The sequence below is a fragment of the Zingiber officinale genome, chromosome 1B (genome assembly GCF_018446385.1).
Source record: "Zingiber officinale cultivar Zhangliang chromosome 1B, Zo_v1.1, whole genome shotgun sequence".
Classification (NCBI taxonomy): Eukaryota; Viridiplantae; Streptophyta; class Magnoliopsida; order Zingiberales; family Zingiberaceae; genus Zingiber; species Zingiber officinale.
The window spans coordinates 112,982,230-113,126,408 of NC_055986.1; the positions used below are offsets into that span (position 1 = coordinate 112,982,230).

Sequence of the window (144,179 nt, forward strand, 5' to 3'; positions counted from 1 at the left end):
GCATCCGACGATCGAACCTAAGTTTTAATAATGGCAAAGGGTTCAAAGTTAAGGTCATTTGTGATCTAACGTGTTTGGATGAGTTTGCAGGAAAGTCCTAAGGGTACTTAGGCAAAAGTCCTAGCTGCGGTTAGACGGGTAGAAAACCCTAGGGGGTGGTAACCCTATGTCCTAGGGGGTGGTAACCCTAGGTGGAAAGTCTTGGTGGGTCAAGGGCTTCGGGCAAAAGTCCTAGAGTCGGGGACTCTAGGTGGAAAGTCCTGGTGTTATAAACCAGGTGGAAAACTGGACGGGTCGTGGAGTGGACATCCAGTAGAAAGTCCTGGAGCCTCAGGCGCTGAGCAAAAGTCCAGTCAGTCTGGAGGATCAGTCTGGCAACAGGCGTACTCTCCTGAGTGGAGTAGGTGAGGACGCGTTCCACGGTGAGGGAGCAGTAGGCATCCGTTTAACCTAGGGTTTCCGGATGGGAATCCGAAGTTAGAACCGGACAGTTCGAAGACTGTCAAATGATTTGTTTATCATGTTCATATTATGCTAACTTTGTTTTGCAGGGTATGGTTGGTTTGTTGGATTAACATATCTTGTAGGAAGAGAATTGGACATCTTTGCCTCAGATGAACAGTAACCGAGGCACCCTCCATGGAGCTTAGAGGCGCCTTAAGTCGCATGCGGAGACCTCCTCGCAGCAGGGCGCGAGGGCGCCCTCATGGAGCTTGAGGGTGCCCAGGACACTGGTGTGAGGGCGCCCTCCATGGGATTGGAGGCGCCCTCAGGCGGATAAGCGGTGACCTGTTCAGAGCTCATCCACCCTACGGAATCGGCGGGGTTGAGGGCACCCTCCATGGTGTTGGAGGCACCCTCCACAGGCCTTATAAGCAGGTCTCGAGCAGCAGCTAAAGGACAACACAAGATAGTGATCTTTCTTCTGTGTGCTTCTCAAACGAACAATCCGACAAAGCCGTAACTCAACTCCGACGACCAAAAGCTTCAAATTTCTTTATTATTAATTGTCGGTATAAGTTTTCTATACTACTTTTATATTGTACTTCCAAGTGTAATTTTCCGAATTTATAGTGATTGCCCACCGAAAGCGATCAACGATCGTGGGCCTTGGAGTAGGGGTCACCACAGGCTCTGAACCAAGTAAAAGAAACTTGTTAACGATTGCGTTGGTTTCTTTTCTTTATTCCGTTGCATAATTCTAAGTTTTCCGAAATGAACAAAATAACCACGAGCATTATTCACCCCCCCTAGCGCTTTCGATCCAATATCTTTCCTACGGGCAGCTTGAGCCTCCTCCACATCAATGAACTCCGAAGCCCGCTTAATTAATATATCAAAATTGATAGAAAGATTCTTAATCAAATTTTTAAAAAAATCATTATCATTAAGTTTCTTGTGTTCGTTGAGAACTTTTTCTCTAATTTTTAAAAATACTACTTTTGTTGAATTATTTTTCGTTTTGATTTCATAGTTGATGCCTTAGTATGTCTCAAGCATTATATTGGCATGCAGTATTATATCAGAACGTTATATTTGTTTCTTTTGTGTGTATATGTTCTCAAAGAAGAATCACAAACAGCTAAATTGATGTTGTTCAATAACCAAATATGTTTTTCTTTTTTTATGCTTCTCTATTAATCTCAGTGTCCTTGTTTCTGCTATTCATTATCAGAATTTTACTCACAATGGAAATCTATCAAATATTTGTGCAGAAATTTCTCTATTTCTTGTGGGGTTTTTCCTTGTTCATTTTCTTTATCTTGTTTATTTACTTAGCTAAAATCTGTGTATTTCTCCTTTTTGGTTTTAGTTTTTCTTTTAATCAGGAAGGTTCTGCATAGTGATCGCCTACATGATTCTCTATTATGAACCTCTTTTTTTTTCTTTTTTTAAATGTGCATCTATTGTTAATATTACTATAATTAGTGGTTAAAAGGCGCTTACCAAGATCTTTGTGATGGATGATGGAACATCAATAGCTACCTGGTTGAATCTCTTAATATGAGCCATGATAGACTCTTTAGGACTTTGCTTGATGGAAAAAAGACTCCATGGAGTTTTATGAGACCTCGGATTACTAGAAAAGTGATGCAAGAATACCTTGCGGAAATTCTTGAAGCGACGAATAGAATTCTCCGACAGTCGCTTAAACCATCTCTGAGCTACTCCTCCAAAAGTAGTAATGAACATCCAGCATTTAACTCCATCAGTAAATTGTTGGAGGAGCGCCGCATGCTCGAATTTAAGAAGATGATCCTCGGGATCAGTTGTTCCCAAGTATTCTTTGGCATTTAAATTTTGATAATGTTTTGGCAACGGATCATCCAACACTCGTTGAGAGAATGAAGTGATAATCTTTTCAGGAGAACTATCACTAGCTACCACCTTCCTCTTTCATTTTTCCCTTACAGGTGTTTCTCCAGAAGATTCCTGAAGGACTGCTCTTCGTCCTCCTTGTTCAAGGGGTGTTCGGAAATAAGCTTTAGGACGTTGAGTGGGAGAGATAGGAGTAGAGAACAGATGAGCCGGATCTCCTCCCCTGATCTCCCTCTCTCGGTGGTGAGAAGTTACAAACATTGCCGGAGGTGGCACTACAGGTAATGTGCCACCTGTATTCACTTGTTGTTACTGTTGTTGCAATATCTTCTGTACTCTGGCGTTGATGAGAAACTCCAGATCATCCTGCGATATAGTAATGGTGTTGGGTTTACCAGCTTCCTCCATCTTCATTGAAGGCGCTGAAATTCCGTTCTGTTTAAATTTCCCTGTACAAAAAATTGTACAAGTATAGAACTCTTTTGGAGGAGTAGCATGTTCGATCAAACATGTGTTTGATCAATCAAGCAAGTTCTTGACGGATCAAAGTACACCTTGATCGAAGTACAAGATCGCTGGTCTCTTGTGTTGGCATTCAAAAATGATACGAAGAAAACTAAACTAGTTACGCAGCGGAATTAAAGAACTAGTTGTACCTTTTCCTTTGTAGCTAAAGACCTCTTGATCTTCTGTTATATTCCTCTCCTCTTCTTGGACGTCGTGTGGGCGACGATCTACCAAGACAGCAACCACCCTTCCTCTCATTTCTCCAAACTGCCGGTTACAAAAGGAGGCTCTAGGATGTGGCACCTTCTAATCTTCTTCCTTCTCTTCTTCTTCCTCTTCTTCTTCTTCTTCTTCCTCTTCTCCAATCCGCCAGCCACCAAGGAGGAGGGGGCGCCGGCCACCAAGGAGGATGGGCACCGGCCCTTAGCAAGGAGGAGGGGAGGAGCGTCGGCCCTAGCAAGGGAAGAGGGGAGGGGTGCCGACCCTAGCAAGGGAAGAGGGGCATCGTCCACAAGGAGAGAAGAGGATTGTGGAAAATTAGATTTTAGGGGGCACTACCTACTCCTTTTATAACCTTTGTCGTCGGTTACAAAGAAAGAAAAATAACAGAAATCTGTTAAGAAAAAATCTCCCTTTCTATAACCTTATCGCCGGCCCTAGGAGGATGGAGAAAACCAAACCAAAACCAAGTTAAACCAAACCAAGTTATGGATGGATAGATGCGAGACTTTATATAGAGGCTACAGTAGGGACCTAGAGGAGAAATTGGTTTAGGCCTCCTGATGGGTTTGGGCTTCCTGTGTTCGGCCTGAACACCCAACCCAAGTCCATCAATAATAATCCATACCACTAAAAGGTTATTATTGAACTACCGCACCAATCTCATATTACAATATGGGCTCCTTCTTATCATAAGTGCGTTAATCTCCCTGTGTTTAAGATATCGTATGTCTGTTAATTAAATGAGTCACTGACAACTCAATTAATTAACATTTGATTCTAAGAGTAGTATCACTCAACTTTATTATCATGCCAGACTAAGTCCACCTGTAGGGTTTACATGATAATCCTTATAAGCTCCTCAAGGGGACATCATCAACCTAAATAATTAGGACACAGATTCCTTCTATAATCAACAACACACCATATAAATAGTATTATTTCCCAACTCATCGGGCCTATTGATTTAACGAATAAATCTCACTCATTGATAAGTTAAAGAAATAAATACTAAGTATACGTGCTTTTTATTATATAGGGATTAAGAGTATGCACATCCATAATAACAGAGGTTCTGTTATTTTATGTAGTCAGTATAAATCGAACAACCTAAATGGTCCTGCTCAATACACATATAGTGTACTAGTGTAATTTTATAGCCAAGACAGATTAATACCAAATTACACTACAACCGTTCCAATGGTTTGTCCCAATCCATCTTGGTTGTAAGCTACTATTTATAATTTATAAGGAACCGATAACATGATCTTCTGTGTGGCACCACACACCATGTTATCTACAATATAAATTAAATGGACAACTTATTGACATATATATAAATATAAAATATAAATATTTGACCAAAGTTATTCTCATTTCAAAATATTTCAAAAATAGATATTCATACAAAAGCTAAGCTTACATCCCAACATTCATAGCCTCAGATCCAGGTGAATATTTCCCATAGACAACGCTAAATTTGATCCTGTCTAAAATCTGTGAAAACGAGCACTGGCTCCGATGAATGACGATGACCTCTGATGAAGATAAACTCCCGAAGATCCAGATAAACTCCTCAACGCTCCTATGAATAGTAAGATGAGCCATGATAATGAGCATTTTATTGGTTATTTTAGCTCTTAGACTTAGCATTTTTACCTTCTCACATGCTTAATATTGTGTTTATGTTATGTTTTATGAGTAGGATTTATTTTGGACTTAAATATAAATTTTCTATAAATTATGGAATTTAATTGTATGTTTTTAATGTGGTTTTGTAGGAAATCGAAAGAGCCATGGATTAGGGTCGAGCCGAATCGAATTTGATTTAATTTGGAGGTTAAACGGAGGAGATCAAGCTGAAATAATGTGGGCCATTGATCAAGATCCAGTGAGATCCTGCCCCTTCAGTCGGATCAAGTGATCCAGCCCTTCATCCTCATTTAAAGAGATATGGACCGTCCATAGAGATCATCCTCATCCAAGTCCAATTCATCTCCAATTTGGATCAAGAAAAAAGCCCAATTTAAAGCCCAATTTCATAACCCAATTACCCTTCTCTTATTGGATTTGAATCCCATTCCTTCCCAAACCCGATCCACTAAGAAACCTTACCTCTCCACGCACGGAACAGTGCCCCGAAGGACTCCTCTTCTCGCGACTTTCTTCCCTGCAGTATCTAGGGCACGCAACTCTCCCCACACCAGCACCTTTCTTCCTCTTCTCTCAGGCCGGCAACCTTGCTTCTGTTAGTTAGAGCCCTAGAGCCAATCATTTGATGATTGTATGGACTCATGTATATCATATTCATGTATATATATTAAGGCATTTGGTTTTTGGTTATTATGCTTATTTGTATTAGTGCCAGATAAAATAAGTATAGTAACGTCCTAGAGTAGAAGGTTCATACCTATATCAATCGATTAGTTGAATCGATAGTGAGATGATATAGGGAACACTACTCTAAATCATTCCTAGTCGAGTATTAACATTCAGGGACAATGTTAATGCAATAAGACTAGCATGTAGGTCAGCTCGATGACTTGATCTCACAAGTCATGGATATAGAGATATCAAGCTGACACATGGGTATGCATTAGAGAATGTATACTGAATGACCCGCCATGAGAAAGTATCATGGATCGTTATATGAGTGGCATATACTTTCTCATGTGGCTATTAGTATGACTATTAGTCCTTTAACCTGAAGTCACCATGGATCCCTACATAAGGAGTTATGTACTTTGGTTTCGTCAAACGTCACCCGTAATGGGTGGACTATAAATTACCGGGTATGTAATAAATTATGCAGAGGGATGTGAGTGATGTAGATGGGATCTATCCCTCCCATATGACGGGAGCGACATCAATATTCTTGATAGAGTTAGACCACGAAGTGCATGGCCATGCCCAAATGAGTCAACATGAGATGTTGAGCTCATTTGATCGAGTGAGTCTACTTGGAGTTCAAGATTTAGATTGATTAGAGGATGACACGGTCTATGCCTCACATTGATCAATCTAGATGTCAAGGATAGAAGGACATTTGACATATTTTGTGAGGAGTCACAATTGGTAGTCACAAGGTGATGTCGGATCTCGACATTCTTGTAACTTGGGTAGTAATGATGTGTTGCTAGATACCGCTCATTACTTATGCTCCTAAATGGGTTTAGGGCATTGCCAACGTTACAAGAACCTATAGGGTCACACACTAAGGACAATTAGATGGAAATTTGGTTCATATGATGAACCAAGAGGATTAGATTCATTTGATGAATCATATTGGATTAAGAGTAATCCAAATTGGGCTAATTGAGTTGGACTCAAGTTGATTCATGTATTCAATGAATCTAATTTAGATTATGACTCATTAAATCAACTTAATTTAATGAATTAGATTCATTATATTAAGTTGGCTTGAATCATATGGTTGGATTAGATCAACCATGAGAGAGATTTGATCAAGTTTGACTTGATTTGAGAGGAAGAGAAAAAGTCATGTTTGACTTGACTTTTTGCCACATCACTAGTGAGTTGCCAAGATGTGGATCAATAGGATTGCTCCACATCATCAATGTGTGCCACCTCATGGAGGTTACAAGCCTCCATAGCATTTAATGTGGCCGGCCCACATTAAATGAGGAGGTTACACTTGTTGTCATGTCATTTAGTGAGGTGGCAAGATGTGGACCAATAGTGTTGATCCACATCATCCTAGAGTGCCACCTCATGGGGGTTACAACTCTTAATGGTCTCCACATTAATTGGAATTAATGTGGGGGTTACACCTCCTAGAGTGGCCGGCCACTTGATGGCTAAGGTGTTTTTTGAATTTCCTCTCAATTGATTCATTCACTCTTCTTCTCCCTTGGGTGTTCTCTCTTCTCCTTCTCCCATTCCTTGGCCGAACACTCCATTGGTGCTAGCACACCTTGTGTTTTGGTCATCTCCTTCTACTTGTGTCCGTGTGGATACATATAGAGGTTGTCTACTTTGACAACTAGAGATCCGGCGACATCTTGGACAAGCGGGAACGCGAAGGGCTTCGCTACAAGGGTAATAATCATAACTTTAGTGTAGATCTAAAGTTTTTACAAACTCGTACAAGAAAAGGTTTTTCGATAATTTTGTTTACGAATCTTTGCACGAGATCCATGGCTTTGGGTGACTCGGGGTTTCCGCGACGCGAAAAAGCGGTTTTCGTGGCCCGAAGAACCCAGCAGTGGTATCAGAGCCACGTGCAAAGACTTGTACGAGTTCGTTTGTATTTTTATGAAAAATATACCTTCTGTGATTTTCTGTAAAAATTGAGTTTTTAGAGTTTTTATGAGTAATTTTTCCGTAGATGTCTCGGCACTTGTAGGCTTCGGCTACCGGAAAGTTTTCTTTTAAACGGCTTCTTTTTGCCCCAAATCCATTTGGGACAGCGGGGTCGGGTGCCATTAGATCGCAAAGGAGCAACTCACGATGGTTAGATCGTGGGTAGGGGCATTGCCCCTAACCCCGCAAGGGAATTTGCTCCGCGATTGCACCCGAAATCGCTAAAAACGAACCCGCCGGGAAGATTTTTCCGAAACGGCAATGTCTCGACCCAAATCGTTTTGGGACAGCGGGTTTAGGCGCTGTTGGATCGCAAAGGAACCCTCGTGATGGTTAGATCGCGGGTTGGGGCGCTGCCCCTGGGCCCCGCAAGGGGATCCGTTCCGCGATTGCGCCCAAAATCGCTAAACGGGACCGCCGGGAAATTTTACTCATAAAAATTATAAAAATTATTTTTAAAATTACAGAAAAATTATGAAAAATATATAATTTTGAATTATATATTAATTTTTGATAGTCATTGCCCAAAATACCCAATAAGATTGGATTTGTGTTGTAATTCATAATACGGCCTGCGTGCCGTCATATGATTTTTTTCCACGGCCTGCGCGTCGTGCCTTTCTCTTATTCTGGTTGTAAATTAGATTTAGACTCGAATGTAACTCGAGTTTCAAATTGTAATGTACAAATTGGAGCGGTGGAGGGTCCACACGAGACGGAGTTCCGAGGCGGGCACGAGCAACACAAGGTGGTCAAAGGGAGGAGCTTGGAGAAGTTGTTGACCCTAGGTTGACCATTCGATCTTCTCATTGGCTTGAGAAGATCGTAGTAGGGCCATGACTAAATCACAAATAGATTAATTAATTAATTGTTATGTATCTGATGCATGTTTAATAATTAATTAATTAATTAGTGCCTTAACGATTAGATTAGATCTAAGTCGTGCACATGATGCACCCTTGCGATTAGATTAGATCTAAGTCGTGCACAAGATGCATCCTTCTCGATTAGATTAGATCTAGATCGAACCAACTCTAAATGCCTAACCGTGTCGTGATACCTATCACTACCTCGATCACATGTATTGTTGAATCTGCCAAAGCAGAGCAATACATATTATCTTGGTAGGGTACGGAGGGACAATCTTGGTCCCGCCTATCAACGCATGGGTGAATACAAACTCAATTAGATTGAGTATTCCTAGTTACTCGGTTGGATCGAGTCAACTATAGGCATTCTTCCAATAGTTGGAAAGGTAGGACAAAATCACGTTTATATTAACTCTAGCAAAAGCTAACTCGAGTTTTAATATAAATGCGGATATTGATTCTATAAACAAGAGTTGCATAGAGATGTAATTGGTAATCGTTACCTACCGATCATACTAAGCCTTGGGCGTATTAGCCAAAGCTAACTCAAGGGTTAGTATGATGTGGATCTTGTCCCACAAGAATTATAGAATTCAGTTGGAGCATCATTTAATTAAAGGCCAAATTAAATGATTTTTAAAGAATATGATATTTATTTCTGCAAATTTTCTGTTGTAGATAACCATGACGTCGAACACGAATTCCTTCTCTCTGCGATCTGTCCTTAAGAAGGACAAGCTCAACGGAGCAAATTTCCTGAACTGGTACAGGAACCTGAGAATAGTTCTCACTCAGGAACGTAAACTGTACGTTCTGGAGCAGCCCATTTCGGAGGCTCCTCCTGCCACTACCACGCGAGCTGACCGGGATGCTTACAAGAAGCATCAAGATGACGCATTAGATGTGTCATGTCTAATGCTCGCAACCATGAACTCTGAGCTTCAGAAGCAACATGAGTTGATGGGTGCTTACGATATAGTTGCACATCTTCGTCAACTATATCAAGGACAAGCAGGGCACTGGAAGAGGAACTTCACAGGACACCTGGAAGATCTTAACAAGAAGAGAAATAAGATTTCTACTTCAGGTATAAATGTTATAGAAGTCAACCTCTCTATTTCTTCGTCGTGGGTATTAGATACCGGATGTGCTTCGCACATTTGTACTAATGTACAAGCACTGAGAAATAGCAGAGCATTGACAAAGGGCGAGATAGACCTACGAGTAGGCAATGGAGCACGGGTTGCTGCTGTTGCTGTAGGGACTTATTTTCTATCTCTGCCCTCTGGGCTTATACTAGAGTTAGACGATTGTTGTTATGTGCCTGCATTGACTAAGAACATTATATCAGTTTCTTGTTTGGACAAGAAAGGATTCTCGTTTATAATAAAGAATAAATGTTGTTCTGTCTATTTAAACGATATGTTCTATTGTAGTGCACCTCTAATGAACGGACTCTATATTCTAGATCTTGAGAGCCCTATCTATAACGTTAGTACCAAGAGGTTCAAATCGAACGATATGAACCACACCTATCTCTGGCACTGTCGCTTAGGTCATATAAATGACAAGCGCTTATCCCAGCTCCATAAGGATGGTTTGCTGGACTCATTTGATTTTGAATCATATGAGATATACGAGTCATGCCTACGAGGCAAGATGACTAAGACTCCCTTTAGTGGGCACAGCGAGAGAGCGACTGATCTGTTAGGACTCATACATAGTGATGTATGTGGCCCTTTCAATGTCGCTGCTAGAGGCGGTTATAGATACTTCATCACATTTACTGATGATTTCAGTAGATACGGTTATGTGTACTTGATGACACCTAAGTCGGAATCCTTTGAAAAGTTCAAAGAATTCAAGAATGAAGTACAGAACCATCTTGGCAAGAGTATTAAGATACTTCGATCAGATCGAGGTGGTGAATACTTAAGCCATGAGTTTCATGACTATTTAGATGAGTGTGGGATTCTATCCCAACTCACTCCTCCTGGAACACCACAGTGGAATGGTGTATCCGAAAGGAGGAATCGTACCTTATTAGATATGGTACGTGTTAGAGTGTATACTAAAAGCCTAGCTTTTGGTATAAATATTTATCTAGAAATAAGAATCACATTGGTCAAATGTCTACATTTATGATAAATGTAGTTGTTCAATTAATTTATATTGTAGATAACATGGTGTGTGGTGTCACACACAGAGGATCATGTTATCAGTACCTTATAAATTATAAACAGTAGCTCACGACCATAATGGAAAGGAACAAACCATTGAAAGGTCGTAGTGCAATTAGGTATTAGTTTATCTTAACTATATAATTACACTAGTACACTTAGAGTGTATTGAGTAGGACCATTAGAGATCGTTTCTTTTATACTGACTTTATAAAGAAACAAAGACCTCAGTTATTATGGAAGTGTGTGCTCTTAATCCTAATATAATAACAAGCATATATATTTGATATTTATTTCTTTAATTTATCAATGGGTGAGATTTAGTTCGATGAATCAATAAGCCCGATAAGTTGGGAAATGATATCACTTATAGTGTGTGTTGTTGATTATAGAAGGAAACTGTGTCCTAGTGATCTAGGTTGAGAATGTCCCCAAGAGGAGCTCATAAGGATTGTCATGTTAAACCCTGCATGTGGACTTAGTCCGACATGACGATGAAGTTGAGTGGTACTACTCTTGGAGCTAGATATTAATTAAGTGAGTTGTCAGTAACTTACTTAATTAGTGGACATTTGTTATCTTAAACACAGGGAGACTAACACACTCATAATGAGAAGGAGCCCAAAATGTAATTTGGGATTGGTGCGGTAGTTCAATAATAGTTCTCTAGTGGAATGAATTATTATTGATAAAATTAAGTTGTGTGTTGGGCGAACACGGGATGCTTAATTTTATCGGGAGACAAAACCAATTCCTCCTCTCGGTCCCTATCGTAGCCTCTAGTATATAGAGATTTATACCACCGATACCCACCTTCTTACCCATCCAATGGGGCCGGGCTAGCTTGGAACCCAAGCTAGGCCGCCAAGACCAAGTGGATGAGCCATGAAGGTGGTGGCCAAAAGCTTGGGTCCCAAGCTTGGGTGGCCACCACTAGAATATTAAAAGGATTTTTATTAAAATTATTTCTTATGTGGATATCATGATTTTAAAGAGAGTTAAAAATTAAAATTTCCTTTTATAACTTTCTACAAAAGATTAAGAGAAGAGATTAATCTCTTTCCTTATTTGTAGTTTAAAAGGATGGTTTTAATTTTGGTAAAACTTTCCTTATTTGTAAATCATCTACATGATTAAAGAGAGTTTAAAATTTGAAATCTTTCCTTATTTGTTGATTAAAGGAGGATTTTAAATTTTAAGAAAACTTTCCTTTTAAACATGTTCATGATTTAAAGAGAGTTTAAAATTAAATATTCTCTTTTATAAGTTTCTACAAAGATTAAGAAAAGATTTGATATCTTTCCTTATTTGTAGATTGAAAGAGATTTTAATTTTAGAGATAACTTTCTTTTATCCACATGTTTAAAAGAAAGATTTTAATTTATTAAATTTCCTTTTATAAACCAATCATGAAGGGAAAAAGTTATTGGAGAAATTTTTATAAATTTCCGGAAACAAATTAGGAAGTTTTAATTCTTGTTTAATTAAAACTCTCCTTGATTTGAGGAAATAAGTGGCCGGCCATGTTTTAGTGAGAAGAAAAATTATTTTAATTAAAATAAAATTTTCCTTTTCATGGCAAAAGAATTAAGGAAGTTTTTTATTAAAATTTCCTTATTTGCCAAGACCAAGGATTATAAAAGAGGAGGTAGAGGAGCCTTCATGGGTGAACAACTTCTATTATTTTCTCCCTCTTTTCTTCCTTGGTGTGGCCGGCCTCCTTCCTTTCTCTTCTCTCCATCTTGTGGCCGGACCTCTCTTCCTCCTTGAAGATCAAGTGGTGGCCGGATTTTAGCTTGGAGAAGAAGGAGAGAAAGTTTACATCCCTTGGAGCTTGATTGGTGGAAAAAGATCTTCATCTCTTGGAAGCATAGTGCTTGGCCGAAACTTGAAGAAAGGAGAAGAAGGTGCTTTGGTGGTTTCTCATCTCGGAAGATCGTTGCCCACACAACGTCCGAGGTTAGAAGAGGAATACGGTAGAAGATCAAGAGGTCTTTCTAAAAGGTATAACTAGTAATTTTTCTTTCCGCATCATACTAGTTATTTTTGGAAATAATACCAAATACAAGAGGCATGCGATTCTAGTATTTCGAATATGTTTTTCGATGTTGTGTTCTTTTATTTTCTTTTTCCTTGTGATTTGATTATTCTTTTCGGTTAATCTAAAGTTATTTTAGGAAATTAAATATTAGCTTTCCATAAAAGGTTTTGTCTAGTCGGTGGTGGTTGCTCCCATATCCAAGAAGTCCATGTGCCTCGCCACGTCAGTACTGGGAACCAATTATGGAAATTAGTATTTAATGGAATTAATAACTTAAGGTGATTTGGGTCGAACGTGTTAAGTTCCGCAGGAGACCCAAGTCAAAACCTAAAAGAACGAATAGATTAAGTTTTGGATCAAACGTGTTAAGTTCCGCAGGCGATCCAAAATTTAATTTAAAAGAACACATGGTAGCTAGGAAAAGGTTCAGACCTTTGTACAAAATTTTTGTACAGTGGAACCTCTAGGCTTTCCGAGTAGCAACCAACAGTACGATCTATGATGAGTCACACAGATCTTCCGACATACCTTTGGGGCTATGCTCTAGACACGGCAGCTTTCATTCTCAATCGAGTTCCATCCAAGGCCGTGATAAAGACACCATATAGGATATGGACTGGGAGAGATGCCCAGGTGTCTTTCATGAGGATTTGGGGCTGTGAGGCTTACGTACGACGTCAAGTCTCAGACAAATTAGGACCCAAATCCGACAAGTGCTATTTCATCGGATATCCCAAGGAAACTAAGGGATATTACTTCTACACTCCCAGTCAGCACAAGGTTGTTGTGGCAAAGATTGGAGTCTTTCTAGAAAGAGACTTTGTTTCTAGAAAGACTAGTGGGAGCACGTTCGATCTTGAAGAAGTGCAAGATGCGAACAATAGCACTGATGCCTCGATGGAAATTGAACTGGAACCATAAAGTGTTGTGGATGATGTTCCACAAGGAGTTGAGGAACAACAACCAGTTCAAGTAGACATACCTCTTTGCAGGTCTGATAGGGTACGTCGTCAGCCTGAGAGATACTCTTTTCTCTCGTCTGACCATGATGACATTGTGCTCATAGAGGATGAGCCTACCACCTATCAAGAAGCTGTGATGAGACCATATTCCGAGAAATGGCTAGAAGCCATGAGATCTGAGATGGAATCCATGTACACCAACCAAGTATGGACTTTGGTTGATCCACCTGAAGGGGTAAAATCCATTGGGTGCAAGTGGGTCTTTAAGAGAAAGACTGACATGGATGGACTTATCTATAAGGGTCGCTTGGTAGCAAAAGGTTTCAAGCAGATTCATGGTATTGACTATGATGAAACCTTTTCTCCAGTGGCGATGTTTAAGTCCATTCGGATCATGCTTGCTATTGCAGCCTACCATGACTATGAGATATGGCAGATGGATGTTAAAACTGCGTTTCTGAATGGAAACCTACTCGAGGATGTGTACATGACACAACCTGAGGGTTTTGTAGATCCACAGCATACTAGCAGAGTATGCAAGCTGCATAGGTCCATTTATGGACTAAAGCAAGCTTCTCGGAGCTGGAATCTTCGATTCGATGATGCGATCAAACAGTTTGGTTTCATCAAGAACGAAGATGAGCCTTGTGTCTACAAGAAGGTTGTAGGGGACATAGTTGTCTTCCTCATATTGTATGTGGATGACATACTACTCATTGGGAAGGACATCCCTATGCTTCAGTCTGTCAAGACCTGGCTAGGGAGTTGCTTCTCAATGAAGGACTTAGGTGAGGCATCCCGCATTCTAGGGATACAGATCTATAGAGATAGATCTAAGAGATTGCTTGGCCTAAGTCAGAGTACATACATTGACAAGGTACTCCTTCGGTTTGCCATGCAGAATTCCAAGAAGGGATTTCTGCCGATTTCACATGGCGTGAGTCTTTCGAAGACTCAAGGTCCCTCTTCTAGAGAGGAGAGAGATCGCATGGATCAGATCTCTTATGCCTCAGCCATAGGATCGATCATGTACGCCATGCTATGTACTCGACCTGATGTCTCGTATGCTTTGAGCATGACGAGTAGATACCAGTCAGATCTAGGTGAAAGTCACTGGATAGCGGTCAAGAATATTCTTAAGTACTTAAGAAGGACTAAAGAATATTTCTTGATATATGGAGGCAATGATAAGCTAGCTGTAAAGGGTTACAGTGATGTTAGCTTCCAGACCGATCAGGATGATTAAAGATCACAGTCGAGGTAGTGCTATGAGCTGGCAGAGTTCACAGCAATTCTACAACGTTTTCATCTCATTCGAGAGATTATCGATAGAGGAGATGTGAAGATTTGCAGAGTACCTACAGAGACTAACATCGCAGATCCCTTGACCAAGGCTTTGGCACAGAGGAAGCATGATGGTCACACTAGGTCATTAGGCCTTAGAGCCTATACTGATTGGCACTAGTGCTAGTGGGAGATTGTTAGTTACAGCCCTAGAGCCAATCATTTGATGATTGTATGGACTCATGTATATCATATTCATGTATATATATTAAGGCATTTGGTTTTTGGTTATTATGCTTATTTGTATTAGTGCCAAATAAAATAAGTATAGTAACGTCCTAGAGTAGAAGGTTCATACCTATATCAATCGATTAGTTGAATCGATAGTGAGATGATATAGGGAACACTACTCTAAATCATTCCTAGTCGAGTATTAACATTCAGGGACAATGTTAATGCAATAAGACTAGCATGTAGGTCAGCTCGATGACTTGATCTCACAAGTCATGGATATAGAGATATCAAGCTGACACATGGGTATGCATTAGAGAATGTATACTGAATGACCCACCATGAGAAAGTATCATGGATCGTTATATGAGTGTCATATACTTTCTCATGTGGCTATTAGTATGACTATTAGTCCTTTGACCTGAAGTCACCATGGATCCCTACATAAGGAGTTATGTACTTTGGCTATTAGTTTTCTTAGTTTAATTCTGTTAATTGTGTCAATTTGCTTTTGTTGATGTTTTGAGGTTGAATGCTTGTATTAACTTGAATTCCCATGTTTAAATTGCACGTATTATGCTTAATTAGTTTTATGCACACAACGTGTTCGATCAAATGCTTCAACCAATAGTTAGGTTTATTTTGAAGCATTTTAGTTCGGTTAATTTTTGCTTTGTCTTGTTCTTTTAATTTAGTTAAGTTATAGTTTTGATTGAATGCAATTAAGTTAGGTTAGATTAGATTAGATTTCTTTAATGTTTTAGGGTTCGTTAAATGCTTACTTTATTTCATGTTACCTCTTAATTTCTGCAATTGTAGTTAGGTTAGGTTTAGCTTTATTACTTGCATTGTCTTTCATTATTTAGATTAGATTTCATTTGATGCTTCGCTATTTCGATCCTTAGTTTAATCTTGTTGATGATTAACCCATAGCGTAGAGTGACAATGCGTTATGGATTAATTGTTGGCACCTAGTTAGATTTCATTCCAGCATTAGATTAGTTTCTTACTTACATTGCTTTTAATTTGTTAGGTTTAGAATCAAAAATCCAAAACCCCCAATTCTATATCAAAAATCCCAAAAATAGAAATAACATACGATCCTAAGTTTACCATCCTATCATTACTTTTATTGGCGGGCGACCCGAGTCATTCCTATGCTACATTAGCGTAGGAGAGGTTTGGTACTTTATTGTTTGATGCCCAATTCATGACAAATTTGGTCGTAATCAAATTGGCACAGTTGTCGGGGAACAGTAGCGGTGATTGGTGATCTTAGGATTATTTTTCTATTTCCTCTCTTTTCTTGTTTCTATTTTTTTGTGGTTGCAAAAAAAAATCAAAAAAATATTGTTAGGGGCTTAGTTATTTCATCTCTTGTATGCATGTGTGCTATCTTGTCTATTTTCCTGTGTCTTTTGATGGTATTTGCATGAGTGTTTCAGGTAAGACCAGGAAATTTCTTCTATATTATTAGCAGTTTCAGAGTTTCAATGTGATCAAAACCTCAGACTTGATAAGCAACATGGAGAACACTGAAAAGACTCTCAGAGAATTTTGGGCACCAGATTTGTCAGTTGATTCATTTTGCATTCATTATCCTGATTTAGAGGTAGCCTTCGAATTATGGAAAATTGTAAATCTATTACCGAAGTTTCATGGACTTTCTGGTTAAGATCCCAATAGACATCTGCATGATTTGGAGATGGTTTGTTCTTCATGGAACCCACTTGGCATATCATAAGAAGATGTTAGACTTAGAGCATTTCCATTTTTAGTAGCAGATTCAGCAAAAGATTGGTTGTATTGTCTCCCACCCAACTCAATCACCAACTGGATCGAGATGAAGAAATTATTTCTAGCGAGGTTCTTTCCTGCTTCTAGGATCGCAGCTATTCGGAGGAGTATTTGTGGAATCCAACAATTTACAAGAGAACCATTTCAAGAATATTGGGATAGATTTAAAGGACTTGTTGCTAGTTGCCCTCAACACTAGATAAGCGATCAACTTCTGATTATATACTTCTATGAGAGATTATGTCCATGGATAGGAGTATGGGTGATGCAGCTAGTGGAGGGGCTTTAGCTACAAGACATCTACTCAGGCTAGAGAACTTATCGAGATTATGGCTACAAATTATCAGCAGTATGGGACTAGACTGATGATTATTGAAGATGTTCATTCCTTTTACAGTGTATTCCCGACTAGAACCCAGTATTACCAGCTTGATCCTCAGTATTATCAGACTCATCAGCAGGATAGGTATAATTTAGTTGCAGGATTCGGGTATGGGAACACACAGCATGGGATTTCTCAGTGGCCCCAGTCTTACCAGCCTTACTTTCAGCACCATCAGCCTGAGCAGCATTGTAGGGAGCAGTCACAACAATTTTTGCAACAATAAGAAATATAGTTCCAGCCAAGAACACATTCATTGACATGGTTACAGTTGCAATCAAATCAACCTACTGCATCAATTTCTGAGGAGATGGATTGTAGAATTTGTGATATTCCTGACTTTTATTCTGCTTCTCTACATGACTCTTCTAGTTTTTTACATTGTGATGTTGAAGTTGATTCTGATATTATTGTTGTTGATGATATTGCTGTTCCAGATAGTCTTAATGTTGTAGGTATAGGAGATGATGATGGAAGTGTAGGGGAAACCCAAGAATCGCTTCCTATGACTATTTTACCACCATTTGAGCCAGTTGAGCCTGCAGTTGTACTTATTGACGATGAAAGTGTAGGGGAAACTCAAGAATCACTTCCGTTGATTGTACCTGATTCAGAACCAAATCTTTTATCCGATCAAGATGATGCCACATTCACTGTTTTAGAATCTCCAGGTAACTTTCAGGATGGTAAGGTTGATATTTATTCTGAATCTTTAGGAAATTCCATGGAGGTAATTAAGTTTAATTGTATCGAATGTGACATCTTTTGATTCATGATCTGTTTATATTGATATTGTTTATAGTACATCTCACACAATATGCGTGCAGGAATTGCATTCTCTTTTTAGTGCACAGGATTTCTTCAGACATTTCATTTGCAGTCAATCATGTAAGGATGCATTCTACCAATTGAAGAAGACCCTAACACTTTATGCAATAATGAAGCTTCTGGAGTGGACACTCCAACTAAACGTTCTTCGGCCACTGGAGAAAAATTTTGAGGAGTCGATGGTGAAGGGAGAGAGCCTCACTTCACCTACATTCATTCCATTTCCAGAATGGCTTCTGGAACTGAATCGACTCCAACCACCAGAATTTCAAGGGAGTCTGTTCCATCTCATCTCTTCTTGTTTTTTCATCTTGTATATATTGCTTTGCTTTATTTGCTTTTGCTTAGTAGTTTATTTTTAGTTTGTCTTGTCGGTATTCACAATAAACTCCCAATGCATTCTTTTTATCATCTTAGAAATGTGAAAATTAGTTAAATTTGATTGTCCAATTTGATGATTTATTGTCATGATTGGATTCTTAGATTACATGTGATTACAACTTGATGATGGATTCTATATTGGTAGATTGAGATGATAATTTTTTGATATACCTAGTGAGGATATTTTTGAGCATTTTATTCCTATTGATGTGTGATGCACTTGTGGTTAATGCTACTCTAGAACTTGCTTAATTCTTTTAACACCATATTATCATAAGTTTGCATGATTTTTATGAAGGATATCTCACTTTCTTTATTCATTCCTTTTGTTATCACATGTTTCTTGAATAAAATCCATGCCATTTATCATATCCTTCTTTTCTCTCTTCATTTATTTCCATTTATTTCCCTCTATTCTTCTTTTGGATGTGGATATCTTGGATGTTACATGATGAGTGTTTTACCCGAGACGGACAAAAATTTAAGTGGGGGGGAGAGAGAAATAGCTTAATGGAATTTAGGGGAAGCATAGGTGAACCATGTTTGATCACCATAGGTAAACCAAGTTATTTATCTTTGTATTTGAGCTATTGATGATGTTGTATAATGCTGCACAACATGTTGAAAAAAAAAATGAAAAAAAAACATAAATGAAAAAAAAAACAGAAGTGAAAAAAAATTGAAAAAAAAAAGCTTTAACATGTTGTGCCCTTTTGTATTTGTGTGTGGTAAAATTTTTTAGAGAGACAATCTTTATTGTAGCAACATATAGATTTTATGTCTATCATGAGTGGTATTTTTATTGAAAAGCTATAGTAGATGTTGTCTATATGTTTATTAGATTTGTGAAAAATTTTGACATGTGATATTTTGTATTCATAAGTGGTAGAATTTTTTATGAGTGACAATGTTTACTTTAGCGATATTGAGATATTATTGTATACCATGTGTAGATTTTTAGTGTGAAATGCTAGAGTAGGAGTTGTTCACATTTCTATTGGATTGATGAAAGATGGTTGAATTTTTTGTTAGTAACAATCTTTATAGTAGCAAAATTTGGATTTTATTGTAGATCATGAGTGAATGTTTATTGAAAAGCTATCATAGAGATTGTTCATATTTTTATTGAGTTTTTAGAGCTAGCTTGGAAGTTGGATGAGATACTTTTTGGGCATTATTTTCTTGTACTCGTCTATGTAACGTTCCATTATGTCCATGTCTTCCACCATTACATTACTTAACCTTTCTTATTGTTTTTTCTCATCCTATCATTTGCTTTGATTCATGTTTCCCTTATATTTCAAATAATGCCTTCATTATTTTATTGTGCACTCTTGTGCATATGATAGTGGTGGAGATTAGAAGAAAAGTAAGCATATGGTAATGCATGAATCCATGAGTAACTTGAGTGAGCTCCACTATTGCATTTATATAAAAGGAGAGCCACCATCACTTACCTGAGGCTATTTTGTTATCATTCTCAATTTATTGATTGTGGATTGAAATTATCATATTTGTTAATCGATGTATGAATTGAATTCATGATTGCTTGGGTCATTTGAATTGGGTAATCCTAGGTAACTCTCTTTTCACTATTTTCTATATATGATTGAGTATTGCTAAGGGAATGCATCTTAGTTATTTTCTTGTTTTATTTACTTTCTCGAGACGAGCAAGAATAAGTGTGAGGGAGTTGATAATGAGCATTTTTATTGGTTATTTTGGCTCTTAGACTTAGCATTTTTACCTTCTCACATGTTTAATATTGTGTTTATGTTATGTTTTGTGAGTAGGATTTATTTTGAACTTAAATATAAGTAATGCTAACTTTTTCCAGAAGACTATGAAAAGTCCCTTGGAGCTAGGAATTAATCAACAATAATTGTACTCATCTGTCTAGTAATTTCTGAGCTTTCAAAGTGTGTAAGAGGTTTCTTCGCCTTCGACAAAGGAGTTTTTAGTGAGCTTTAAATTACCTTGGATTAACAACCATCTAGATTATAACTAAGTAAACCCTAACCTTCTTACTTTCTATTTTTATGTTATTATTTATATTTAATTAATATTATATCCTTGCTAAGATAGCAAGAGATTTGTCTAACTCTTCTTTCAGGACTATTCACTCCCCTCTAGCTGGCCTAACGTGAACCTACAATATATTCTTAAGAGGTATAACTCAGATGGAAAATAAACACTAGGGGATAGGAAGAATGGAGGGATACGAGAGAGCTTTATAGCCTATTGAGGGAGCACATGTAGCATTAATGGTGGAAATGAAGAGTCACACGAGATTGATGATGGATCCAACAACTTTAGAAGACGTTAAGGGGAAGATCTCAATGTAGGTTAGCACAAGGTTGAAAGGAGATTTGTGTTGGGATCTTAGATGGCTAGAGGGGGGTGAATAGCTTCTTTGAAAAATACTAAACATAAATTTCTTCAAGAACTTTGTTAGCACAGCGGAATTAGAAAACTAAAACAAAGAGAGAACACAGCACACTAACTCAGAGATTTACGAGGTTCGGGGATAACTTGCCCCTACTCCTCGGCGTGTCCGTAAGGTGGACGATCCCTTGATCTTCAGGTAGATCATACCCCGGAAGCTATCCGGCTAAAGGATTCTCCTTCTCGGTGGAGTAACCTCTCCACAAAGTCTTTAACAGCAGTAAGAAATTAAGCACAAGACTTACAGTAGTGGCTCAAGTGAAATGATCAAAGGAAGCTCACAGCCACAATCAGCGAAGAATAAGCACAAGCAAGAACACAAGAATACAGCCTCTCTTCAAGCACAAAGCACAGCACAGCTTGTTTCACACAATCAACCGAGAGCTCTATTCCTTGCTTCCTCGTCTCTCTTCTTATGCCTCTGCTCTTTCGCTGCCGAAACTCTGCGTCGAATCTCTGCTGTAAACACAAGCATCGCCAATCACTCTTCCTCCTCAGCTAGTTCTCTGAACTCACACCAATACCATCCTTGGTCTTGCTGGTGTCTTCTGAGCTCCAACCAACCCATAGGAGTCAAGCTGATCGCGAACAGAGATTGCAGTCTATTAGCATCAGTATCCGTTGATGCTCAATCTTCCCTCATCGCAGTGATACACAGAAGAAAGTAAGCTCTGTCTTATTCCTTTGATGAGGCTTAATTTGAAATTAAGCACTGGAATGGAACCTGCAACCTGCACCACATAAAGCTCATAGCAGAAGTTGATTAGTTCAAACGAATCAGAAACCAGCAGAACCTGACAGTGTGTGCAGACAGTGTGGTGGATCGGTCAGCGGACCGATCCACACCTTTGAATTGATGTCTGATCGGTCGCACAGACCGATCAGGGTATGGCCTGATCGGTCTGCAGACCGATCAGGGCTTAATGAGTACGGTTCCTCGCACTCCTAAGATCGTCACCTGATCGGTCCCAAGACCGATCAGATAGCGTTCGATCCTCTACAGACCGATCGAGTGCATATGGATCGGTCCACAGATCGATCCTGCCTTTTTCCTTCTCGCGACATCATCTCCTGATCGGCCCGATCAGATTACACTAGTAGGCTACCGAGTGTTTCCGATCGGTCTACGCATCGATTAGATTACACCGGTGCTCGAGTGTTTCTGATCGGTTACCGACCGATCGGCAAACCTAGTTTCATCGGATCCGTCTGTCAGCAATCCCGTGATCAAATCTGGATCGGTCGCTGGACCGATCCAACGCCTATGTGATACTAGGATTGGTCCCGAGAATGAGCTACCGAGCCCTCTCGACTTCGCGTGCCACGAGCTACCGAGCCCTCTCGACCTAGTCCGGAGAACGAGCTACCGAGCCCTCTCGACTTCGCGTGCCAAGACGAGCTATGGAGCCCTCTCGACCTAGTCCGAGAACGAGCTACCGAGCCCTCTCCGACTTCGGTCCGGTGAACGAGCTACCGAGCCCTCTCGACCTAGTCCGGAGAACGAGCTACCGAGCCCTCTCCGACTCCGTCCGGTCCGGAGAACGAGCTACCGAGCCCTCTCCGATTCCCGTGCCAAGTCACCATACTTGGACTTTTTCCCGTGCCAAGCTCCCTGCTTGGACTTTTCACCGATGTCTGGTCAACCTTGACCCATCTGGATTTCCCTTGCCTGTCTTCACTCACCAGGACTTTCCCTCCCAACCGATCAACCTCGATCAGTAGTCATTCTGAGTTTAATTAATATCTGATACAAACTTAAATCGGTGTCAACATCAAAACAAACTGTATCAACAATCTCCCCCTTTTGTTGTTTGACAACACGATTTAAGTTTAGATCAGAATTGTTCAAATTTTCATAATTTTAGGGGAATCAAGATCCTCCCCCTATGACGGATACAACACTATGTGAGGGTCTTCTAAAATCAAATTTGCATTCATCTAAACTTAGTTATCTTCTCCCCCTTTGTCAAACACCGAAAAGGTGCGAATAAGGTAAGATAACTTAAAGAACTCCCCCTTAACCCTTACTGTCTGTTTCTTAAAGCACTTAGAATTCCCTCTAAGTGTATTATAAGACAGTAATAAAGAAATAAAGGACAAACAAGACATGCAAGTGAACAGCATATTAATAGCCGATAGAAAATGAAGCATAATAAAGAGCAAGCAAATATAAAACTGAGTAGCATAAATACATGAGTAGCATCAGAAGTGCAAACATCCAGGTCAGACATAAAAGCTAACAAATAGCATCCAAAATACAGACAGTCAACAAACAAACTGTATCAATCAATATCCTCACACTGAGGAACATCACCATCATCGGCAGGAGGGGTGAAATCCTGAGACGGCACGCTGGAGGATGGATAGCCTGGGTAAGACTGCGGAGGCGGGTAGCGCGCCATCCATCCGAGTAGCAACTGCTGTGTCTCAATCTGCCCGCGCAGGTCATCGTAGCGCTGGTCTATCCGAATACGCAGGCCATCCAGCTCAGCAGATATCATCTCATCGTGCTGATTAAAGCGGCTCTCCAGCTCTGCAATCTGCCAGCGCAGATCCGGATCCGCCTCTCCGTACTCAGCAACAGCAGCCTGTCGTGGAAGCGCCCGTGGTAGCTCACCAAGTGCTCTCCCATCCTTCCACCGAACTGCCCCATTCTGACCTATGATACCAGACTTGGAAAATGCCCGTTTCCCAAGTCGGCAATCCTGTCTTACCATCTTCACTATCCTACCCTTGGACACATCTACCTGAAGGGACGCGAGCCAATCTGTAATTATATGCCCATAAGGCATATAAACAGTGAGGCTGCTAGGCTGACTATATGAGATGATCGAAGTGTAGATGCTCGACATGATATCAAAATCGAGACGCCGACGCAATCCATAGAGCATCAGACAATGAAATGATCGGATCTCAGCCAGGGGTTTGGATGTGATTGGTAGGAGACAGTTCATGACAATCTTAAAAAGAATATAATCGGAGGCAGAAAGTTTCAAAGCTGCAAAAGTAGGGAACTCAGAATCTAACTCATCTAGCCCATCCGGTCTAGGATGTCCAAAGAAATACTCATGGATGGTGTCAGATGATACATCAAGTGGGGGAAGTAATGGGACTGGTAAATCAGGATAAATAGAAAAAGGATTTCCTGAACTCCTTCGGCAATCTAGATACTCAAAGAATTCTACAATGGAGAAATCGATAGGTCTCTTAGCGACTCTAGTTCTATAGATACCATCACCAGGCTGATGAAGATTGTTGTAGAATTCAGATACTAGGTCAAAGTTGATGTCCCTTTCTAGAAAAACCAAAGAATCGAGCTTGTAATAGGCAATGGTTTCTAAAATAGAGGGGCAAAATTCCTGCATGAACTTCTTATCAACAGATCGACAAGGGAGTAGCTTGAATGTCCTCTGTTTAAACGCTTGTTCAAACTGTTGATTAGAAAATCTACTGGAACTAGCTGGTTGGGGTCGAGAGGGAGCAGGAGCTTTGGATTTGGATTTCTTGGTCGGTTCCTTAGAGGTTCCCTCACCACCAGTGGGTTTCTTTCTAACAATTAGGACAATGGGAACAAGGAAAGAGCACCGGCCATGGGCAAACCACCGAGCACAAACCACAGTGACAGTAAGAACATGATAACATGACCTGCCAAAGACAATAAACAGTAGAGATCGAGAGATTACCTCGGTGCCATTGTGACCTTCGGCTTTTAGAAGACGATGGGTCGAGAAGACGGGAGGAAGAGAGGGGCGTCGGCTAGGTTATGAGTCGGTCGGCTAGGGTTTTGAGAAGGAAGAAGATCGGGAAGAGAGGAGGTCGGGAGGATTTAATGAGGGGATAGTGCACAGTGTGATCTGATCGGACGGCTGTCCGATCAGGATCGATTTTAATGCACAAAGGGGTCTGATCGGTCCCCCGGACCGATCAGGAAACCCTCTGATCGGTGCTCGGACCGATCAGGGGGCCTTCCTGCGAACCATAGAGAGCTGATCGGTCCTTGGACCGATCAGTTAGTGAACAGAGAGTTATGGATTCGTTCTGGATCTGTCGACAGACCGATCCAGTATCGCCTGATCGGTCCCCGGACCGATCAGAGGTCGAACAGAGAGGTTGAAGCGTGCCAGAACCTCTGATCGGTCTGCAGACCGATCAGATGTCGAATGGAGAGGTTGAAACTCTCCTGATCGGTCGTAGAGACCGATCAGAGAACATCCTGATCGGTCCCTGGACCGATCAGTTACTGAGATCCAGTGATTTCAATCTCTGTAATTCGTATCAAAGACTCTGAAACTTTGTTCAACAACTTCTAAGGTCAGAACCTAGGATTTGGAGAGCCCACAGACTATATTCAGTGATACCAATGAATATTTTCTAAGGATTTGTTCTCCTGGTTTGGAATCATCCAGGGCTCGAAAATTTCAGATACTTAAACTTCTTCTTGAATCTGAAAGTCTCAAAACCAGAGAACTTTCAAGACCTGAGAAGTTTGTGTTATTTATTTGCTGAAACTATAATCTATAGTGAACCAAGGTACCAAAACTAACTTAGGCTATCTATAACCTGGTTCAAAATTCGTCCTTTCTATGATTAGTTTCAAGTTTATCAAAATATGTCTAAATTGCTGATATTTCTTCACCAACTTGTCCTATTTTCAATCAAGGTCACGAAATGTATCAAGCAAAGGTATCAATCAACCACATCAACCATGTTAGATGTTTTTTTTTTATTAGGCAAATGTCCAACCAAGATTCCTTGGTTGGAATATATGAGTAAGATCTAGGAACCAAATACACATAAATTATGTAATGGTCTTTCCCATACTCAATTTATATCTCGTCAACCTCATTATTCAAGGGATGCATGATACATTTTGAACAATTTGGTTGATCCTAGCATCTCACCCCATTTCTAGCAAGCAAAAACATTTTGTTCAACCTTATAGTTTGTGTGAGATGTTCCCAAGTTGCCCAAAATCATTCCCAATTTCTCTTGTCATTTTAATTGTCCTTATTGATCATGATGAAGTCCTAAGGACCTAAGGAGCCAAACACATTCCCAACTCCCTCCTTAAATGACTAAATTCATTCTCCGGAAGGGGTTTGGTGAAAATATCAGCTAGGTTTGACTTTGACTCAACATATGTGAGTGCAATGTCTCCCCTAGCTACGTGATCTCTTATGAAGTGATGACGCACTTCAATGTGTTTGGTCCTCGAATGATGGACTGGATTTTTAGTTAGGTTGATCGTGCTAATGTTGTCACATAGCACTTGTACACCCTTATAAGAAAGTCCATAATCCTCTAGGGTGTGTGTCATCCACAACAACTGTGATACACTCTCTCCCATGGCAATATATTCGGCCTCGGTCGTGGAGAGAGCAACACAATGTTGCTTCCGACTTGACCAACTAACTAAAGATGAACCTAAAAATTGGCAGCCCCCACTAGTACTTTTCCGATCCAATTTGCACCCAGCATAATCGGAGTCGGTATAACCTATCAAGTCAAAAGACTCAGTACGTGGGTACCAAAGACCTACTCTAATTGTGCCTTTAAGGTATCTCAGAATTCTCTTAACTGCAATTAAGTGAGATTCCTTGGCACAGACTTGATACCTAGCGCACATGCCCACAGCAAAGAGTATGTCCGGTCGACTAGCTGTGAGATATAGAAGACTACCAATCATGCTTCTATATTGCGTTAGATCAATTGGTTTTCCACTCTCATCATTGTCAAGGCGAGTGTTTGTCGCCATTGGAGTGGACACTTCCTTAGAGTCACTCATATTGAATTTTCTAAGCATCTCTTGAGTGTATTTTGTCTGATGGACATAAATTCCATCTCGAGTTTGTTTGATTTCAAGTCCGAGGAAGAATGTCAACTCTCCTACTAGACTCATCTCAAACTCACTTTCCATGTGAGAAATGAATTCATTCAAATAGCCCTTGTTATTTGAGCCACAAATTATGTCATCGACATACACTTGGGCTACAAAAATGTTTTCACCATCTCTACGCAGAAATAGTGTTGGGTCTATTTGGCCTCTTACAAAACCCTTTTCTAATAGGTAAGTTGACAACCTCTCGTACCATGCTCGAGGTGCTTGTTTAAGCCCATAAAGAGCTTTCTTGAGCTTGTACACGTGGTTTGGAACTTCGGTATTCACAAACCCCGGTGGTTGTTCAACATAGACCTCTTCTTTAATGAAACCATTTAAGAAGGCCGATTTAACATCCATTTGATAGAGCTTGAAACCTCTATGTGCAGCAAAAGCTAGCATTAAACGAATGGACTCTAATCGTGCCACGGGAGCATAAGTCTCATCATAATCGAGGCCTTCGACTTGACTATAGCCCTTGGCTACGAGTCTCGCCTTGTTCCTTACGACTTCTCCCTTTTGGTTTAACTTATTTTTGAAGACCCATTTAGTTCCAATAATGGTGGTCTTCTTAGGTCTAGGAACTAAGTCCCACACTTGGCTCCTTTCAAATTGACCTAACTCATCTTGCATAGCTAAGATCCAATCAGGATGGTGCAATGCCTCATCAACTATTTTTGGTTCAATCTCTGAAATCAATGCGACTTCATTAGACTCATTTCTAAAGAATGACCTAGTCCTAACCCCTTGTTGGATGTCTCCCACAATTTGGTCTTGGGGATGACTAGAGGCTAACCTAGACTGCCTTGGTGTTGGCGGTGCCTCATGAGTGGTCTCACTCGGCACAGGCAACGGGTCTGCCTGAGTTCTTTGTTGCCCTTGCTCATCATCATCAGAGTCAATTTCGACTCTTTCCATGTTTGGATCATTCAAACCTAGCCTTCTAAGTTCGAATTGAATTTCTTCTACATTCCTTGATTGATTATCAGGGATTTCTTCGAAAGCTACATCCGAGGACTCTTCAATCAATTTAGTCCTCTCATTGTAGACTCGATAGGCTTTGCTGGTAAGAGAGTACCCGACCAGTATCCCTTGATCAGCCTTAGCCGTGAACTTCCCAAGATGATCCTTGGTGTTCAAGATAAACACCTTACAACCAAACACCCTAAGATGTTTAATTGTAGGCGGTTTCCCAAACCAAAGTTCATGGGGAGTCTTTCCTAAAAACCTATGTATTAAAACTCGATTTTGCACATAGCAAGCTGTATTCACAGCTTCAGCCCATAAGTAGCTCGGTAGTGAGTACTCATTGAGCATGCTTCGTGCAGCCTCTTGTAGGACTCGGTTCTTTCTCTCCACAACCCCATTTTGCTGTGGGGTCCTTGGAGTAGAGAACTCATGTCTATATCCCTTTTCTTGACAAAACTCTAAAAACCTATGATTTTGAAATTCCCCACCATGATCACTTCTAATGGTTTTAATTGTTGTCGATTTTTCATTTTCAGTTCTTCTACAAAAAGAAATAAAAATATCTATAGTTTGGTCCTTATGTTTCAAGAAGAAAGTCCATATGTATCTAGTAAAATCATCAACGATTACCAAGCAATATCTACTTCCATTCAATGATATTACACTACTGCAATCAAATAGGTCCATGTGCAATAAATCTAAAGCAGTAGATGTACTTACAGTGCTTTTACCTTTATGAACAACTTTTGTTTGCTTACCCTTTTGACATGCATCACATAGTTTGGTCTTGTGGTACTTGATGTTGGGTAAGTCTCGCACTAATCCTTGGTTGGCCAACTTCCGGATGTTCTTCATGTTTACATGTGCCAACCTTCTATGCCATAGCCAAGACTCTTCTTCTTTTGACATGAAACACTTAATCAAAGCATTAGTAGCACTTTTAAACGATACTTGATAAATATTATCAACCCTTGTGCCTACTAGTACCGTGTCAAGTGTGTCAATGTGTTTAACCAAACATTGACTTGAATGAAATTCAATTGTGTAACCCGTATCACACAATTGGCTGACACTTAGGAGATTAAAAGTCATCCCTTGACTAGAAGGACATTCTTGATATGGAGACATTCGGATATATGAATGTCTCCAACTCCTACAACCTTAAGGCTACCATTATTACCAAAAGACACATTACCTCTACTTTTATTTTGAATGGTTGTAAACAGTGATTTGTCCCCGGTCATGTGCTTGGAGCATCCACTATCAACAAACCAAGTTGATAGATGCTCCCCCTCGACCAATGCCTACAAGACACGGAAGATAGAGGTTTTAGGTACCCAAATCTTGGGACCTAATGCTTCTACAACGAAAGACCTAGGAACCCATGCCTTGGTCATACCTTTCCTAGTTCCATGAGCCCTAGAAACATGTGATCTACTATTTTGAGTTCTAGACATTAGAGAAATGAAACTCGACTCCTTGGGTTGATACCCTAGCCCGGCCTTGTTGTAGACTGCCCTTTGGGCATTTAGAATCATGTCTAGAGTCTTAGAGCTAGTTGAGAACTTCTCAAGCATTTTCTTGAGTTTCTCAACCTCACCCTTTAAAGCCTTGTTCTCATCCTCAAGGACTTCTAGATGTAGGTCATCGACCTCATCTTCCCTAAGGGTCCTTAAGGTTTTTACTTCTTCTTTTAACAATTTATTTTCTGTTTTTGACTTTTTAAGCAATGTAGATAGTCTTATAACACTTTTCTATATGAGAAGAGGTTACCTCTTCATCATCCGACGATGATGAAGTCGCGGTTGAAGCGTCGCTCGAATCTCCCTCACTTCCGGAGTCCGAAACCTCCCTTGCCATGAGTGCTAATTGTCGTGTGCTCTTTTCCATCTTCTCTTCTTCCTCCGATGAGCTTGATGAGGACTCATCCCAAGTGGCCTTGAAAGCCTTCTTCTTCTTGACTCTTTCCTCCTTCTTTTTGGCTCGTTCCTCCTTCCTCTTTAATTTCGGACACTCGCTCCGAATGTGTCCTTTCTTGCTACACTCATAACATATAACATTAGATTTATCAAAATTTTGATCATTAGTTTTACCTTTTCCTTTGTATCTTCGGCTTCTTCTCATAATCCTTCTTACGAAGTTCGCCATCTCACTTGATGATGATCCACTTTCATCATCGGATTCGGAGGAAGAGGTGGATGAGGAAATCTCCTTTTCCTTCTTCTTTTCCTTCTTCCTTCTTCCATCCTTGCTCTTTGGTCCTGCAAATAAAGCAATACCCTTCTCTTTTTGACCTTTGTTAGCAAGCTCATGAAGTTCCATCTCACAGAAAAATTCATCTAGTTTAACAATGGAAAGATCCTTGGATACCTTGTAGGCATCTACCATAGATGACCACAAGGCATTCCTAGGAAAAGATTTAAGAGCGTACCTTACTAGATCGCGATTCTCCACTCGTTCGTCCACAGAGTGTAGACCGTTGATGATCTCCTTGAATCTCCCATGAAGTTCACTTACCGTTTCATTGTCCTTCATTGTTAGATTTTGGATCTGATTCAAGAATAGGTCCCTCTTGGCAATCCGAGAATCTCGAGTTTCCTCTTGGAGCTCGATGAGTTTGTTCCATAGGTCTCTTGCACTCGAGAACGGACCTACCTTGACGAGTTGGTCCTTGGCGATTCCACATTGCAAAGTGACCATAGCCTTGGCATCGGCTTGTGCTTTGCGGAGTTGTTCGGTAGACCACCTTGACGAATCGAGTTCCTTACCTTCTTCATCCTTTGGTGGTGTGAAACCTTCCTTGACTGAGAACCACATGGCAATGTCGGTCTTGAGGTAATACTCCATGCGGCCCTTCCAATATTGAAAATCTGCTCCTTCGAAGTAGGGTGGTCGATTTATGCTAAAGCTTTCCTTCATAGCCATCCTTGTTTGCTCTTTTGGGTGTTAATCCAAATCAAAGAGCCCCTTGCTCTGATACCACTTGTTGGGATCTTAGATGGCTAGAGGGGGGTGAATAGCCTCTTTGAAAAATACTAAACACAAATTTCTTCAAGAACTTTGTTAGCACAGCGGAATTAGAAAACTAAAACAAAGAGAGAACACAGCACACTAACTCAGAGATTTACGAGGTTCGGGGATAACTTGCCCCTACTCCTCGGCGTGTCCGTAAGGTGGGCGATCCCTTGATCTTCAGGTAGATCACACCCCGGAAGTTATCCGGCTAAAGGATTCTCCTTCTCGGTGGAGTAACCTCTCCACAAAGTCTTTAACAGCAGTAAGAAATTAAGCACAAGACTTACAGTAGTGGCTCAAGTGAAATGATCAAAGGAAGCTCACAGCCACAATCAGCGAAGAATAAGCACAAGCAAGAACACAAGAATACAGCCTCTCTTCAAGCACAAAGCACAGCACAGCTTGTTTCACACAATCAACCGAGAGCTCTATTCCTTGCTTCCTCGTCTCTCTTCTTATGCCTCTGCTCTTTCGCTGCCGAAACTCTGCGTCGAATCTCTGCTGTAAACACAAGCATCGCCAATCACTCTTCCTCCTCAGCTAGTTCTCTGAACTCACACCAATACCATCCTTGGTCTTGCTGGTGTCTTCTGAGCTCCAACCAACCCATAGGAGTCAAGCTGATCGCGAACAGAGATTGCAGTCTATTAGCATCAGTATCCGTTGATGCTCAATCTTCCCTCATCGCAGTGATACACAGAAGAAAGTAAGCTCTGTCTTATTCCTTTGATGAGGCTTAATTTGAAATTAAGCACTAGAATGGAACCTGCAACCTGCACCACATAAAGCTCACAGCAGAAGTTGATTAGTTCAAACGAATCAGAAACTAGCAGAACCTGACAGTGTGTGCAGACAGTGTGGTGGATCGATCAGCGGACCGATCCACACCTTTGAATTGATGTCTGATCGGTCGTGAAGACCGATCAGGGTATGGCCTGATCGGTCTGCAGACCGATCAGGGCTTAATGAGTGCGGTTCCTCGCACTCCTAAGATCGTCACCTGATCGGTCCCAAGACCGATCAGGATATGGCCTGATCGGTCCTACAGACCGATCAGAGTGCATATGGATCGGTCCACAGACCGATCCCCTACCTTTTTCCTTCTCGCAACATCATCTCCGGATCGGTCTACAGACCGACCAGATTACACTTAGTAGGCTACTGAGTGTTTCCTGATCGGTCTACAGACCGATCAGATTACACTGAGTGTTTCCTGATCGGTTACCAGACCGATCAGCAAACCTAGTTTCATCAGATCGGTTTGTGCACCGATCAGGCAATCAAAATCTCACTGGATCGGTCTGTTGACCGATCCAACGCCTATGTGATACTAGGATTGGTCCTGAGAATGAGCTAGCGAGCCCTCTCTGACTTCGTCCGGTCCAGAGAACGAGCTACCGAACCCTCTCTGACCTAGTCCGGAGAACGAGCTACCGAGCCCTCTCTGACTTCGTCCGGTCCAGAGAACGAGCTACCGAGCCCTCTCTGACCTAGTCCGGAGAACGAGCTACCGAGCCCTCTCCGACTTCGTCCGGTCCAGTGAACGAGCTACCGAGCCCTCTCTGACCTAGTCCGGAGAACGAGCTACCGAGCCCTCTCTGACCTAGTCCGGAGAACGAGCTACCGAGCCCTCTCCGACTTCGTCCGGTCCAGAGAACGAGCTACCGAGCCCTCTCTGACCATTCCGTGCCAAGTCACCATACTTGGACTTTTCCCGTGCCAAGCTCCCTGCTTGGACTTTTCACCAGATGTCTGGTCAACCTTGACCCATCTGGATTTCACTTACCTGGCTTCACTCACTAGGACTTTCCCTCCCAACTGATCAACCTCGATCAGTAGTCATTCTGAGTTTAATTAATATCTGATACAAACTTAAATCAGTGTCAACATCAAAACAACAGCCAGGTCAGACTGTATCAACATTTTGAACAGTGGTAATAGAATCATGAGTAAAAAATTTCTTTGACCAAGATAATACCCCATTGAAAGCATATTCACATGCTCAAATTATTTAATTACTTACCCTGATATGCCTATTTTTCACTTATATTTTCTTTTCATTTATATTTGTTATCCATAAATCAACATCATTCAGTGCTTTCGAGCATCATTATAATAGCCTAAGTGATAGGTAACTAGTGTTTCCAAGCCAATAATAACGGCCAATGCACCAAATATATTTTCACTGCCTCTAGGCATCAAGGTGACTACTTTTGAACATCATTATAACAACCTAAGTATTAGATAACTAGTGCTTTTGAACCACTAATAATAACCAATTCACCAAATATATTTTCACTGCCTCTAGGCATTAAGGTTACTACTTCTGAATAACATTATAACGGCTTAAGTGTCATGTAACTAGTAATTTTAAGCCACTAATAACAGTCAATGCGTCAAATATATTTTCACTATCTCTAGACATCAAGGTTACTACTTCTGAATAACATTATAACAACTTAAATGCTAGGTAACTAGTGCTTCTGAGCTACTAATAATAGTCAATGAGCCAAATATATTTTCATTGCCTCTAGGTATTAATCTTACTATTTCTGAATAACATTCTATTTACATTTCAAAAGTTGCATCTTGGTTATTCTTATCTCATGGGTCTTTTTTGGTTATGCATCTTTACATTCTTATACATTTGCATGATATTTATTCCATAAAACTCCTGCAAAACATATCAGTCTATTTATATTCATCTTTAATTTATAAAAAGCATAACTTCGCTGGTTGAGTTTAGTTAGATAACACAGGGATCTCTAAGATTACGAAAGGATTCAGATTACTTATACTGTAAGCAAAGACATCTTCCATGCAACACCTTTCAGACTTCATTTGACTTTGTTCTTCAATTTGACTTAAAGGAAGGACATCTGATGGTAACTAAAATTTTCTTTTCTCTCATACACTTATCAGACTTCATTCGATTTGGCTCTTTAGTCTGACTTAAAGGAGGGGCATTCGATGATAACCGGATTTGCGTAGAAAGATGTAGTAGATCCTCCTGAGCAATATAGTTGAATTTCCTCCTTTGAAGGCTGAATGAATATGATTGGACAATATCCTCAGAGCCTACAGGGTAATGTTACTTAGAATTCATAGAAGGATTTTATGAGTGTGCCGAGCAATAACTCTGTATTCTATAGAGCAATCTCAAGGGTTCATTAGACAATATTCACAGAGCATGTAGGGCAATGTTACTTAGAATTTGTGGAAGGATCTTGTGGATGCGCCGAGCAATAATTCTGTGTTTCATAAAATAATCTTACAAGGGTCCATCGGGCAATATCCTCAAAGCCTACAGAGAAATAACTCTATGTTTTGTATATCCATCTCACAAAGGATTGTCAGACAATAACTCTGTGGTTCATAGAGCAATCTCATGAGATGCACCGAGCAATAACTTTACATTCCACGGAGTAATCTTATGAAAGATCGCCAAGCAACAGTGCTAATAAAGAGTACATAGGGCAATAATATGAAGGTCTGTAGAACAATATGTTCATACAAGTCCTTCATTATCAAACTCTTGATTGACAATATATGGCAATAATTGAATAGACATAAATACGAGGCATTTCCTTTAAGCCCTTCCTGTCTTATGTGGCAACTGATGATTGGGAGATAAGTGTTGGAGGTTAGAGGCGGTTCACTTGATTCTTTTTTTCATAATACATGACAATTAGTGAATGGTAGTTGTCAGAGACGGTCTCCTCAAAACTTCCCTTCACTCTATGTGGCAATCAGGAATTGGGTGTGCAGTAATGTACCATCAGAATTGCGTCCTCACTTACTTAGCGGAAAGAAGTGGAAAGGTATGAAGACAGGTGATGTGGAGATTCCTTTTCTGATAGCTATATAAACACCTCGGACGATAACCCCTAGGTACGATGATCTTCTTCTTCTAACTGGCATAGGTAACTATTTCTTCTTCAAGTCCTTCTTTTACTGCTTTCTCTCCTCTTTTTCGATAGATTATTAACTTGAGTGTCAGAGGAGTTGTACTGAAAGAATTGACCTGACTCTAACCTGTGTTACCATCTCAGATCCATTCGTCCATATGATAGAAGTAGGAGCTCGAGTGAGCAGAAAAAAAAAGTCATCAATTACGTTTATAATAAACTTTATTTATATGATATCATATGATTTAATAATTTTGAATTTATAAATGGTATGAATAGTAATACACAAAATTTAGTGTATTTAATTCTCGGTATACTAAATTTTTGATACAATATCAATATAATTTTTCTTATATTAAAATTTTCTATGCAACAATATCATATGCAAAATTCAATATATCATAACCAATTAGCCCTAAATGGGGAACAACCATGTAATCATATCATGCAATGAGTACCGTCCATAAGTATCACCTGCTCAAAATATATTGTTAATAAATTGATTGACACAAGGTCTCATAATCTACTTTACAGATACACCATTACTATTATATATTTTTTTTAATCTTTTTCTTTTATTTTTATTTTTCATTTGTTTTAAAAAATATTATTTTCAATATGATCCTTATTCAAAATCAATGATTTAATAGTACGACAATCCTAATTACCCGTGTTACCATCTCAGATCCTAGTTTTAGGATCTGACAATTAGACGGTTTGAAACTATCAATTTAATAATTTTTCAGGATCAACTCTTAACCTTAGTCATTGAAGATAATTATAATTCATAGTTTAGAATTGTCAGTTCATTTCGTTATAATTAAAATATTATTATTTTTTTTAAAATTAAAAATTTATAAATTAACCAACTCTTTTAATTAACTAAGAATTTATAAATTATTATTATTTATTGTCAAACCCTTCATTTTATATAACATTTTTATATAAAAAATTATTAATTAGGTATTAAATAATTAACTAACAAATACAGATGTCAATATTATAGTTTAGGTGGTTAAGACATTTGTCTTCCTGCAAGATACCCTAGGTTCAAAATTTGGTAATACCCTTATTTTTAACTCATTTTCATCAATAACAAAAGGTATTATCTAAAAAAACAGTTAAACATGACTAAAGTCAGGTCAGTTATGATTAAGTTCATTAATCTGGTTAACTAATAATCATTCTATTAATCATGTCAATGGGTATGGACTCGGTCCGAGTAGATCTACAATTTTGGCCCGACTCAAAAAAAAAAAAAAATAAATAAATAAATAAATATATATATATGTTTGACCAAGCTGTTGCTCTTACTCCTTGAAAATGGAAATGTAAGAATACCGAACTTTTATATAAGATCTAGTATTTCTACACTATATACACGGTATTAATATTGAAATTTTAATATAAATGATATAAAATTTATAATATATCGAGAATTCAGTATTAAAAAATTTTAATATATAATATCGGTATAAATTTATTTATATCAAACTTAATTTTATTATATAATATCGGTATAAATTTATTTATATCAAACTTTTTGAAACAGTTGGCGTGGTATATCACTCCTAAGTTGGTTCAACTTTAAAGAACAAGTATTTAATTTTTATATTTTAAAAATAAGTTGAGACATTTTAAAAAGATTATTTATTTATTTATTTATTTAAAAAAATTGTTTGATGTTATTATTAAGATAATTATATGTTTTATTAAAAAAATATATTATTTAATAAATAATAGATGATTTAGTAAAAATCATTCTATTATATCGATTAAAAATAATATTATAAGTTAAAAGTTGTAATTATGTTAAGCAAATCAAAACTCTGTGCAATCTTCCTAGATCTTCCACTATCATCATGTAAATGAAGACAAATCTTTTGCTTAGTTAAAATGTTGCTCTCATATTCTATTCATTGAGCTTTGCCCTATTTAATTATAGTTTCTAAAATTTTGCCTTATAATTTATATTTATATTTATATTATTATTATTATGAAAAAAAAATTGTACTTTGCCTTAGAATTTATTTAACTTTTCACTTCATGTTTACTTATTTGAAAACATCCCCTTTTTTTTTTGCATAATAATAATATTAAATTTTGCCTTTTTTTTTTTTTGACAACTTTCAATTATTTCACTTTATAAATATAATATAAAATTAATAATATAATATTTATGAACTTAATTATCAACCTTGTTTATAAATAACATTTTCATTTGTGACCTTCAATTAATCATATTTACAACAGAGGTAAAACAGAGTATATTTAATAACTAAACAAGGGAAATTGATAATTTTAAGAGAAAAAAATTAGCAGAGCCCTCCAAATTATATAACTCATTAAAAGGACTCCTTAAAAAAAAAAAAAAAAAAAAAATCAAAAGAATCCAATTTGATAATTTTATTAAATATATATATTTTTTTCAGTATTGATGTAACAACTACGACTAACTACATTACGCTACTCAATAGATATAACAATATGTAATATTTAATATAATACTCTTATAGTTGATAAAAAAAATTTTTGATATAATAATCAATTATACATAGTAATTTTGATTAAAATGAAATAAATAATTTTTTATATTATAGCAACTACCGAGTATCTTTTATAACAACTATCAATAACTACTACACAGTTATATTTAAATCTGAAACTTAAAATCTTGAATTTTATATTAAATTATGTCAAAATATTTTTACAATCAAAATTATTTAAATTTTATTAAAATTATTATAAAATAGTTGTAGCAACTATTTATTAATTTCTACACATTGTAATCTTGTATAAATTGTAACGGCTAATCATATAGTTACTAAAGTAAAGATTAACATAGTAAATATTATATATTGTAGTAGTTATCAAGTAGCTTCTACCATAATATTGAATAAGAGATATTTTAAAAATAAGACATTTGATAGGGTGTTTGTTTTTTTAAGATAAAAGATATATTTTTTTGATGATTTATATAATTTGGTATGCTCTTTTAATTTTTTAATTTTTTTTAGTTCGTACTAGTATCTAATTTATACTGATTAATCTTATGATGACTAGTCTAGCTCATTGTTCTTAGGTTAATGACTCATCAAAGAAAATTCATCTAATAATTTTTCTAAAATTTGGATTATATCCTTATATGTCTTAGAAATTCAAAAGGCGCCAACCATCGCATCATTATTTTTTTAAATTAATATTAAATATCTAATTCTTCGAACCAACTAAATCTATAATGATAAATCAATAAATGCTCACGAATACTCATCCAACATTTTTAGACTCTTTTTTCACAGATAAAAAAAAATTATCCTAAGATATATCATAATTAATCTTAATCTTAAATCTCTTCAGTATCTAGAGTCTCTAATTATTAGACCATTTGCTAGTGCCGTGTAGGTTTTATATCATTTGTAAACATGCGAAAAGCGGAGTGGAATTTTTTGTAAACTTTGGGAGGGAAAGTGAGATTTTAGCAATAAAAGCATCGCGAAACATTTGGGAAAAAAAGGGTAATAATAATAGTTGATTAATTATTTTTTATTATCTATTCCTTCCCCGTCTTCCTCTCGCTTTCTCTCTCTCTCTCTAAGAACACCAAACAAAGCGAACGAGATCGAAAGGAACGAACGCGAGCGCGCTCGTGGCGATCGCCGCCCCCGATCTCGTTTGGCGGAGTCGCGATCTCGATCTCGGGGATCGTCTTCGAGTCCGTGTGTTGTTCCGGCGCCGATCGCCGCGGTAGTCGGAAGCCGCCCTCCGCCGGTGAGGGATTCTAGGGTTTGGGACGCTGGAGGAAGGGGATTCGGGAGATTTCGTTTTCTGGATTTTTCTAGCTAGGTGAGGGAGAGGTGCGGAAGGGTGGGGGGTTTCGTAATTGGATGCTGTCGGCGGCGAGGAGGGTGGATGCCAGAAGGGGGCTAGGAGGCATGGAGGAGGAAAACGAGCTCGAGGAAGGCGAGGCGTACTCCGGTCAGGAGGACGGCCGATTCATCGACCCTGATGCTCTCTCCTACATCGTAAGTCCTCCCAATTGATTTCCCTCTTGTTTGTTTGTGTTATTTCCTTTGTCGGGTAACTCTCGGAGATTCTGTGCATATTCATGGCATGCTGGAACTCTAAGAAAACTGGTTATCTGATGCAGTAACTTTTTGTTTGGTCATACATTTGCATTACTGGTGGCTGGGGTGTATTAATGAGTTTATGATCTTAAACTTCACGTTTTGGAACAAGTAGGTATATTTCTAAAGATAAACTTTTTTGTTCGGGTTAAAAAAAAAAAGGATCATTTGATAGTCCAAAATCACAAAGGTCCCTTCTCATGTCTCCAATTGTCCTTGTTGACTGAAGCTTCATTTTCTAGCATTATGGATCAGAGAAGGTCATAAAAGTTTTTCCTTGAAATTCATGACAATTGTAGCTGCCTATGGTGCAATTTGGATAACGCCTAATCAATTAATTGTAGGAAAATGTCTTGCAAGTTGTTAAACGGATTCTAGGCCATATGGACACTTTTTTTTCCCTGAAACTTTGGTGATTGTATTATCACCAGTTGTGTGATATTGTTTTTTTTTTTCAGGACGAGAAAATACAGGATGTCTTGGGACATTTTCAGAAAGATTTTGAAGCTGGGGTCTCTGCAGAAAATTTGGGTAAAGCAGAATATTTATCCCAGGAACTTGCTAAACATCAATTTGTATTGATTTCTTGGCTAACGAGGACTCGTCCAATTTACAGGCGCAAAGTTTGGAGGATATGGTTCATTCTTACCTACTTATCAACGTTCTCCTTCCATTTTATGTCATCCTAGAAGTCCACATAAAGTGGGAAATCAAGATGTCACAAAATCTCCCTCAGTTGAGGTGCGCAATTGGTTTTAGGTTTTCTGATAAATCCCATTAGAATGTGTTTCATGTAATGTTCTGCAACAAAACTCTGGCTATTCAGCATCATTTTTTTTCTCATTAGTTATTCAAAAATACATGTCTTTTGCTGGTTCAAATATAAGACATTTATTCACAGAACTATTGCCAAATGCTAGATGATGTTTGTTAGTTTGTAATCAAGATTATGAGTTTGCCATCTCATACTTTTTAGGTTACAAACCAGAACACTTCAATTATGTTGAATTCATCTTTTCCCAAAAGTAATGCTACAGCAGTACCATTAGTGGACAATTCATGCAAACGGGATATCTCTGCAAATAAACCAAACATTCAGGGCCCTAGTTCTATGCGGACACCATTTAGTAAGACAGCTGATGGCACTGACCACAAAACACTGAAGCTTCGCATTAAAGTGGGTCCTGACAACAACTTGGCTCGAAATAATGCTGCTATTTACAGTGGTCTAGGCCTATATAATTCTCCATCATCATCTTCTGAGGAAAGCCCTGATGGAAGTAATGGAATTTTTCCTGAACCACATGATACATCTGATGAATCTCCTAGGACCATTCTCCAGGTAAATTTGCTTTTATCTATCGTCATCTTAGGCAGGATGTTTTTGTTTATTAAATAATTCTAATTAATCCCTTTGAGCAGCTTATGACATCTTTTCCTATTCCTGGTGTCAATTTGCTTTCACCACTCCATGATTATTTATTTCACTCGATTGAAAAAGATCTCCCTTTGAACAAACCATACAAACAAGGGAAATTGTCCAAGGAAAGGTCTGAAACTACTTCTGGCTTTATTGACTTTTCTATACATTCAAGAGAATCAAATGGTCAGCCTGAGAAGCCAACTAAGTTGAGTCTGCAGAATGGGAGGTCAAAGGGAGCAAAGTACCCGGAAGACAAAAGTGCTGTAATCTTGAATAGGGAAGTTGACATAGAAGCTCGACCAGCGCAAGAGCTTGCCTCTGATTCTTTTGGTAGGGTTTCTTCCAATTCAAAAAATACTAAAAAAGCAGAAGGGCAAATAGGTGAAGACATTACACTTACTGAAACTAAAACATTGGATCACCCATTGGATATCAGAAAGGATTTATCAAGGGACAAGCCCATCACAGGTCCTACAAAAGATAGACAGTTTGAGTTGGTCGATAGCACATTAGATAACGGGGCTGGCTACTCGGCGAACAGAATCAATCAGTCAAAAGGAAAATTGAGTGAAAAAACAAGCATGATAGAGAGGGCATTAGAGGATCGAAATGCAAATTCTCAAAAGAATGGGAAATCTGATCTCCAGAGAGAAGTGAGGCTCAAGACTGATAAAGATTCTGAGATTCCCAATGCTGACATAAGTGGAGAGAAGAGGAGGAATGAGCAAGTAGCTGAAGCTGCTGATCAGACTATGCAAAGTTCTTCTCCATTCAAAGACATGGTGCTGCAAAGGAGGGACCAATTATCTGACAAGAAAAGTAAAGTAATCACAAGTCAATCTGATTCTGGAGAGGCTGTGAAAGCCAGTGTCTGTGGAAGCTTAGCCACAGAACTAAATGAAAAGAGGAAAAATTTGGAGAAGAAGTCCAAGGGTAAAAAATCACTTAAATATCCTAGTGGGTCTTGCACTAACGAATCCTATGGAAATAGCAACTGGGTTGCCAAAGCTGAAGAGACTGGAGTTGGTTCATTGAATAATTTAAAGGTCAAGAATAAGGCCATGAAGCACAAGGATGAAGAGTCCATTTTGCCTTCTCAGCCAGTTAGGGAAAGGTCTGGTGGCAAAAAGATGGGGAGCACTCTAGCTTTAGGTACATCTGTGGGTAAACCGGTACCTGTACCTTTGACTTGCAATGACCCTGCTGCAGATGCAACCATTGCGCCTCAAGCCTCCATTGTTATTGAAGAGAATTGGGTACAATGTGACATTTGTCAAAAATGGCGGCTCTTACCATACGGTACCAATACTGGCCATTTGCCTAAAAAATGGAAATGTAATTTGCTGAATTGGTTGTAAGTGCCTCTTCACCAACACAGTGAATTGTTTCTTTGCTTATGCTTATTTGTGTATTACCTGTCGTTTGTGGTTTAATAATTTATATTCTTGTGTAGGCGGGGGATGAATAGTTGTCATTTCAGTGAGGATGACACAACAAATGCTCTACATGCATTGTATATTGCCCCAATTTCGGAGAATGTTGCTAGCTTAGATGGTTTTGGACATTCTATTGCTAGCACATCTTTGGCTAGTGGAGTTCATCTTGGAGTGCCTACTATAAAGAAGAAAAGTTCTCAAAAAGATGCTTCAGCACTAAATCAATCAATCTCTACAGAGTTTCCAATTGCTTTAAAAAAGGAGGACCAGATCTCTGTTAATGATACTAATCAATATCTTCCTGCTGAGATTAACTTGTTAAATAAAGGCACAGTTGGTACTCTAGGCAAATCGGCTGATTTCAGAACAGAAAAGCCTAAACCAAAGCAAAAAGACAAGCATAAAAATCATGGATTCTATCCAAGTGGAGGTATTGTTTTTTGCTTGTCAATCTTTTGACTATATGAATAAAATAATTTTTAGTTGTATCTTTGTCCTTTTCAGGTAATCAAAGTGAAAAAAATGAGAAACATTCAAAATCAAAAGGCAAGAGAATGATTGATCAAGATGGTCTTAGAGCACCAAAGAAGCACAAGAAAGAAAGCTTGCAGAGCTTAGAATATGATATAAAAGGTGATCCATCACCATCATCTAACAAAGTAAGGAATGATGTTCAGTTTTTCAATAATGGACAGATCAAGGATCATCTCAATACCTCAGATGTGGAGATGTCCCTTTCTACAAAGAAAAAATTTATGCGCCATGAGAGTCAGCACAACCAGAAACGGTTTATGGCGAGCCAAAATGAGGATAACAGGGTTAATATCAAAGAAATTTTTAGTGAATCGGAGAGTGTTCAGGATAAAAAGGCTGACTTGTTAACGTCTGAAGGAAAGATATCCAAGACTAATAACCTTAATAACAGGATGGATAAAAAGCAAACAATATCTAGAACAGTTTTGGTTGCCAATGGAGATTACTTACCCGATGAAATGGATGTGGAAGCAACCAATTTAGTCGAAAAAGAGTGCCCCTCACGTCGGAGCCAGGAGAATGCAGCATTTTCAAGAGATTTGGACTTTGGTTCCTTGAGGAGGGATTCTACGAAGACGGGGGGTACTAACTCTGTGCAACCTAGTTTAGCAGCTAATTCTAGTTCTTCAAATGTTTCTGGTTCCCAGAAAAGTAGATCCAATCTTCCAGAGACAAAGGGTTCTCCTGTTGAGTCAGTTTCTTCATCACCTTTGAGGATACCAACTATGGAAAAACAATCGCGCAAAAAGGTTTCTGATAAAAAATATGATACTAACACTGATTACTCTGTATTGAGAAGCCCAAAAAGATGTTTAGATGTTGAAGTCGATGGAAGAAACAGACCTTCAGCAAAGCGCAGGAAGGATATGGTCTCTTCTTTTCAGAAACAATCTATTGAAGGTCATAAAACAGCAAATTCTGCTATTCTGGATTCTTTGGGAGGGGCTGTCGATTACTTGGAGAAGGGAAGAACCCGATCAACTGTTGGCAAATTTGAAGAAAAACTACTTGTGAAACAGAGTGCCCATGATAAACTTTTGCCTATTGAGAATGGAGATAATCCATACAAGGACGATTATCAGGACATAAAGAAAGTAAGTAGGCAACACCAAGTAGTTGACCCCACTCACCGTACGTCTAGCAAGAGCTCTTCAGGGTTTAAAGAGAAACATCGAGATTCTAAGTCCGATTCAGACAAAAGTAGGCTTAAGGCTCCTTGTTCTCATTCTGATAACAAAGATTTGAACTCTGCAAATAATGCCAGGAGCTACGGACTTGAGGTTGCTACTGATTCCTATAGGAATGAAAAAGATGACATCCATGGCAAGTATGCGAAGGATTGCTTGCTGAAGAAGGGCCACAGTTCAAGATGGATGACAAGGAAAGAAGATAATAGCTTGGCTGCTTTGCAAGATAATATGGACGTGAATGGTCCGTCTATGCTTTCCAGTCAACAAAGAAATTTAGATTCAAAAAATTCAGTTACTGGGGCTAGAAGTTTGAAACCAGAATTTCAAGTGACACATTTAGAACATGAGAAAACAATGAACCAAAATGGTTCACATAAGACTCATATCCCGGATCTTCTGTCTGGACAAGCGAAATCAGAGTTCAAACTAGCTTCTGGAGATAAACAAGAGACTCAAGCTCCTGATATTGTTTCTTCACCACTGAAGCAGCAAAGGTCCGATGGTGAGATGGTTGATGCAGTAACTACTGATGCTTTGAAAGTAGGAAAACAACATAAGCATCCAGATAGTCATACTGGAGTACACCATAGTAATATGAGGCGTGCCCTTCCTAGTGGTCCTGACACATCCAGTCCAACAAAAAAGGAAAACTATACTCTCCTCGTTAAAGAGGCAAGAGATCTTAAACACACAGCCAATCGCCTAAAGGTAAATTTACTCTCACATATCACTCTGACCATTATTCCAATGTGATTATAAAATTTGCTTTCTCCTTACAAATGATTCTCTTGCAGACTGAAGGACAAGTGCTTGAAAGCACTAGCCTATTCTTTCAGGCTGCCTTGAAATTTCTCCATATTGCCTCTCTTATAGAACCTGCCACTTTTGATAGTGCCAAGCTAGCAGAAGCAGCACAAATGTACTTTGAAACAGCAAAACTTTGCGAGTAAGTTAAAAATTATATGAATATTAAGTTGTTCCTAATTCTAAATGCATAGTTTTATGTTGGTATCCTCTAAAGCCTCACGGTATACACCAAGTCCTAATTTACCATCAAATGGATGGATAAAATCGAGTAGCCTATCCCAAATTGTCGTGAACAGCTATGCAATAATGCTGCATTATTTTTATATCTAAGTAATATGGAATATGTCATTATCTTGACAGATTTGTAGCCCGTGAATGTGAGAAAATCAAGGACATGGCTTCAGCTGCTCTAGCATACAAGTGCATCGAAGTGGCATTTCTCAAGGCTGCATACTGTAAAAATCCGAATGCAAGCAGAGATCGACATGATTTGCAAGCTGCTTTTCAGTTTCTTCCTCCAGGTTTGTAAAGTGTGGCATTTCTATTAGTTGTGCATTCAATGTTCCAATTATCTCCCTTCTAAATAATTTAGAGATCATATTTGCCTATTTTCTCACAGTTCACTAAAGCCATGCTAGGGTAGTTACTCTGATAAGTTTAGTTGTATTTGGTCTACTATCAGCGAGTCTACACCCCCTTCAACTTTAATAAAAGTAGTATGCCCAAGGCGTACTTTCAGAAACAGAATCCTGATGAGATAACTATGCTCTCACCTATCGCTGCAAGCAATTTCATATTCTGGTTTTATTATTCAGTGAATGATAGAATGAGGTGGCACATACATGTTGAAGTGACCTTGTGATGACATACAGTTTAATATTCAGGAAAAAATTTATTTGAGGAAAAAATATTTTAGTTCAGCTGATGTTGCCTTCTGACTTGAAAGATCCCCTTGGTTTGCTCCAAAAAGTTGGAACTTTATTTAGTTTTTATCTATACACAATACTAGTACAATTGTATTTAAATGCCTTTAGATTTAGTTTTACTGGTTAACATTTATTTCTTTTTCCCTGTTTATATTTTGTGTCTGTTCAAATACTTAGTTACCATCACCAACAGTTGCTTGGTCTAGTAGTAAGTAAGCTAGATCCATAAGCTTTCCGGCAAAGGTTGAAGGCTTGAATCTATATAACAGCACTGTTGAGTAAGATTTAACCTTGTTGTTCTGTGTAAACAGGGAATAGTTTCACATCTAATGTGGCTTAGGGATACCTGGTTGCTGTGACCAAAAAACTACTGAGTTTCCAACTCCATAGAGTTTACTTTGTTGATTGGATTCTGATCGTGAAATGTTGAATAGGATGTTTTGCAATAGCTAATTAGCTGTCATGATTCCCTTCACCTAATCATGACTTAATATTTAAATATGTAATTTTTTATTAAAGTAAGATTTTTTGGTAATTAGTGGTGGAAGTTGTATGATTACCTTTCAAAAGATTAGATTTTCATCTGCCAATTTATTCTTACTTTTCTCATGTTAATTAAACACAAGATGCATTGATTTTATATTTTTGTTTTGCTTTGTATTTTAGGTGAATCACCATCTTCTTCTGCGTCTGATGTTGATAATTTAAACAATCAGGCGTTATTGGGAAAGAATGCTTCAGTGAAGGGTGTAAGTTCTCCGCAGGTCGCTGGCAACCATATTTTAGCTGCACGGCATCACCTTCAAGTTATGCGGTTGCTTCATTATGTAAGTATACCTGAGAATTTCTTATTCTGTTTCTATGAAAAAATAATGACTGACTGATGGCCTGGTATAAGTGTTTCATAGAAAGAATCTTGATTTTTAAATTTCCTTTATGTTTGTATTTGTATGTTTACAATGCACTTCATTGCAGACAAACGACCTAAACTGTGCATTCGAGGCAACACGGAAATCACAAATTTCGATTGCAGCTGCTAGTGCCAATCTTGACAAGGACAGGCCAGATACCCTGTCTTCAGTGAGAAAGGCTCTCGATTTCAACTTTCATGATGTGGAAGGGTTGCTTCGTCTTGTAAGACTTTCGCTGGAGTCTATTGGACATTAAATAAAGCATGCAATAGGAGAGCTCTTCTGTGAATAGACTTGTAGAAAACTTTCTACTACTGCAGTCTCTTCTTTGGTGGATATCCTAGGGTGAAAAATAATTTTCTGCTGCAAGTCAAATAATGTTTGTCTTCTTGAAGGGAGTGGACACTGGACACTTTCGGGTTCATTCAGCCAGAAATGTGTAAAGAGAAACTGGCTTGCAAATTTTTGTATGGTGGATCTTGCAGGCTTTGTTGTCTTACATACTGCCAAAGGGATTAGACAGCCACCAAAATGCATGAGAAATGTGTGTGGGTTGTATTGTCGCCAGTCTGCCGCTAAACAAACTGGAATTTGCATGAGCTGATGGTGCTGTGCGCCCAGATATTGATATTCACGCACTATGGCAAGGTCCAATGCTCACGTATGTCGTTGTTAGGATCTCCTTAAGAGACATCTGGGAGCATGCCTGAAACTGGGACACATGCATGAAATGCTCTATAAAAGCGCACAGTCACCAAGTGCTGGCGGCCAGCAACCTCTTTCAAATGCTTGAAGCTCCATAGTATCTGATACAACCAACACGGTATATCCATGCTCTTGCATTTATATGAATGCAATTATTGGTTTGAACTAATACTTGGAGTTATTTTTCTCAGTTTCTGCCATATTGCTCCATATTTGATATTTTTGTTTGCTCTTTTCCCCCCAGGTTTTCTAGTTTATCATCAATGAGGTAGACTACATTCCTTGTCTAAAGGAACTAATCAAGTTTGTGTTCTTCTAACAGAATCTTCTGCATACCATTCTGTAAGAGGTTAATGCATCTGGGATTTTTTGTTTTAGTTTCAATCGTTTTCGCTAATATTGTCTTTGGCTTCTTTGCAGGGTGTATCTATCCATATCAGTGTAAAATATACTAAGAATAGCAACAGCTGGGGGTGGTTGTGGTAGGTTCATGTGCATGTCAGTCTTCCGGCCAAGCTGTGAAAGTGGTAAAACTCTTGAACTACTATTAGGAAGATTCCAATCTTAGCAAGAAAGGAAAAAATACAAATAAAAAATAAAATAAAACTATGAACCTTTTTTTTTTCACAATCATGAAATAGGTTTTCTGGATTTTGATTGTTATGAAAGGGAAGTCTCATTAATCAATTGTCTAAAGGTCGAGAGTTTGAATAAGTTGTAACGTTATTGCTATCGCTCCGAACTATAATTGTCTCACATTGATATGGCGTAGGAACTTTTTGTGGTTAAAAATTAAAAGGAAATCTCATCAACTTAAATATATCTAGTATATGTTTCTTTATCAAGATATAGACTTACTACAAGACTATATTCACATCTTGTTCCAATACTTGTACAAGGATATATTGTAATTTATTTTGAAATTTTAAAACTAATAAAAGTGAAGGGTTTTATTTGAAACTATCTACTTACCACCTCCATCGTGAACAATCAATAACAGGGAAAGGGAAAGGGAAAGGGAATATTCATATACATTTTCACTAATAAGTAGGGTAGTGCATATTCACATGCATTTTCGTTGAAATTAGGACCAGTATATCAAAAGGGCAAAGGTAGATAGTTTCTATTAGCAATTCATGGCATGTCATGTTAGGGCTGTAAATGAACTTAAATTTTATGGTGTTAAAGTTTATTTGATAAATTAATTAAGCCAAGCCAAATCTAAAATGAATTAAGTTGTTGAAATTCAAGTTCTCAATTTAAGTTTATTTGATTATTTAAAATTTTTATATTTTAAACTTGTTTGGTTGATTATTGAGCTTGATAATATAAATTTATTTGTTATTTTTTTTTTATTTAGCATATTTATAAGAGTGTTTATGAACGTTGTTCGCGAATATTGTTCAGGAACATTAACGAGTTAAAGATATGTGTTTAAATTTGTTCATTTAATTTAATGAGTTGTTCAAGTTTATTTATTTAATTGATGTTGTATCTATTTAACAAACATAAATAATTTCTTATTTAGTCAAACATCAAATTTGTTCCAGAATATTTAAAGCCCCTGCCATGCTAATGTTATCATAAATGAGTTGTCCTTCCACATAATAAAAAAAAGAGAGAAAATAAAAATTCAAAAAAATATGTTTATAAGGCTTTTAATTAATTAATTAATTAAACATTGTAAAGAATTAAATATAGAACAAAAATCATTAATATTTATTAAAGTGAATTATCTTTGTTTCGGGTTGAGTCGGATCTTGCCGTGTTATCTCTATCATTGCTAATTTAGTTTAACCTGAAATAGAGAGTTTTGAATAAATATTTTTGTTACAATAATGTGCAGATGACTGCTTGGGGTTTAAAGCTCGGAGCCTCTGCCCCATGCCTTGCCTGCTTAACGTCGCTGAGTAATTCTTTCATTTTTTTTAAATAAATATTGTAAAGCCTATTTGTCGACATGAATATTCATATCACTACCGTTTGTTATTGATTTTATTTTTTTACTGAATAAACTTTGTTTTGAAAACCTTCAGGATGATTTTTTTTTTTTTTTTCGTCTGTGAATAAAATAGAGCAAATTGATGAAAAATCAAAGAAGGTAAAAGCCACAAACTGTACTTAATCCTCTATTAATAATCTGTCGCTATCTACTAATCTGTCATTAATAATCAAATACGATTAATATGACAGATCGCTATGCCATCGCCAAATCCCCACCACAGCACGTCGGCTTGACCAAATTAAACGTGGTGGTTTGACAAGAGTGCAACCAGCTCGGAGAATGGAGGTGCAATTTACCACCCGGTCAAAGTGAATCCAACCCGACCAAGGTAGATTCAACCTTGCGGCATATAATAGTAAGTCATCAATTAACCAACTTCTACTGAAAATTCAGTAGCGTGATAAGTTTATTATGATTCTAAATACTCTGTAATACATTTGTTATTTCTTAAAGTGCTTAATAAGTTTATGAAAAATAAAATACAAAATAGATGTTGCAATTAACTTGACTATTAAATTCCAAGTAGCAGTCCCATTCAACACCTAACATCCATCCAAAGCTCTTCTAAGATTTATAGACAAGTCCCTGGTTCCATTAAAAACTAGACGGAATGTAACAGAATTAGCATAGAAAAATAAGCAAAATATCATTCCAAAACTTAGGTTACAGGACAATGTTTGGGCTAAGACAAGCAATCATTGGTGCATTTTGTTTTCTTTTGAAACATGCGATGAACATGTTTAAAAAAAAGGTAAAAACAAATAAAGTTATCAAGTGCATCATAGTTCCACCATCTTACGGCATAGACCAGAGAGGACGGCTTTTTTGATAAGCGGATGGGTATCTTCGCTGAAGATCTCAGCCTCCAGTGTTTCAATGTGTGGCCAAATCTGACAATATTTAAGGCACATATTATCAGTATATATATATATATAAAGGACACTGCAACAAGATACTAGATGATACGTGGATCATAATAGCACTTAAAACCAAACGGAAATTGCCGTTTTCCCTGAGAATGTTGAGATTAAATACACAGCGGTTGAGCAACAAAAACAGGAGGTTGGTGGAAATGAAAAAGACTAACCTCTGTTGCATATTGCCTTGAAATTGCTTTGAGATAACCCAATGTGCACAGGCACCACTGATCTTGTTCCTTGATGTCGTAGCTGTGAGTTACTCTTTCACCATTATTTTCACTGTTGTAGATTATTATCAGATTTCCAGAGGAAGTTGAATCACAACTCAGTAACAGAAAATAATGGAAATTACCTTTCATCTTTTTGGCCATTATCATGGTCTACCTCCATGGAAGGCGGCTCTTCCAAATCTACGGACATAGCATCAATCTTTTCAGGACGCAGTTTTGGCAAATCTCCATTATCAGATACAGGAGGCAGCCGCTCCATAAGCACATTTGTGAAGCTTTTATATAAAGACACAAATAATATCTGTACAACAAGGTCAAAAGAGAGCCTGTGAATAGCAAGGCATGACGCAACACATTCATTGGATTTATTCGCATGTTTAATGTATCCTTTTAATGATTCAAACCAATTGTAGAGTGGCAGTTGCTGCCTTGATCCAGAATTACAACTCTAGTCAAGCATTACAAAATACATCTAAGCATAATTAGCAATGGTGATTAATCAGACAGACAGACCTTATTTTCTTCGAGAGCTCGAGCAAAGAGAGCTTCCTTGGCTTCCAAAGATTCTCGTACTGATACTTCTTCCTCTTTTGCCTTCTCAGCATATCCTTTTAGGCGCTTCAATCTTCCTGGTTTTTCAGCTTGCACAGGTTGACCATCCACAACCTCAAGCCTAGCATCAGCAGCCTCAAACTCCTTCAAAGCCTTCGATGCAGTTTCCTCAGCTATGGAAACACCTTTCTCAAGTGTTTGAATTTCCTTCCTCAAGTCAGCAATGCGGTTGTAAGTCTTGTTGATCGTATTCCTAAGAACCTACAGAGGAAGAGATTAACAGGTCAATATGGAAGTTATTCTTGTTACTTGATTTGGGTTTGGGAACAAAGATTTAGCTTGAGCACACATAAAGTAGTACACTAAACTACAGTTACCAGTATCAAGATACAACCTAAAATGGCAAAGAGCTTGTATAACCAACTCGTAGGACCTCAAATAAAAATCTCATATTTCTACAAAGTTGACCCTACTGTATATTATTACCTTGCTTCCACCTACAATGTCAACTTATGTCACAAATTATAGATTATCAATTGCTGACCCACATGGGTCTTCTCTTGTTGCTATCATCTCCATTGATACCGACTCTTATCAGAAAGCCAACCAATTTTTTTGTTTTGTGCTAAAAGATAAAAACACAACTTTATTTTGTCATCTAGTGCCAAGTGACAATGCTAGACAATACTCGTCTAGCACCTTTCAAAATTACCTCTCTAGTCAAAGCATTCTAAATTGTGTTCTAATACACCTAAAAAATGGTGTTGTAGAACAATAAGCATTGGCCAAAATTGCAAACTACAGACTACAGTTTGGAGATGATGCAGCACTATTACATGTTTATTTAGGCTAGGTATCAACTTCATTTTTGTGATAAACAACCAGGCACCAAAGAGATGACTGAATAATTAACTAGTTATATTACCATTTTCTTAACTTTTAGCTAAATACTTAGGACAACAATATACATTAATTATGACATACAGAAATCTATGATCATTCGTATGTCATCTTATCTAAATGTTATTTTGCGAATTGAGAGTTTAGATACTATGCAAGCCACAACTAAATTACATATCCTGTGAATTAATGGAGTCTTAATATAGTCTCAAGATTCAGGTTCTGATAAACAAATAAGTTTCCAAAAAGTAGCTGCATTCCAAATCATACTTATCACAGAGGAACAATAATCTGCATTAAACGTTTAACAGCTTGTAGAAGGTTCTATAAATTTACTATACGTATCAAAAAAAGGAGCAATAATTAGAACATTGAAATGTAATTATGAACACAACTAGATGAAACATAAATATTACAATTAGGTAAAGACACTTGTGAATTCATTAAGCAAGAAGCTTGAGCATTTTATAGACAAAGCAATAGCATAGAAGCTCTTGGCTACACAATAAATGGACAAAAATACAGGAAATGCCCAAAAGTTAAATTTTGAAAAAATGTACTATGGGTTACCTCCCATGGACGATCTGAAACATGAAATTGCTCAATATTAGGTAAAGAAAAGACCCAACTAATGATAGCCAAATTGCAGATAAGCCGATAACCCATCATGCGATCAATGGCAATAGCAGTCATCTGAGTACTGTTCTTCCAATAGGAACTCACTTCATCTATTAACAAAACTTGCATATCCTGAGCAGCACATAACTTTGTGATGACTTGGCCATATCTTTCTAACACAGTGATAAGATGTGTGAAACTTTTTGAACCAATATCCAGAAGGGTCTGAATAACAACTTCAAGTGCAAATTTGGGCCCATGAACTTTAATTATATTTTCCTCTACCCATGGACTGATTTCACGAGCTGTCTTCCTTCCCCTAATCATGATGCGCAACTCTCTAGAAAGAGCATAACCTTGATCGTCTTCAGAATTGTACTTGAAGTTGGGTCCACTCTTTGGTGGAAGCAATTCCTCAAGTGCAGGTGCATTCTCAATGCTCTAAGAAATATATGGGTATAATAAGACAGCTTCATTAGTCAAGATACAATAAATAAATAAATAAAATCACACCGCAGAGAAAATTAGATGAAATAAAGCACTAATTATATTTCTAAATTACAAGTTTTAAAATTAGTCTGCCTGGAAGCACCTAATTGATATACACAGAGCATATGCATGCTAGCAGAAAGAAGAAACAGAAATTATCCAGGGACAAATACCAAATTTAACAGTCCAAACCAAAACCACTGTTTTTGATGTAATTCTCAAATTAGGTTGCCCAAGTTCTAGCATCTTTGTGGTAACCATCCCTGTATTAAGTTCGATGCAAGGAAATAGAATAATAATGTTCAAATTAATTAAATTATTTTTTCTATATTGACTATTGTTCTTTTGTCTCCTTCTACCTCTTATATCTTCCATTCTAATAAATTCAACTCTTCCGACCATAGAATCTATTGGTCATCTTTGAACATATCCATAGCATCTGAAGCAATTTTTTTTCTTCACTTTTTATCATCTCTTAGAGATAATTGTTCTCTAATGATATTTTATTTTCTCCATTCTATTAATTCCATACATCCAATGTAACATCCTAATCACTTACATTAACTTTTTGAACCTTAAGTTTTCTAACAGTTTAACATGCTGATCTAGATTCATATTCATGATAAATTTTGTTGCTGAGTATCTAGGTCTAAAACAACCACCAATCTTTATCATCCAAGTTTAGGACCTGCAGTTTTAGGTTTACCAGAGTTAAATACCATATTCTTCAGCTGTTAAGAGTTGTGAAGAATAAAGAAATTAATGCATAACATCCTTGTTGTGTCTAATCAAAACCATAATCATAAATAGTTACCAAGATTTAAACTATATGGGCCATCACGAACTTGCTGTCACAGTTGATGCGATAATAAACATCAGAATTGCAGAAACGGAATTTACTGTAGGTTAAAGTAATTTGTTCAATTAACATATGGATTAGTTAAAAACAAAAAGGAAATAGCGGGTACCTGCTTGATTTTATCCCAGTATGACAAACGAACTTCCCTTTCTAACACTTCTTGTACAAATACTCTCTGTGGTGCCCATCTGGGAAGATCTTTAACATGAGCCCATTCTTCCCAAGGCCAAAAGTACTGAAAGTTTGACCTACACAACCAAGATATAATTATCCAGGACAATGAAACACAAGAAAGCATATGCATTCCAGCAAATGCATTCAATTGATACCAACATAAGACTATCCTATGTAAGACTAAGGTACTAGGATTATATATATATATATATATATGCTCTCTCTTCTATTTATAATCCTAAGGAACTAGTATTTCAATGACGGTGATTCAGCCTGCCTCTTATTTGCATTTCCAGTAGCATTTTGGAAGACAGCACTAATTACACAATTCTTTTGTAGAAGCCGTGTCCAACAACATTCAACATATTAAGAATAATGAACCTTGGATGAGAGAATGTCATTTTGCAACTGAAGTTAAGACGGTGATGATTTACAAATAACAAAAGGTATAAGATAATTCTCTTGGGATCCATCCCATTTCACTAATGGTTGTACCCGACATCCATCACATCCATCACCTTACGAAATTCAACAGGTTGCTGATCTTCCATCTCCCATATTGTTAAACCCTTGACCATTCTCTCTTTAACCAACAATTTGGCTCCTCCCCCCTCCCTCCAGAAGTCTTCATGCCACCACTCTTCAGTCAGCCGATTTCCCCTATAGGAAAATCCCATGCAATCTTTTCCCCAGCTGTTCTCACCCCTTTCACTATACACCTCACCACTCTGATGTCACTCTAGCAACTTGTTCAATTCTCCACTAGTTGACTGAACGCTCCCTATCAACTCTATGCCCTCACCATTTCAAGCTTACACTCTTGATTGAAGCCTGACATATAGGCAATCACATTACACTGTGACACTTAATTAGCTGTTGTTACTTGTTAACCATATATACAACCTTCTTACTCAACCTTCTTTGCTGATTACTTTCCCTTGTTTCCAATTCCAAAAGTGAATGTTGCATTGCTGCGCTCTTCTGTTATTGATGGTTGTCAAGCTATGTTAAGCCAAGCAAGATCTACTATAACTTGTTGCAAAATCTCTCACACTGATGAAAATTGCACACTGCAAGTCTGCAACGTAATAGAGTGAGACCACAAAACCATACGGAAAAATGACTGACTATGCCCATTGTCATCTTATGCCATACATGCTTGACTATGGCTCATGTGTAAAACAACAATAGTAAAAACTTGAAATAGGAGATCTTTTTTTATTGTTAACATTTCAACACATTTAGAATCTAATCGTTCTACATTATTCAGGAGAAAAAAATGAGATCAAACAGAAGCATATTTTCCATTTCACAGTGAAATTCCAACATACTTTGTTTTTTTTCTACAATAGATACCTATAAATAAAGAACTTACAAATGATGAGAAAACCATAGAATCAGTCTAGTGCGACATTCCATATCGAGATCAGCAATTCTATCAAAAAGGGCACGAACAGCTCCAGCCACAACAGCTGGAAATGCACCAGGTAAGGCCTAACCAAAAGAGAAAAGCAATTCAAAAACAATCATTTGACTAGAAACATTTAAAATTCTTTTAATGCAACCACTGAAGAGGAAATCCAACATAAATTTCCTAATAGAATAGAAATAGCGTCAGCTATACCAGTGTCGTCATCATGAACAAAGCATGTTGGCAACTATAACACACGGTATGAAACAAAATTTAATTTAATTTATCTTTGGGTTCTTCAGTGCATAAAGGACAAACTACATTTCAATATAGAAATTAAGCATATGAAAATTAAAGTGGCATATAACACATGATAAAACTGCTAATCAAGTGCCAGTAAACCATTAGAAGAAAAAGACAGACACAAAAGCAGAATAATAACAGCTCAATAGCTATACACTAAAAGAAAATTAATAGATAACCAAAGTGATTTGAACTATGTTCTAAAGCACCATGAATATAACAGTATCATGTGCCAGCTTTATGGCAATAAAATGGAGACAAGTGAATAAATTTAAACTTCAAAATGATCAACAAAATATCCAGAAAGAACTAGTTATGGAGCAGCTAAAATTGCACAAAAAAACTGAAGGTTACTGCTGTTATGAATCTCGGAACCTAAATGCAAACAGCATATAGAACTATGGACCAACTTGTAATTTTCACATTAACAACATAGGCACCAGGATCTATTTAGGAGAACATGGTATCAAAGCCAAATTTCCTAGCGGCCATTTTCCACCATGACAACCAGCTGGTGTCAATTCTCTAGCACATGCAAGAAGTCCCCGGGGCTATGGTGATATCTAGATTATCACTCAGACATCCGTTATTCGATCCCCAATTATAGCATATTTGTAGAAATTTTTCCTCCAAATGAGGAACGCAACCAAAGGATCTTTTGGGCTGACCGCCGCGTGCGCTTACCGATTTTCCTTGGTGGCAGGTGAGAAACTTCCGTGGGACCAAGCCGATCACCCCAAGGATAGTCAATGAGGCTAATTGGGTTTATCATTTTTTCGAGCACATGCAAGAAATTGGAAGATTTTTCTCAACAATGAATGCACACAAAACCTTCAAAAACTATTCAATTTGGCCACATTACTAACCATACCAGCAAGTCACAGCACTTAGTAAGGGGGAACCAATCCAAATGCAATCAGCCGCAAGTCACAAATATGGAATGGATAAGCACTGGTCTGAGTCAAGAACTGTTAAAACAATCAAACCCACTGCAACAATTATGGTTAGTCTGGTTGTCTAAATTTTGGCTTATTTGATGTTTATGATTGTTTAGCTTGACCTGCTTGATTTTTTTACTAGTCCCAATGATCTGCACCCATTTAGTTCTAGCAGACGATATCTACAAAACCCCAGCATTGATTGTCCAGTATGTGTTGGTGCAGGGAGCACCAGACAAGCGAACCTGTGTTTTGATAATAGCAAAGGGTTCAAAGTTAAGGTTACTTGTTGTCTAACAAGTGTGAATGAGCTTGTATGAAAGTCCTAAGTGTTCTTAGGCAAAAGTCCTAGTGAATTCTAGAAGAAGTAGAAAAACCTAAGGGGAGGTAACCCTAGGTCCTAGGGGGTAGTAACTCTAGGTAATGGACAAGGTTCTAAAATTCGCTAGGCGCTAGTCGGGCAGCAGACCGAGGCCTAGCGCCTAGGCCGCCTAGGCGGGGATTAGGCGCCGCTAGGCGGATTCCTCGGTATCCCTTGTTTCATGTGGACTGTGGACTATGTATGCTGAAATAAATACATACTTTCCAATACCAAAAAATGAAAAACTATAAAAGAAAACTAATAGTTTTGTGCAAAGGAAATATACTATGATCAGTAAATATGAGTAAAAGAAACAGTTAAACAATAGAACATGCAGTAAATTATCATAATCATATAGTAAACAGTAGAACATTGGAAAATAGTAGCAATAGTTCATTCAAGATTGCAATGCATTGTGAACTAGTAACCACTAAGCAAAATATAATTGTTAAATAACATAAATCATGTCTTAACAAAATGAGTTCAAAATTACACAACTAATAATATCTCATAGACTCATATTTATTCTGCTTCTTCTTCTCCATAATTTTCAATAACTTGTTCTTCATCGGACACAAACTCAATATCATTATTGTGATCCTCGTCTTCTTCTTCGGATTCAAAATCATCTTCATGGAGTTCTCTCACTCTGAAGCTTCTTCGGGTTGTAGATTTTCATCTGCTCCACTTGCTTCATCAACCATTTGCCAAGTGAGCCCGGAACCTAGTTCAACTTCATCATCTTCCCCACCATCCACAATCCAACCTTGTGCATTTGAAGCATCTTTTGCAAGAAGGACATCAACATTTCTTTCTTTTTCTCTTTTTTGTTTGTTCAACAATCTAGCATTAAATTAGACAAATAGTAGATTGTTCAACCTGTTGGCATCCAACCTATTTCTTTTCTTTATGTGAATCTAAAAAAACAGAGAAAGTAAATACTATAGTTAGTACCTGAATATAGAGTATAGACGTTAAAAATTATAACTAATTTAATTAAAGAGTAGACTGAAAGTTTAAAACTTACTCCTTCAAATGTACTCCAATTTCTTTCACACCCAAATGAACTTGTAGTTAATGAAAGTATCCTCAATGCCACCATTAGCAAGTTAGGTGTGTGAGCACCGTATGTACTCCACCATGCACATGGATCAAATGTATCATCATTTTTTTCACATGCTTTTGCTGCCAATGTTTTTCTAAATAACCCAGTCTTATTTCTATATTTTGGAAATTCCTTGTTAATAATAGTATCTTGTAAATCTAACTCATTGGCATGCAAAGTTTCCATGCATTAAAAAATCCCCATCGCGACCTCATAAAGAGCAATCGAACTATCTTTGTAGTAAAAATAAGGATTCAGCAAAAATGCAGTGGTATGCAATGATGTATCAAGTCTATCCTTCATTTTTGACTCAATAATGACTATGATAGGCTGATAATTTGATTCCACGTTATTCAGAGTCACCTTGATATCTTCTTTAGCTTGAAGAAGCTCCCCATATAGAAACCCCATCGATGGCTTTCTATCTCCATCTACCAATCGAATAACTCTTACCAAAGGAGCAAATATTTTCAAACAAAGCGTTACACCATTCCAAAAACTCATGCTCATCACTGTAGAGTAAGCCAATTTTCCTTTGTTTGTTTTTGACCATTTACATTTCTTCCACATATCACTTGTAAACATGGCCCTTAAACTAGCTTTTTTTTTCAATCAAACTTTGCAATGTGAGGAAATTTGATGCAAACCTGGTAACTCCTGGTCGGACTTTGTCTCTCTTCTTCGTGAAACTTCTCACCAATGATAAAGTCTTATGGTGAGCATAGATGAAAATGGTAAAAGCCTTGGACTGCTCAATCACCTTTTTATATCGTGGAAGTTTGTCAATACTTTCAAGCATAAGATTAATAGTGTGAGTTGCACATGAACTCCAAAAGATCCCGGGTCATTTTTCTCTCATCAATTTAGCAATAATCATATTGTTGGTGGCATTGTCTATAACAATCTGAACAATATTGAGCTCTTACTTGTTCAACACACTTAACATACTCAAAAATAAGTTCAGCTAGATGTGCCTCCTCTCAAGACTCCTTAGACTCTAAAAATGTAGTACCCTCCTTGCAATTAACACACAAATTTAAGACTTCTTTTTCTATCACTCCATGCATCTGTCATGATCGAGCATCCATTCTTTGCCTATTCTTCTTCATGTTTCTTCAGCAATTGTTTTGTTCTTTCAACTTCGGCTTTCAATAGTGGCTCCCTAAGTTGATATTGAGTTGGAGGCTTGAATCCTGGTCCAAATTGACCCACTGCCTCCATTAGTTGCTTGAAGCTATCATTATCAACAGCATTGAATGAGATTCCATTTTCATAAACCCATCTCCCAACATATTGTTGAACTTGTTGAGTTCTCTCTTTGAAAAGAGCCTCATTTATATTTTTTTGCCGAAGTACTTTAATTCCACTGGAGCCTGCATTTTCTGGAGCAATTGCCGATGCATATCTATCCATGGGGCCAAGTGGAAGAGGTTTTTTAACTCCATCCATCCCTTCAATTTCAAGACCTTCTTCTTCATCTACGGAAATAGCCACCTCTGCTCTACAACTTTGTTCTTCCATTATTTTGTTCTTCTTTCTGTTCCTCCCTTCTAAAATAGCCTGTTTGCACTTATTTTTGTCTTCTTGAGATGCTTTTCGACAACCAGATACATTTCCAATGTGCTCCTTTATCCTATACACTCCTCCTGACATTGCTTTTCCACATAACTTACATTTAATTTTGTCGAGGTTCTTAGGATCAATCAATATCCCAAACTCCCATCCGATGTCATTTGACTTTCTTCTAAGAATCCCGGATTCGGGTTGAGTGACAGATGCTGTCGAAGATGGATTGCTTGCCATTGATAACAGTCTAACAGATAATCTGAAAAAATTATATATAACAAGACATAATCACATAATATATTAACATGATAATAAAATTTAATTATACTATACAGACATACAATACAAAATATTTCAATAACATTAAGTCATTAACAAGTCTGAGAATATTTTTTTATATATCTTAATCTAATTAATAAAATTTATTCGATATTTGTTTAAGTAAATTAAATTTTAAATATATTTTTTATATTTTTAAATCTGTTTTATACTTTTATAAATTAATAATATTTATTGGAATCTTTTAAATTTTAATTTATTTTTCATATTTTTAAAACTGATTTATATAAATTAATAATATTTATTAGAATTTTTAAAATTTTAATGTATTTTTCATATTTTTAAAACTGATTTATATAAATTAATAATATTTATTAGAATTTTTAAAATTGTAATATAATTTTAATATTTATAAATCCGATTAATATAAATTAATAATATATAAAATTTATAAATATGATTTATATAAAATATAAATTAATAATATGTATTATATTTTTTAAATTTAAAATATTTTTTATATTTTTTATTTTTTAAATCTGATAAATGATAATATTTATTATAATTTTTAAATCTGTTAATATATAAATTAATATTTAATATTATTTATTTTAAAAAATTAAGTATATTATTTATATATTTAAATCTGATTATATAAGTTATAAAATTAATAATGGAATCTTAATTTTATATATAATTTTATATATTCAAAATTCTTTTATAAAAATTAATACAATTTATTATAAAAAAAAATAAATTTAAAATATATTTAATTGGGATGATAATTTTATTAGGTTTTACAAACCAACCTATTATTGAATTTGAAATTATCCCCGTTAGGAATTGTTTTAATTTAATAAATCTAAAAACAAAAAAAAAAAAACAAAAAACGCCGTCCCCGTCTGCCTCCGGTGCCGCCGGAAGCTCCGTCGGACGTGTCCGACGCGTCCGGCGAAGTCCGACGTTGCTTCCAGCGACGCCGGAAGCGTCGCAGAAAGCTTCCAGTGCCGCTGGAAGCTTCACGAGATGTTGCCGGACGCTTCCTACGACGCTTTCGGCGGCTGCGGACGCGTCCGGCGTCGCAGGAGACTGCGCGACGATGACTCAACAGCTAACAACTTAACGAAACAAGACGTAAAAACTTACCGGAGCCCGGAGCGACGAAGCCTTCGAAGCGGCGCACGGCGAAACAGCGACGATGACGTCGCAGCAACGATGAGGACGAAACAGCAAATTTGGAAGACGAAGCGGCGCACGGCGAAGACGTAAACAGCAAATTTGGAACAAAATATTAAAAGTTTAAAACCTAAATAACTCGATCGAGGCCCGCCGAGTTCCGCCGAGTTCCGCGGAGGGCCGCCGAGAGCCGCCTAGGCGGCTAGTCAACGAAATCCTGGTCCGGAGGACTAGACAAAGTCTTGGCGGGTCGAGAACTTTGAGCAAAATCCTAGAGTTGAGGATTATAGGTGAAAATCCTGGTGGTCGCGGACCAAGTGGAAGTCTGGACGGATCGTGAAGCGGACGTTCAGCATGAAATCCTGAAGTCTCGGACGCTAAGCAAAAGTCCAAACGATCTGAGGAACCGATCTGGCAAAAGATAATTTCTCCTGAAAGGAGTAGGTGAGGACGCGTTCCCCGTTGAGGGAATAGTAGGCGTCGGTTCGACTTAGGATTTCCAAGAAATCCGAAAATCAGAATTGGATAATCTGAAGACTGTCAACTACTTGATTATTCATATTTTATTATGCTAACTTTGTTTTGCATGGTATATTTTGCTCGTGGACTAATATGCATTGCAGGAAGGGAGATGCACAAGGAAATGCTTGGATGAATAGTATCTGAGACGCCTCCGGGGTTGTTGGAGGCGCCTCGGGTGTCTTAACCAAAGCTTTGCGTAGGAGGGAGCAGTAGGCGGCTTGGATCAAGGATGGAAGGCGCCTTCCAGGAGCTTGAAGGCACCTTCAACCGGATAAGTTTCGCAGCTTGAGGAAATTATCGTCTCCGACGCTGCGGGGATAAACTTCACACGAGGCGCCTTCAAGGAGGTTGAAGGCGCCTTCGACAGCTTATAATTGCCCTCTTCAAGTAGTGTATCACACACAACGAATTCTTACAATCTTCCTATTGTGTGCTGCTCCAAAGACAAGTCCACGAGGCCGTAACATTGCTCCAACGATCGAAAGCTTGCATCTTCAACTCTCTAAGTCGTCGGTATAATTTCAGTTATAGCACTTAATCTATTTTCATTGTAAATTGTAATTGTCTTTGTAATTTGACGGATTGATAGTGAATTGCACAAAGTAAACACTTAACGAGTGTGAGTCTTGGAGTAAGAGTCGTTCACTTGCTCCGAATCAAGTAAAACCAACTTGTGTCATTGTTTTGTTTATTTCTTTATTTCCGCTACGTCTATTTCCGATTGCTTTAAAACGAACGTGAAAAAGCCATGTGTTATTCACTCCCCTCTAGCATATCTCAATCCTACAGTACGTTGCATGCATCTGTTTAGTTTATAAAATGCATCCAACTTAAATAATCATACAAGGTAGAAATCAGGAATAGTTCCACAGTAAAGCACAAAAAGTAACATATTCTTACCATTTAAAAGTTAAATCATCTAAAAGTTACATGGAACAAACTCTTTTGTACAATTAAAACTGATAAAAAAGTCCTTGTGAAAATTGGAACTCACCTTGCACAGATCAATGATTACCAACGTGTAATAGATGGGCCTAAATGGTGGCTGAGGAAGAAACATTAGCTGAAAAGAAATGAACAAAACAAAATTGAACATGTAAGCATATACTTCTGGCATACACCGAGAAAATGAAGTGTTAAATATCTTGATTGGACAAAGGGAACAGAATAAGATCATGAAAATAGACAACACTTAACACTATTTCATCTCAAGTCTAAAGATGAAACATGCCCAGACATAGGCATTCTTTTTCATATAACTAATGTAGCAACTTCCAGTTGGACAAGTGAACCAAAGACAAGAAAAATAATGATATATCTATATTTTGTCATTTGAACTAATGCATGAAATATTTACATTGGGATATGTCATGATAGTCAATGCATGCTAGTTGTAGATAGTAAGTTGGTCATCAGACAGTGAGGTACTATGGCATTCCGCCTTTGAGCATGTAGATGCTATGATTAGGCTGTGTTGATGCAATTACATTGAAAGGCTCATAAACATCATTGTGTAAATAGAAATTGACTATACACGTGCAGTGATCCTATCCATACTGGAGAAACTGAGTGTGATCGTAGTGTCCAAATAGGTGGAAACCAACAGATCCTATGCTCCAACCCACTTAATGAGATGTAGCTTGATCATGATAAGTTTCATGCTAGCACAGAGTTGCCTTAAGGCATTACGTGCAGGCAGCAACATAGGCATTCATGTGATACGCTGGTATAGAGTTGCACAAACGCATTGAATGGGGTAAGGTGGGCAAAAAAAGACATTCATCCAGAACCAGAAAATAAAACAAAACCAACCCAAAATCAGTTTTTTTTTTCAGTTTAAAATAATGGATTTGGTTTGATTTTCAGGTTTTAATATCAAACATGAAAAAAAAATCAAGACAAACCAAACTGGCATTTAAACAAGAACCGTCACATATTTGGATAAATAAGGCAATATGAAACAAGAGTATAAAGTATTATGCAAAAGTATCTATAAAGATTACCTGAGAGAATATAGTTTCTGCCATCAGATATTCATAGCGGAATGATACAGGCAAGCTGGCCATGTATGAAGCACATTCCTTCCGGCTATCTTTCCAAGAATATAAATAAAGAAAATGTTTTATGATTAGAATTATGTAAAATGTTTTGTGTTTAGAATAATGTAGCAGAGCAGTTAATAATTAATATCTTAACAAGAAACTTGCAACATGAAAATGAAAATTGTAGATCTGATGTTTCTGAAAAAACAAAAATTTGAACTAGTAGATAAAGTTCAGGACTATGCATTTGCTTGAGCGATACTATAAGTAGAACAGCAAGAATTACAGGTAGCAAAATTCACTGTCATATAGTATGGTTTCACCGACATTGTTGAAAAGGTTTTTATTAGAGTTATAATCAACATTTTCACATTAATCCATGAAAGATAAAGATTATACTGAAAGTAAGAGTGATCATTGGCAAAAGTTGAAAAAAAAAAGGTAGTAAATTAATGAGCAATTCCATGCTGGCATATTCGTCCTATCTCTGACATACACAAGGGGCAACATACAAGTTGTCATGAAAACCTAAAGTGAGAATTGTCACTGCTACATGAACCTAACTCAATGACAAAGAATATATATATATATATATAGAGAGAGAGAGAGAGAGAGAGAGAGAATTGATAAGCTGCGAACCGCTTCATGCAGATTTGTGCGCTCCAGCTCCAATGCATTGGAGGCGCCTTGGGCAATTTTTTTTTTTATAACAGCGTTGAGGCGCCTGGAATTGATCCAAGCGCCTCAATTCATTTTTTTTATTTTTTATATTTTTTAATCTTTTCTAAATCTTAAATCCTAAACACATATATTATATCCCGCGAGGATCTAATTTTTTTTAGTTTTATATTTTTTTAACCCTAGAGGTAAAATCTAATTGGCTTAACCCCCAAGCTAAAAAAATTAAAAAAATATATTATTAGGCACCCTAAATATATACTCCATGAGCGGCTAAAATTTTTTTAGTTTTATATTTTTTAGCTTGAACACTATAACTCAACTCTTAAACTAAAGATAAAATCTAATTGGTTTAATCTTGGAGCTAAATAATATATATATATATATAAAAGTTCATATATCTATAGGTATCTCTCAGTAAGTAACAAAAAATCTTAAGAACAACTACATCCTTGGCAGCCCATCAGTTGTTCTTTAGAAAACTTTAAAAGAAAATGGCATGAATCTCCAAAAGCTTATCCATCATTGAAGGAAATGAATGAAGGACAATCAACAATGAAAATAATTTAATTGACTTGAATGTACATAGTGACATAGGCCTTACATAAGGCTCAAGGGAGAGATACTACTCATTAGCCATCAACATATATATATAAGACAAATATAGTTTGACCTCAATGATGATATACCAAGGACAACCAATGAGAAAAATGCCTCTGATATAGTAAAACTACGCAGAAGGTTTGTTAACAATGAAAATAAGAGCATGTCTCGAAAAGAACAAATAGCACAATCAAAGATCAGATGTTAATGATGTCAGGAACAGAAATAAGACAGCTGACAATCTGTCCGCAATGGTCTCATTTAGAAAGATCAAAAAACTGAAGTATAAAAGGCTAGGATATTATGTATAATAATGTTTTCATGGTCATTTGAACCAAGTTTCAGTTATGCAATGAATATACTGAGTAGCATGCAAATAATTATAGTCTCAATAACAAAAAACTTGTCATAAGAGAAGAATTATTTTCTGAGGCACATTTAATACGACTTGATAATTTTTTTTGTTTTTTCATTATTTACCAATGTTAGTTGCCTTTACTGAGACATCATTTTGATTCTGAGAATCCTTCAGCTGAACCATCTCACAATTATTTAAAACTCAAGAGAAGCTATGTTAAGACAACATGGGAGTGATATAACCCACCATCCGTTGAAGAAAAGCAGCACATCTAACAAATACTCTTCCACAATGAACCGGTCAATAGGCTGTATATGCTGTCACAGAGAGAGAACATTAGAATTGCTTCTTCGAGGAACAGATCAAGCAAAGATCTACAACATGACTATAGGAAGATATTATGCTGTAAAACAATGAAAGAAGATGCAACTCTAGCATCTGAATGAAGATTTTAGACAAACCAAACAACACAGAACTGGTCTAAGCTTCCTTGAAGGAATAAAAAGGATCCTAGGCAATTTGAATTAATACAGGCTTTTTACTTTAAATACAAAATTGATTCATGATCCTTCTCAACTAATGGGATCACACTTTCTACTGTCTAACTCAACATATTATTTCCAATTTCTCACCACCATGCCCTTACTAACTTTCCTAATTCAGATACCTAAGATTCTCAATAGAAACCTTTAGAAGGCTTTTAATTACAGGAAAGTGTTAATAATTCTGATTCAGTCAGACAAATTGGATGATTATCTCCAGAAAATACTTGTAACTCAATTTTTGATCTGCTATTTTTGAGTCAAGGAATAATAGATATAAAGAATCAATATTGATATATCCATCCTGTTATTAAACCCAGTCAATCCCTTTCATATGGCTCTCGGTCATCAATTGTTTAGAAAAACCTTGGTGCTTAATCAGCTTAATCAAACATTTCCAATAGATGAATTCATCATTAGACTGGCATTTACTGGATAACATTTAGGCATTAGCCCTATAAGACAACAAATTCTCCCAATATGTTTGACATGCGCTACTGCTTCAGCCTTAATGCAATATGCATGTATCCATCCATTCAAATTGTAGCAAACCATCTTCATCCAATCAGAACTGACATTTGATTTTTCAAACTTGCAATTCTCTTCCTTCTTTCAATTCCATATCCATCAAAAAGTGTAAAAGAAAAAAATTATAACATGAATGTCCACAAGAATTTTAACAAATTGACCGAGATTTCAATTCCTACCATAATGATTCAACTCAGAGAAGAAGATAACATATATGATGGATATAAATCACACATAAGTGACTAAGAATTACTGCTCAAAAAATAATACACAACATAAGATGAACAGGGGAATAATCAACCACTAAAATGCTGGTGTATAGTTTCAGTTCTCATGAATAATTGATTTTGGTTCAAGTGGATTTCAGGAAATAAAGAAGTGAAATCCTGTAGTCTGGATAAGATATGACCATTCAGTAAGCCTAACAAACAACAGAACTATCCTATTGGAAAATTTTCAATCCAAATTATCACGCTGACAGAATAAATGAACTAGCTGAAAGTAGCTGATTCAAAGATCCTACATCACAAAATATCAGACAATCTCATTTCCACATCAGTAGAATTGGAAATTCAAAGAAGCCAAAAATCAAACTGATTACTTGTATCAGCTCCCTTAATAAGTGTGCATGGAAGTAGACTCTTAGTCATAAACATTGAATGTGTATCTACCTCAGTTTTGCTTGAAGGGAATATGTGAAGTCGACGGAGCCTTTGAGGATACTTCAGCTTGACTTCATAATTATCTTTTTCTCTGGATATTGTAGACTGTGAAGTTGCAGATTGCTTTGGACAGCTGATATGAGGAAGACTGTAAGATTTTCCAGTGACCAATTGCTCTTCAAAGGATAGATGAGGCCTTGGAACTGCAAATAAAATTGAGCAATATAACATACCAAATGCCAACAATAGCTCAATAATCTGTTATAACTTGATTCAGATGAATAGCCAAAAGAAAAGTGTACTTATATTTAACATCTAAACATAAAAATACCACTAGACTGAAGAGTAAGTTAACAATAATTCATGATGACCAGCAGGTAGAGAGAAACATCTCATTTTACCAACAAATGGATAGGAATGTACCTACTGGACACAACTAAAATTAACAAGAATAGAAGATGAAGATGATGGGTACTGAGAAGCCACACATTGATAATCTATTAAACATCAAACATTCCCTTTTAATAGAACAGGTATAACTTGCATTAGTTAAACGTTAAGCGCAGTTGAATTTTAAAAACAAGGTAGTATTGATGAGCAGCATAGTTTGTTTGGAATATAAGAGAAACCAGTAATCCTGTCCTGCGCTTTCTTAGCAATAAGGTTCAGAAGATAAATTTTTTGCCACATGTAGTTCTACAGCCATGTTGAGGCTCACTGACTACTTTCAAGAATGTTTAACTGAATGTTAAATTGCATGGTATCAAGTCCATTTTTTTTCAACAAAGGAGGTTAGTTATAAAAGATTATTAGCAACAAGCATCTAGCTAGCATTGCATAAAGGTGCATTTTAGGATACATAGGCTTAAAGATCAAAAATCAAAAGGTTTCTCTTCATGATAATGTAATTAAGAAAATAAAATAGGAATGCTATAGTTGGCAGTGTATGTGCAACTATTATTATTGCACAATAAGAAGAATCATCATTTTGTTATATACAACACAATTACAAAATTGAGCACTATCAACCATCATGATGGCATTGAGTAAAAACTAGATTTGAATAAAGCACCAACCACTATCAACCTTCCATCCATTAGAGGAAAGAGCTTGTATACGATCCCATAAATCTTCTAGAAAATCCTGAAAATAAAATGCAATGCACAATTACAGTTTTCTTAAAGTAATGAGAGGTTAGAAGTGTTCAATACATTACAAAACAATGAAACAGAAAAGTTTGCAAAATGACTAATAAAAACTACAATACTACCTACATACACAACATTCACCACACTCTTCAGATATAGCCTATCTGCATAAATATAACCAATCTAGGATTCTATGAAGAATTAAGAATCAAAGCACCCTGACATGGTATAACATTAGCACCATAATCTATTACAAGAGATAAACTGTGAAACACATGAACACTATAAGTTGGCAATGGTTAGTGCAGAACGACTTTGAAGGCCAAATAAGATTACCTTTTCAGTGACAGATTTGTCTCCATCAGTCTCAAATGCAGTGAAACTATTATCATACGAGCGCTTCCTGACCAATAAATAAGATTGTATCTGAACAATGACTCTATCAAACTCCTCTGGCACTTGCTGCAATCCAATGTGATGGTTACACTTTACTATAGCAGAAAGAGAATAAATATACCTACAAATGACTAAATTAATGGAGATAATGTTGTTAATGTACTTAGTTCCCTATTGAAAAAGGAGAAAAAAATAAACTGAATTATGCAATGATAAATGTTTTTGGACAGGGAAAGATGCCTGCCACATGTAAAGTCCAACTTCCATTTTACCTGAGTACTCAATTGGATTGCCACACACTCAGGAGAAAACACTCATTACTGTTGATTTTCCAGACAATTTTTTCCTTTACAATTATCTGAAAATGACATTGTGTATAATTGTATATGCCACGAAATTAAATTGTGTCGTGTGTTGAAGTGTGATGCCCTCAGCGCCTTAGCATTGGATAAATTTAAGGCAACAAATTTCAATAACAAGAAGAAATGGAGACAATCTCAGGAGCAGAGTGATTTGAAGTGCAATTATCATTTCAATGAAGACCTTGGCAGATAAAAAACCTGGTGTTTGGTGTCGCAGAAACATCATCTCAAGGCATGTGTAAACTTTGATGACATCAACATCATCAAATGCTAAAACGTGTAGGACCATCAATTGGTAAGGCACAAGTCATATTAAGTCCATGATGATCCCTAAGTGTACATAGTGAAACATTTTCCTATTTTGACTAGAGCTCTGTGTCACCGCTGTGCATGAAGGGATCCCTCACAAATGGGAAACAGATGGTTAGACACTCAAGTGATGCATTGAAAAATCATTGGCACTCAAAACAAACCACTGAAATTCTTTGGCAAGTTGTTGAAGCAAAAAAATGTGGTACAACTTCCTACTCTTGTCAGGCATAAATCTATAATTAGTGAATCCTAGGTCTATCATTATTCGCCGGATAAGATCTCCAACCCACCCTTCCTTCCTGCCAAGCACACGCTTTCATGCTGAGATCATTATTGTTAAAAATCTCCAACGTGCTTCTGATTATACCTATGATCGCAGTGTAGATCTCCAAGTTTCAATACATTATTTTAGCATCGACACCGATATTCAGAATGCATGACTGTAGTTTGACAGAAATTCTATTTCTTCATTGATAGGATATCCTCCTTATATACAAAAATAAATCCCTTAAAATTAGGGATGCGATAAGTATGAGCTAATTACAATACATCTAGGAAATAAATCCCTATTAAATAGGGATAAAATAACAAGTTGCCTAGTTTGAATTTCAACACTCCCCTCAACCTAGGCTATAAATGCTCTCCAAACCCATAATTGAGCTCAGCTCGGAGATGTTGGGTTTGAATAATACCTTTGTCAAAATGTGCCTGGTGTTTTGAAGGCATATGGCGGAGGATGATGTCTTCATTTTCAATCTTCTCACTAATGAAATGTTTGTCAATTTCCACATGTTTGGAACAGTCATGCTGAACTGGATTCTTGGCAATGGCAATAGCTGACTAATTGTCACACATAATTTGAATTGGACCTCTTGTTTTTAGCATGAGTTCCATTAGAATCCGTTGTAACTAGATTCGCTCACAAATGCCCAATGTCAGAGCTCGAAATTCAGCCTCGGCACTACTTCGAGCTACAACTGTTTGCTTTTTACTACGCTAAGGGACCAGATTTCCCCAAAGAAACGTACAATATTGAGAAGTAGATCTTCGGTTACTAGGTGAACTTGGCCCGTCAGCATCAGTGTAAACCTCTAAGGTTTGTTTGTCTTTCTTTCTAAACATAAGTCATTTTCTTGGATCCCTTTTAGACATCTCAATATTCGAATTCCAGCATACATGTGATCAATGGAAGGATTTCCCAGAAATTGTCTAACCTAGCTGACAACAAAACTTATATCTAGACAAGTGTGAGTTAGGTAGATAAGTTTGCCTACCAATCATTGATATCACCTTTATCAGCTTCCATTTCATCGGTCTAAGACCTTTACTTGGTATTAGGATCCATCGGTGTATCAACTGACTTCGTCCACTCAACCACCTAGTTTCTTGTAGTAGATGAATAACATACTTTCTTCGAGAGACAAAGATTCCTCTATGACCTCTAGCGCCCTCCATTTCCTAAAAGTATTTGAGTTGTCCTAGATCCTTGATTTCAAACTCCTTAGATAGGAGTGACTTGAGCCTTTTGATTTTTGGTTTATGATTTCATGTGAAGACAATAGCATCAACATATAGAGTTAGTACTGAGATTTTTCCATGTAGAAAATGTTTCACAAATAGTGTGTGAGACTGGAAGTAGCCATCTCTTTTAAGGACTTTAGCAAATTTGTCAAATCAAGCTCTGGCTCTCCTTAGTTTGCAAACTTTTCCTTCTATACTATTTGTCTCAGATCCTGCAAGGACATCCATGTAAACTTCTTCCACAAAATCTCCATTTAGAAATGTGGTCTTCACATTTAGCTAAACCAATGGCCAATCTAAGTTAGCAGTAATAGACAGTAATACCCGGATGATATTTAGTTTTGCAACCGGTGTAAAAGTCTCTTGATAGCCAATCCCATAGGACTGGGTGTAACCTTTTGTCATTGATCGAGCCTTGTATCTATTTATGCTTCCATCTGGGTATTGCTTGATTGAAAAAATCCACTTACATCCCACAGTTCTTTTTCCTTGAGGTAGCTCAGATGGTGTCCAAGTCCCTGTGTATTCCTCTAAGATTGTCTTGCGTCATTCAGGAACTTTTAAAGCTTCATACACAGAACTAGGAATACTGATCTTATCAAGTGATGTCACAAATGCTTGGTACCCTAGAGATACATGTAAGAAAGACATATAATTGTGCATCGAATGAAGAGTACAAGATCAAGTACCTTTTATGTGTGTAATATGCTGGTCCAATGTGGGATATGTGGAACTGGTTCTATTAGATCCCGCTACTTTTCAAGTTTAACTTAGCCTTGAGTTGACTCATGATACGGCTAAGTTTCATGCAAAGACACAAGATGTTTTCTCCTCACATAGACTTTCACTATATCATGGGAAGGTGGCATATTCTTTTGAGGTTTCGAGATAGGTGGCATATGTGATTGTGATGATGATGGAGAGAAAGAAGTTGATACGGATAATGGAGAGGAAGGAGTTGATGGAGGGTTGAGTGATGATGATGGTAAGATTGAGGAAGGATTCGGTTCAAGAAGGGACTCCTAATCCCGATCCCAATACAATTTAATTTTGTTCTCCCCTGAATTGTAGTATTGGAGTAGTATGAAATGTGTTCAAAGAAGGTAACATTCATAGAGTGATAAATTTTCTAGGTGATTGGAGAGAAGCACTTACAATCCTTTTTGTTCGTTGAATATCCCAAGAAAATGCACTTAAGTGCACGTAAATCAAACTTTCCCGATATTGAGAGTGTTTGTGGACAAATGCAATACATCCAAAGAGTTTGAAAGAGATGTTGGAGATAAGTCTAAATGCAAGATATAGGTTTTGTGAAACCTAAAATAGAGTGCTAAACTTAAGAACTTTGGAAGGGAGACGATTAATAAGATAAGTAGCTATTAGAACTGCTTCTCCCTAAAATTTGGTTGGAGCGTGAGCTTGGAAGAGTAAGGAGCGGGCTACCTCAAGTATATGCTAATTTTTTCGTTCACCTATACCATTTTGTTGGGGTGTATTACATATGAACTTTGTTGGACTATGCCATTGGATTAGAGATAGGAGCTAAGGCTAGAATTAAAGAAGTCTTTGGCATTATTTGTTTTGAGAATCTGAATGTCAACCTCGAACTGGGTTTTGATCATAGCATGAAAATTCTGAAAGATTTGTGTGGTCTTAGATTTTTCTTTCATAAGAAAAGTCCAACACAACCTTGTGTGATCATCAACAAAAAATAAGAATCATCTAGAGCCAGTAAGACTTGGATTTTTGAATGGTCTCCAAATGTCCCCATGAATGAGAGAGAAATGTTGTGTTGGTTGATATTAACGGGGTGCATAAGTGTGTCTGGTATGTTAGCATACTGACATACATCACACTAAAAGAAATCAGGACTTTTTGTTGATAAATAATGAAGAGAAAAGATGTTTCAAATAGATGAAATATGGATATCCTAATCGATAGTATCACATCATAATTTCACTTTCATTATTGGATAGACTACTGGACCTAAAACTATAGATTGGCTAACAATTGAGCTCAATAAAGTGGCTATGTAGGAAAAGCTAAGAAGGTAAAGTCTTGCGTGAAGTTTAGCACAGCCAATCATCTTCCCGATGCTCAAGTCCAAAAAAACACAACAATCACCAAAGAACTTAGTTTCACAGTTAAGGTCTCGGTTGAGCCTACCAACTGACACAAGATTACAAGCAAGTCCAGACACATAAAGCATGGAATTGAGATTGATATTGCTGGAAATTTTGACTGCCCCGTTCCGACCACTTTAGTACTGGTACCATTTGCTATACGCACCATTAGATCTTTGTCACATAATATAAATGTTGAGAATAACATTCTGTCACCTGTCATATGTTCAAATGCTCCTAAATCGATGATCTAAGAGAACTTGTTTGTGTGCATTGAAATAGGATTGCTAGTTGATGAGTTGGAATCTGAACTCTTAAATAGATTATTCTGTTGAAATAACTTTTGGAGCATATCTAGCTGCTCTTTGGATAAAGGAGAGCTCACAGATTTTAAATTTTCAACAGACGCATGATGTGCCTTTGCCTCTTGGCAAGGAGGCTTCCAATCGACAGACTTTCCATGGAATTGCCAGCATTGTTCTTTGAGATGGCCTCGCTTTTAACAGTGATCACACCAAGGCCTGCTCCTCCATGGTCCATCGTCACATGCATTTCAAGGCTCACCGGCGTTGCGGTTTGTGGACTAACTTCGAGCTACTAATGTACTAGAATTAGTAGAGCTACTAATGCACTAGAATTAGTAGAGGAGTCCTCGCATAGATTCGGGACCTCCAAGATGTAGGACCATCCCATCATTATTCATTTGCGACTCTCCTCTCGGCGCACTTCTATAAATGCTTCCCTAAGGCTAGGTAGCGGCTTGTTGCCGAGAATTCTGCCCCACACTTCGTCAAGCGACTTATCGAGCCCACTTAAGAACTTGAAGACATGCTTTGTCTCCACAATCTTCCGATAGCAATTTCTATCCTTTGTGAGTTTTGAACATGTCTAGTTGTTACCAATACTGATTAAGTGAGCTGTAGTAAGCTGTCACTATAGACTCCCCTTGTTGGAGACTTTGCAAAGTGCCTCCACATGAAAAAAACTCTATAGTGTTGTCACAGCTTAAGTAGGTTTTCCGGACAGCCTCCCAAACATCGCTGACAAAGGTACAAGCAAAAAAATTTCACCAATCTCCTCCATCGAGTTGATCAGCCACATCACCAAGTTATTCTCAGCTCTCCAAATGCGATGCTCTAGAGAGTCAGGATTTGGTTTTGGAATACAGTTAGATAGTCATCTTTGACCCTTCCACTCACAAACATCATCATAGATTCGGACCATTGAAGATAATTGTGGCAATTAAATTTGTGAGTAGTGATGGAAAGGAGACTGCCTTCTAGAGAAGAAGGCATGACGCGAAACCGAAGGAAAATCCTGCCATGTCTTGCATTGAACAATCAGAGTCGGTAATGATTTGTCACACCGGGAAGTGAGATCAGATTGTTTGTCCCAAGATTCCCGTGTCCCCTCGCCGATCGGACGGGCTAGATCACATCTCAAGGATGGAGGGGACATCACGAGAATGTCATGCCTGTCCGATTGGCGAGGAGACACGGGGACATGGAAATCTTGGGACAAAGGATCTGATTTGCCTAGAAGTTGACTGCTCTGTTTATTGTCAATGACCGGAATGGAAGTTGATGTTGTTGCTGCTGGAAGAACCAGCAATCGTTGGAATTGTCTTGCGGATGGAGGAAGAACGAGCCACTAGGGTTTCTGCAACAAGGGTTTTTGCTTTGATACCATGTAGTTTGATAGAAATTTTATTTCTTCATTGATAGGGTATCCTCCTTATACACAAAGATAAATCCCATAAAATTAGGAATGTGATAAGTATGAGCTAATTACAATCCATCTAGAAAATAAATCCCTAAAAATTGCCTAGTTTGAATTTCAACAATGACTAAATAAGACATTAGGTTTTTATACATATATCATTTGATTAAAAAAACCCGCCTAAAGTCATACTAGAGATGACCTTCTGAAGACTAAAATCTCAAACAACATACATAGGAGACTCAAATTAACTGGAGCAAAAAAAGTTGATATCGCTCACGCCAAGCGGCCAGTATCGCTGGCCCCACGGCAAAATACAAACAGGTAGGGACATTTTGCCCTAGCACAACGACCCTTTGCACGGGGAGATCAGGCACCTAACGATGTATTTTGCACCCGTTGGGATTTGACCCTCAAGAACTATTGGAGCAAACACTCATGCTCAAATTAAGCATTTTCATGAAGTTGAAGTTGTCAGAACCCAATACTATAAAGGTATCCATATGACCATATCCGTTCTATGATGGATCAACATTAAATTACTAAAATTTAACCCAAAGACTTATACGGGATAGAAAATGATGAAATGATTAACCACTCAATAAAGGCTCTAAATTGGTGTAGTATTTGTTGGATATAACAGGTCTTTGAAATCATAGAATTATACAATATTGAATAGAAAATTTGTATTTGTGAGGATGAGATATTAAATGTAGGTCTATACAGTATGGTTTTGCAAGCGTTGAATGATAAAAAATTAATACCAAACCATAAAGAGGATAATCCCAAATTGCATGACTAGCATCTAATTTCAAAAATATTTTAGGGAAGGACCCATACATATTCGGATCAGTTGGAGCTCCTATATCTTCCAAAAGGGAAAAAGCTTTCTGAGAGTTATTTCATGGATCCGTAAGAAAATAGTTATGTTCTCTCGGTAAATCAAAAGTGTATAATGCCTAAAACTAACCAAAGTTCACTGTGGTGGAGGTGGGGGAAGCGGATCGAAAAAAAAAAAAGGAATTCTAGTTGTAAGATATCTAATGAAACTGTAGCAGGAATTGAGATCTATGATCCGATCTGCAAGGATCATGATTGAGAATTATTTGATTGTCTTTCTTCAAGGAAGAAGTGAAACATAATCAACTTGAATGCAGGACAACCGTTCGAAATCTTAGGGAAAGATTTGATTTCTTATCTCATGTCTGCTTGCGCGAAAAAAGACCAATTGAGGGGGAGGGTTTCTTCAAACAACAAGGAGCTGAGATAAGTATTCAATCAAATGATATTGAACATGTTTCCCATCTCTTCTAGAGAAACAAGTGCCATATTTTTTTGCAAAATTATGCTCAAAATTTCATATGTGCAATTCCGCCAAGATCACTTCGTTAATTGGGGGAAGAATAAGCACGAATTGGATTTTTTTAGGAACGTATCGAGAGAGAATTTGATTTGGTTAGACAATGTGAGGTTGATTAACAAGGATCGTTTTTTAAGTAAGGTATGAAATGTATTGTCAAATATGCAATATGATTCCACAAGATTTAGATATATTTTCATTCAAGTAGGGGATTCTAGCCAATTGAAAGGATCTTCTGATCAATCCATAGATCATTTTGATTCTATTAGAAATGAGGATTCATAATATCTCACATTGATCGATCAAACAGAGATTCAACAACTAAAAGAGAGATTGATTCTTTGGGATCCTTTCTTTCTTCAAATGGAACGAACGGAGATAGAATCAGATCAACTCCCGAAATGCCTTTTTAGATCTTCCTCAATGTCCTAGCTATTTACAGAACATGAGAAGCAAATGAATAATCATCTACTTCCGGAAGAAAAGAATTTTTTGGAAATTCTACAAGATCAATTCGTTCTTTTTTCTCTTACATATGATCAGAACTTCATCTGAGTTCGAATCCTATAGAAAGGTCCACCAGAGGAGATTTATCACTCTTTTGATAACTCGAGTGGATTACATTTGCTATGACTCTGAACCATATGATAGTTTTGCAACGTGAAGAATAGTCAGTACAAATTAGCTTTAATAAAAATTGACAAATCATAAAGCACAATGTAGTGATCAACATGATATGGAAAAAGTTGCTCGAGTCCATATATGAATGATGGATACATGAACTTTCCATAAAAAAACTATTTTTCATAACAATAAAGAAAAATTGAAGAGCATAAAAAATGTTAAACACATCAACACTGGATGAGTAAAGAAAAATGAGAATCGATGAGCAATACCAGGTGAGATACTTCCAGTGAATAAAAATGTAATACCTCTATCAATTCTGTGCCTCCCCATGGAAGACTGGACAAAATGCAGGTGACATAGAAGTCGGCACATGGCTGCCAAGACAGATTACCAGCCTCCTCATCTATAGTTAACAGAGCAGAGGATAGAAGTGTCTCAAAGACTTCAATAACAGAACTAGGGAGGACAAGCTTGCTACACATCTACACACACGCACACACACAAAAAGAAATATAAGATTCAAGACCTGATAGAACCAGGCAGATCCTAAAGTACAATTGATATTGCATAAATACAAAATTTGAGTTAGGAAAATAAATTAAAATTAGCTGAAGTGCTAGATACAAGAATCTCAGTAGTTTCATTCTTTACACAGTATAACAACAGGAAGAAAAAAAACTGCACCTCAATAAACAATTAGGTAATTCAATATAATCAAAGAGTAACTAGAGTGATCGGTTCTAGTTATATGAGTATACCTATACACATTAGTTCCACTTGAGGCATTTATTGAATGATGTCAAGGATCTAGCTACAGGACAATATACTGATGTAATTGTTCACAAAAGACATACTAATATTATCCTTCTCAACACACACACACATACACACAAAATCACAAGTAAATAGAATTTTATAAAAAATGATATTTGTTTTTTTTTTTAAAAAAAAATGCTTTACTGTTTTTATAACTGGTAAAGAATATTGCAAATCAATGCAAAAACTTAGTAATCACTTCTTCTAGTGGTAATCACCAAAGTTGCATCTGGGAGCTCATTTCATGCATATTCTAATTGTTATTTGGGATCGAAGGAACTTTCTCATGCAGTAATCTTAAAAATGCCAATCCTGTAAAATGGAAGGAACTAGTCAATATAATATCATGTACTACATCCAACACAAATATTCACAACCCTGAATCCCAGTCAAAATAAATCCCTGTTGCTCTCACTCTCACGACTTCTCAGTGATGAACTGTATATCATTTGTAATCTTACAAAAGTGAAGTAAGATGATGAGGTAAAGTGATTGTAGAGTAAGTAGAAAAGGGACTGCAGAAGAAGGATCAGATATAAGTGTTTCGGCACCATGCTAACACATCATGCCGAATGAACAAAAAAGAAAGGGCCAAAGAACAAGGGCAAGCAGAAGCAGCAAAATAGGAAGAAGAAGACAATGAGAAAGAAGCAATAACAATGGAAGAAAAAAGAAGAATACTAAAAGACAGGAGTTTGAAGCCTTGTTCAAATCTAGCAACACGAAGGAAGCAAGTTCTTTGTTGAAGAGCACACAGTTGACAGCGGAACATGAACGACTAACAAGGAGATAGTAAACTATTTGGTGAACATATCACCATGCATGGAACTCTCACACAAACACCGCAACACCCAAAATCCTCATGCAAACACTTCGCAATGGGTGAAACACTCGTACAATCTGCACCAACATCACAAAACACTCACTTGATCCTCATCAACATCGCTGAAACAAACAGACTTTCACATGGCCAATAGAAGATGAAACCAATCAGACACAAAAGAATCATTTTGAAAGAAACTATAAGTACAATTTAACGGGAACATATCCGCAAAATATTAAATTATTGCTATCTTAATTTGGTACATTTGTCTAACAAAAGACACCACAACAACAACCAAGCCTTATTCCACTAGGTAGGGTCGGCTATATGGATCCTTTTACGCCATTGAGCTCTATCTCCTATTATATCATCATCCTTATCCCACTAGGTAGGGTCTAACAATAAATTTTATCTTAGTTTATTGTTGCTAACCAAGCCTTTTTTTATTTTCCTCATCTTCGTTTGATGTGTGTTTGTCATAGTTTCATATCGCCTAACTGGAACATTTATTGGTCGATTAAGCACGTGCCTGTACCATCTTAAATGTGTCTGAGTTTATCCTCAATAGATGCAACTCCGACTTTCTCTCTAATGCTCTCATTTCTTATTCTGTTCATCCTCGTATGTGCACACATCCACCTTAATATCCTCATCTCTGCAACTTTCATCTTCTACTCATGTGCTCGAGTCATAGTATAACATTCAGCTTCATATAATATAACATATTATGATTTTGTAAAACTTTCTTTTAAATTTTAGAGGTACTTTACGGTCACATAAAACATCCAACGCTCTTCTCCATTTCAACCATCCTGTTTATATTCTATGTAAGACATCTCTCGCAATCCTTCTATCATTTTGCAAAAATAATCCTAAATATTTAAAGCTTTTGGTTCCAGGCAACTCATCATCTCCCATCTTAACAATTATCTCATTACGTCTAATATTGCTAAATTTAAATTTCATATATTCTATTTTTATTTTACTAAGCCTAAAACCTTTATCTTCTAGTGTTTCCCGCTGAGATTCTAATTTAGCATTTACCCATTCACGTGTTTCATCTACCAAAACAATATCATCTTCAAACAATATGCATAATGGTATTGTGTCTTGAATGTGTGTAGTGAGTTCGTCTATAATTAGTGTAAAAAGATTGGGACTTAGAGTTGATCCTTGATGTAACCCTACCTTTATTGGAAATGCTTCAATTATTCCACCAAGTCTTTTCTTTGATCGTTACGTCCTCATACATATCTTTAATTAGTTCAATATATGTTACGCTAATACCTCTTTTTTCTATAATTCTTCATATAATTTCTGGACTCTATTATAAGCTTTTTCTAAGTATGAATACCATATGTAGATCTTGTTTTTGCTCCTGATATTTTTCAATTAGTTGTCTATAGCTTCGAATTCTGGAAACAGCCTCTTGCAAAAAGCAGGATAAGGCTGTGTACAATGGATCCTTCCCCGGAACCCCGCATGACAAGGGGTGAGCATTCGGTTAATTTGATATTAATTTTGTATAAATTCTTTTTATTGTTATTTTAAACAAATTTAGTTAATTCGGTGCTAATCGAAATAACTAATTCGATTAATTCAGTTTTAGTAAAACTTTGATTTGATTCGGTTAGCCAACACTAAATCGGTTTTTGATTAATTCGGTTAATTTATGGACCGAATTAACTGAATGCTCACCCCTAGCCAGGAGCTTCATGCACGGGGTTGCCCTTATGTCTATAGCTTCTATTGTCGATTTTCTAGATATTAACCCAAATTGATTTTCGGTCACTATGGTATCCTTTCTTAATTTTTTCTATTACTTTTTCTCAAAATTTCATGGTATGACTCAATAGTTTAATACCCCTATAGTTTATACAATTTTGTACGTCTCCCTTATTCTTATATAAGGGAACTAAAGTACTTACCCTCCATTGATCAGATATTTTTTTTGTTTTTAATATCATGTTAAATAATTTTATAAGTCATTCAATACCTTATTTCTCTAGGCCCTTCCATACCTCCATTGCGCATCCCATTTAAAGTTTGTTCTACTTCTGAAGTTTGAATCTATGATAAAAATTTAAATTTCTATACTCATTTGACCTACATAAATTACCTAAATTAAGTTCCCTAAACCTTCATTAAAATTTGATAAAAATGTCACCTCCACGGCTCTTTTATTTTTCCATCATTTACTAGTAACCTATTGCATTCATCTTTAATACATTTTATTTGGATAAAATCTCTTGTCTTCCTTTCTCTCATTTTAGCTATTCTATAAATATGTCTCTTTCCCCTCCTTTTATATCTAATTTTTTATATAATCATTCAAATTTCTTTTTTTTGTTGTTTTATTCACTACTTTCTTTGCCTCTTTCTTGGTTTTTGTATATTTTTTTAAATTTTCCTCATTTTTACAAATATATAATTTCTTAAAAGCTACTCGTTTTTCCTTCACTTTCTCTTGTACTTTCTCATTTCACCAACAAGATTCCTCATTTAGTGGTGTATGTCCCTTTGACTCACCGAGTACACTCTTAGCTACTATTTTTAACTTTGATATCATCTCATCCTATATTGTATTAAAGTCACCATATATTTTATCTAATACTTATACTTCTACCTTCTCCTTAAATATATTTTGTTTTTCATCCTTTAACTTCCATCACTTATTTCTAAAAGTCGTATATATTTTCTTTCTATTAATATTATGCTTGAGGCGTATATTCAATTAATAGATTATCGGTAGAAATTAGAAATAAAATATGTAGAAACTGTATAACCTATTAGAACTATGTTCATTAAAAGAGAAAAGAAAAGGCAAATAAAAAATAAAGACCAGTCTATGAAACAAATTAACTACATACCAGTGCTGTCAAAAACCTCAAGGATATGCGGATTTTGTCACAATTTTCTGACAACAAAGCATCCTGACAATTTTAGCAGATGCAAGTGTCAGATAAAGTTCAATACCAGAAAAACATTGTTTTAGCTGGACAATAATTATAACAAACTAAAAACCCTGGAAAATGATTTTATTGCTCATTGGGCAACCAAAGAAATAGTCACATGACAATGAAAAGCTAATCATTACTTGCAAACAGATGTAACAATAAACAATTTGACAGATCAAGAAAAGATCAAATAGAAAACTCTTCGCATATTCAATTTGAAAGTACAACATGGATAGATATCAAGAATTAGAATATTACTTGTAGTTTAGAGTGGATAGCATCTACGACATCCTTTCCAAAATCTTCATTCTCTAAATTTATGAGGCCAACCTGAATGGATAAGTAAACAAATGAACATACAATCAGGTTCTTGGTTCAGAACGCCTATGTGAGCCGATGACAAGATTAGCTGAATCAAAAAATTGATTTTTCCAATGTCTTTTCTGAAAAATAAGAGACGAATTGTCAAAACCATTTTTGGCAAAAGATGCATGACTGTGCAACATCATTAATGTGATGGAAAGATAACAAGACATAAAAGTCACAAATGGCACAGCATGTTAATGCGGTGCAGAAACAATTGCTGGCAAAATTATTTGTGGTGGCATTCATCCTTGTAGAGGTCCAGTTGAGGCGAAATCAAACAATGTTATGAGCATGTGTAAAGAGCCTCGCCCCCCACCGCCACACACACACCAAAAAAATACCCCTCTTAACTTGCAAATCCTAGGTATGCCATTGTCTATGAGTAACTAAATATAATTTGCCACAAGTTAAAATTAGGGCAAACCATCTCAACCATGCATGCGGATTCATAATAAGTAGAAACAAAAAAGGAGTAAAAAAACAATAGAATTGTATATAAGAATTCTGTAAAAAGGTGTTGAATGACACTCATATAGAATGTTGAATGAAAGGTTATCTTGAAATAACAGTATATTATATAATGGAATATTATAGCAACTAATTCGGCATACCAATACTGAATAAAATGGAATTTTATGTGGCAACTGTTCAGCACACTGAAGAAGAAGCTGCAAAAGAATCCATGATATCCATGTTAGCAACACTACACAGCTTCAGAACAACACTAGCAAATCTTAGTTCATGAAAATTAACAGAATCACTACAATAGGAAAAGAGTAGTACTACAACTTGTTTGCTATGCTACATGCATGTTAAGACACATCTTGCTAATCCCAACTATTTTTGAGCATTAGAGTAAACAAATACAACATCAATATTTCTAATAATAAAGTAAAATTGTCTTTCAATAGTTAAGAATCTAGTAGTTGTAAATCAAAATGTTTGTTCAAGATTCTACACTTTTCAGTTCATAATTTTGGAAGAATATGAAATATTAATTAATGAAGGCCCACAAATCAATCTAGAAAATAGAATGCTACTAAAGTCTTTTTATGGCCCAATAATTTAATCAACAAGAATTCATATAGCCTCTTTAGATTAGAAAGTACTATCATTTCATCATTATTGTGGACAAGATAGATGGAATGGTACTTTCCTAGTCTGAAGAACATCAACAATCATAAACTAAAAATTAAATTGATTTTCTCTATGTTCCTATTTGCATTTTCAAATACTTATTTTTCATCCTTCCATTGTATTCTCTCAAATCATTGTAATTGTGAAATGCAAAACTAAATTCTTGATGTGATAGCATGTAACTTGTAAGTGGCACTTAAACAATTGTTTTGCAAGTTATTAACACTTCCGGTATTAATTAGATGGATGTTACTAAAGAAATATGACTTATTCTGCAGTGTTATATTTTGTGTTTGACAATATATGATTGACATATAGTTTTCCCATGTTGAATTACAAATTGATATTGATTAAATACTGTACGCCATTTTTAATAATCATGTATTATTAAAATTGTATATCAACAACATATGCCCCTGCATGTTGCATATGGCTTGTCTAGTGTGTGAGCTACTTACCTACTAAAAACACCTTTTAAAACTTGTTTTTATCAACTATGAGATACATTTAATTCCTTAGAAGAGATAATAATGAATACTGGTCCAATTAAATTTTATTAAAATATGGCATTATTGTATCACTTGTGTGAACCACAATAGACATCTTATTAATTATATGGTTAAATTACAAAGTGATTTTAAATATAATTCCATTTCAACACAAAATCTAAGTTCAAAGTTCAAACACTGATAATTTCCAAAAAAAATGGTTTTTATTTTCTTGTAAAAAAAGGGTACCCTGGATGTCCAGAATGTTTGGTAAAAACTTCTTTAGGTTGCTATGCTTAAACATAAAACAAATAGAAAATTTTACTGATACATCATGTCCCACCCTTTTGTGCCATGAAAGGGCAATCGAGAACGTCCAAGAAAGAAAACATTACCTCGGTATTTCATCTTTAGAGTGATCAAATTCTGAGAGCGTACTGTGACATGTTTCCTGTAACCAAAAGAAGAATATCCTCTAAGAAAAAGATATGCACCTAACAATGATGAAAATTAACAACTAACCTTGTGAAAAGCCAAAGTAAATTACATGCAAATATAAATTAAGTAGTCACAGCATCAGAAGAATTAGCCATAATCTAATAGAAAAGCTCACATTTCTTCTGAAAGCACTGAGTAACATGATTCCAATGGTATAGGCCATCGGTCACAAACAAAATTCTTGTAGCACAAATAATGAGTTGCAGCAATCACAGGAAATGATGAATTTATTGCGACGAGACTGCAGACATATACTTAGAGGAAGAACTTTATCGTTCAACAAAAATCCCATATTTTGTTTTCTTCACAATAAATCGAACGGAAAACCACCCGTTGTACTAAAAAAAAAAAAGACAACAACTCGCAAAGTCCTGAACCTCCTACTGTTTGGACGTGTTTACGCTAAACTACTCACTGAAAAACACGGCATAGAATTTGCCCTAATACGGTATCAAGCCGGAGCAGGGCGGAGCCAGAATACCAACGTTCTGAAATACTATTTAGTGAAATAACCAAAATAACTAAAATACAAAGAAAAAAAACAGAGATCTGGAAAGTTGGTCAATCAGGAGGAGAAGAACCCTACTATGTGGTCTTTGTAGTCGACTGAGCCTCCGTACTCTGGGCACTTATCGCCCACCCGAAGAAGAAGCGCCCGCCAACTGCTCATCGATTCCGCTGATCCTGAGGGTTAGTGGAGTTAGAAAAGGAGTGCCTGCAGGAGAGCAGTGAGCGTTCTGGTCGGTAGCAGTAGCAGAACGAGGAAGGAGGGTTTTGGTTGGGGACTTCAGCCCGGACCGAAACCCTCGCGAAACTGGGCGTCGGTTCGAGATTTGCATTGAGCGTTAAACCGGACGTGGACTGAACTGAGAAAACCCATATTACCAAGGGGTTTTCCCCATATTTCCACTTTACCGATTACCATTAATAAATCAATTTATAAGTAATTTGAATTTATTTTTAAATTTTAAAATAAATATATTTTATTAATCAAAAATAAAAACCACAATTTGAAAAATCATTTATCGTCGGGAGTGGCTATTTTCAAGAAAATTATAGTTTATCAAATAACGACCCAACAAGGATCTTGTTGCAAATATACACAATAATTTATGAGAGCTAAACCCTAACTTTGCCATATAAATACAGCTTCACTGCTGAGTCAACCCTCGTCTTCCTGGTTTTCCGTCATCGCCGGCGGGTGAGTGCTGCTGCCATCGATCCGTGAGTCCTCTGCATCTCTTTACTTTTGTTCTTATCTAAATCCGATCTGTTAGTTTTAATCGATGTGTGAAGAAGCAAAGGCGATAATGCGGATGATTGTTAAGGGATTTCCTGAAGGGATAATCCAAAATCCCTCTATGATCGAAATGTACCAATGGGTTCTTCTGAGCCTTCTCTGCTTCTCGCAATCTCATGCATAAATCCTTCAGGTTTTCCTTTTTTGCCGAGTTGGTCCGTTTTTATCTGAATTTAGTTGAATAAACTGTGATCTGGTGTGATTGTTACTCTTGATCTGGAATCCACTTCTCGATTTCAACTCCAAATTGGAGGATTTGTATTATTTGATTGTGTTTATTGAACAATATAAATATCATTTCTCCTCAAATTTCAACAAGATTTTTTCTCTCCGTCTTTTCTACTTTACTTTAAGTCAACATAAGTTGATGATAAATAAGTTTGATTGTGAGTCCTCTGCATCTCTTTACTTTTGTTCTTGTCTAAATCTGATCTATTAGTTTGAATCGATGTGTGAAGAAGCAAAGGCTATGATGTGGATGATGGTTAAGGGATTTCCTGAAGGGATAATCCAAAATCTTCTATGATCGAAATGTACCAATGGATTCTTCTGAGCCTTCTCCGCTTCTCGCAATCTCATACATAAATCCTTCAGGTTTTCTTTTTTTGCCTGAGGTAGTCCGTTTTATCTGAATGTAGTTAAAAAGCTGTCATCTGGTGTGATTGTTACTCTTGATCTGGAATCCACTTCTCGATTTCTACTCCAAGTTGGAGGATTTGTATTATTTAATTGTATTTATTTAACAATATAAGTATCATTTCTCCTCAAATTTCAACAAGATTTTTATCTCCGTCTTTTCTCCTTTACTTTAAGTCAACATAAATTGATGGTAAATAAGTTTTTATTTTCTTCCATGTAATAGAGGAAATGGATTGATAGGAGCTCCAAATGCACAAGAGTATCAAGTTATCATTCCTTTTAGAAGTTTTACGCCATTTATCAGTTCAAACATTTCTCTGCATGCTAGCAAATGCAAACATTAAATGTTCATTTGATTACATTTACAAATTATAATATTAATGTACCAAATGATGAGATTTAATATTGTTATGCATTATACTTTTGAATTTTCCAAACTATAATAAAAAGGTATGTACCTAACTAAGACTAACTATATATATATGATTTTATATATAGTTTTTAGAATACAAAATTATAATATATAAGTATATAAAATATATTGAATTTACAATCGCAATATATAAAAATTATAATATATATATGTATATAACACATGAATCCTCCATATTTTTTTGGCAATTGATTTTTTTTTTGTTTGAATTTAGTTTAATAAACTCTGAACCAGTGAATAAAATTTGAATCGGTCATTTAAATGTGTGTTGAATTCGGCCTTGGTAACACGATTTGCATTGGGCTAAGTATGCCCTCGTGCTGGGCAACTGAGCACCACCATTCGCATGTTGGGCCTGGCCCCAATACTTAAAACAAAATATTTAAAAAATGTTTTTTAGAAAAAATATCTAAAACTTCATATACAAAATTGTAAATATATAACATTATTTTATGAAAATTCTCTTATTAATTTTTGTTTTGTTTTTAGATTTTTTATTTTTATTTTTAACAAATTATGATCACAAACATCAGGATTGTAATTTTTTCCCCAAATTGTAAGCTTTTCTGTTTTGGTGTTGGAGAACAATACGACCCCACTTGATAGCTATCACAGGGTTAAAAATTGTAGTTTCGAGTGTAATTAAGAATACCTCATTTTATAAGCATGAGTTGAAATAGTTTATTATCATTATACCCAAATGCAAAGTCACTTGCAAAGTATGATGGCAATGTTTTATATAAAAAATAAAATAATATGACCTGTAGTGGTCCTCGAGATAGAAACATTGCTACTATATGATAAAATAATACAATTGTGACACCACCATGTATCCATGATACTTGTGTTTTCTTACATTAATTGTTCTCTCTATTTTATTGTTATTTTCAGTGCTCAATTATTAAACTTCCTTTTCAGTTTGGCTCGTGCAAGGAAAATTAACACAGGAAAACAAAATGATTGGAAAACTTTCTTAATAATTGTAGAGATTTTTTAAATATTCTTAACCATATTTTTTTACAAGTATAAAATGATCTAATTCATTTTAATTATAAAAGAGAGTAATATCATAAGGGATTATAGTTAAAGGAATCATGCTTGTAACATGACTAATACAGTGAGCCTTAATAAAACCTAAATAATTATATAAAAAATACAAATGCATTTTGTCTGTCTCTCTGTACATTTTAGATGACTGAAGTGGGTAAGAAAGCAAAAAAACGCAATTAGCTTCGTGTTCATGGTGCTTTGAGTGTTAGGTTCATTCCGGGTGGTTTAGAATAAGCATAACCCCTTATGATATTATTCTCATTTCAAATTAAAATGCATTTTGTCTATATAATATGAAGTGGGCCATTTTGTACATGTCGAAAAAAATGGTTAAGAAAAATAATGGAAAATTATTAAAAAAAATCTATCATTATTTTTTAAAAAATCAATCACTTTTTTCGTGTTACCTGAAAAGGAAGGGTAATAATTGAGCACTGAAATAACATTCAAATGGATTGAATGGGAACTTACGTAGAATATTAATAGCACAAAACAAAATCTAGATTGATGGACCTAATTTCTCAATTAGATAAGCTTATGACCAAAGTTGGGGTCGTCGGTAGGTGACAAAGGGTCGTGATCGGAAGGAGGGTCCTGATCGGAAGGAGCCTGGATGAAGAAAATTTTAATGGTCGAGAGGAGGTAGAGAGTCTCTGTCTAATTTATGATGAACATAAATTTTAGTTAGAAATAGATGACGAATCAATTTATCATCCGCCTAACACATTTAGTTTTGTTGGAAAGTAAAATGTTGAGTGTGGACCATGAAAGAGTCATCGTTTAATACTTCTTATCCTATTTTTGACTAAGTAAACTCACCCTCCTTATTCCATCGACGCCAAGATAAAACCTCAAAAGATTTCCTTAGCTTTTTCATTCCTTAACAAACTAAATAGGTCATTTCATCCTAAAGCTCCAACAGGAATCTATATATATATATATATATATATATATATATATATATCGGAAAGCGTGTGACGATCAATTCAGAAATTCAGTGTCCTTTCCACTTGTCATGCTACTTTTTGAAAAAAATCGAATCACACTAGATGTCACCATATGCTTGGAGTGCTATCGGGTATAAGGCACAATCAATTTATCGTGATTTAAAACTTCTGCTTTCGAGCATACTTCGTTTCTAAGTCGTATGCTTTCTGGCTCAATATAAAGTTCTTTTATATATTGTTTCATGGTGTCTTGTGAAGGGGACATCCGCAATGTCTCCCTGCATAATCAAAGGATGTTGGTCACCACAGACACCTCTCGATTTATCCTGGTGGGGTCGCTTCTCGATTTACCCTGGTGACCGGTGGAAAACTTTTATGGGATCGAATCGATTATCCCAAAAATAATCAATAAAATTAACTAGGATTTTTTTTTTTTTTTTTTAGGATGTCTTATCATAACACCAAAGTCTTGGGGTCGCCTCACATATTAAATGATTGAAGTGGGTGAGAAAGCTAAGAAGCCAATTAATTTCATGTCCATGGTGCTTTGAGTGCTAGGTACGTTACGGGTGCTTTAAAACTAATATAGCCACTTATGATATTATTCTCATTTCTAACTAAAATGCATTTTGTATATCTAACATGAATTAGGTCATTCTATACTTGTAAAAAATATGGTTAAGAAAACTAATGGGAAAATTATTTTAAAAAATCTCTATCATTATTAAAAAAAAATCAATCATTTTGTTTTTTTTTGGCACTACGAGAAAATCCACAATTAGCGACAGAATTAATTAGTGATGGAATATTATTTTAGTAGTTAATTAAAGATGAAATTATAATTCTGTCACAATATCGACCATTATTAATAAAAATCATATTTAATCTATTTAAATTAGCGAAGGCTCAAGGGAGAGATACTACTCATTAGCCATCAACATATATATATAAGACAAATATAGTTTGACCTCAATGATGATATACCAAGGACAACCAATGAGAAAAATGCCTCTGATATAGTAAAACTACGCAGAAGGTTTGTTAACAATGAAAATAAGAGCATGTCTCGAAAAGAACAAATAGCACAATCAAAGATCAGATGTTAATGATGTCAGGAACAGAAATAAGACAGCTGACAATCTGTCCGCAATGGTCTCATTTAGAAAGATCAAAAAACTGAAGTATAAAAGGCTAGGATATTATGTATAATAATGTTTTCATGGTCATTTGAACCAAGTTTCAGTTATGCAATGAATATACTGAGTAGCATGCAAATAATTATAGTCTCAATAACAAAAAACTTGTCATAAGAGAAGAATTATTTTCTGAGGCACATTTAATACGACTTGATAATTTTTTTTGTTTTTTCATTATTTACCAATGTTAGTTGCCTTTACTGAGACATCATTTTGATTCTGAGAATCCTTCAGCTGAACCATCTCACAATTATTTAAAACTCAAGAGAAGCTATGTTAAGACAACATGGGAGTGATATAACCCACCATCCGTTGAAGAAAAGCAGCACATCTAACAAATACTCTTCCACAATGAACCGGTCAATAGGCTGTATATGCTGTCACAGAGAGAGAACATTAGAATTGCTTCTTCGAGGAACAGATCAAGCAAAGATCTACAACATGACTATAGGAAGATATTATGCTGTAAAACAATGAAAGAAGATGCAACTCTAGCATCTGAATGAAGATTTTAGACAAACCAAACAACACAGAACTGGTCTAAGCTTCCTTGAAGGAATAAAAAGGATCCTAGGCAATTTGAATTAATACAGGCTTTTTACTTTAAATACAAAATTGATTCATGATCCTTCTCAACTAATGGGATCACACTTTCTACTGTCTAACTCAACATATTATTTCCAATTTCTCACCACCATGCCCTTACTAACTTTCCTAATTCAGATACCTAAGATTCTCAATAGAAACCTTTAGAAGGCTTTTAATTACAGGAAAGTGTTAATAATTCTGATTCAGTCAGACAAATTGGATGATTATCTCCAGAAAATACTTGTAACTCAATTTTTGATCTGCTATTTTTGAGTCAAGGAATAATAGATATAAAGAATCAATATTGATATATCCATCCTGTTATTAAACCCAGTCAATCCCTTTCATATGGCTCTCGGTCATCAATTGTTTAGAAAAACCTTGGTGCTTAATCAGCTTAATCAAACATTTCCAATAGATGAATTCATCATTAGACTGGCATTTACTGGATAACATTTAGGCATTAGCCCTATAAGACAACAAATTCTCCCAATATGTTTGACATGCGCTACTGCTTCAGCCTTAATGCAATATGCATGTATCCATCCATTCAAATTGTAGCAAACCATCTTCATCCAATCAGAACTGACATTTGATTTTTCAAACTTGCAATTCTCTTCCTTCTTTCAATTCCATATCCATCAAAAAGTGTAAAAGAAAAAAATTATAACATGAATGTCCACAAGAATTTTAACAAATTGACCGAGATTTCAATTCCTACCATAATGATTCAACTCAGAGAAGAAGATAACATATATGATGGATATAAATCACACATAAGTGACTAAGAATTACTGCTCAAAAAATAATACACAACATAAGATGAACAGGGGAATAATCAACCACTAAAATGCTGGTGTATAGTTTCAGTTCTCATGAATAATTGATTTTGGTTCAAGTGGATTTCAGGAAATAAAGAAGTGAAATCCTGTAGTCTGGATAAGATATGACCATTCAGTAAGCCTAACAAACAACAGAACTATCCTATTGGAAAATTTTCAATCCAAATTATCACGCTGACAGAATAAATGAACTAGCTGAAAGTAGCTGATTCAAAGATCCTACATCACAAAATATCAGACAATCTCATTTCCACATCAGTAGAATTGGAAATTCAAAGAAGCCAAAAATCAAACTGATTACTTGTATCAGCTCCCTTAATAAGTGTGCATGGAAGTAGACTCTTAGTCATAAACATTGAATGTGTATCTACCTCAGTTTTGCTTGAAGGGAATATGTGAAGTCGACGGAGCCTTTGAGGATACTTCAGCTTGACTTCATAATTATCTTTTTCTCTGGATATTGTAGACTGTGAAGTTGCAGATTGCTTTGGACAGCTGATATGAGGAAGACTGTAAGATTTTCCAGTGACCAATTGCTCTTCAAAGGATAGATGAGGCCTTGGAACTGCAAATAAAATTGAGCAATATAACATACCAAATGCCAACAATAGCTCAATAATCTGTTATAACTTGATTCAGATGAATAGCCAAAAGAAAAGTGTACTTATATTTAACATCTAAACATAAAAATACCACTAGACTGAAGAGTAAGTTAACAATAATTCATGATGACCAGCAGGTAGAGAGAAACATCTCATTTTACCAACAAATGGATAGGAATGTACCTACTGGACACAACTAAAATTAACAAGAATAGAAGATGAAGATGATGGGTACTGAGAAGCCACACATTGATAATCTATTAAACATCAAACATTCCCTTTTAATAGAACAGGTATAACTTGCATTAGTTAAACGTTAAGCGCAGTTGAATTTTAAAAACAAGGTAGTATTGATGAGCAGCATAGTTTGTTTGGAATATAAGAGAAACCAGTAATCCTGTCCTTCGCTTTCTTAGCAATAAGGTTCAGAAGATAAATTTTTTTCCACATGTAGTTCTACAGCCATGTTGAGGCTCACTGACTACTTTCAAGAATGTTTAACTGAATGTTAAATTGCATGGTATCAAGTCCATTATTTTTCAACAAAGGAGGTTAGTTATAAAAGATTATTAGCAACAAGCATCTAACTAGCATTGCATAAAGGTGCATTTTAGGATACATAGGCTTAAAGATCAAAAATCAAAAGGTTTCTCTTCATGATAATGTAATTAAGAAAATAAAATAGGAATGCTATAGTTGGCAGTGTATGTGCAACTATTATTATTGCACAATAAGAAGAATCATCATTTTGTTCTATACAACACAATTACAAAATTGAGCACTATCAACCATCATGATGGCATTGAGTAAAAACTAGATTTGAATAAAGCACCAACCACTATCAACCTTCCATCCATTAGAGGAAAGAGCTTGTATACGATCCCATAAATCTTCTAGAAAATCCTGAAAATAAAATACAATGCACAATTACAGTTTTCTTAAAGTAATGAGAGGTTAGAAGTGTTCAATACATTACAAAACAATGAAACAGAAAAGTTTGCAAAATGACTAATAAAAACTACAATACTACCTACATACACAACATTCACCACACTCTTCAGATATAGCCTATCTGCATAAATATAACCAATCTAGGATTCTATGAAGAATTAAGAATCAAAGCACCCTGACATGGTATAACATTAGCACCATAATCTATTACAAGAGATAAACTGTGAAACACATGAACACTATAAGTTGGCAATGGTTAGTGCAGAACGACTTTGAAGGCCAAATAAGATTACCTTTTCAGTGACAGATTTGTCTCCATCAGTCTCAAATGCAGTGAAACTATTATCATACGAGCGCTTCCTGACCAATAAATAAGATTGTATCTGAACAATGACTCTATCAAACTCCTCTGGCACTTGCTGCAATCCAATGTGATGGTTACACTTTACTATAGCAGAAAGAGAATAAATATACCTACAAATGACTAAATTAATGGAGATAATGTTGTTAATGTACTTAGTTCCCTATTGAAAAAGGAGAAAAAAATAAACTGAATTATGCAATGATAAATGTTTTTGGACAGGGAAAGATGCCTGCCACATGTAAAGTCCAACTTCCATTTTACCTGAGTACTCAATTGGATTGCCACACACTCAGGAGAAAACACTCATTACTGTTGATTTTCCAGACAATTTTTTCCTTTACAATTATCTGAAAATGACATTGTGTATAATTGTATATGCCACGAAATTAAATTGTGTCGTGTGTTGAAGTGTGATGCCCTCAGCGCCTTAGCATTGGATAAATTTAAGGCAACAAATTTCAATAACAAGAAGAAATGGAGACAATCTCAGGAGCAGAGTGATTTGAAGTGCAATTATCATTTCAATGAAGACCTTGGCAGATAAAAAACCTGGTGTTTGGTGTCGCAGAAACATCATCTCAAGGCATGTGTAAACTTTGATGACATCAACATCATCAAATGCTAAAACGTGTAGGACCATCAATTGGTAAGGCACAAGTCATATTAAGTCCATGATGATCCCTAAGTGTACATAGTGAAACATTTTCCTATTTTGACTAGAGCTCTGTGTCACCGCTGTGCATGAAGGGATCCCTCACAAATGGGAAACAGATGGTTAGACACTCAAGTGATGCATTGAAAAATCATTGGCACTCAAAACAAACCACTGAAATTCTTTGGCAAGTTGTTGAAGCAAAAAAATGTGGTACAACTTCCTACTCTTGTCAGGCATAAATCTATAATTAGTGAATCCTAGGTCTATCATTATTCGCCGGATAAGATCTCCAACCCACCCTTCCTTCCTGCCAAGCACACGCTTTCATGCTGAGATCATTATTGTTAAAAATCTCCAACGTGCTTCTGATTATACCTATGATCGCAGTGTAGATCTCCAAGTTTCAATACATTATTTTAGCATCGACACCGATATTCAGAATGCATGACTGTAGTTTGACAGAAATTCTATTTCTTCATTGATAGGATATCCTCCTTATATACAAAAATAAATCCCTTAAAATTAGGGATGCGATAAGTATGAGCTAATTACAATACATCTAGGAAATAAATCCCTATTAAATAGGGATAAAATAACAAGTTGCCTAGTTTGAATTTCAACACTCCCCTCAACCTAGGCTATAAATGCTCTCCAAACCCATAATTGAGCTCAGCTCGGAGATGTTGGGTTTGAATAATACCTTTGTCAAAATGTGCCTGGTGTTTTGAAGGCATATGGCGGAGGATGATGTCTTCATTTTCAATCTTCTCACTAATGAAATGTTTGTCAATTTCCACATGTTTGGAACAGTCATGCTGAACTGGATTCTTGGCAATGGCAATAGCTGACTAATTGTCACACATAATTTGAATTGGACCTCTTGTTTTTAGCATGAGTTCCATTAGAATCCGTTGTAACTAGATTCGCTCACAAATGCCCAATGTCAGAGCTCGAAATTCAGCCTCGGCACTACTTCGAGCTACAACTGTTTGCTTTTTACTACGCTAAGGGACCAGATTTCCCCAAAGAAACGTACAATATTGAGAAGTAGATCTTCGGTTACTAGGTGAACTTGGCCCGTCAGCATCAGTGTAAACCTCTAAGGTTTGTTTGTCTTTCTTTCTAAACATAAGTCATTTTCTTGGATCCCTTTTAGACATCTCAATATTCGAATTCCAGCATACATGTGATCAATGGAAGGATTTCCCAGAAATTGTCTAACCTAGCTGACAACAAAACTTATATCTAGACAAGTGTGAGTTAGGTAGATAAGTTTGCCTACCAATCATTGATATCACCTTTATCAGCTTCCATTTCATCGGTCTAAGACCTTTACTTGGTATTAGGATCCATCGGTGTATCAACTGACTTCGTCCACTCAACCACCTAGTTTCTTGTAGTAGATGAATAACATACTTTCTTCGAGAGACAAAGATTCCTCTATGACCTCTAGCGCCCTCCATTTCCTAAAAGTATTTGAGTTGTCCTAGATCCTTGATTTCAAACTCCTTAGATAGGAGTGACTTGAGCCTTTTGATTTTTGGTTTATGATTTCATGTGAAGACAATAGCATCAACATATAGAGTTAGTACTGAGATTTTTCCATGTAGAAAATGTTTCACAAATAGTGTGTGAGACTGGAAGTAGCCATCTCTTTTAAGGACTTTAGCAAATTTGTCAAATCAAGCTCTGGCTCTCCTTAGTTTGCAAACTTTTCCTTCTATACTATTTGTCTCAGATCCTGCAAGGACATCCATGTAAACTTCTTCCACAAAATCTCCATTTAGAAATGTGGTCTTCACATTTAGCTAAACCAATGGCCAATCTAAGTTAGCAGTAATAGACAGTAATACCCGGATGATATTTAGTTTTGCAACCGGTGTAAAAGTCTCTTGATAGCCAATCCCATAGGACTGGGTGTAACCTTTTGTCATTGATCGAGCCTTGTATCTATTTATGCTTCCATCTGGGTATTGCTTGATTGAAAAAATCCACTTACATCCCACAGTTCTTTTTCCTTGAGGTAGCTCAGATGGTGTCCAAGTCCCTGTGTATTCCTCTAAGATTGTCTTGCGTCATTCAGGAACTTTTAAAGCTTCATACACAGAACTAGGAATACTGATCTTATCAAGTGATGTCACAAATGCTTGGTACCCTAGAGATACATGTAAGAAAGACATATAATTGTGCATCGAATGAAGAGTACAAGATCAAGTACCTTTTATGTGTGTAATATGCTGGTCCAATGTGGGATATGTGGAACTGGTTCTATTAGATCCCGCTACTTTTCAAGTTTAACTTAGCCTTGAGTTGACTCATGATACGGCTAAGTTTCATGCAAAGACACAAGATGTTTTCTCCTCACATAGACTTTCACTATATCATGGGAAGGTGGCATATTCTTTTGAGGTTTCGAGATAGGTGGCATATGTGATTGTGATGATGATGGAGAGAAAGAAGTTGATACGGATAATGGAGAGGAAGGAGTTGATGGAGGGTTGAGTGATGATGATGGTAAGATTGAGGAAGGATTCGGTTCAAGAAGGGACTCCTAATCCCGATCCCAATACAATTTAATTTTGTTCTCCCCTGAATTGTAGTATTGGAGTAGTATGAAATGTGTTCAAAGAAGGTAACATTCATAGAGTGATAAATTTTCTAGGTGATTGGAGAGAAGCACTTACAATCCTTTTTGTTCGTTGAATATCCCAAGAAAATGCACTTAAGTGCACGTAAATCAAACTTTCCCGATATTGAGAGTGTTTGTGGACAAATGCAATACATCCAAAGAGTTTGAAAGAGATGTTGGAGATAAGTCTAAATGCAAGATATAGGTTTTGTGAAACCTAAAATAGAGTGCTAAACTTAAGAACTTTGGAAGGGAGACGATTAATAAGATAAGTAGCTATTAGAACTGCTTCTCCCTAAAATTTGGTTGGAGCGTGAGCTTGGAAGAGTAAGGAGCGGGCTACCTCAAGTATATGCTAATTTTTTCGTTCACCTATACCATTTTGTTGGGGTGTATTACATATGAACTTTGTTGGACTATGCCATTGGATTAGAGATAGGAGCTAAGGCTAGAATTAAAGAAGTCTTTGGCATTATTTGTTTTGAGAATCTGAATGTCAACCTCGAACTGGGTTTTGATCATAGCATGAAAATTCTGAAAGATTTGTGTGGTCTTAGATTTTTCTTTCATAAGAAAAGTCCAACACAACCTTGTGTGATCATCAACAAAAAATAAGAATCATCTAGAGCCAGTAAGACTTGGATTTTTGAATGGTCTCCAAATGTCCCCATGAATGAGAGAGAAATGTTGTGTTGGTTGATATTAACGGGGTGCATAAGTGTGTCTGGTATGTTAGCATACTGACATACATCACACTAAAAGAAATCAGGACTTTTTGTTGATAAATAATGAAGAGAAAAGATGTTTCAAATAGATGAAATATGGATATCCTAATCGATAGTATCACATCATAATTTCACTTTCATTATTGGATAGACTACTGGACCTAAAACTATAGATTGGCTAACAATTGAGCTCAATAAAGTGGCTATGTAGGAAAAGCTAAGAAGGTAAAGTCTTGCGTGAAGTTTAGCACAGCCAATCATCTTCCCGATGCTCAAGTCCAAAAAAACACAACAATCACCAAAGAACTTAGTTTCACAGTTAAGGTCTCGGTTGAGCCTACCAACTGACACAAGATTACAAGCAAGTCCAGACACATAAAGCATGGAATTGAGATTGATATTGCTGGAAATTTTGACTGCCCCGTTCCGACCACTTTAGTACTGGTACCATTTGCTATACGCACCATTAGATCTTTGTCACATAATATAAATGTTGAGAATAACATTCTGTCACCTGTCATATGTTCAAATGCTCCTAAATCGATGATCTAAGAGAACTTGTTTGTGTGCATTGAAATAGGATTGCTAGTTGATGAGTTGGAATCTGAACTCTTAAATAGATTATTCTGTTGAAATAACTTTTGGAGCATATCTAGCTGCTCTTTGGATAAAGGAGAGCTCACAGATTTTAAATTTTCAACAGACGCATGATGTGCCTTTGCCTCTTGGCAAGGAGGCTTCCAATCGACAGACTTTCCATGGAATTGCCAGCATTGTTCTTTGAGATGGCCTCGCTTTTAACAGTGATCACACCAAGGCCTGCTCCTCCATGGTCCATCGTCACATGCATTTCAAGGCTCACCGGCGTTGCGGTTTGTGGACTAACTTCGAGCTACTAATGTACTAGAATTAGTAGAGCTACTAATGCACTAGAATTAGTAGAGGAGTCCTCGCATAGATTCGGGACCTCCAAGATGTAGGACCATCCCATCATTATTCATTTGCGACTCTCCTCTCGGCGCACTTCTATAAATGCTTCCCTAAGGCTAGGTAGCGGCTTGTTGCCGAGAATTCTGCCCCACACTTCGTCAAGCGACTTATCGAGCCCACTTAAGAACTTGAAGACATGCTTTGTCTCCACAATCTTCCGATAGCAATTTCTATCCTTTGTGAGTTTTGAACATGTCTAGTTGTTACCAATACTGATTAAGTGAGCTGTAGTAAGCTGTCACTATAGACTCCCCTTGTTGGAGACTTTGCAAAGTGCCTCCACATGAAAAAAACTCTATAGTGTTGTCACAGCTTAAGTAGGTTTTCCGGACAGCCTCCCAAACATCGCTGACAAAGGTACAAGCAAAAAAATTTCACCAATCTCCTCCATCGAGTTGATCAGCCACATCACCAAGTTATTCTCAGCTCTCCAAATGCGATGCTCTAGAGAGTCAGGATTTGGTTTTGGAATACAGTTAGATAGTCATCTTTGACCCTTCCACTCACAAACATCATCATAGATTCGGACCATTGAAGATAATTGTGGCAATTAAATTTGTGAGTAGTGATGGAAAGGAGACTGCCTTCTAGAGAAGAAGGCATGACGCGAAACCGAAGGAAAATCCTGCCATGTCTTGCATTGAACAATCAGAGTCGGTAATGATTTGTCACACCGGGAAGTGAGATCAGATTGTTTGTCCCAAGATTCCCGTGTCCCCTCGCCGATCGGACGGGCTAGATCACATCTCAAGGATGGAGGGGACATCACGAGAATGTCATGCCTGTCCGATTGGCGAGGAGACACGGGGACATGGAAATCTTGGGACAAAGGATCTGATTTGCCTAGAAGTTGACTGCTCTGTTTATTGTCAATGACCGGAATGGAAGTTGATGTTGTTGCTGCTGGAAGAACCAGCAATCGTTGGAATTGTCTTGCGGATGGAGGAAGAACGAGCCACTAGGGTTTCTGCAACAAGGGTTTTTGCTTTGATACCATGTAGTTTGATAGAAATTTTATTTCTTCATTGATAGGGTATCCTCCTTATACACAAAGATAAATCCCATAAAATTAGGAATGTGATAAGTATGAGCTAATTACAATCCATCTAGAAAATAAATCCCTAAAAATTGCCTAGTTTGAATTTCAACAATGACTAAATAAGACATTAGGTTTTTATACATATATCATTTGATTAAAAAAACCCGCCTAAAGTCATACTAGAGATGACCTTCTGAAGACTAAAATCTCAAACAACATACATAGGAGACTCAAATTAACTGGAGCAAAAAAAGTTGATATCGCTCACGCCAAGCGGCCAGTATCGCTGGCCCCACGGCAAAATACAAACAGGTAGGGACATTTTGCCCTAGCACAACGACCCTTTGCACGGGGAGATCAGGCACCTAACGATGTATTTTGCACCCGTTGGGATTTGACCCTCAAGAACTATTGGAGCAAACACTCATGCTCAAATTAAGCATTTTCATGAAGTTGAAGTTGTCAGAACCCAATACTATAAAGGTATCCATATGACCATATCCGTTCTATGATGGATCAACATTAAATTACTAAAATTTAACCCAAAGACTTATACGGGATAGAAAATGATGAAATGATTAACCACTCAATAAAGGCTCTAAATTGGTGTAGTATTTGTTGGATATAACAGGTCTTTGAAATCATAGAATTATACAATATTGAATAGAAAATTTGTATTTGTGAGGATGAGATATTAAATGTAGGTCTATACAGTATGGTTTTGCAAGCGTTGAATGATAAAAAATTAATACCAAACCATAAAGAGGATAATCCCAAATTGCATGACTAGCATCTAATTTCAAAAATATTTTAGGGAAGGACCCATACATATTCGGATCAGTTGGAGCTCCTATATCTTCCAAAAGGGAAAAAGCTTTCTGAGAGTTATTTCATGGATCCGTAAGAAAATAGTTATGTTCTCTCGGTAAATCAAAAGTGTATAATGCCTAAAACTAACCAAAGTTCACTGTGGTGGAGGTGGGGGAAGCGGATCGAAAAAAAAAAAAGGAATTCTAGTTGTAAGATATCTAATGAAACTGTAGCAGGAATTGAGATCTATGATCCGATCTGCAAGGATCATGATTGAGAATTATTTGATTGTCTTTCTTCAAGGAAGAAGTGAAACATAATCAACTTGAATGCAGGACAACCGTTCGAAATCTTAGGGAAAGATTTGATTTCTTATCTCATGTCTGCTTGCGCGAAAAAAGACCAATTGAGGGGGAGGGTTTCTTCAAACAACAAGGAGCTGAGATAAGTATTCAATCAAATGATATTGAACATGTTTCCCATCTCTTCTAGAGAAACAAGTGCCATATTTTTTTGCAAAATTATGCTCAAAATTTCATATGTGCAATTCCGCCAAGATCACTTCGTTAATTGGGGGAAGAATAAGCACGAATTGGATTTTTTTAGGAACGTATCGAGAGAGAATTTGATTTGGTTAGACAATGTGAGGTTGATTAACAAGGATCGTTTTTTAAGTAAGGTATGAAATGTATTGTCAAATATGCAATATGATTCCACAAGATTTAGATATATTTTCATTCAAGTAGGGGATTCTAGCCAATTGAAAGGATCTTCTGATCAATCCATAGATCATTTTGATTCTATTAGAAATGAGGATTCATAATATCTCACATTGATCGATCAAACAGAGATTCAACAACTAAAAGAGAGATTGATTCTTTGGGATCCTTTCTTTCTTCAAATGGAACGAACGGAGATAGAATCAGATCAACTCCCGAAATGCCTTTTTAGATCTTCCTCAATGTCCTAGCTATTTACAGAACATGAGAAGCAAATGAATAATCATCTACTTCCGGAAGAAAAGAATTTTTTGGAAATTCTACAAGATCAATTCGTTCTTTTTTCTCTTACATATGATCAGAACTTCATCTGAGTTCGAATCCTATAGAAAGGTCCACCAGAGGAGATTTATCACTCTTTTGATAACTCGAGTGGATTACATTTGCTATGACTCTGAACCATATGATAGTTTTGCAACGTGAAGAATAGTCAGTACAAATTAGCTTTAATAAAAATTGACAAATCATAAAGCACAATGTAGTGATCAACATGATATGGAAAAAGTTGCTCGAGTCCATATATGAATGATGGATACATGAACTTTCCATAAAAAAACTATTTTTCATAACAATAAAGAAAAATTGAAGAGCATAAAAAATGTTAAACACATCAACACTGGATGAGTAAAGAAAAATGAGAATCGATGAGCAATACCAGGTGAGATACTTCCAGTGAATAAAAATGTAATACCTCTATCAATTCTGTGCCTCCCCATGGAAGACTGGACAAAATGCAGGTGACATAGAAGTCGGCACATGGCTGCCAAGACAGATTACCAGCCTCCTCATCTATAGTTAACAGAGCAGAGGATAGAAGTGTCTCAAAGACTTCAATAACAGAACTAGGGAGGACAAGCTTGCTACACATCTACACACACGCGCACACACAAAAAGAAATATAAGATTCAAGACCTGATAGAACCAGGCAGATCCTAAAGTACAATTGATATTGCATAAATACAAAATTTGAGTTAGGAAAATAAATTAAAATTAGCTGAAGTGCTAGATACAAGAATCTCAGTAGTTTCATTCTTTACACAGTATAACAACAGGAAGAAAAAAAACTGCACCTCAATAAACAATTAGGTAATTCAATATAATCAAAGAGTAACTAGAGTGATCGGTTCTAGTTATATGAGTATACCTATACACATTAGTTCCACTTGAGGCATTTATTGAATGATGTCAAGGATCTAGCTACAGGACAATATACTGATGTAATTGTTCACAAAAGACATACTAATATTATCCTTCTCAACACACACACACATACACACAAAATCACAAGTAAATAGAATTTTATAAAAAATGATATTTGTTTTTTTTTTTAAAAAAAAATGCTTTACTGTTTTTATAACTGGTAAAGAATATTGCAAATCAATGCAAAAACTTAGTAATCACTTCTTCTAGTGGTAATCACCAAAGTTGCATCTGGGAGCTCATTTCATGCATATTCTAATTGTTATTTGGGATCGAAGGAACTTTCTCATGCAGTAATCTTAAAAATGCCAATCCTGTAAAATGGAAGGAACTAGTCAATATAATATCATGTACTACATCCAACACAAATATTCACAACCCTGAATCCCAGTCAAAATAAATCCCTGTTGCTCTCACTCTCACGACTTCTCAGTGATGAACTGTATATCATTTGTAATCTTACAAAAGTGAAGTAAGATGATGAGGTAAAGTGATTGTAGAGTAAGTAGAAAAGGGACTGCAGAAGAAGGATCAGATATAAGTGTTTCGGCACCATGCTAACACATCATGCCGAATGAACAAAAAAGAAAGGGCCAAAGAACAAGGGCAAGCAGAAGCAGCAAAATAGGAAGAAGAAGACAATGAGAAAGAAGCAATAACAATGGAAGAAAAAAGAAGAATACTAAAAGACAGGAGTTTGAAGCCTTGTTCAAATCTAGCAACACGAAGGAAGCAAGTTCTTTGTTGAAGAGCACACAGTTGACAGCGGAACATGAACGACTAACAAGGAGATAGTAAACTATTTGGTGAACATATCACCATGCATGGAACTCTCACACAAACACCGCAACACCCAAAATCCTCATGCAAACACTTCGCAATGGGTGAAACACTCGTACAATCTGCACCAACATCACAAAACACTCACTTGATCCTCATCAACATCGCTGAAACAAACAGACTTTCACATGGCCAATAGAAGATGAAACCAATCAGACACAAAAGAATCATTTTGAAAGAAACTATAAGTACAATTTAACGGGAACATATCCGCAAAATATTAAATTATTGCTATCTTAATTTGGTACATTTGTCTAACAAAAGACACCACAACAACAACCAAGCCTTATTCCACTAGGTAGGGTCGGCTATATGGATCCTTTTACGCCATTGAGCTCTATCTCCTATTATATCATCATCCTTATCCCACTAGGTAGGGTCTAACAATAAATTTTATCTTAGTTTATTGTTGCTAACCAAGCCTTTTTTTATTTTCCTCATCTTCGTTTGATGTGTGTTTGTCATAGTTTCATATCGCCTAACTGGAACATTTATTGGTCGATTAAGCACGTGCCTGTACCATCTTAAATGTGTCTGAGTTTATCCTCAATAGATGCAACTCCGACTTTCTCTCTAATGCTCTCATTTCTTATTCTGTTCATCCTCGTATGTGCACACATCCACCTTAATATCCTCATCTCTGCAACTTTCATCTTCTACTCATGTGCTCGAGTCATAGTATAACATTCAGCTTCATATAATATAACATATTATGATTTTGTAAAACTTTCTTTTAAATTTTAGAGGTACTTTACGGTCACATAAAACATCCAACGCTCTTCTCCATTTCAACCATCCTGTTTATATTCTATGTAAGACATCTCTCGCAATCCTTCTATCATTTTGCAAAAATAATCCTAAATATTTAAAGCTTTTGGTTCCAGGCAACTCATCATCTCCCATCTTAACAATTATCTCATTACGTCTAATATTGCTAAATTTAAATTTCATATATTCTATTTTTATTTTACTAAGCCTAAAACCTTTATCTTCTAGTGTTTCCCGCTGAGATTCTAATTTAGCATTTACCCATTCACGTGTTTCATCTACCAAAACAATATCATCTTCAAACAATATGCATAATGGTATTGTGTCTTGAATGTGTGTAGTGAGTTCGTCTATAATTAGTGTAAAAAGATTGGGACTTAGAGTTGATCCTTGATGTAACCCTACCTTTATTGGAAATGCTTCAATTATTCCACCTGAAGTCTTTTCTTTGATCGTTACGTCCTCATACATATCTTTAATTAGTTCAATATATGTTACGCTAATACCTCTTTTTTCTATAATTCTTCATATAATTTCTGGACTCTATTATAAGCTTTTTCTAAGTATGAATACCATATGTAGATCTTGTTTTTGCTCCTGATATTTTTCAATTAGTTGTCTATAGCTTCGAATTCTGGAAACAGCCTCTTGCAAAAAGCAGGATAAGGCTGTGTACAATGGATCCTTCCCCGGAACCCCGCATGACAAGGGGTGAGCATTCGGTTAATTTGATATTAATTTTGTATAAATTCTTTTTATTGTTATTTTAAACAAATTTAGTTAATTCGGTGCTAACTGAAATAACTAATTCGGTTAATTCAGTTTTAGTAAAACTTTGATTTGATTCGGTTAGCCAACACTAAATCGGTTTTTGATTAATTCGGTTAATTTATGGACCGAATTAACTGAATGCTCACCCCTAGCCAGGAGCTTCATGCACGGGGTTGCCCTTATGTCTATAGCTTCTATTGTCGATTTTCTAGATATTAACCCAAATTGATTTTCGGTCACTATGGTATCCTTTCTTAATTTTTTCTATTACTTTTTCTCAAAATTTCATGGTATGACTCAATAGTTTAATACCCCTATAGTTTATACAATTTTGTACGTCTCCCTTATTCTTATATAAGGGAACTAAAGTACTTACCCTCCATTGATCAGATATTTTTTTTGTTTTTAATATCATGTTAAATAATTTTATAAGTCATTCAATACCTTATTTCTCTAGGCCCTTCCATACCTCCATTGCGCATCCCATTTAAAGTTTGTTCTACTTCTGAAGTTTGAATCTATGATAAAAATTTAAATTTCTATACTCATTTGACCTACATAAATTACCTAAATTAAGTTCCCTAAACCTTCATTAAAATTTGATAAAAATGTCACCTCCACGGCTCTTTTATTTTTCCATCATTTACTAGTAACCTATTGCATTCATCTTTAATACATTTTATTTGGATAAAATCTCTTGTCTTCCTTTCTCTCATTTTAGCTATTCTATAAATATGTCTCTTTCCCCTCCTTTTATATCTAATTTTTTATATAATCATTCAAATTTCTTTTTTTTGTTGTTTTATTCACTACTTTCTTTGCCTCTTTCTTGGTTTTTGTATATTTTTTTAAATTTTCCTCATTTTTACAAATATATAATTTCTTAAAAGCTACTCGTTTTTCCTTCACTTTCTCTTGTACTTTCTCATTTCACCAACAAGATTCCTCATTTAGTGGTGTATGTCCCTTTGACTCACCGAGTACACTCTTAGCTACTATTTTTAACTTTGATATCATCTCATCCTATATTGTATTAAAGTCACCATATATTTTATCTAATACTTATACTTCTACCTTCTCCTTAAATATATTTTGTTTTTCATCCTTTAACTTCCATCACTTATTTCTAAAAGTCGTATATATTTTCTTTCTATTAATATTATGCTTGAGGCGTATATTCAATTAATAGATTATCGGTAGAAATTAGAAATAAAATATGTAGAAACTGTATAACCTATTAGAACTATGTTCATTAAAAGAGAAAAGAAAAGGCAAATAAAAAATAAAGACCAGTCTATGAAACAAATTAACTACATACCAGTGCTGTCAAAAACCTCAAGGATATGCGGATTTTGTCACAATTTTCTGACAACAAAGCATCCTGACAATTTTAGCAGATGCAAGTGTCAGATAAAGTTCAATACCAGAAAAACATTGTTTTAGCTGGACAATAATTATAACAAACTAAAAACCCTGGAAAATGATTTTATTGCTCATTGGGCAACCAAAGAAATAGTCACATGACAATGAAAAGCTAATCATTACTTGCAAACAGATGTAACAATAAACAATTTGACAGATCAAGAAAAGATCAAATAGAAAACTCTTCGCATATTCAATTTGAAAGTACAACATGGATAGATATCAAGAATTAGAATATTACTTGTAGTTTAGAGTGGATAGCATCTACGACATCCTTTCCAAAATCTTCATTCTCTAAATTTATGAGGCCAACCTGAATGGATAAGTAAACAAATGAACATACAATCAGGTTCTTGGTTCAGAACGCCTATGTGAGCCGATGACAAGATTAGCTGAATCAAAAAATTGATTTTTCCAATGTCTTTTCTGAAAAATAAGAGACGAATTGTCAAAACCATTTTTGGCAAAAGATGCATGACTGTGCAACATCATTAATGTGATGGAAAGATAACAAGACATAAAAGTCACAAATGGCACAGCATGTTAATGCGGTGCAGAAACAATTGCTGGCAAAATTATTTGTGGTGGCATTCATCCTTGTAGAGGTCCAGTTGAGGCGAAATCAAACAATGTTATGAGCATGTGTAAAGAGCCTCGCCCCCCACCGCCACACACACACCAAAAAAATACCCCTCTTAACTTGCAAATCCTAGGTATGCCATTGTCTATGAGTAACTAAATATAATTTGCCACAAGTTAAAATTAGGGCAAACCATCTCAACCATGCATGCGGATTCATAATAAGTAGAAACAAAAAAGGAGTAAAAAAACAATAGAATTGTATATAAGAATTCTGTAAAAAGGTGTTGAATGACACTCATATAGAATGTTGAATGAAAGGTTATCTTGAAATAACAGTATATTATATAATGGAATATTATAGCAACTAATTCGGCATACCAATACTGAATAAAATGGAATTTTATGTGGCAACTGTTCAGCACACTGAAGAAGAAGCTGCAAAAGAATCCATGATATCCATGTTAGCAACACTACACAGCTTCAGAACAACACTAGCAAATCTTAGTTCATGAAAATTAACAGAATCACTACAATAGGAAAAGAGTAGTACTACAACTTGTTTGCTATGCTACATGCATGTTAAGACACATCTTGCTAATCCCAACTATTTTTGAGCATTAGAGTAAACAAATACAACATCAATATTTCTAATAATAAAGTAAAATTGTCTTTCAATAGTTAAGAATCTAGTAGTTGTAAATCAAAATGTTTGTTCAAGATTCTACACTTTTCAGTTCATAATTTTGGAAGAATATGAAATATTAATTAATGAAGGCCCACAAATCAATCTAGAAAATAGAATGCTACTAAAGTCTTTTTATGGCCCAATAATTTAATCAACAAGAATTCATATAGCCTCTTTAGATTAGAAAGTACTATCATTTCATCATTATTGTGGACAAGATAGATGGAATGGTACTTTCCTAGTCTGAAGAACATCAACAATCATAAACTAAAAATTAAATTGATTTTCTCTATGTTCCTATTTGCATTTTCAAATACTTATTTTTCATCCTTCCATTGTATTCTCTCAAATCATTGTAATTGTGAAATGCAAAACTAAATTCTTGATGTGATAGCATGTAACTTGTAAGTGGCACTTAAACAATTGTTTTGCAAGTTATTAACACTTCCGGTATTAATTAGATGGATGTTACTAAAGAAATATGACTTATTCTGCAGTGTTATATTTTGTGTTTGACAATATATGATTGACATATAGTTTTCCCATGTTGAATTACAAATTGATATTGATTAAATACTGTACGCCATTTTTAATAATCATGTATTATTAAAATTGTATATCAACAACATATGCCCCTGCATGTTGCATATGGCTTGTCTAGTGTGTGAGCTACTTACCTACTAAAAACACCTTTTAAAACTTGTTTTTATCAACTATGAGATACATTTAATTCCTTAGAAGAGATAATAATGAATACTGGTCCAATTAAATTTTATTAAAATATGGCATTATTGTATCACTTGTGTGAACCACAATAGACATCTTATTAATTATATGGTTAAATTACAAAGTGATTTTAAATATAATTCCATTTCAACACAAAATCTAAGTTCAAAGTTCAAACACTGATAATTTCCAAAAAAAATGGTTTTTATTTTCTTGTAAAAAAAGGGTACCCTGGATGTCCAGAATGTTTGGTAAAAACTTCTTTAGGTTGCTATGCTTAAACATAAAACAAATAGAAAATTTTACTGATACATCATGTCCCACCCTTTTGTGCCATGAAAGGGCAATCGAGAACGTCCAAGAAAGAAAACATTACCTCGAGTATTTCATCTTTAGAGTGATCAAATTCTCGCGAGAGCGTACTGTGACATGTTTCCTGTAACCAAAAGAAGAATATCCTCTAAGAAAAAGATATGCACCTAACAATGATGAAAATTAACAACTAACCTTGTGAAAAGCCAAAGTAAATTACATGCAAATATAAATTAAGTAGTCACAGCATCAGAAGAATTAGCCATAATCTAATAGAAAAGCTCACATTTCTTCTGAAAGCACTGAGTAACATGATTCCAATGGTATAGGCCATCGGTCACAAACAAAATTCTTGTAGCACAAATAATGAGTTGCAGCAATCACAGGAAATGATGAATTTATTGCGACGAGACTGCAGACATATACTTAGAGGAAGAACTTTATCGTTCAACAAAAATCCCATATTTTGTTTTCTTCACAATAAATCGAACGGAAAACCACCCGTTGTACTAAAAAAAAAAAAGACAACAACTCGCAAAGTCCTGAACCTCCTACTGTTTGGACGTGTTTACGCTAAACTACTCACTGAAAAACACGGCATAGAATTTGCCCTAATACGGTATCAAGCCGGAGCAGGGCGGAGCCAGAATACCAACGTTCTGAAATACTATTTAGTGAAATAACCAAAATAACTAAAATACAAAGAAAAAAAACAGAGATCTGGAAAGTTGGTCAATCAGGAGGAGAAGAACCCTACTATGTGGTCTTTGTAGTCGACTGAGCCTCCGTACTCTGGGCACTTATCGCCCACCCGAAGAAGAAGCGCCCGCCAACTGCTCATCGATTCCGCTGATCCTGAGGGTTAGTGGAGTTAGAAAAGGAGTGCCTGCAGGAGAGCAGTGAGCGTTCTGGTCGGTAGCAGTAGCAGAACGAGGAAGGAGGGTTTTGGTTGGGGACTTCAGCCCGGACCGAAACCCTCGCGAAACTGGGCGTCGGTTCGAGATTTGCATTGAGCGTTAAACCGGACGTGGACTGAACTGAGAAAACCCATATTACCAAGGGGTTTTCCCCATATTTCCACTTTACCGATTACCATTAATAAATCAATTTATAAGTAATTTGAATTTATTTTTAAATTTTAAAATAAATATATTTTATTAATCAAAAATAAAAACCACAATTTGAAAAATCATTTATCGTCGGGAGTGGCTATTTTCAAGAAAATTATAGTTTATCAAATAACGACCCAACAAGGATCTTGTTGCAAATATACACAATAATTTATGAGAGCTAAACCCTAACTTTGCCATATAAATACAGCTTCACTGCTGAGTCAACCCTCGTCTTCCTGGTTTTCCGTCATCGCCGGCGGGTGAGTGCTGCTGCCATCGATCCGTGAGTCCTCTGCATCTCTTTACTTTTGTTCTTATCTAAATCCGATCTGTTAGTTTTAATCGATGTGTGAAGAAGCAAAGGCGATAATGCGGATGATTGTTAAGGGATTTCCTGAAGGGATAATCCAAAATCCCTCTATGATCGAAATGTACCAATGGGTTCTTCTGAGCCTTCTCTGCTTCTCGCAATCTCATGCATAAATCCTTCAGGTTTTCCTTTTTTGCCGAGTTGGTCCGTTTTTATCTGAATTTAGTTGAATAAACTGTGATCTGGTGTGATTGTTACTCTTGATCTGGAATCCACTTCTCGATTTCAACTCCAAATTGGAGGATTTGTATTATTTGATTGTGTTTATTGAACAATATAAATATCATTTCTCCTCAAATTTCAACAAGATTTTTTCTCTCCGTCTTTTCTACTTTACTTTAAGTCAACATAAGTTGATGATAAATAAGTTTGATTGTGAGTCCTCTGCATCTCTTTACTTTTGTTCTTGTCTAAATCTGATCTATTAGTTTGAATCGATGTGTGAAGAAGCAAAGGCTATGATGTGGATGATGGTTAAGGGATTTCCTGAAGGGATAATCCAAAATCTTCTATGATCGAAATGTACCAATGGATTCTTCTGAGCCTTCTCCGCTTCTCGCAATCTCATACATAAATCCTTCAGGTTTTCTTTTTTTGCCCGAGGTAGTCCGTTTTTATCTGAATGTAGTTAAAAAGCTGTCATCTGGTGTGATTGTTACTCTTGATCTGGAATCCACTTCTCGATTTCTACTCCAAGTTGGAGGATTTGTATTATTTAATTGTATTTATTTAACAATATAAGTATCATTTCTCCTCAAATTTCAACAAGATTTTTTTCTCCGTCTTTTCTCCTTTACTTTAAGTCAACATAAATTGATGGTAAATAAGTTTTTATTTTCTTCCATGTAATAGAGGAAATGGATTGATAGGAGCTCCAAATGCACAAGAGTATCAAGTTATCATTCCTTTTAGAAGTTTTACGCCATTTATCAGTTCAAACATTTCTCTGCATGCTAGCAAATGCAAACATTAAATGTTCATTTGATTACATTTACAAATTATAATATTAATGTACCAAATGATGAGATTTAATATTGTTATGCATTATACTTTTGAATTTTCCAAACTATAATAAAAAGGTATGTACCTAACTAAGACTAACTATATATATATGATTTTATATATAGTTTTTAGAATACAAAATTATAATATATAAGTATATAAAATATATTGAATTTACAATCGCAATATATAAAAATTATAATATATATATGTATATAACACATGAATCCTCCATATTTTTTTGGCAATTGATTTTTTTTTTGTTTGAATTTAGTTTAATAAACTCTGAACCAGTGAATAAAATTTGAATCGGTCATTTAAATGTGTGTTGAATTCGGCCTTGGTAACACGATTTGCATTGGGCTAAGTATGCCCTCGTGCTGGGCAACTGAGCACCACCATTCGCATGTTGGGCCTGGCCCCAATACTTAAAACAAAATATTTAAAAAATGTTTTTTAGAAAAAAAATATCTAAAACTTCATATACAAAATTGTAAATATATAACATTATTTTATGAAAATTCTCTTATTAATTTTTGTTTTGTTTTTAGATTTTTTTATTTTTATTTTTAACAAATTATGATCACAAACATCAGGATTGTAATTTTTTCCCCAAATTGTAAGCTTTTCTGTTTTGGTGTTGGAGAACAATACGACCCCACTTGATAGCTATCACAGGGTTAAAAATTGTAGTTTCGAGTGTAATTAAGAATACCTCATTTTATAAGCATGAGTTGAAATAGTTTATTATCATTATACCCAAATGCATAGTCACTTGCAAAGTATGATGGCAATGTTTTATATAAAAAATAAAATAATATGACCTGTAGTGGTCCTCGAGATAGAAACATTGCTACTATATGATAAAATAATACAATTGTGACACCACCATGTATCCATGATACTTGTGTTTTCTTACATTAATTGTTCTCTCTATTTTATTGTTATTTTCAGTGCTCAATTATTAAACTTCCTTTTCAGTTTGGCTCGTGCAAGGAAAATTAACACAGGAAAACAAAATGATTGGAAAACTTTCTTAATAATTGTAGAGATTTTTTAAATATTCTTAACCATATTTTTTTACAAGTATAAAATGATCTAATTCATTTTAATTATAAAAGAGAGTAATATCATAAGGGATTATAGTTAAAGGAATCATGCTTGTAACATGACTAATACAGTGAGCCTTAATAAAACCTAAATAATTATATAAAAAATACAAATGCATTTTGTCTGTCTCTCTGTACATTTTAGATGACTGAAGTGGGTAAGAAAGCAAAAAAACGCAATTAGCTTCGTGTTCATGGTGCTTTGAGTGTTAGGTTCATTCCGGGTGGTTTAGAATAAGCATAACCCCTTGTGATATTATTCTCATTTCAAATTAAAATGCATTTTGTCTATATAATATGAAGTGGGCCATTTTGTACTTGTCGAAAAAAATGGTTAAGAAAAATAATGGAAAAATTATTAAAAAAATCTATCATTATTTTTAAAAAAATCAATCACTTTTTTCGTTTACCTGAAAAGGAAGGGTAATAATTGAGCACTGAAATAACATTCAAATGGATTGAATGGGAACTTACGTAGAATATTAATAGCACAAAACAAAATCTAGATTGATGGACCTAATTTCTCAATTAGATAAGCTTATGAACAAAGTTGGGGTCGTCGGTAGGTGACAAAGGGTCGTGATCGGAAGGAGCCTGGATGAAGAAAATTTTAATGGTCGAGAGGAGGTAGAGAGTCTCTGTCTAATTTATGATGAACATAAATTTTAGTTAGAAATAGATGATGAATCAATTTATCATCCGCCTAACACATTTAGTTTTGTTGGAAAGTAAAATGTTGAGTGTGGACCATGAAAGAGTCATCGTTTAATACTTCTTATCCTATTTTTGACTAAAGTACTCACCCCTTATTACACACGCCAAGAAAAAACCTCAACAATTTTCCTTAGCCTCTTCATTCCTTAACAAACTAAATACATTTCATCCTAAAGCTCCAAAATATATATATATATATATATATATATATATATATAAATCGGAAAGTGTGACGGTCAATTCAGAAATTCAGTATCCTTTAGTTGTCCTTTCCACTTGGAGAAAAAAAAAATCTAAATCGAACTACGAATACCTGAATAACAATTTAGATGTCTTATCATAACACAACCGAATCAGGAGTGCTCTGGTTATGACGTTGTGTCCTTTGACTGAGGTGTCAGGTTCGAGCACCTCCCTGTGCAGGCTCTTATCAATTAAGTGATATCGTTCATTCAAAAATCCCTTCGGGGGTTTCTGATAAGGGGTCGTTTCGACGGTGGTGTCGGTCACTATAAAAAGTTTACTCATATAATTTTTTTGTCCCCGGGGTCATGGTGTCGTGGTAGGACATCCAGGTTGTCTCCCAGACAATCAAAAGATGATGGGCTTCTGAGTTGCCGCCGCGTACACTTCTCGATTTATCCTGGTGGCCGGTCGCTTCCTGATTTACTCTTGTGGCCGATGAAAAACTTTTGTGGGATCGAATCGGTCACCCCAGAAATAATCAATGAGACTAATTGAGATTATTATTATTTTTTTTTTTTTTAAGATGTCTCTCTGTACATATTAAATGATTGAAGTGGGTGAGAAAGCTAAGAAGCCAATTAATTTCATGTCCATGGTGCTTTGAGTGCTAGGTACGTTACGGGTGCTTTAAAACTAATATAGCCACTTATGATATTATTCTCATTTCTAACTAAAATGCATTTTGTATATCTAACATGAATTAGGTCATTCTATACTTGTAAAAAATATGGTTAAGAAAACTAATGGGAAAATTATTTTAAAAAATCTCTATCATTATTAAAAAAAAATCAATCATTTTGTTTTTTTTTGGCACTACGAGAAAATCCACAATTAGCGACAGAATTAATTAGTGATGGAATATTATTTTAGTAGTTAATTAAAGATGAAATTATAATTCTGTCACAATATCGACCATTATTAATAAAAATCATATTTAATCTATTTAAATTAGCGGTGCAAATTAATTTCTATGGATAACTTAGCCAGGATAAAAGATTAATTTGGGAGCCAAGACACTTGACATAATTTAAAGAAATATAGAACAATTATTGTGTAAAATTATATAAAGACTTGTTATATAAGTATAGAAGGAAAGGAAACAAGGTCATCCCATGTATCGGATGAGATTTGGGATATATCAAAGAATACTTGGGCTGTAGAAAAATGATAGAAAAATATATCGACGGCTCGAAACAATAAAAATACTGAACTCGTTGGATCAAGCACTGGATACATAAAGTATACGGTTGGATCACGATCTATTGTAAAACATGTAATAAACTTGGTAAGTTTAGTTATATAAGATTTTTTTTTAATTATTAATGAACTTATTTTATTTTATAAAAATATATATATGCATATACTTTATACAAACCTTCCACTTGTTGGAAGGTATTTTATAATATACATAAACAAGATGATACTTTTTTCATGCTTGATCAAAAATCATAGAAATAATTAAGAATATAAATTTTACCACCGCGCACATTTAACAACGATTAATTTTATTAATTGTATATTAAATATTAATAATATTTCTTTACGTAAGATGATATGAGTAATCGAGTTGCTCAGACGTCTTAGCCTGCTATAGAGGGAGAGGGGTTACAAATTCTATCGAATGATGTAAATGATATATATTATGGCATTGTCATGGAAGGAAAAAGAACTCCTTTTACGGCCTTGACTCCTTTCATAACATCCAAAGATAAACGAGTAGCTTATTTAATGGATTGGCGTCATTTTTCCAACACCACCTTCGTCATGTCTTGAACTGTTTCTTTCTCCCAAAGTGGGAATGACAAAGCGGTCGTGTTTCCTTACACGATCTAGTGTAAGCTTCCATATTCGGAAATAAATATCTTTAATGTGAACACTAGCGTCTAGTCCTAATCAACATACGTTGATGAGGTTAGGCAGTTCATTGAGTGGTCTAAATTTGCCCAAAATCCTCTGTGCGCAATAAAGAGCCTGAGGAATGCTTATGGAGTAGCTAGAAGATGATCACCTCTACGAACTTCTCCCATCCGCGACCAAATGACGTGAGGGATATGAAAAATAATAGATGTTCTTTGGAGTTCAGAACACTATGTACGTTGATCAAGGATGATCGCTCACAGAGAATGTTGTGGACGTAAATCGGCCAATAAGAAATTGACGTTATACGATATGAGATCAATGTGAGTGCTCATAGGGGTTCAGAACACTGTGAACACTGTGTTCAATATAATCTAACGATGTAATCGAAATGAATTAAAATTAAAATATAATTTTATTGACAACATTTGGTCAAGTTGTTATAAAAGCATTGTAGAACTAATGGAAAAATGGTTAAATCCATTATATGACATATGTGAATGTATTATCAAGTTGGCTGATGCACGTTGTAGTAGCTAGTCGGCACTAGCTACTACACCTTATTTTCCCACCCCCGGGTAGCTGCTACAAGATGTAGTAGCTACTGTCAACTAGCTATTTTTATTATTCTATGGCGGTAGATGATAAACACCGTGCTTAAAATTATTCTCCTATAGTTTTAATCACCTAATAAATTCATTTTTATACTTTATTTCTTAAATATGTTATCTTATCATGATGGTAAATTAAAGGAGACCTATGAGTCATAATCAAGCTGATGAAACCAATGTGTGGTCCATGTTGGTGCAGCTTGTGTATGTTAGCTGTTACACCAACATATAAAAACTGAGATAACTTTTCCAGATAACAGTATAACACATTAAATGCAATAAGAGGGGTTGGTGAAATTTAATTTTAATCAAGTTGATGGTATAGCAGTTATGTGTCCATAACTACTACAACACATACTTTATTTTGTAGCAACTATCTATCCGTAGCTATTACAACACATAGGGAGCCTTTATGTAATACAACTCGGATTATTAATAGAATAACAGAGTAAGAATGCGAGTAGAAGAAAAATCATCTGTAATAATTAATAATCGCTCGCCGAGAGTTTGGTCAACCTAGCTTCATAACTCAAAGGGCGTGTTGTTAGAACTTGTAACAACAAAGATAATTATAAACTAAAATTTATTAAGCTTCAGTAATAAAGTTAAATAACATTTTGATAGTACCGACTATAGATGCCAAATTTTATTCATATGGCTTGTCGTCGTTGGTATGCTGATTCTCTGTAGCAATTGATCTAGCAATCGACTCATTATAATATTTATTATTAATTAATAAAAATCATTGATTCAGGGATAGTTGTGCTTGTCGTGTGAGACACCTCGATGACCACATCCACGGCATAGCCTGGACTTTGAGGTTGACGTCTCTTTTGATGATTTCAATCTCTTCCCACAACCCTTTGCCCTTACTAAAGAAGGATCAACAATAGAGGGGGCCCTATCGATGGATTTCTTCCTTTAACTTTTATTGTCACATATCCTGCTAATGTTCATCTCTTGAATTTTACTATATATACAATCGAATTGTTCATCCAAGAAGTTTATCCCCTCATCAGTTAAAGATGCATTATCAATCACTACTGAAGCTTTATAGGATAACCTCGAGTATCTTAACATCAAATTCACATCTGGACTATCAATGAAACTTTGCTCATACAAATCATAGATTCCTCCAACCTTTCCATTTCTTGTCCATCGTCTGAGTATGTACTTATCAGGCAGTATAAACACTTGATTAATACGAAGAAAAGCTAACATATGCCTACATGGAATGCCCTCGAACTCAAATTTCCTACAGCTACAGGATATAGACTCCATATCTTTGTCATACGTGAGCACCTTTGGTTTTGTAGGACCGTTGCGGTCGGCTAGAAGGGGGGTTAGATAGCCTGCAAATTCAAAAACAAAACCAACCCTTCTCGAACTTTTAAACTAACACTTGCATAAAATAATCAAAGCAGTAAATTAACAGCAGAAAAGAAAGAGGCACAATTGTTTACTTGGTTACAACCGGGGAGGTTGTTAATCCAAGAAAAGGATGAAGCGCACTATCAATCTCCTTCAGGTGGAGAAGCCTCTTACAGGGTTGAAGCACAAAAAGAAAGAAGCTAATCTAAACAGTGGAAAGCGCACAAGCGTTGTTATAATTTCTGAACTGATGAAAAGATTCTGGACCAAGGTTATATTTATAGCCTTGGTCGGGGTGCCTGGAAGGGTTCCAGGCGCCCTAGGGGGGATAAATTTTATCCCCCAATGTTCAGATCGAGATAAATCTCGATCTGGTCAAAACCTTTGTTCCGGGCGCCCAGAAGGGTTCCGAGCGCCCCGGGCTGCTCCGAGCGCCTCGGACAGCTCCGGGCGCCCCGGAGCCAAAAGTCAACAGCGGTTGACTTTTTCGTCTGGGACCTCTGCTCTGGTTCGGTTCGGCTCGGTCCGGGTCTTCTACTCCGGATCCGTTCGCTTGGGTGATCTCTGCCATCCGGAAAAGGGCTCACCCGAACCCAACTTCCGGTCTTCTCGAGCGGACTTCCCTCCGGCTTCTCATCCCTCAGAATCGCCGCGTGTTTCCTTCTCGTCCGCCGGCGTACTCATCCGTAGTCTTCGTCCCTCGGACGCTTCGCGTGCCGTCCTTCTCGCTAGTTGCATCTCTTGCTCCCCGAGCAATCTTTCGCTCCGGCTTTCGTCCCTCGGAACCACCGCACGCTTCCTTCTCGTCCGCCAGTGTACTCTTCCGTAGCACCTCGTCCCTCGGATTGCCGTCCTTCTCGCTAGCTGCATCTTCCGCTCGACTACCTGTGCTCCTAAGCTTCTGCACACTTAGACACAAGGTTAGAAACACACAGGACCTAACTTAACTTGTTGATCACACCAAAACAACCTTGGGGTTCCAACAATCTCCCCTTTTTTTGGTGTGATAAACTCAAGTTAAGTTAGGGTTAAAATAGACATAAAATAAAATTAAGTAAATTAACTTAATTTGCAATTTAAATACAAAATGATAGAAAAGATAAAAAAAAAATTCTATCTACCTATCTCCCCCTAGACTTATACTTTCCCTTCTCTCCCTTTGATCACAAAAAAATGGGGTTCCAAGAAAAACAATCTAAGGGTTAAAGACTTAGAAAAAAATTTCTAAAAAAGTTCTAACTTTTTAAGAAATTTAGAAAATTTTTCTAAGTAATTTAAGCTGAGATTTCTAGTTTTAGGAAAAAAATTTTAACTTAGGAAAAAAATAATTTTTGAGAATTTTTGTAAGTACAAAATTCCTATGTAACAAAATTTTGAAATTAAAAAAAAAATCTAACTTAAATTTTTGAGAATTTTTAAGCATATTTTTAAAAAAAAATTGACTTAGGCAATTAAAAAAACTTTCTAAGTAAATTTCTAAATTGAAATAAAATGTTTTGAATAACCTTTTTAAAGCACTAATTAATTATTGTATTAATGTTTTATTAGTAAGTTAATTAAACATTTATTTCAATATTTTGATTTCCAGGTCGTGGCGAGGCACTAGGCCTTCTTGGTTATTGAAGTAACAACCATTTCCTTGACAAAGCCTCATAAAGAAATTCTTTGTTTAATTTTCTCACTTAAAGCGCTAATTTTAATTTTAAAATTTAGTTTAAGCATGATTTAGGAACCCAATATAGGTTTCAACCTACTGGATTAACTAAAAAGTTTTTAGGGACATATTTTCTTGAAATGTTCCTAATTTGTCCCGGGTGATATTTAAAGTACCAATTTAAATTATTAAATCTTCTAAAATTGATTTTAGATGAACATGCATAGTTTTTCAAGTTATCTATTTGAATTTTCAAATTTTGATTTTCTAATTTCAAATTTTCATTTTCCAATTTTGATTTATCTAATTCTTCTAAAGGGCAGGATTTAGCTAAAATTATTTTTAAATTTTTTATTTCTTTTTCTAATTTACAGCAGTCTTTAGTTAATAACTTAACAAATTTAAAAAGTTTATCGGGAGGAAGAGAACGTACCTGACTTACCTTGTCGAGTTCGTTGTCCGTGTCTCCCCCTGAACTGCTATTTTCTTCTGATGAAGCTCCCCCTTCATCGATGCTCTCGATGCTCATCTCAGAAGAGCTTGAATCGCAGTCGTCGTCTTGATGACTCGCCATCAGTGCGAGTCCAGAGAATGCCTCGACTTCTGATTCGGACGACGTATTGTCCCACGTCGCCTTTAGGGTCTTTCGCTTTTGGATATACTTCTTACCCTTCTCCTTGTCCTTGTTCTTCAGCTTGGGGCAATTATCCTTGACGTGTCTTTCTTCGTCGCAGTGGTAGCAGTGGATCGTTCTTTTCTTCTTCCCTGCGGATAGTTAGTAGATTTGAATTTACAAAGTTTCTTGAATCTTCTTACCATCATTATTATTTCCTCGTCGTCGAGAGAAGATTTCAACTCTGGTTCATCTCTCGAAGCTTTGAGGGCGACGTTGTTCTTGGGCTCCTTCATTCCTGCACATCTTGACTCATGCACTTCAAATGTTGAAAAGAATTCTTCTAACGAAATTGTTTCTAAATCTTTAGAAATGTAAAAGGCATCTATTAATGATGCTCATTTGGTATTTCTAGGAAAGAAATTCAGTGCGTACCTGAGCGAATCTCGGTTACTTACCTTTTCTCTGAGATTCGAAAGTCTGGTAATAATTTCTTTTATTCTCGAGTGCAGATGTGCGACTGACTCATCTTCCCCAAGTCGCAGGCTGGTGAGATGATTGAGAAGCAGATCTCTTCTGGCGAGCTTGGCTTCGAACGTCCCTTCGTGCAGCTCAAGGAACTTCTCCCAAAGTTCCTTTGCCGAGTCGTAGTGCCCGATCCTGTTGACTTCTTGACGCTTAGTAGATGGTATTCTGCTTTACCGTTCGCCATGAATTCAGCCTGCTCCTTTTTTGTCCATTGACATTTTTCCTTACCTTCTGGAGCTACAAAGCCAAATTCCATTGTTAAAGTTAATTCAAAGTCTGTTGTAAAAATACCTGCATCAGATTCTTCCAGGTAGCGAAATCCCCTTCGTATTTCGGTGGGTGGATGCTTGGTCCGACCATCTCGTTGCTTTGTTCGGTGGTTAGTCCTCCTGAAGTGCCTCGGCTCTGATACCACTTATAGGACCGTTGCGGCCGACTAGAAGCGGGGTTGGATAGCCTGTAAATTCAAAAACAAAACCAACCCTTCTCGAACTCTTAAACTAACACTTGCATAAAATAATCAAAGCAGTAAATTAAAAGCAGAAAAGAAAGAGGCACAATTGTTTACTTGGTTACAATCAGGGAGGTTGTTAATCCAAGGAAAGGATGAAGCGCACTATCAATCTCCTTCAGGCGAAGAAGCCTCTTACAGCGTTGAAGCACAAAAAGAAAGAAGCTAATCTAAACGGTGGAAAGCGCACAAGCGTTGTTACAATTTCTGAACTAATGAAAAGCTTCTGGACCAAGGCTATATTTATAGCCTTGGTCGGGGCGCCTGGAAGGGTTTCGGGCGCCCTGGGGGGGATAAATTTTATCCCCCAATGTTCAGATCGAGATAAATTTCGATCTGGTCAAAACCTCTGGTCCGGGCGCCCGGGAGGGTTCCGGGCGCCCCAAGTTGCTCCGGGCGCCCCGGAGCCAAAAGTTAACAGCGGTTGACTTTTTCGTCCAGGACCTCTGCTTCGGTTCGGTTCGGCTTAGTCTGGGTCTTCTACTCCGGATCCGTTCGCTTGGATGATCTCTGCCATCCGGAAAAGGGCTCACCCGAACCCAACTTCCAGTCTTCTCGAGTGGGCTTCCCTCCGGCTTCTCGTCCCTCAGAATCATCACGTGTTTCCTTCTCGTCCGCTGGTGTACTCATCCGCAGTCTTCGTCCCTCAGACGCACCGCTTGCCGTCCTTCTCGCTAGCTGCGTCTCTTGCTCCCCGAGCAATCTTCTGCTCCGACTTTCGTCCCTCGGAACCACCGCACGCTTCCTTCTCGTCCGCTGAGTTTTCATAGGCCAGTTTGTCTTAATCTTGGGATCCTCAATCATATCAATATGGTCGACAACTAACTCATTGTGTCTTTGATGTCGCAATGCCCTATTGAAACACGTGATAAAATCCATCAATAAGTCATTATTTGAGACATATTTCTTGAAAAATAAATGTGAGCTTTCATATCACTGATTACTTGACATTCCAGCAAAAAAACATGGCTAAAATATAATAGAACCCACCTTTGTTGTAATTCACACATCACTGACAATCAATCATTTTTCTCTAAGCTAGAACACTTGATCACTTCTTCCCATGACTTCTCAAATTCATCGGGTGTTGAGGAGTTCACAATAATATCCTTTATGGTTTGATAGTAGTTGCGAAAAATCAAAGGGGTTAATTTATCTGGAAATTTATTAAGTATGTGCCACAAATAATATCGATGCACTGTTTGAGGGAATATATGGGCAATGACCTTCGTTAACATTGGATCCTGATCAATGATGATCACAGTTGGTGGACTTTTATGCATCGTTTCTATGAACTTCTTAAGCAACCAAGTAAAAGACTCAGTTTTCTCATCACTTAGAAAGGCACAACCAAAAAGAATACTCTGTTGATGATGATTAACTTCTACAAAAGGTGCAAAAATCAGCCCATATTTGTTGGTGTTATATGTCGTATCAAATATAACTACATCACCAAAGACGTTGTATGTCCTCCTTGATACATTATTCAAAAAAACACCTAGTGAAATCTTTCAGTTGAATCAATCTCATAATCATAGAAAAAGGTTGAATTCTTCTCTTTCTTAGTTGCAAATAACTTGATAAGTGTTTCGGCATCAATACCTTTTTGTTCATCCCTTAGCTCTTTCTCAAAGTTTCTAATATATCTTTCTGTGCAACCTAGATACTCAGGTCCTCCATAATCTATCTATAATATTCGAATTTGTTGACAAATTGGTACATTAGCCTCTGAAAATTGTTGAGTTAATACTTTCTTGACTGCAAAAATATGGCGATGTAAGCATAGCAAATACACCTTTGAAGGAGTGGAGAGTGGATGATTATGACTTTCCATATAGTTTGTGACAATCCAATTTGCCCTGGTATGTTCTTTAACAAGTGAAATTTTTTACTTACATCTAGTCCTTACTTCGCCATGTGCTCTTTCCTTTTTACTGTCATCTTATGCTTCTTTTTTCCGTTTATCATCTGTATGTCCTTCTTTAAAGCATCCAAATTATTTTCATCCAATTTCATTTTTCTTATTTTTCTTGTTGTTGCCTAATCTGGCACTAAATCTGGCTTCTCATGTATATTGGTTATAAAACGAAAATGCCTCCTCCACTGTTACAAATTCCATTCCAACTTGTGGTTTCCAATATTCAGTAACTTGGGGAATTTATAGCTGATTAGCAAAACAAGTTTCTTTCATTGCTAGAGAATAACATATTTAGTTTAAAATAAATTTAAAATTTTCAATGGTACATGAAGAATAATTAGGATAAAATATAATATAGAGAAAATATTTAAATACTCGTAGAGATAACTACGCTTTTTAAGAAGGTGATTCAAAACCATATAAAGTCTAAAAGTCTAAACCCTTATTGATAGGTGAAGAGTGAAATTGCAAATACCTTATGACAGGGACGAAGATTTGAAGGCGAAAACCAGACGGCGTCGTGAGTTTGATAGACGAAGTGATAGAGGCTACTCGCGATTCATGAACTTCGATTGGGTTAGTACTTAGTAGTGCTCATGGAAACGTGGATAAAAGGGTAATTAGTCTCTCGCTTTCACATTGCAGCAATTAAGTGGGAGTAACTACTACATAGTGCAACAGTAATTGATGACTAGCTGCTACAACGTGCAGCAGTGGCTGCTACATGTTGTAGCAGCAACAACCGACTAGCTACTATAATGTGCACTAGACAGCTTGACAATACATTTTCAGGTGATTTATAATAGATTAATCCAAATTTTATTTGTCCCTTGTAGCAGCTTATCGGTTGTAGCTGCTACATGATGTAGCAACAAGTGCTGATTAGCTGCTTCAACGTGTAATTGCTACTAGATGTTAGCTTCTACACCATGCAGTAACTACTTAAGAGTTAGTTGCTACACCCTATAGTAGCTTGACAACATGTAGCAAAATTACAAAACATTTACACCACCTAGGCAAAAATGATGAGGTAACTTAAATTGTCATCAGTTTTATAAAAATTTGCACCACTAGCTTGTCGATAATCCAGTGTTTGCTAGTAACAAATTTATGACCAACATGAAAACTATATTCTCTCATTCCAATTTGTCTAAAATTTGTTGATTTTTGGTACATTAAACTCTCGGTGTACCGTATAACAATAAAATACACAATCTAGCATAAAAGATATAGTTGATTTCACATTGTTAATAATCTAATTGCAATTAGGAATATGGAGATGTATAAAAAAACATGGATAAACATATACTTACGATTTTACTTGTGTTAGACCCGGGATTATAGATACGTCAACATCTCTTGACATTAACAATATAGCCCTGGATACTACATTTCGTAGTAAGATGGGGTTATATTTTTAAAAAAGTCCCACCTATATTAGGATGAAGTTTGTAACCAATACACACTAAAATCTAATACATATTGATTTCTTCAACATGGCAGATATTTACAGAACTTTGAAACTTAGATGTGTACAGTTGTGAGGCTCCAAGCGAGTTATAATGCATCTAGTAAGCTTCTTAAAGGTCTATGATCAGTAGGTGTCAATGATTGTCTATGTTATTTAATGGACAGAATATATATCTGATTGTCTTGTCATTGTCAGTATTTGCTAATAGATTAAATGCCTCATAAGATAGCATTTCAAACAAATCCTGTGTATGCAGACACACATTGTTAGAGGAATATATAGAGAAAAAAACTCGGTAGTAGCAGTTGGTATTATACTTACAACAAAACCAGCAGCACAAAATATAGATGATCAATATGGTATGCCAGAGGTTTTGGCTTCCTCTGCAATGATTGCAAAATATGCATTTATGTAATCACCATCTGTGGCTACGGTTCAATCAAAAACACCTAGGAAAGATGATATATTCAATGAAATCGTTCCGTTGGACCATATTGCCTTTGTCATAGCCCTACATAAACCAAAAATAAAACATGTTTATAAATTATATTTTACAACACTAGTGCCTATTGTTGCTACAATTTGAGTAATTACGGAAATTATATGTATTATAACAACTTCTAAATTAGTCAAGGTTGATTTTATTCAACAATATGAAATATTTGTTTGACTATACAATAAGAAGACAATTCCAATGTAATTTATCCTTGTGTTCATAATGGAAGTATTAACATAAATCATCAAATATTTACATTACAGTAAGTATATGAATCAACGAACACTTGACTTACTTTCGTTGACTCAGTTTCAACAATGCTTCTGTCACCTAATCATCTTTTATTTTCTTAAAATATGACTTCACTTGCTGAACACATACATAGAGAACATTTTTCTCTGTGAGTAATTATATGTGATATAGGAATAAAAGATAAAACATTTAACCAACCTACACCGTATCTTCATGATTTTGGATTTTTGTTTGACAAGCATATACCAAAGTTTAGATGATGAAGATGTGACAGCTACATCCACAGATGAGACAGGGGCTTCTTGAACTTTAACAGGATGCTCAATATTTTCATCTCCTTTTCCCTTGCGCATCTTTGTCTCATGCCCATCTTGGAAACTGACTTTTTTAATTCTCTTGGTCAAGGGCACTCCCTTAATATCTTTTGCAGGTGGGGGTGTGATTCTCTTTATAGCAGTCCTCCTTATCGTTGTTAATGGTTGATTAGCAGGTAATGCCTCTATATCCTTGGCAAGTAACTGACTTTGAAGATCTTTGATTTTTCTCTCTTGTTCTGCTATAATTTTATCTTTTACCGATATAATTCTTCCTTTTCATTAATTGTATTATCCTTGGCAGCTATTATAGTTCCTGAATCACTGACACAGATTTTAATCTTATCAATTTACTCACTAATTCTAGCCTCCTCCTTTGTAATGAGTTGGTCCTTAACCTCAACCATAGACTCCAAATAAATAATTTCTGCCTCCCTTGCTTGATAATTTATACAAGTCTCTTTCTCCTAAATACATTCTGCAGTATATACCATAGTTTTGGCTTTCTGTTCAGGCAATTGCTCATGAATTTATTCAGGGTTTTCCTCAGAAACTGATTGTATAAACCCCTCAATAATTTGTTGATCTATATGCTCTACAACATCTTCTAGGGAATCGTTTGAAAGTAGATATGTTTCTAGATCCGATGAACTTAGATCAACAATTATTTTGACAGCAGGTATTTCTTTAATTCTAGACTTTATTGTCTCCACACGGGAAACTGACCACTTCCATCTGTATAGTCTTGGAAGGGCATGTTGTCTGTAAGGATCTATTATTCTGACATGTTCACACATCTATACCTGCAATATAATAAAAAAGGTTAAATATGAAAATCTATGCATAAATAATATGATTCTATCATTAAATTTAAGAACTTACAGCGAGGAGATGTACAAACCCTTTGAGTATGGGAGATTGATTTCCCTCAAAGTCCTCTAGCTTTGGCCTCTGTGAAAGCATCACACCAATGACCCCCAGCTGTGGGGTCATATAGTCATATACAATCTTACACCAATTGTACCTACCTAAATTATCAAAATCATCTACATAATCTATTAGTGATTGTACTAGTAATCTAGATATACTGCTAGTAGTAGTAAATAAAATACAAACAAAAAAATACAATATTAAAAATTGACGAAAGAGAGTATCAGATTCAGTAGATGAAGGTTGTTTGCTGAGGTTGATCATCTTGTTCTCTAGTTCTTTCTGTATACACTCCACATTATTGAAGTGTTGAAGAAATAGTGGGATGATGACTGCATACTGTTGCAAATTTACTTCCTCACCTTGATATGGGAGTCCTAGAATTAGTGAAACATCTTGTCTTATGAATCTAATCTCCTTATTATGAAAGATGAAATATTTGGCTTCAAGGTCCCAATTGTCAAACATATTTTGTATAAGACTTCAGATATTTGCAATTTCAGGCATTGCTATGCCCAAGCAAATGAGCTTCCATTTATCAACTCCATTTGTCGGTCGTTTATATATAGTAATGATAAAAAACCCCTTGAAGTGAGGGTAATTACTTTTCCAATGCACTTTCTTATGATATGCATGGGAAGCAGTTCTCTGGCTCGCCATTTAATTTTGTCAAACAAATACATAAAATCTTAGTGATAATCATTTGGCTTTATTACAATGTAGTTAGTTTTCACCCATAATATGATACATTACACTGTTATTTTTTAACCATAATTTGATATAGTACAATGTTTATAATTTCTCCTATCCTAAGTACTACAATGTGATTAGTAACTGCTACAAGATGACTATTGATCACGTTGTAGCAGTTAGGGTTAAGTAGCTGCTATAATAATGAGAAGTCAATAAGAACTGTAGGGTTTAACCACGTTGTATCAATTATTAGGGTTTAACTATATTGTAGCACTTGCTATCGCATAGCTGTTATAACAAAGATAAACTTTTTTTAAACACTTTATTTGCTCAAAGTAAATCTTCAATCTAAATACCTAAAATCATTAAACATCATTGTAGTAGCTAGGAGACAAATTAAAAATCCTAAAAATTCAAACCCCTAAACAAAAAGAGAAGAATCAAAACTTTAAAGTCGAACACAATACTTACAATGGAGGCAAAACTTTGGATGAGAAACAAGTCGTTGCAGTGAGGTTGATTGACGAAGACATCGTGGGTGCACCGATCTACTATCAATGAAATTCTTTCGAAATATTTGTCACACGGCGAGTTAGGGGTTAAAACTTTGGCCGATGAGGGCAAAAAGGTAATTTCATAATATATTTTCACTTTGTCCGCCTGTGCATAATAATAGCTATTAATATTAGAGGGATTTACAACTTATATTGAAAAACTTGCTATCGAATGGTTTGTGGGAAATGATGTTTGTCAAGTTTCCAGCAAACTATATAAAAAAAATTGGTAAGAAAAGTTTGTTTGGAGTATCAAAATAGCTACTACAATGTATAGTAGTTATTGGGTAGCTACTATAACATGGAACAAGTATTATAGGGTAGCTACTACATTGTGTAGCAGCTATTGTCGGATAGCTCGTACAAGGTGTTGCTTGCAGCTATCCGATTGAAAGTTGATACATGTTGTAGCAGTTACAACTTAAATCATAAAAAATTAAAACCCTATAAATGTCTACTACCTATTTAGTATAGTATCATCTAAGTAGATACTTTGAAATTACTATCAAGTGGTTTGTGGAAAATGATGTTTGGCAAGTTTCCTACAAATTTTGTAAGAAAAAAATGTAAGAAAAGATGGTTTGGAGTATCGAGGTAGTTGATACAATGTTGTAACACCCACACTGTGGAAGTAGCTGCTACAACGTTATAGCCGCTAACTGTCGAATTAGCTGCTATAATATTGTAGCAACTATTATTCCAAGTAGTTGTAACTTTCCATTATAGCAGCTATCATTCCAAATAGCTGCTACAACGTTGTAGCAACTATCATTCCAAGAAGTTGCTACAACGTTATAACAACTATCATTCCCAGTAGCTACTACAACATTGTAGAAACTAACCGAATAACTGTTGATTTAGCTATATAGCATTATAGCAGCTAACCGTTTAATTAGCTGCTACAACATTGTAACAGCTAAGATTTCAAGTAGCTTCTATAACACTAGCTGTGGAATTAATTACCAGTTTATGAGTTTAACACTCGGGACGTCCAATAAAGAGAATCATGTATAAATAGTATATAATAGAAATATAGGGAATTACAACTTAAAATGAAACGACTTGGATAGTTAGCTGCTACAATGTTATAGTAGCTACTCAGATAGTTAGCTGCTACAAGATGTAGCAGTTAACTGTCGGAGTAGCTGCTATAACATACTAGCAAAGCAAAGGCGTTGCAAACGTTTGTAGCAAGCGTCGATCTTCTTGAATGTTATAGCATAAATTCTTCCTTCCTTCTATTATACAATTTAAAATGAAACAAATTACCATTGGTTATGAAATATGAGAATTGATATTTGACAAGTTCTGTGCAAATTACATAAGCAAAAATTGGTAAGAAAGTAGCCAGGGCTTGTGCATTATAGGATCTATCAGGGCTAAAAATTATTGTACATAGCTGAACAAGAGATAGTGGAGTGGAAAATTTTATGATGGAGAATGGAAAGGAGAGAAGTGGAGTGGAAACATGAGTTTAGCTTGCAGTGCCTTTGCTTTGCTTTCCTGACAGGAGCACGAGGTCCGACGGACGGCGACGACGGAGAAAGGAGCAAGAGTGAGTGAGAGAGAGAGAGAGAGCGAGAGCGAGGGAAATATTAGATTTGACCAAATTCTTTCGTCGTTGTTTTGAATAGAAGGCGGAAGGGATGAGAGAATAAAAAGAATATTTTTTTTAATGAAATCGAGCTAGCAACGTCATGCATGCGCATCGCTCATGGTCACGCATAAAGCGTCGCTTAACATATCAAATCTGTCTATATATAAGAAATTATTTTTTTCCAAACTCACTAATTATTTTTATTAGTATTAGAAGTGAGGTATATATATGTTTACTCTATTTTTTTAATTTTTTAATATGATATTAATTTAATATCCTTTAATAGTTATGAGTACGATAACAAATATCTGATCTCTCGATAGATATGAGATAGAGGATATAGAATCCGATCTATTGTTATCCCTAATGAGTATTTGTTACCTTTCCTGACAGGAGACAAGCTTGAAAATGAAATATAATAATTGAGCACTGGAATAACATTCGAATGGATTGAATCGGAAACTTATGTAGAATATTGATAGCACAAAAGAAAATCTAGATTCCACTTCATGATGCCAATTTAAGGATGGACCAAATTTCTCAATTATCATGCAAATGTATTGTTTTATAGTAGCTACTTTTGCTTAGTTTAGTCTGAAAAACGGATAATAGAGAGAAGAATCCTAATCCTATATAAGAATAAAGATTTGCTGGGAAGAAAAAGAATTATATTCATCTTATCTGTTCTTAGTTTCCCTGTTAAGAACAAAAAGAAAAAATTAGGCCCGTAGGATGTTGGATTCACGCGCGACCAATGTCTGCCTATGGTCGACAAGCTTACAGCCAGGCGATCACTGGTCTAATTTAAGATGAAAATAAATTTGAGCTAAAAGTCTATGATGAATCGATTTATCATATGCGTAACACATCAGGTTTAGTTAGGAAGCACAATGTTTAGTGTGGACCATGAAAGAGTCATCATTTAATACTTGTTTTTGACTAAGTAAACTCACCCTCCCCATTCCATCGACGCCAAGATAAAACCTCAAAAGATTTCCTTAGCTTTTTCATTCCTAAACAAACTGAATACGTCATTTCTCCGAAGGCTCCAACAAAAATCAAATAATTACTCAAATTGTCCACTTGTTCCTACTATTAATAATGGTTCCGCTCGATTCATATGCCAAATTCCCAACTAAACAATGAAGGAATGTTTTCTCTATTCCTCTTCCTCCTCCCTCCTCCTCTTCCTCCTTTGTCTCTTACACTGCATAACTTGTTACTCGATAAGGCAAGGAGATGACTTGAACAAGTTCTACTTCATCAACAGAGCAAGGAGGTCTTCTCCTTCTTCTTTTTCATTAGCAAGTAGTCTTTCGACATCCGATCTGAAGTCGAAAGTCTATGACAATCATGGCCTAAAAGAGGGGGACAAGGTCATCCGGCTACCAGGCCAACCAGATGGGGTGAATTTCAATCAGTATGCGGGATATGTCATGGTCGACAACGTAACCGGCCGGGCTCTATTTTACTACTTTGTTGAGGCTGACAAGAACAACATGTCCAAGCCTCTCGTGCTTTGGCTCAATGGAGGTACAACTAACTAGTAATTAAAGAATGAATGCTATCTTCACAATTTAAGTAGGTTGACTCAGTTTTCTAATCGAACGGAGATTGCTGTGGTATGATACGGTGTGGTGTGGTTTGGTGTAGGGCCTGGGTGTTCGTCGTTGGGCTATGGGGCGATGGAGGAGCTTGGGCCGTTTCGAGTCATGTCCGACGGAAAGACGCTTTACGAGAATCCTTATGCTTGGAACACAGGTATTCACTTTGCAGCTCGTAGTTCTAAAAATTATGGTTTGTTCTTAACTCTCAAACGCGAAGATCTTAAAGGGTGTTTTTTAATTATTAAAACTTAAGGTATTTCAAGAAAAGAATATATAAACTTTAGAGGGTGAAGTGAATATTGCTCTATGATTCCGTGTATATATGTTATTTCCTAACTGTTAGGGGGTCAAGGAAAATAATTCCTCATTGGCGTCACCTCGTCGTGTGGTGTTGCGTGTTGTGTTGCAGTGGCGAACGTTTTGTTTCTGGAGAGCCCCGCCGGTGTCGGCTTCTCCTACTCCAACACCACGTCGGACTACGCCAAGAGCGGCGACAAGCGGACGGCGATCGACTCGCTGGCCTTCCTCCTCAACTGGTTCGAGCGGTTCCCGGAGTACAAGGGGAGGGAGTTCTTCATCGCCGGAGAGAGCTACGCGGGCCACTACGTCCCCCAGCTTGCCCTCGCCATCCTCCATCACAACGATTCCAACATCAACCTCAAAGGCATCGCGGTACATGAATCCCTAAATCCCTAAACCGATCGAAAGATCTCATTTTGATTGTAAATTAGGTTGGAAAGGGTCGAAAGATCTCATTCTGATTGCTAACTGGTTTGGCAATTAGATTGGGAATGGGGTGATTAACTACGAGACGGACAGCAAGGGGCTGCTTGACTACTTCTGGACGCACGCATTGATCGCCGACGAAACTATCCATGCGATCCACAAGTTCTGCAATTTCTCGCCGGAGGCATTCCAGCAGCCGCTGGAATGCCAACGGGCGGTCGGCGAGGTGAGCGGCGTCATCGACGATCTGGATCTCTACAACATATACGCACCGCTGTGCTTCTCTTCGGGCGTGACGCCGACTCCAAAGCCTCCTTCGGTTTGCCTCCCTAATTTTTTACTCAATTTTCTGGTATTTTCGAAGCCAAATTAGATCGATCGATCCAACAAGTTAACACAAGAATTTGAATTCATTACAAATTAAAATAGGAAAAAATTATATTGAATTTAGGGGTAATCAAACCCAAACTAATATCTTCTACCATGTTAAATTAAGACTATTGTTGAATTACATCCCTCCTTGACCACAATGAGAAATTGAATACCAACTTAACTTGCTACAACTCTAGCATGCAAAAACTTATGTGAAGAGAGGCCTATACATGCCACAAGATTGCAATATTGAATCCACACACAGACACACATAAACACATAGATGAGATCTGCATGTCTCTTGTATCAAATTCTTTCAAAATTTAGTTTCTAGCATTCTATATTTTCAAAAACTTTATGTCGGCGAATATATTTAATTGCATGATTAATCGAGCGGGATTGATTTCGACCATTCTAGATGCAACTGAGATTAGAAATTCCCCTAGATATTGTGGTGAAAACCAGGTGCAGGAGCTTAGGCTTGCACACTAGTCTTGTTTCCCTTGACTCCTTTTGGAACTCATTGGAAACTTAATTGCTACCATCACCAATTTTTCACTCAAATCGTATCATTTGCGATAAAATGAGATAGGGTTTATAGCCAGTCAATCGGAAAAACCATGGACCTAACCTGCTCGATTTCAGGTTTTCAAAATACAAACTTTGGCTGATTACATATATTACTGAAATGTTGCACTTAAATTCTGATGCAGATTGAGAATTTCGATCCTTGTACTCCTAATTATGTGGAGGCATACCTTAACAATCCAGAGGTGCAAAAAGCTCTACATGCCAATGTGACAAAACTCAACTACACGTGGTCTGCTTGTAGGTACATACATTTCATATGCACCTAAGAAATTTCCTTTCTTAAATAAGATAATGAAAATTTAGCTCACCTATCAACATTGTGTCTGGGTGCAGCGAAGTGATACGTAGTTGGTCAGATCAGCCTTTCACAATTTTGCCAATCATCGATGAATTGCTATCTAACAAGTTAAGAATTTTAAAGTACAGGTAAAAAAATATATATTATAATCTTATCATTAAATTCATTAAATATATCGACCCATGAGATGAGTTGAAAGGACAAAATTTAGATGAAATCTCCTTCACCATGACTCAGTGAAGTGTTTCTTCATCATACTTCAGTTTTATATACTTGAAGGTACACTAGTTTAATTGGTGCACTAATTTGTATGACATGTATAAATAAGTATAGATGCATCAATTTTATTGATAGAACTAGGTGCACTAGTTTAGTATAGACAATCATTTCAATTTTATATGTTTGTATACTGTTATTAATTTTGTTTTTCTTATATCAAGTGTACAAGTAATTATGATTTACTTTAAGAGTTCTACATAATACAAAATATAGTTCATCAGATCATAAGTGAAGGGTTTTATTAGCAGATTTAATTAACCGATTCATTAGTTAATTGATAATGGGAGGATAATATATTAGTGGGATTGATTGGTTGATTGATTGATGAGATTTATAAAAATTGTTTATTAGATTGAGTGACTAAGAGTGATTAATTGAGGTTTAAGGTAATTGGGAGTATTGTTCATTCTAATACTAATTACCCGATTAACTATCAAATGAATAGATGATTAATGTATAGTTGATTATTAATTAATCAAATTAAATGGAAATCATGCAATTGTTGACTAGATTAAATCGTAGCTCAATTTTAGGGTAACGTTATTAATTTGGGTCCCATAATAAGCTTGGTTGGCCTTACTTTTTCATATGCATTGATGCAACTATGCAGTGGCGACATAGATGGAAGAGTTCCTGTTACTTCAACAAGATACTCCCTGAATGAGCTAGGACTTGCTGTGAAGTCTCCATGGAGAGCTTGGATGCTTAACAATGAGGTAGATAACTTAATATTGTATATTCTTTAGTTAATTAACTTAGATATTTGGGATTTATAAAATTTATGCCCTAATAAGAACATCCTTGACCTTCATCCTTAACCTTCATCGTGGATTTCCTTTGATGATGGAAAGAACCTTCCGTGGAATATGCTAAGTAACTAAACATGGTATCACATGGTTTGATGACGATATTGGTGGTGATGATTTTTTGTGAATATGTAGGTTGGGGGATATACAACGGTGTATGAACACAACTTGACATTTGCGACTGTGAGAGGAGCCGGACATGAAGTTCCAAGTTATCAACCAGCTCGAGCTCTGCAAATGATCAAGAGTTTTCTTCAAGGAGTGCCTCTACCTGGTGCTTAAAAGAAACATGATCTGTAAGGGTTGCTCAAATTGGGCCGCCCACGATATCATTTGCCTCTGTTTGTGTGTGTGTTATTGTAGTTTAAAAATCTCAATAAAATTGCCCCTATGGGTGTGGTGAATTGAGATGATGACGGGAGTTTGAAGCCTTGTACTTTCATCTAGCATCACAAAGGAGGCAAGTTCTTAGTTGATGAGCACACAGTCGAGGGCTACTCAGGAACGACCAACAAGGATATTAGTATTCAGTGAACATTTCACCATGCATGGAACGCTCACATGAATACAGCAACACCCAAAAACCTTACATAAACACTTCACAATGTGATAAACACTTGTTCAATCCACACCAACATCACAAAACACTCACTTGATCCTTGTCAATATTGCTGAAACAAATAGATTTTTACATGGCCACACAGCAACACCCAAAAACCTTACATAAACACTTCACAATGTTGTAAACACTTGTTCAATCCACACCAACATCACCAACATCACAAAACCTTACATGGCAAGTGGAAGATGAAACCAATAAGACACTCGAAAGAATCATTTTGGAAGAAATTATAAGTAAAATTTAATGGGAACATATCCTCAAAATGTTAAGTCAGTGTTATCTTAATTTGGTACAATTGTTCTCTCTCGTCCCTTAGGAAAAAAAATGATGAAAGGTAAATTATATCATGTGTGCAAATATATATGTCCAAATATAGTTAGCTGTTTTTGATTAAGTATCAGATCCAACTGGCTATCTGAGGTATGAACCCGAAGCAAGTTCATATACATGCAGTGTACTCTCACTGTATATCATCCTCCTAAAATACAACCAATGTCATGTATTCTCACTATACCATCATCCCAAATACAACCAATATCATGTACTCTCACTATACCATCCTTCGAACATGTTGGCAATGTCATCCATGCCTTGGTGCACAAAACATCTACCTCCCCAATCATCAAAGTAGCACTATGCAGTATGTGTCCTCGACCTGTCCACATCAAAAGTCCCAGCTCAGTCATTCGAGTGTCTCTAGGATCTATGTCAACTATGTGTTCGACACTGGCCATGTGTCATTCTTTACCCCATCTGTTGGTATCGCACTATCCGCGCTCACCCAGCTACAACAATGCCTGGTTCGGCCCTGGTATGGTGGCTCAATCAATCCGCAGGAGGTAAGTCCCACCTCGCTAAGGCTATCATCCCGTCATGTGTCATCGCTCCACTTTTAGCAAGTGGTCAGCTATTAACGGATTTGTCATGTTTTTATCGCGAGCTGTTTGCTGTGGATGAGATATATCTTTATGGTGGATCTATAAACCCTCCTAGGCTTTTTGACAAAACCCTAACTGTCAACGGATTTAATGTTGTCCTTATCGTGAGCTGTTTGTGGCGGACTAGATAGATCGTTAATTTAGCGTTGTCACTTAGGGTTTCGGTGAGAGGTGGCCTCTTATCGGCGTATAGAATTTCTCTTCTTGGTTGTGTGCCAAGAAGTAGGTTTGTTATGGATCCGGAAGAACTTGCAAGGCGTGTAAATATGTTGAAGATCTCATAAAGGGACAGAGAGCAACTAGTTGTGGTATCGGAAGGTATGGTGAGTATGGGACAACAACGACTAGCATCGAGTTTGGTGGGCAAGGTGTTCGCATCTAAAGTGATGAACAGAGAAGCCATTAGAACTTAGATGCCCAAAATTCTACAGGCGAAAAAACCCATTAATATTGAGATGGTTTGAGAGAATCTCTTCCTTTTCAAATTTTACTCATTTATCGATCGAAGTCGGGCTTTGATGGATGGGCATTGGTGTTTTTCTAAGGATCTCCTCATCTTCAAGGTGCTTGTGGGCCTATATCAGCCATCTGGCATGAACTTAGATGAAATTTCTATTTGGGTTTAATGCCACAATGCCCCCATTGCATTAATATATCCTATACTTGATAGTATCGAGGATTGCGAAGGTGATGACAATTGACACTGGAGATGAAGGGAGAGGTGTGGGGGAAATACGCACGAATTCAGGCGACACTAGGTATCTCTCAACTGCTAAGGCATGGGGTGTGGGTCAAGCTAGCAAGTTTGACGAAAGTCGTATGCATCGTCTTGTTGTATAAGCATCTCCCCAACTTCTGTTGTTCCTGTGGGAGGTTAGGTCATGTTCTCAGGGATTGTGGCAAGACAAAATCCTTGGACTTGGATCTAGGATATGAGAATTGAATTAGAGCACCACCAATATTGGATGGTGAGAGGAGGACCTATTCCTTAAGAAGGAATAAATCAAATCAGAGTGGTACACCTACTCATCCCTCCCATGGGGACGAACCAAGTATTGCTGAGCCATTCACCTTAATTTTGGCCCTAACGGACAGGGAGGGATTGTCATCTTACCGGGCAAATAGTGGGATGGATGAGAACATTCTGCTTAATGTGGAGGAGCAATGAGTGATGTCCAGACGGAGGAGGCGACCACTGCTTGGGTGGTGCATGTTACCCTACTACAAGGTTGTCAGAATTTTGCTCATGCAAGCACTAAGAAATGGAAGAGGCAAGCAAGAAGAAGGTCAGTGACTGTTGCAATGGAACCCGTTAGTCCTCATTCTTTGTGAAACAATAAGAGAATAATGCCAGACCGGTGTAACATCTCAGAGCCTACAATGAAGGTTTATGGGGTTGTGGGTTTCGATACCGACATAGGTTCATCAACGGTGGAGGCTGCGGAGTAGCCCGCCGAGTAGCCCAGCTGAGCACAATGAGTTACTTAGTATGGAATGCACGGGGGCTTTGGAACCAATGTTCAATTCGGGACCTGCTATGGGTCACCGCCAAAAGAAACTCATCTTTAATTTTTTTGTGTGAAACGAAGGTACATGCAATTCAGTGCCAAGGTTGGATGAGTAGTCTAGCCTTCAACGACTCGTTTATGGTGGATAGTGATAAGTGAAGCTGAGGCCTCATTTTGATATGGCGAGACCCAGTGGATGTCAGCATTCAATCCTACTCATCGGATCACATAGACTGTATTATCCGACATGAATCTTTGCAATGGAGATTTACTAGGTTTTATGGCAATACTGTGGTGGCACTTCGAGCTCATTCATGGCAGTTTATTCGATGACTGATGGGAATTCATGGGCTTAGTGATCTGTCATGGGTAGTGGGGGTGATTTCAATGAGATAATATTTGAATTGGAAAAACAAGCGGGAGCTATGAGGCCTATGACATAGATGAAGGCATTTTCTGAAGTCATTGAGGACTATGAGCTTCAAGATTTGATGTTCAAAGGGGATCCCTATATGGTGGAACAAACGAAAAGGGAATAAAATTATCTTTGCCCAGCTTGACATATTTGTCTATAATTTAGAGTAGCGGATGCTTTTTCCGATGACGAAGGTTGTAAATTTGAATTTTTGGGGATCCGACAACCGGCCAGTTTTATTGTTTACCAAACTAGCTATGAGGGCTAATTGGAATATGTTGCCAAGAGGGTTCACTTTTGAACATAAGTGGTTGCTGGAAGATGAGTTTACAAGTTTGTTTCAACAAATGTGGGAAGGACTCAAGGGGAATGAGGGGCTTGCAATCAAGCTCAATAAATGTAGTGGTATGCTTCGAGGTTGGTTTAGTGCTCGTTTTGATCACTTAGATCGAAAGATCCTTGGACTGTAAAGGAAGTTGAATAGCACTTTGTGCCTGCATGAAGTAAAGGAGAATTACTCCTGCATCATAGAGATAGAAAAGGAGTTAGGGAAATTGTTGGTGCAAGAAGAAATTCACTGAAAGCATAGATCTAGAATAAATTGGTTAAAGAATGATGATCGGAATATTAAGTTCTTTCATTCAACGACCTCAACCTGATAACACACTAATCTCATTAAAGGGCTGCTAAATTTGAGGGGTGAGTGGTGCACCAATTTAACCGGTATGGCAGAAACTATTATGGAGTACTTCACATCTTTATTTGCTTCCTCTAATTCATCTCAACGATCTATTTAATCGGTGTTGAAAGTTATTGATCCAGTGGTAGAGGAAAACTTAAATAAGATTTCTTGTGCTCCATTCACTACAGTAGAGATATGTAGATCGGTCTTCGATATACATCCAACAAAGGCGTCGAGCCTAGATGGATTTACAACTTTGTTCTACTAGAACTATGGTTAGTCATCGAAGTGGATATTATTGCTACAACATTAGCTACCCTAAATGATTATAGGGATATTTCTAAATAGAATTCTACCACCATTACTCTTATTTCTAAGTCCAAGATCTGAAATTTGTCAAGGACTTATGGCCAATTAGCCTGCAACACTTGCTACTAGATTGTGTCATGCGCTATAACTAATAGATTAAGACCCATCATGATCAATATAGTTGTGGATTCTTTTCAGAACGCCTTTGTGCATGAGAGATCTATTCTGGATAATGTAATTGTGAACTTTGAATGTATGTAATTCGTGGGATGATCAGTGGGTGCCACGTGGATAAGGGAAGATTGGTGAACCTATTGACGGAGTTCCAATAGAGGAGAAGTCGAGTCAAAGCACGACTTCTTGACCCCCTGGCTCCTTGGCCTCCTGGCTCTCAGGCCTTTGGCTCTAGAGCCTCCCAGCTCCTTGGCGATGTGTATTAGAACACAGAACCATTTCAAGAAAAGAATAACCATCGCATAAATCTTGAATTATTTTGGGAAAAGGATAATCCTCGCACAAATCTCAGATTATTTTAGAAAAAAAGATAGTGGCATGAATAAGTCGTGTGTTATTTAATGAATTAAATAATGATAACATAAAGATCGGTATAGAAGGAAAAAAATTATTGTCTCTCTATAAAAAGTAGCCCTATCCGACATCCAAGGTGCATACGCATACCTATGTATATCAAAACCCTAATACTTTTCTTCTTCTTAGTTCTCTAACTTGAGCGTCGGAGTCATTATGCCGGGAACTCCCTGGCCATCATTATAACTTCTTTCTTCCTATTTTCTTCCGCTCGTTCTCATTCAGCGATTGACGATTAAGTTAGCAACAAAGTCAACTCATCAGTGATTCACTCATTGACATTCGCGAGCAGGATCAAATTGGCAATATTTGTGGGAAAATTGAGTTAAAGATCTAAATCGGGATGTTAAGATGGATGATGTCGGAAGACAATTTCACCATGCATGGAACGTTTAAATGAACACAACAACACCCAAAAACCATACATAAACACTTCACAATGTGGTAAACACTCGTTCAATCTGCACCAACATAACAAAACACTCACCTGATCCTTGTTAATATCGCTGAAACAGATAGACTTTTACATGGCCAGTAGAAGATCAAACCAATAAGACTCTCGAAAGAATCATTTTGGAAGAAATTATAAGTAAAATTTAATGGGAACACATCCTCAAAATGTTAAGTCAGTGTTATCTTAATTTGGTACAATTGTTCTCTCTCGTCCCTTAGGAAAAAATGATGAAAGGTAAATTATATCATATGTGCAAATATATATGTCCAAAGATAGTTAGCTGTTTCTGATTAAGTATCAGATCCAACTGGCTATCTAAGGTATGAACCGGAAGCAAGTTCATATACATGCAGTGTACTCTCACTGTATACCATCCTCCCAAAATACACCCAATGACATGTACTCTCACTATACCATCATCCCAAATACAACCAATTCCATGTACTCTCACTATACCATGCTTCGAAGATGTTGACAATGTCATCCATGCCTTGGTGCACAAAACATCTACCTCCCCAATCATCAAACTAGCACTATGCAGTATGTGTCCTCGACCTGTCCACATCAAAAGTCCCAGCTCAGTCATCCAAGTGTCTTTGGAATCTATCTCAGCTATGTTCTCGGCACTGGCCATGTGTCATTCTCTACCCCATCCATTGGTATCCCCCTATCCGCGCTCACCCGGCTACAACAATGCTTGGTCCGACCCTAGTATGGTGGCTCAATCAATCCGCAGAAGGTAAGTCCCACCTCGCCAAGGCTATCATCCCGCCATGTGTCATCGCTCCACTTTTAGCAAGTGGTCAGCTATCAACGAATTTGTCGTGTCTTTATTGCGAGCCATTTTCTGTGAACTAGATATATCCTTATGGTGGATCTATGAACCCTCCTAGGCTTTTTGGAAAAGCTTCAATCATCAACGGATTTGGTGCTATCCTTACCGTGAGACGTTTGCTGCGGACTAGATAGATCATTAATTTGACGTTGTCCCTTAGGGTTTCAGTGAGAGGTGGCCTCTTATCGACGTATAGAATTTCTCTTCTTGGCTGCGTGCAAGAAGTAGGTTTGTTATGGATCCGGAAGAATTTGCAAGGCGTGTGAATATGTTGAAGATCTCATAAAGGGACACAGAGCAACCAGTTGTGGTATCAGAAGGTATGGTGGGTATGGGACAACAACGACTAGCATCAAGTTTGGTGGGCAAGGTGTTCACATCTAAAGTGATGAACAAAGAAGCCTTTAGAACTTAGATGCCCTAATTAAATTCTACAAGCGAAGAAGCCCATTAATATTGAGGTGGTTGGATGTAACGCCCGCCCCTTTACTACACTCCTGCCTAGTGAGGGCGGGGTTACTTTCTTACCCTTAGACTTAGTAAACTTAAACATTCATACATACATACATACATACAGCGGAAGCATATCTATGTTTCTAAGCATAGAGTAACATACTAAACATATGAGTATGAAATAACATGGTTCAACTTAAATAGTCATAGTATTTATTTCTAACACATGCATACGAAATCATGAAAGACATCAACATAACATAACATTTTATTCATAAGTTCACTTAAGCAGGTTATTTTATTCCTTTAGTCAAGTCACCATCACACATCTCTTTCCCCTTCCTCCTGCTCCTCTAGTTTATTCATCCTTTACCTTTATCTGTGGTACAAGGAAAAGTATCTGTAAGTACTCAAGGCTTAGTGAGATCCTTTCCTACTCACAAAAACCAATATATCATTCAAAATCATCATATCATGGTATAAGTAACATCATATCATAGCATAAATCATGTCATAACATAAGTAATCATCATATCATGGTATAAGTAACATCATATCATAGCATAAATCATGTCATAACATAAGTAATCATCATATCATGGTATAAGTAACATCATATCATAGCATAAATCATGTCATAACATAAGTAATCATCATAACATGGCATAGGTCATATCATAACATGGGAAATCATCATATCATGGTATAGATCATATTATAACATAAGTGTACATCATAGCATAAGTGAAAACATCATGACATTTCTGTTCATAACATCAAGACATCATATCATAGCATAATAGTAAGCATCCTTTCACATCATTTCGTAAGCATGGATTGCAAGATGTCCTTTAAAACATGGGTAATGTCATGTGCAATATGCCTTTCAAAACATGGTTTATGTCATGGGTGAGATGTCTTAAAATAATATCATATAGTACTTGAAAATAATCTCAACATGAAGGGGCCCGACTTAGTACCACATACATACATAATGCGCGCATCCTAAGTAGACCCAAGGTAGCTAGTCTTGAACCTACTAGGAAACTAGGCCCGTAGCTCGGCCTAGGGGCACGTAAGGAGCCCACCCTTTACTAGGCCCGTAATTCAACCTAGGGGCGCATAAGGAGCTCACCCTTTTGGTACAAGCCATTCAAAGTAAAATACATATCATATCATATCTCTATCTTTTCATAACATATTCATGTCATTCATAGCATATCTTATTCATGTCATTCATAGCATATCATGTTCATGACATTCATAGCATATTACATTCATGTCATTCATAGCATATCATGTTCATGTCCTTCATGTCATTTATAAGGTATGCATAAATGGGCACATAGCCATGCATACTTGGGCACATAGCCATCATACTTGTCTTTGGGCACATAGCCACCATATTTGGGCACATAACCATCATATTTGGGCACATAGCCATTTTAGGTATCATTCTCATGCATGGTTCATAAGCATATGTAAACGAGTAACATAATATATCATGGAAGGAAAAAAAAGAAACATAATCATGCATGGATCGCAAGTTAAATTCTCCTAATTCATATCATGGCAAGGGAAGTACATATTGAGTCATAACTTAGTCTAAATTCTCAACCCACTAAGGGTGGCCGAAACATGCATAGGTTCATTTAGGTTTCATGAAATCATACAAGCATATGAACCCACATTCATTTCTATAACATTTAACATAAGGAACATCATAAGCATATTTGATTTAGGTTCTATGCTTCCTAGGTTTTTAAATCCATCTTGGCCGAAACATACATGGTCCAAAACTTGGTTACAATAGCATGTAAATATGTGAATCTTAATCAATTTCCATGTATTTATCATAGGCATTCACATGAGCATATTAGGTTAAAGTTCAAGCTCCCTAAGTTCACCAAGTGTAAGTGGCCGAAAGATACAAAATCATAGATTCTAAGCATATGAGTACCCTATAAATTTCATAGCATATCATAGAGAAAAACATAAACATGTTAGGGTTGAATTTAGGCTTGCCTAAGCCCTACTTTTCATGGTGGCCGAATGTTCAACATGTGTAAACATTGTTAGGACCTTCGGATAGCGGTTAGAGAGGGGGGGTGTGAATAGCCGACCCCAAATTCTCGTTTCTTCCTACAATTTAGGTTAGCGCAGCGGAAATACAATGTAGAAACGAAAGTGAAGATCAAACCTCAAACACGATGATGTAACGAGGTTCGGAGATGATACTCCTACTCCTCGGCGTGTCCGTAAGGTGGACGAAGCCTATCAATCCGTCGGTGGATGAGACCCCGGAAAATCGGCTAATATGAACTCCTTCTGGGTGGAGAAACCTCGCCACAATCTCTCTTGCAATAGCAAGAATGGAGTACAACCAATAGAGAAAGAAAACAAGAACAATATAAATGTAAAAACACTTTGCTTGCCTTCTCGTCGACTGGAGTTTGATGAAGCAGCAACTTCACGGTGTCAACAGCAGCTGATCACCCAGTCGAGGGAAGCTCACACGAAGCTTCAGGAATAGGGAGCTCAGCAAAGCTCAGATCGCAAGAGTGAGGAACAAGAACGTTGTCAGCAAGCGTTATTTTCCCTTCTTCTACTGTAGCGGCCTTATATCCTGCACCTGCGAAGAAGACAAAGAAGAATCAAGAAATCTAGCCGTTGAGTCACAACGGCTAAGCCTGGACCGATCAGGCTCCATCCTGATCGGTCCAGGAGGACCCTGATCGGTCTGTGGACCGATCAGGCCCTAGGCTGATCGGTCCCCAGACCGATCAACCAACTCTCTGTGAGAGTTGGCTTTGAAGCCTGATCGGTCTGTGGACCGATCAGGCTCTGAGACCGCTCCCCCTACCTTTTTCTGCCTCCTGATTGTTTCCTGATCGGTCTGCAGACCGATCAGTTAACCCACAGAAACATTCTGTTTGGTTACTGATCGGTCACTAGACCGATCCAGACAATCAGAGTATCACTGGATCGGTCACCAGATCGATCCAATGCCTTAGAGCTTCCCAGCCCTAAACCCTAAAGCCTTCCCGGTCTAGAGAACGAGCTACCGAGCCCTCTCTGACCTAGTCCGGAGAACGAGCTACCGAGCCCTCTCCGACTTCCACGTTCGGTCCAGAGAACGAGCTACCGAGCCCTCTCTGACCTAATCCGGAGAACGAGCTACCGAGCTCTCTCCGACTTCCTCATCCGGTCCAGAGAACGAGCTCCCGACCTAGTCCGGAGAACGAGCTACCGAGCCCTCTCCGACTTCCACGTCCGGTCCAGAGAACGAGCTCCCGAGCCCTCTCTGACCTAGTCCGGAGAACGAGCTACCGAGCCCTCTCCGACTTCGTCCGGTCCAGAGAACGAGCTCCCGAGCCCTCTCTGACCTAGTCCGGAGAACGAGCTACCGAGCCCTCTCCGACTTCCACGTCCGGTCCAGAGAACGAGCTCCCGAGCCCTCTCTGACCTAGTCCGGAGAACGAGCTACCGAGCCCTCTCCGACTTTCACGTCCGGTCCAGAGAACGAGCTCCCGAGCCCTCTCTGACCTAGTCCGGAGAACGAGCTACCGAGCCCTCTCCGACTTCGTCCGGTCCAGAGAACGAGCTCCCGAACCCTCTCTGACCTAGTCCGGAGAACGAACTACCGAGACCTCTCCGACTCCATCCAGTTCAGAGAACGAGCTACCGAGCCCTCTCTGACTTCCTATGCCAAGCTTCTATACTTGGACTTTTCCCCGTGCCAAGCTCCCTGCTTGGTCTTTTCCCATGCCAAGCTCCCTACTTGGACTTTTCCGTGCCAAGTCTCCATACTTGGACTTTTCCGTGCCAAGTCTCCATACTTGGGCTTTTCCCGTGCCAAGCTCCCTGCTTGGACTTTTCCGTGCCAAGTCTCTATACTTGGACTTTTCCCGTGCCAAGTCTCCATACTTGGACTTTTCCCGAATCAGGTCAACTCAAGTCGGGTCAACCAGGTCAACCTTGACCAAAGGTTGCACCCACACTCCCAAGTTCCTATTCTTGTCAAACATCAAGAAACAACTTTTCTATTCTCGTCAAACATCAAAATACAACTCGAGTCAGGTCAACTCGAGTCGGGTCAACCAGGTCAACCTTGACCTAAGGTTGCACCAACAATCTCCCCCTTTTTGATGTTTGACAAAAACCATAATCAAGTTAGGTTAACCCGATAACCTAACTTAGGTTTTCCAATAGTTCTTCAATCAATGTTCTTCCTTGAACATTCTCCCCAAACTCCAATGTTCTTCCTTGAACATTCTCTAGACATTTCTCCCCCTTTTTGACCCACATCAAAAAGAGTGAATCAAGGTTAAGAGTTTCTTCCTAATGAAAGTCCCATACCTTTCATTGAAACCCTTAATTTCCCCTTGATACTAAAGACAACAATCAACTTAGTGATAATCTCATGTCACTCATCCTCAGAAATCGAGTAAAAACTCCCCCTAAAAGTCAACTCCCCCTTGACCATTAGGTAAAACTCCCCCTAAAGGTCAACTCCTCCTTGACCATTCACCAACAATGTCTTGGAAAGTTTCAACCCTTTAGAAATCTAAAACACAACTTCCACAGCTGAAATTTCAGACAATCAGTCGAAAATCAGCATTTTGGCACGCTCTGATCGGTCACCAGACCGATCAGAACTCCTCTGGATCGGTCACCAGACCGATCAGACTTCCCTGGATCGGTCCAGTGACCGATCCACACTACTCTGGACCGATCAGACTCTTCTCTGATCGGTCCACAACTCTCTGATAAGAGTTCTGAATTTTTTTTCTTCCCGAAATTCAGAAACCCCTAAAAAATTACAGAAAATTCCAAAAATTGTAAAATTTTGAGGATACATTCCTCATAACATATATTATCATGGAAAAATAGTTTTCTATGAAAATAACTTCCATTTTTAAATCTTGATACAAAGTTTGAAAAACTTTGAAATAGCTCAAGGTTAATCCATCTTTGTATCAACTTGCTCAATGATGAATGCTATCACTAGAAAAGCTTCATCAAGGTTTTTCAAATCAATTTTGAAATGATTTTAAACCATTCAATTTAGGACCACAATCTTAGGGCTAAATGTACATGACTTGTACACAAGCTTTCCCGATGATCCTCAATTTAGAATTAGGCTTATCTAGGTACAAGAGCTATGCACCTTGATCCTAACTCATAATCCTAATATCTCACACACATCTAAGGTGTATCAAACACATCCAAGTCAATTTTGATGTGAGATATGAGTTTAGGTCATCTTAAGCTAAGTTCTCATGCATTTTCTAGACAACAATTTGATTTCCATATCAAATTGAGTTTTTATCCTTAAATCAATTTAATTGATCATAAATGCAAGAGATGATGACATGACATAAAATAATATCATAAGTGAAAACATGTGCCAATGTCATGATATCATGTCATAAAGTATGAAACTTAAATAAGGCATGACATATAACTAACCTAAGCATTATCATGACATTTCAAATGATAATAAAATAAATATGATGTCATGACATGGCATATGGCAAACAATATATGACAAATAACATATAAAGGTATAGAAAATACCTAATTCTAGCCTTAGTTGCCATTTTTGATAATTTTGATCATTTTGCCACAAATTCTATATTCCTAAGTGTAATAGACATAAAATCATATACTAAAGATTTTTAGATCACTATGTGCCAATTAGATTGATCCTAGAAAACTCCTCAAATGTGGTTGGCACATCCTAATCACCTTAGGAATAGTTTTTAATTTCATTTTCAAGGCTTGGTTATACCTTGAAAATTCCTAAAATGCCACCTTTTGCCTTGATTAGGTTAACTACCTATCCAATTAAGGTTGG

The 144,179-nt window shown here is 36.7% G+C and overlaps 4 protein-coding genes across 6 annotated transcripts; 2 read left to right on the top strand and 2 right to left on the bottom strand.

Moving 5' to 3' along the window:
- The first annotated feature begins 38,082 nt into the window (after positions 1–38,082).
- On the top strand, positions 38,083–48,623 carry LOC121972915 (cysteine-tryptophan domain-containing zinc finger protein 7-like). 2 transcript variants are annotated; one of them, XM_042524536.1, is made up of 14 exons: positions 38,083–38,560; positions 39,121–39,193; positions 39,279–39,403; positions 39,639–40,004; positions 40,085–41,439; positions 41,539–41,951; positions 42,026–43,953; positions 44,040–44,191; positions 44,413–44,573; positions 45,645–45,805; positions 45,954–46,712; positions 46,839–46,943; positions 47,015–47,121; positions 48,441–48,623. In XM_042524536.1, exons 1-11 carry the CDS (start codon positions 38,423–38,425, stop codon positions 46,143–46,145), a joined length of 5,064 nt encoding a protein of 1,687 aa, XP_042380470.1. In that variant the 5' UTR covers positions 38,083–38,422; the 3' UTR covers positions 46,146–46,712; positions 46,839–46,943; positions 47,015–47,121; positions 48,441–48,623. The 2 variants fall into 2 exon arrangements, with proteins under 2 accessions (XP_042380470.1, XP_042380466.1); XM_042524532.1 differs by having other exon boundaries at positions 46,839–46,936.
- Positions 48,624–49,169: 546 nt separating this feature from the next.
- LOC121972938 (nuclear cap-binding protein subunit 1-like) lies at positions 49,170–83,890 on the bottom strand. The gene is made up of 19 exons (XM_042524551.1): positions 83,655–83,890; positions 82,975–83,021; positions 81,557–81,623; positions 80,838–80,909; positions 80,493–80,555; positions 76,289–76,465; positions 67,900–68,025; positions 67,492–67,558; positions 66,425–66,618; positions 64,930–65,000; positions 63,006–63,090; positions 61,997–62,065; positions 54,717–54,835; positions 53,277–53,415; positions 51,772–52,260; positions 50,263–50,562; positions 49,872–50,050; positions 49,687–49,798; positions 49,170–49,489 (listed from the first exon to the last, which is right to left on the bottom strand). Exons 1-19 carry the CDS (start codon positions 83,736–83,738, stop codon positions 49,379–49,381), a joined length of 2,571 nt encoding a protein of 856 aa, XP_042380485.1. The 5' UTR covers positions 83,739–83,890; the 3' UTR covers positions 49,170–49,378.
- A 4,969-nt stretch (positions 83,891–88,859) lies between these two features.
- On the bottom strand, positions 88,860–107,909 carry LOC121972931 (nuclear cap-binding protein subunit 1-like). The gene is made up of 10 exons (XM_042524544.1): positions 107,671–107,909; positions 106,978–107,037; positions 105,569–105,625; positions 104,850–104,921; positions 104,505–104,567; positions 100,299–100,475; positions 91,910–92,035; positions 91,502–91,568; positions 90,435–90,628; positions 88,860–89,010 (listed from the first exon to the last, which is right to left on the bottom strand). Exons 1-10 carry the CDS (start codon positions 107,752–107,754, stop codon positions 88,888–88,890), a joined length of 1,023 nt encoding a protein of 340 aa, XP_042380478.1. The 5' UTR covers positions 107,755–107,909; the 3' UTR covers positions 88,860–88,887.
- Positions 107,910–127,945: 20,036 nt separating this feature from the next.
- On the top strand, positions 127,946–131,928 carry LOC121972949 (serine carboxypeptidase II-3-like). Of its 2 annotated transcripts, XM_042524561.1 has the most exons (8): positions 127,946–128,369; positions 128,490–128,597; positions 128,853–129,115; positions 129,228–129,488; positions 130,255–130,373; positions 130,466–130,558; positions 131,320–131,425; positions 131,651–131,928. In XM_042524561.1, exons 1-8 carry the CDS (start codon positions 127,979–127,981, stop codon positions 131,795–131,797), a joined length of 1,488 nt encoding a protein of 495 aa, XP_042380495.1. In that variant the 5' UTR covers positions 127,946–127,978; the 3' UTR covers positions 131,798–131,928. The 2 variants fall into 2 exon arrangements, with proteins under 2 accessions (XP_042380495.1, XP_042380501.1); XM_042524567.1 differs by lacking the exon at positions 130,466–130,558.
- Positions 131,929–144,179: the final 12,251 nt, after the last annotated feature.

Coding starts and splice junctions, on each gene's coding strand:
- LOC121972915 (XM_042524536.1), top strand. CDS start 38,423: ATGCTGTCGGCGGCGAGGAGGGTGGATGCCAGAAGGGGGCTAGGAGGC. Junction 38,561..39,120: donor CTGATGCTCTCTCCTACATC/GTAAGTCCTCCC, acceptor TTTTTTTTTCAG/GACGAGAAAATACAGGATGT. Junction 44,574..45,644: donor TTTTCAGTTTCTTCCTCCAG/GTTTGTAAAGTG, acceptor TTTGTATTTTAG/GTGAATCACCATCTTCTTCT.
- LOC121972938 (XM_042524551.1), bottom strand. CDS start 83,738: ATGAGCAGTTGGCGGGCGCTTCTTCTTCGGGTGGGCGATAAGTGCCCA. Junction 76,466..80,492: donor TGAGGTTTTTGACAGCACTG/GTATGTAGTTAA, acceptor GCGTGTGTGTAG/ATGTGTAGCAAGCTTGTCCT. Junction 50,051..50,262: donor GAGCTCTCGAAGAAAATAAG/GTCTGTCTGTCT, acceptor CTTGTTGTACAG/ATATTATTTGTGTCTTTATA.
- LOC121972949 (XM_042524561.1), top strand. CDS start 127,979: ATGAAGGAATGTTTTCTCTATTCCTCTTCCTCCTCCCTCCTCCTCTTC. Junction 128,370..128,489: donor CGTGCTTTGGCTCAATGGAG/GTACAACTAACT, acceptor GGTTTGGTGTAG/GGCCTGGGTGTTCGTCGTTG. Junction 129,116..129,227: donor TCAACCTCAAAGGCATCGCG/GTACATGAATCC, acceptor TTTGGCAATTAG/ATTGGGAATGGGGTGATTAA.
- LOC121972931 (XM_042524544.1), bottom strand. CDS start 107,754: ATGAGCAGTTGGCGGGCGCTTCTTCTTCGGGTGGGCGATAAGTGCCCA. Junction 107,038..107,670: donor TCGACTACAAAGACCACATA/GTAGGGTTCTTC, acceptor TTTTGGTTACAG/GAAACATGTCACAGTACGCT. Junction 89,011..90,434: donor TCCCTTCAAGCAAAACTGAG/GTAGATACACAT, acceptor TCTCTGTGACAG/CATATACAGCCTATTGACCG.